Source organism: Empidonax traillii, unplaced genomic scaffold (assembly GCF_003031625.1).
Source record: "Empidonax traillii isolate 1590-97213 ecotype Southwest subspecies unplaced genomic scaffold, ASM303162v1 scaffold1072:size191264, whole genome shotgun sequence".
Classification (NCBI taxonomy): Eukaryota; Metazoa; Chordata; class Aves; order Passeriformes; family Tyrannidae; genus Empidonax; species Empidonax traillii.
In genome coordinates this window covers 8,585-151,013 of record NW_020956265.1, presented here as the reverse complement: position 1 = coordinate 151,013, position 142,429 = coordinate 8,585, and the positions used below count along the sequence as shown (strand labels likewise).

The window sequence follows — 142,429 nt, the reverse complement described above, 5'->3', positions numbered from 1 at the left end:
TCATTTTGATAATACTTAACCAGTAAGACAAGCAAGGCTTTTAGTTCCTTCTCATTCCTGAAGGCAACAGTCCACTCAAGGAGTCTATTTGTGTAAAGCACTTACTGCAACAGTTTAAAATGAAAGTTTACTTGAAAAAAATAAAGGTTTAGGTCTCAAATCATCAGCCTTATCGGATGTGTGGCATCCAACCTTTATGTTTATCTCTCTCTCATTCTAACAATACACATTTTCAGAATCTGAAACAAAAGATTAGTACTAAAGGCAATATTGTCTTATCTTTAAAATGACAGAAGGTCCTGCACAGATTTCTTCCAATTTACACCAGATACAATTGTCCAGATGAAGTGATTTCAGAGCTTACACCCTTTAAAGGGTGTTTGTTTGGTTTTGCAGGCATCCAGAACTACTGGCACGTACAGTTTGAGTAGCAGGATGTTTCACACAGAAGAATAAAGCTAAAGCAGGTAAAAGTAAGGCATATCTCCATCCAGAAGCACAATATGTGTTGGTAAGGAACTTCCCTACATGGAGATAAAAAAACCCAGCAAGTAAAGACTGTCATCACCAAGGAATTTCATGAGCACTTTTGCTAAAATAATCTGGAACAAGTGCAATTTTAAAGTAATTACCTTTACCAGTGTTCTGGATTGTCAAAGTACCTTCACTTTTCTGTTTGGGAACTGGATTTTTTCTCTATTTGGATTTACAGCTAATAGAAAACAAAATCAAAGGGAATTATTTGGTTACTTTTTCTTTTTCCTGTAGTAAGAGTGATAGATCTTGCTGCTCCCTCCACTTTTTCCTGCAACTTAATCATTTGCAGATCTTGCCATGGGGTGCAGACTGAGAAAGCTGGAAGACCCAGATGATAGCAGCCCTGGAAAAATCTCTTCTACACTGAAGAGACTACAAGTTGAAACAAAGACCAGAAGCACAAAGAAACAAAGATCCAGAAGCACAATATGTGTTGGTAAGGGACTTTCTTACATGGAGATGAAAAAAACTCAGCAAATAAAGACTGTCACCACCTAGGAATTTCATGAGCACCTTTGCTAAAAGAGTCTGGAACAAGTGCAAGATATTTTAGAGTCATTACCTTTACCAGTGTTCTGGATTGCCAAAAATTTCTGTCTAATAGACTCATCTGTCTGAAGTGTTTGAAGGTTCCAAACAAATTTCAGTGCTTTAAGAATCTCTCAAGGAGCAAACACAGCAGTTTCAAGGGACCAGAGTTTTAATTTTATCCCACCTAAAAAAAGGGATAGAGGTATCATGTCGAATGTCCTCTGTCAGCTTCTCAGAGCCTAAAGCAGGGAGATGTTCAAAACAGCTGTGGCGAGGCTCCAGCAGTGGTAGGAGGAAAGCTTTGTCCCGCCTGCCAAGAATCTCAGCGATGGAGGGCAGAGAGCTGAACTTTGCCTTACATAGTGGCTGACAAGCCCAGAGGTCTGTACAGCTTTCATATTTTCACTTGGCTTTACTTGCTTACAGAACTGTAAACTCTGTGGGAATCCAGGAGGAGGGGGGGGGGGGGAAAAGCTTTCATTGTAAGTAACTAATTCACACTGTGTTAAGCCATTAGTTACAGGTCAGCTTTCACTCTGGTGTCCACCTACTACAGATTTCTTGTGACGTACCTTCTCATAAAGACTTCCCCCCACAACCATATATTGCCTGATAGTGTGGATTTATTCACCTCTTGACCTAAATGCCCAAGAGAAAACCTCACATGACATGCCTCACATTTACATTTCACCAAGCGTTTAATCTTGCCCACGAACACCTGAGGGAACACAGGAGCCCCCAGATCTTCAATAGCCATTTTTTAAGTTACCTTCACCAAAGAACAGCTAATTTATTTTTGGGAGAGTCCTATTTTGTTAATTCTTTGGTTTGCTGCTATTCTGGTGCCTTGATGTGTCATAACCACTAATTCTTTCCATTTCACTTTCATAAATCTTTTACCCCTCTAAAATAAAAATAAGCAGGCTGGGACTATAGCATTAAGGAAGTTTTGGTGGGAATTTGGTTTAAATCACAGGACAGCTTCAAGCAAAATAAACAGATTTTCCTCTTCACTTGAGGGAAAAAAAACAAATAAGTTGTTTGGGGTTTGACATTTAATAAAATTTTAATGTTCTGCTTTGCAGAGTTACTTTTGTTTAGATAATGCTGCTTTTTCAGTCGTGCTTTGGATAAGCCTCAGTATTCTGTATTTCCCAAAATACATTTCGGAGTGTGTGTTCTTTTGTTGTTCATTTTTTTTTGTTGTTGTTTTTGCCAAAAACATTCAAATGTTTGAGGCTGAGCAAGACCCATGTGTTTGTTTGCGATATTTTTCTCCTACTGGAGAAGTCTCTTCTTCTCCAGTCACTGAACCAAATCTATTTCTAATGACTAGATGGTAACTTTAGTTTAGTTCTAGATCATGAACTGAACCTGCAAAGGCATTTAGGTGCCTGACTCCCCCATGAACAACAGGAATCCGAGAACATTTTCAGTGAGGACTGCACCATCAGGTCAGATTCTTTCCACCTCTCCTTCCCTGCCCCTCCCTGCAAAGGAAACCCCATGAAATTTTTCTCCAGTGGAAGCTGTTTGATATCGCAGATAGTGGAAGCTGCACACACACAGGCTTTTTTCTTCTCCAGGTAACAAATGGGGTGCACATGCCAAGGGGCATCAGATGTGCTTTACCCTGTTTTCTGCCCCAAAACCGGGGGAGAACCATGAAAGCTGAGTTTATGGAACAAACAGGCTACTGTAGCAAGGAGGCTAAATGATTTTCCCCAGTACAGCACCCTATCAGGATTCTTCCCAGGGAAGCTGAAGCAGGAGGTGCTCCTGCACGTGCTATTAGCCAGCTACCCAGCGAGATGGCAGGGCAATGGGAGAGGGGATCTGTGCCAACTGTTCCTGTGTGAATAAAGAAAGGGGATTTATGAACTGCTGAAGTGTTCATCATGTGAGTTCTGTTTCCTTTTCAGTCTTAATCAGGATTCTCATGGCAAAGGCAGCAAGAACATTGCTTGCTCCTCATGACACTGTATTTCTGCTACACGGGGAGCACTCCTCACATGACACTTACAGGGGGGCACACCTGACTGCAGAGTAAACGAGAGCATCTCCCACGCATCCCCAGTTGAATCCTACCTTTCTCACTGTAATTATTTTCTCACTTACACTGTCAGTTGATGTTTCCAGCCTTACAGCTGGCCCCTGAGCATTGTATCCTTCTCTTGTTGATGTCAAAGTAACTGCAACCAGAACCCCAGTCCCAAAAATGCATACAGGTTGCTTCTCCCATAGCAGCAGCCTCAAGAACATTACTAATTCTCCTACCTGTGTGTAAAGTGGCACAAACATAGCACGGCACAAGCACGAGTGGATTTCATATTTCATGGATTTCAGTTTTCTTTAGTTCAAACTTAATTTTCTCACAAGAACTAAACTTACAAATAATTCTATTCAAGGGGAATACCTTTAGTGATCTTCTACCCATTTGACTAGGTTCTCTCACTGTATTGTATAACCTAATGTGAACCCATAATTCTTAATGAGTGATACATTAATGGAAGTACGATGTAATCACAGATAAAATAAGAGGGGAAAACTATAACTAAGCAACATGTGACACGGTGAGTCTTAAAATACTCTGGGATAGGTCTGAACTACTTGCTGGCTAAGAAACTGCTGAATCATGCCCTGAGACTCACACCAAAAATAGCATTCCATCTGGCAAAGCACATACAAGCTATTAATGTTCCCTATTGTTCAAACCTGCTAATTGACTGCTGGTCACAAAGCATGAAAAAGCATTCTACTTTTTCGGTCTCCTTGAGAGAAAGAAAATAGCAAATATGTTTTTCTCCTACAGAAGTTCTCCCTTTGACCACACCAGCTGTTAACAGAACAAGAAAGTTCATGAAATATTTTCAAAGCATTCCGTGAGCTCTCTACATTTGACACACCTTAGAAGAAACTTTACTCACCTTTTTGTACACTGATGGGTAGCAGATATCACTCATCTCTCAGTTTTAGTCCTCCCTGGTGAGACTGATGCTCTCAATCGATGATCTGTAAATTATTTCCTAAACATAACGGGAGAAAAGATCATTTAACAAAGATTAGATTAATGTGAGGAAGGTAGTTCTCTCTGAAGTCTAGGAAAAGATTTCTTAATGCCCTTAACAAGGAGGGATTTTAGACAGCTGAGTACAAAAGATCCAGCTGGAGTTAATTATGTTGTCCAAGAGGTTTTGTAATGACTGTGTTTCCTGGCCTTTGGCATCCCACAGGTGGAAGGAGAGACAAGAGTTGCCCTCTGAGTTTTTCCTGGGTGCCTTGTCACCTTCTCCCTTATTCCTTCTGCCCTGGTGTGACAGAGCCCTAGACTGAAGTCCTGGGATTATCAACAGAAAGGGTGCCATGCAGGCTTCTGGGATGAACTTGGACACATCTTCCTGAGGTGGCTGGGCATCCCTCTTCCAACAGAACAAGTTCCACTCCCTTTCTGGCCCCTGTGCAGGGTCTCTTGCTTTGTCCCCAGTGCACTATGGCTGCTGCTGGCCTCACCGTGGGACTGATAGGGGTAGGGATAGGTCAGACAGAGCAGCTCCTCATTAGGGCTGCCAGGGGATGGGCAATGCAAAATTGTAGAGAGAAGCCTGAGAAGGGATGAAATATTACTGCAATGTTTTCTGCTCAGTTTGGGAGTGTTACTTCCCACCCCTCTGGCTGACTTCACCTCCCCACAGTGGCTGCCTGCCATCCATATAGCACCTGACCATTTAAAACACATTGTTGTTCTTTAGAAGAACAGAAAGTGTTAATCAACTGCTCTGCAACCTTTACATGAACTTGGGTATCTCGTAAAGAAACATTCTCACACCCTTTTTATGATTTTGCAAATAAAATCCATCCTTGAAAAGCAACCTAATCTCTAGGCAGGAGGTGTGGGCAGCCCAGCTCTGCAGTCTCTGCGCAGAGCAGCTCACTCAGAAAGCAGAGGGTGGTATTTCCAGAGTTTCCTTTGTGGAACTTTAACTTGTGGTAGGCAGGACAACGTGGGATCTGAACTCAGACATGCTGAGTTCATCTGCTACTTTAGCAAAGCTGCTGAAGTATCCACACTGCATAGGGGTTATAGGTACTTTGTGCTATATATTTCTGCTATAAACAACGAACCCTCGGCAAGATGATAAGCACAGCTACCTTTGTGCTATGTATTTCTCACAAGTTCGTGAGTAATTCAGTGAACTCCTCCACACAGCTGTAATTAGATAATTCCTTTAGTTCTCTGCCTGATAGGCTGTTCTTTTCCCTGAAATCCACAAGTACGTTTTGCTTAATGATCCCAATTTTTTAGATTTCAACAGCAAACAGTGGAGACGATCGGAACCCAGAAATGGTTCCCTGCAGACAATGAGCCTGAGACACAATGTGCAGTAATTAACCTTCAGTCAGTAGCAGCAGGATGGCACAGAGTTGTCTCACTCCAGCTTACTTCAGAGGCAGCAGTGGGATCAAGAGGCAGTTTACTGTAGTGGGAATAGCAATGCTTCAGAGTAAGGGGCCAGGGAAAGATGGGAATGGCCATGGAATACACTAATGAGTGCAGGGACTTAAAGGAGTAGAAGAGAGGTAATCCCGTGAAACCAATGATCCTTATTCTGCAGGTACTTAAGGCCTCCAGAAAGGTTTTATTTTTCCCCATCTTGTTGCTTTGTGATCATAGCCAAACTTCTGGTATAATTTGCTTAGCGTGATGCAAGATCAGAGATGCTGAGTCATCCTCAAGCACGTCTAATAATGCCTTGTATCACTTCCTCAGGCTGCTCTTGAGAAACTGGCCTTTCCCTTTTTAGTAACAGGGTCATTCCTAGATGTTAGCTGAATAAAAATGCATTGTAGGAATTGCAGTCGATACCACTGAGGAGAAATATTCCTCACGATTTTACTGCTTAAACTCTTCCTCAGTAACAGTTGTCACAGGCAGCAATATGTAATGACTGAAGTGGTTTTAATGTATCTAACAAGAAGCAGGATAACATAGTGACATCCTCCTATTCAGAAGTGTTAACGAGGAGGATTAGAACTGTAATTTTTTGTTACTGACTCTGCCTTTTAATGAGGTGACTTAGAAAACCAAAATGGTCCTGGAGAAATCATTCTCTGAATAGATATCTTTGGTAATTCAGTGCCCTCTCCAACAGTGAAGCTGCCTGTAATTTCGGATAGTGTATGGAAGTCTGCACAGAATGACCTCAAGTAATGCCTAAGTATGATCCCAAGAAATGGTGCACACATTCCATGAACTACAAAACTGAAAGTTGCCGTTGCCTTGGCCATCGTGTTGGGCACAAGGCCACAAGGACAGTCCACAAAAACCACTGAGGACCCTGCTGAGTGCCACCGACTGGGTACCCTCTTGATTCCTCTTTTCTGCTGTGAAATTTGTCAGTGTGTACAAAACTATCTTTAGCAAATAAGTGATGCATGGGAACTGTACAGACTCAGAAATCAGCTCTTATCCTGAACACACAGGTGCCACTCCCATGGTTTGGAGCTCTGTGGATGTAGGGATATGTGGCCAGGGTGGAGGGGAATGCTGACCTGTGTTTCAGCTCCTCTGCCACATTAAAGAGGACCTGCAATTGCCAGAAAGCTCTGAAGATACTCACACATCTTCTAGCACTTCTGTTTCCATGCTCTGATACTCATCTAACCCATGCCCTCTGGGCCAAGTGGGGAATGCCAAGCGGACAGCAGGTGCCACATGGGAAAGAAGTACAAAGTCAGCCTGAAGTTACAGCTTTCTGCTGAACATCCAGCTACCAGCCCTGTTCTCTTCTGTTTGCTCTGTTCCACCTGGATAAGACAACATGGAGATTTTACCACAGCGAAGCAGATAAAATGAAACCCTCTAGCCAACCCTCTAGCTACCTCCATAGCCAAGTTAATAATCCAAGTAAATAAGTCAAGTTACAATTTTGTTACTGAAAATCTAGTCTTAGTTAGCAAAGCAGAACTGGACAGCAGGATATACCTAAGCATTTGCCTTAAGAAAAAAAAAAATCAATTATTGTTTAATCAGGCTGCTTTTGCTCTGAATCCAAAGACTAGATATCCTTAGGTTTCATTCCTCTATTCAGAAAGTCTGTTCCTCCTGGTTTCCACACAGGCACACAAAATTAAAGAAGTAGAGGAAACAAACAGTGGGAGAAGAGTTTCTTTTCCCTCTTTTGGCTACGATGAGCCCGATGACACAGATTCAAGGGAAGGAATTAAAGGTGATGAGAGCTATGTTATTTTTGTATCTACTGTGGATTTTGCACAGAGCCTCATAATATCTGCCAGCTTTAGGACCTATTTAGAGCAAGCAACATAGATGAAAACGAAACAGCCAAAGCATGAGTCTACTTTGAAAACTGAAAATCCTTGGAAAGGCTACTCTGGGACAGTAAAGGCAGCAAAAGTAAAGTTAAAGGTCCTTGAAGTGTGCAAGACAAAAATGGCTGTTGCTTTATAAGACATACAGTAAGAGAAACATTCTGTCTTAAAAATAAGTAAGTTTCTTGATAGTCTTGATAATCCAAAGGGGGAAGAAGCTTTTCAAAAGACATTCAGGATGTGTTCTTGTAGAAAACTTTTCTCCCAGGAGAAACATTAAATTTATTTTTTTTTTACATTAATTCCATGGGCATATAGCACTGCTAATGGTATTTTGAGTGTTTCTCTCCAGGGACCGGTTGTGTTCTAATTGCCCCACTGCGTGCAGGGGTTGCGTGAGGGTTTGTGCCAGCGATTCAGTCCAGACCTTGAGTCTATGCTACTGAAACTCGCAGGGGGTTTCTGCACAGCAGCTGTGGCTGTGCTCAGACATCCCCCAAGGAAGCTCCCAGCTTGGATGGGCTGTTTGGTGTTTCTTTGGCCCCCAGCTGTGCCACAGTTCACTCCTTTCAGGCATGGCTGGGCAACGCCAAGGTCAGTATAGGATGACAGGGAATACACTGTAACCAAGCAAATGAAGTCAAAACTGTCCCAAAGAACGGATTCTTTATCTTGTTTGCTTATCTTTAGAAAATAAATGGACTGCAGCACACTTCATACTGCAAACAGTGACTTTGACTGGCCTTACTCCAGTAGCACCTGAACAAATATTTCTAACATGGCCAGCTGCTCCTCCCTCCTTCTCAGCTGGACAGAGCACATATTTGTGTAACTCCCTGTCAGGTCTGATGTGGTCAGCCAGGGCAAGGGAGCTCCCAGAAATAAAAGAATTCAGATACTGCATCTACTCTTTCAACAGAACCAAATTATGCCTTTGTAGCAACAGCCTCAGAAAATATTCTGTCCAAATTCTCCCAGTTAAGGTCTGTAGTTCTTACTTCAGTCAGCAGGCTATTGACAGCTAAAGGAGCTCAAAGATGATGACTGGATAGGATGTGCACACCCAGAATGCAGGCAGGCTCTGCACAGGAATATTACACTTTGGAAAACAGTTTTGGCAACTCTGCTTAATGAAAACAGGAATATTTGTACTGTTGTACCATTGAAGAGAAAATCTAAAATTCCCTGTCATGTTAAATAATTCAGAAGACCTTGTTTAGTTAAAGAAGACTCTCTCTGAAATTACACAAACAATAATCGAGAGGCATCAAGTCTTTCAGTTCAAGATAAACCATCTGAAATGGTTTGAAGTGTATTGAAAATGTTAAGGTAAGTAATGTGTGTTTTCTTCATTTTTGGTGTCCTGCCTAAAAAGAATCCTTAGATAAAAAAGTGCTGAAGCTGCTTTACTTGTACTTTTTAAGCATAAATATTCTCTCACTAACCATTTTGTTCTTTCAACAGCATGTTTCAGTTCCGTCTTCATCAGTGCCCCTTTGAAGATCTGCCATATCAGTGCTCTATGAAATCTGTAGTAATTGTGAATTTTGACAGTACTCAAGACAAAACCCTTGAATTCTTACAAAAGATGCCTGAACATTTTACTAATCCTGCAGAACCGCTTTTAAGTTGCTTATAAACTGAAGTCAAACATTAAGACATTAAATGAAAAGGTGTATTTATTGATGGACAAGCCAACTGTTGGACAGATCTCAGGAGGGCAGCTAAGGGGTAGTTGGCTGGTGTGAAGTCAGTGTGAACCAGTCCACTCTCTCAGCAGTGGTTCGAGGGGAAATACTGAAGTGAAAGAACTGCAGAAATACATTACATACAATTGGAGAAAAACAGCAATGGAAAAAATTGTACTAGCCCTTGAAAATTCAGGATTAGAAACTCCGCAATTCGCAGTTTCAAGTACGCTGCAATCTGACTTCACCAATTTGCTTCTCAAGCAAGATTAGACATTATTCCCATCCCTTTTTACTTACTCAGGTATCATCAGCACATCAGCTGTGTCTCTAAATGACTCGAAATCTTTTACTCTTCTCACTCCACAGAATTACTGATTGGGTAACGTTGGAGGTCATCTAATCCCACCTGTCAGGTTAAGCAGCGTTCCCTAGAGCAGGTTTCAGTATTTCCTAGAGCTCTGATTACAATTGTTGTACTGTTCTGGTTTCTCTCCAGTCAGGACTGCCACTGAAGACAAATACAAAGGAAAAATGGGACGCAGGACTCAGGGGGTTTTCCAATTCCAAAGAGAACTGCAGTCTGTATGATTCAATTCATGAATCATACATGGTCTAGACCTGCTCCCAGTTTTTTATATGTTACTTATATTTCACTTTTGTTGTACTTTATGCTTACAACTATTCTCTACTAAAATGGATAAGCATTCCTGACCCACTATTTGAGGAGCTGGTTGTGTCTAAATGTAGTGCTTTGCACTTGCCTGCAATGGATTTTATCTTAAGTTTTCTGGACCATTTCATCTGTTAGTTATGATGCCATTGGCAATAGACATACAGCCATATCCCACATCTCATTACAGACACGACACGTTCTTACCCTTTTTTCTTTCTAAGGACACGGGACTTGCACAATCACCCTGTTCTCTGTCACCTCCACCACTTCCTGACAAACTGCTTTTGAACCACTTGCTTAATTCCATCTAAATGCGACAGAAGAGAAAGGTCTTGATGTTTGACCTCAGCAGGTAGGTAAAGGAAAAGCCTGAAACTGCTTTCCTTCCCCAGGGGAAGTGCCTTTGGCACGAGCACACCCCCCGGGTGCTGTTTGTCCTGTCAGGTGGCCCATCCGTCCCCGAGCCCTCACGAGCCCGGAGCACACGTGTGGCTCCTGAGGGCCAGGCAGAGCACGTGCTCTTCTTTGCTCTGCTAATGCAACAGGTGAGGGGGGAGCACTGCAGGACAACCTCCTGGAAGGAGCAGGGTTGCTCAAGACAGGGGTGGGAGCTGCAGTTATCGCAGACGGTGGTGTGTACAGACCAAGGACACGCAGATAGAGACCAGCATGCTGCGTTAGTCCTGCTGCTCAAGGAGGAGCTTATTTTCAGCCTCTGGCACGGGGTCACTGGGATGCAGATTTCCTGTGTATTGTCTCTGCCCCGACTGAAGCAGACAATGGCTTACCGTGCACAAAGGGGGGGTACTTCCCGAGCCAAATTTACAGCTTTAACACATTCTGCTGTTACAGGTTTTTTTGATCCCAATGAGTTATGCTTAGGTATCTACCAAACTTCTAATAGCAGCATCTACTGTACATTCCCTTACCCTTATCTGCCAAAGGAGGAGACTCAGATTCTCTAAACGTAAGTAACTTCCCCTGCATTTACAAAGGATTACGAACTCTTCACTCTGCATGTGTGAAAACAGATTGCTCCATCACTCTATACCTTGACTAAGAGTGGACAGCACATAGCTGCATGCTTCTCTTGTGACCAAATACAATAAAGTTTAACTAGAAAGACATATTGACCCATACAAGGACAAGCTGAAGTATTTGAAAAAGCACTATTGAACAGCCTGCACTTTGTCCATGCTCTTTGCAAGCCTTTAGGCAAACATCCTTGTTCGGGTTTTTTTCTGCCCTTCAGTGTTGCAAAATATAGTGCCTTTTTTTAAAGCAGAAGCTAAAGGCACAGTCCTATTCCGGGAATAAAATAATTCTCATTACACCACGCAGTTAAGAGCACCCACAAGCAAGAAAAAGAATATGTGAGTACAGAGGGCAAGACAAAAAGGACTGTTACTCTAATACTACTGGCTTCTCTAGTACTAACTACTTGAGAAAAACATGAATGTGGAGTACAGCACAATTCATTCCTGAAGAAGCTGAAAATAGCTCAGTCTTGAGGTGGATGGAAAGGCATTGCCCCTTCCACAGTGCTAGATTTGAAAGAGCTACCAAGTTGCTCTCTCTTCTCTAACACAAAGCCTTTAAACAACTTCATGTTTGCTTGGCCTGGGACATACACACCATGCACTGCATAGAAGCAAATGCAGCAGTGACTGTAGTATTTTAAAGCTACTAGAGATGAACCTACTTACTCCTTTTCTGAGACAGTTTTCTCAATAAAGAAACAGACAATAGTTTCAGTTGAAGGGACTGAGTTCACTCTTTGTTTTCCTTGAACAAAATTTAATTTTCAAGCCCCATTATCAGTGCTCAGTTTATGAAAATGCTTTTGAAAACAAAAATCAATTAAATATTCAAGAGCAAAATAACAAAGTACCTTGTCTTCCACAGGCAGGGCTGATATCTCAACTATCTAGCAAGCAAAGCAGTGCAACAAGCAAACAGTGGTAGGTATCTCCAATCGTTCTACCTTTGGCTGCTGAGCCACTGAATTCCACAGGGACTTAAACTCCGAACTTCCCAAAACGTGAACAACTGAGTGAAAGAAAACAGTGAAACCATCAACAGGTAAATTGTGAAGGGTTAAGAAAGGAAGGTTTATCCACTTAGCATACTACACAGTAGTCACAATTCTTTTTCTTTGTACTTTTGTATCTACAGAAACTATAGTTACCTACATGTAACTTGAAAATAAAGTCAATATTCTAACACTTGTCTTAGTTTGTAAGTGGCAGTGACAGGGGCAAATGTTGCTAAAAATGAAATTTGGTAATCTGACTTTAACACTCTTAGAGATAAATCACTTACCCTAATGCAGTGAACCCTGTAGCTTTAACTCACCACATTTTAATTTTGACATGGGAACAAACAATTACTACTAATAATTCTAATTCCCATAGGAAAAAAGGGTAATAACACAACCAGGGACAAACCATAAAGGATTTTTTTTAGGCAAACCTCTAGTTCAAGGACGAATCAGTTCCAAGAAATCCTAGTGTATTAACACAGTATCCTTCTAAAGATTAATTCATCATGCAAACATATCCTAACTAAACATAACCAGAAGCAGTCCTGTATGAAATATTCTGGTTTTAATTTTGAAAAGTACTTGAGTGTTAGAAGTATTACACTTAGGCCTAGGATTCTCCCCTACAGGTTGCTGCTACAGAAGGCCATAACCTCAAATTCAGTACGGGAAAGAGATGAGTGGGGAGGTGAAATCATTTGCTTTCTGTTGCTCTGCAGGCCAAGACACAAAACTGCTCTATGCCCAATGCAGGACTCGAGCTGAGGCTGCAACACCACGACTTCACCTTCAAACATTGTGTCTTACTGTGGTAAAAATAAAGAGCAATTCACCAAAGAGTTACAGGGTCATTGGAAGGTTTTGACTACATTTGACATTTGCTGCTTCCTCAGTGCTATTGGTTTGTGCTTCATATGGCTGTTCCATCCCATGATACTCAAAACATTCACCACACAGGACTGATGCTAAATGGAGCACACCAAACACCCCCCAAACCGAATAATACAGGACAAATAAGGTTTTATGCAAATTTATTCATCAGCTTTAACAATACATAAATCAATACTATGTCCAGCATAAGGTTGTATAATAAAATATTCTGGTAAGATTAATTTCTAATGTCAACATTTTTAAAGGGCAGTTTTCATCCAATTTGGACACATTTTTTTAAAAAAATAAATAAATACAAGGCCAAAAATGCTTACTTTATGAAAGTCCTGCAAAGTAAGACTTCAGGCTCCACATTGCTTCAAAGCACTAACAAGTACAGGTGTCTGTGTACATCTTAGACTTGCACACAAATGGGCTGTGCTCAAGCAGCAAACATTTTCTGACATCCAACTCAGACCAATACATACCAGATTTCCAATGCAGACCTCCTTATTCCTCTTAAAGCTAGCATCCGCTTTTTAACTGCAGGATTGTCTTGCCTTCTAGCTGTGATCTGCAGATAGGAATCCTAACATGTGCACAAAATACAAAAGGTCCACTCCCCTCTCAATATCACTGTTATGTTTTTGGCTTGAGATCCTGACTGCACTCTCTAGTGGAACTATTTATGAAACAAATTGCTACTCAATTCAAGTATGACTAAATTGCCCTTGAGGGAAAAAAAAAACAACAAACAACAAAACAAAATAAAACATTTTGGGAACTGGCGGGTTCATTACATGCTCCCAACTCTCTTTTTTACACTTTTGGAGCTCTCTAAACTTCAGGAATACATCCTCTCTGGGATGTTTGATGCTTAGTGCTACAGCAAGAAGTTTTAGGCACGCTGGGTTCTGTAGGCTGCAGACAGTCCAGAAAAAGCTGCATTTTCAGCTTTGTTTCCCTGATGGTCAGGGAGTCCAATTACATACAGCGGCATTCTGATGTTCATCAAAGTGCAGTATATAGAGACATTCACTGATATCTGGACTACTTTCATTTGTATTTAGCAGTATTAAAATCTGGTCCCAATTTCAATCAGATACACATGAGAAAACATATTTGGCAAATAAGAGGTGTTTTATTTATTGGTGTACTTATCACATACCCTATAGGCTATCCTTTGGGCATATTTGTTCTACAAATCTAGATAAGCTTGTTTTGTCTTCTGACAAATTCTGCTGATGGCAAAATTCCCTTTTCCTTAAGTTACACTCAGGATTGAGTCACTAATTTTAAACCTACTCTAAAATTATATACTTTACTTTATTATATCAAAAAAAACCTGCCAATGCTTGGTCAAAGTATAAACACTTATAAACCTAGTGAAAATATCCCTGAGAAACTTTCAGCAACACAGAGTAATTGTTGGGTTTGGTCCACTAGAGAAAAATTGTTACATCCAGGTATTGAAAACTGTGGGCTACAAGTCCATTGGTTGTACACCAGATTCCCATTAATTCACTTTCACTCCCCTTACAAAACACTGTATCTGAGACAAAGATCACAAGAGGTTCTTTACATTCTATTTAGTTTGATAGAGAATGTAAATTGTTAAAAAAACTGTGATGAATGGCCCAGATTCAGCCCTGGTGTAACTAACGCCTTTAATTTCAATGGAGTTCACACACATTCCAGGGTTGAAGTCTGGCAACACATATGACCGTGAAACACAGTACCTAAAGTAGAAAAAAATAACCTTAAAAGTTAGAGGATACTTTCCACAAGTTGCTGACATTATTTTTTTGCATTCTACTTATTTTGCAAACAAACATTTAACCGATATTTAAGTTTAGAAGTCAGACTGCCACGCCATAGGAAAACTCAGGACACCACCTGGTTCAACTCTACTGAGAAAGCAAAGTGCAGTTTCCACAAGAGAGCACACAGGGCTAATGACTATGGAAATACTGTGTTAGCACACATGCAGGGTAAAGAAACAAAAGCAAAAACGCAAGAACTTCTTGAACAGAGGGATGTATCATTTTCATTGCTCTGAAGTTGCTTTAGAGGGCCAACAGTCCACCATCTCATTGGTTTAGCGATATTTTAGAACAAAGTCAAAACTCATATACACACTGGATAAATGCAAGCAATCCACCTTCTTTTGCCTAAAATATTAAGTATTTTCAAATACAACTGCTTTCAGAAACTCTATTAAAGCCTGATATATTGGAAAATTTATTAAAGCTGCTTGTACTCTGAGGCAAAAAAAACTAAGTTAGCACTAGAATTTATCTTTCTGTACCAGTACTCCTGACCTTAGCACTTTCTGCTACAAACCTGAGCAAACCTGCAATTTGCAATTCAAAAGCCATGCTCCGTAATGTTACATCAATAGCTTCTGCTAAATGAGGCTGTTTTACTCTATGAAGTGCAACAAAAGTGTAATACAATATCTTGTACCTAACGCTTGTCTAATTTGTAAGGAAACATGCAAAAAAACCTGCAAAGGTGTTTCCATAAAGTTAAACCAACACAGATAAAATACTATAACGGTTTTGGGAAAACATCAAAAACTTAAGAGTCCATCTCAGGAATCCATGAAAGATCACGGAATATTCTGAGTTGGAAGGGACCCACAAGGACCATCAATGTCCAGCATTTATAAAGGATGTTTATACCAATTTCAAGAAGGCAGGAGAGCAGAACTGTTCATGGTATGGGAATACTGGAAAAAAAATCCAAAATCCCCCCCAAATACTGTATAACAAGTTATTATAAAGTAACTAAAAAAAAAACAAAACAACAAAAAAAACCCCTCATTTTACTCAGAGAACACACGAACTGTTCAGAATTCATGAGCAAACTGAGTAGTTATAACCTCCAAACAGTATCACTGTGAGGGTCAGCAACAGACCTTGAACATTATTTTTGAGATCAAACACTAGACACATGACTGCTGGGGATCCTTTGATACAACAGCTGTCAAGATCCAGCTGGGCTGTCCTCTGCCAAAAGTGAAGCCTTTTTTTACAGAGTCACTGTAATATGAATTTTCTCTCTCGGGACAGCTTCCCCAGACAGCCAAGTTATGCATTCAACTCTAGAGAAACACCTCAGACAGGGTCATAAAAAGGGAGTATACATGCTTAACCACGATATCTGTGCAGCAAAGTTAGTAAGTGAAGTGGATCCTTTCAGACAGTAGATGTATTACCAGGTGGTGAACTGTCAGGGGCCGTTTTGGGATCAGGAGTGCGACAAACGAACAGTTGTTTTCCCAGGGTTTTTTGGGCAAATCTGAAGTACATTATGTGGCCCATCGCAACAAAAGACACAGAAATAAGCACCAGTAAACCAAAAGCTTCAGGGTTTGGGGCCAGGATGACCATGATGAAGTGCAGCAAATCAAGAAGATAATTCATGGAGTTTTGGACACCGTTTATGATGCCTCTTTCAGATTCTACCACATTTTCTTGGAGTAACTGTGTGACACTCAAATCAAAGGACCAAAGGCCTATGGAGAGAAAAAAGAGTTATCCATGCAACTGGGATTCTCATGGTAAGCTTTCATCACTGGCACAATACAATTCATCCTTCCAAACACTTATTTCTGCCAAAAATGCACAGGACAAGACATCCTCTTGTATGACTAGAATTGGTTTCACACTCACAGTCAAGAGCAATTTACTTTCCTTTTACTAATATTTCCTGAAACAATACATACAGCTTGACACTAACTTGCCTGTCACATCTTGCTTCAACATGTCTATGAATGTTTTGCTCATCTTTTCCTTGTTTAAATAGCTGTGTATTTACTGTGTATTCATGCCAGCTACAAACACTGAGTTTTGCAAAAGATGTTTGCAAAAAAATTAAACCTGTTTAAATTATGCAGAATACATCATTTAAAATGGTCTCAGTTGACACTAACTTCCATACTGGTTTAGTCCATTAATGATTCAAGGTTTAAAAGTTTATCGTGCAAACAAACCTAAGACATGTGAATCAAGTATTTTATTTCTCCTCAATTCAGCAAAACCTGCAGAAATTAAGTACAAAGATTCTACAGATGACAGTTCCTGTTCATTGAGGCATTTGACTGCCTCTGCTGTTGGCAAATACTAACACTACGCCAACCAGGGATTCCTCAAAAAACTAAGCTGTCTGAACCAAAGTTTCTATTCTAAACTCCAAGACTAGACAATTTAGTAAATCGACTTAGTAAACTGCGAAGTATGAAGGTTTTGACAGCAGATGCATTTAGTTCTGCTTCCCAGATGGTTGTGATGGTTGTTCCTTGCTGTTCCTTGGTTCCCTTCCTAGCTGTTCCTTGGTTGTGACGGAATATCATTGAGATGAGCATTCCAAAAAACCAGTTACATTCATCTCCAAATGTGGTAACTTTTTCCCATTAGTGACAAAATCTACAAGAAATAGTACTTGATTCTTTGCCCTGGTGATTATTCCGTTTTTATGTGAAGTATAATCAATTAGCCTTAGAAATGTGATATCGCACTTCAACTATAGCCTAAATTCTAAATTAAAATTTGTATTTAGTTGACAAACACTGCAATCTTAAAAATGAAAACCAGTTAATAAGCAAAATTTTAATAGAGATGTAATACTCACCAACTCTAGCAGCAATGACTCCTGCAAACAGGAGACTAACAGAGATTAAAGGCACAGGCTCAGGACTCATCTCTGGGTCGCTGTTAGCAGGAGTAGTAGACCCGTTTAACAAGTTGGGCATTCCAGTTGCCAAAATCATTTCAGGTTCTGGAGATGCTATAGTAGGTAATGGCTCATTTTCAAATAGCCTGGCACTGATGTCGGCGAATGGGGAAACAGTCAAATCCATAGGACTTCCAGGCATAAATACAGAGATGACACAGAGGATCAGACAAGCAAACTGAGCAACTCCAGAAATGAGGCCTGTGCGAATGAGGCCGCACTTGCGACGCAGCCAAGTGAAAGCCACTGTTCCCATGATTCCAGTGACCGCCGAGGCGCCCATGAGGAGGCTGAGCACGGAGCCACTCAGACCCTGAGTGTATGCATAGCCTGTAGTGATACAATCAAAGCCCAGAACAGTCATGTACAGAAAGGCAAGGCCCATGCCCGCAAGGAACACCGGCTGGTTGTAGTACGCGACCCATCCGTCACGGAACGTTATGAAGGGCTCAGCCATGCGGGCGGCGCAGCCGACTTCCTTCTCCTGTTGGGGCTCAAAGCCAGTTACATCTTTCTCAACAATTAACTGCACACCTTCAGCAGGTTTCATGTCACCCTCTGTAAACAGAAAGGCAGCTGTCAGGTACACTCCTGCCTGGAAAGCGCACAGTGTAAACCAACAGACAATTGTACGCTCACTTCTGGCAGAAGCGCATCAATTAAACACCACAACCAAGCTCTCCTAATTACCTAAAAAAATTTTAAAAGTGTCCTTAAAATCCAACCTGTAGAGCAAGATCAACTAAAATTTATCCCTATCAATTTAAACTCCTGCTTATTTAATTGAACTGTGATAGGGGAAAGCACTGCTAGACTTGAGACTGAATGCTCCATTCTCATAAAGAAATAATTTCTTAAATGTCAGTGTTAGTTGACATTTTAACATTGCTTTGTATGCTTAAATGCACTAACTGCAGACAGAAAGGCATATTTAAACACCTGTCAATATCTCATGCCATGGTAGAGGAACTAAGGCTGAAGTCTATCCAGAGGCAAAAGTTTTCAAAGTTTGATTTTAAAAAATCCCTCAAAACAGGCTTTTCTACAATTTCATTTTCACTGTAATATGGGAAAAAGGCACTTTGACTGAGTACAAACAAAAAAAAAAAAAATCAAAAAACCTATAGCAGTATTTATGTTAGTAATATGGATAGAAATTCTACAAATTCTACTTAGATTAGAGGCTCTGGTATCTATGTCCAAAACCTGAAACCTCCAAGCTCTGAGTAGAAAGCCCTCCAGCCTCAAAACAGTGTCTGTAGAGAAGTCAACACTTCATTTGACTGATGCAATTAATACACTGTGAATTTTAACAGTTACTTTTGTGTTTTCAGTACCTTTTGTTACATTCAGCTGCTTCAATTCTGATTCTTCTACTTTGGCAGATTTGAGAGCCAGAGTAGGGGTTTTCTGATAAACCTTCCAGAGCAGCAGATATTCCACACACATGGACATGAGGTTCCAGCCAGAAATGAATCCACAGCCAATCATCGGGGAGCCAAACGTCATTATCTGACCAACCGCCATGGGGGCCAAGATATTGGTCAACTGATCAATTCTTCTTATTGTGGCATTCATATCTGTCAGAAATTGTGATGATATAAAATAACTGCAGAACACAATATTCAGTAACATAACAGTGGATTGCACATGTACAAACATCAAGCTAAGTAGTCTTGCTCTGACTGTAAGTGGTTCCAACAGGAGTAACCAGAGGCACCTTCAGAGTGTTCCAGTGATTAAGTTTACTGCCATCAGCCAAGGTGTTTCTAAGCCAAATCCCTACTCCTGCCAGTTTTGCCTGCATGAGGTCTTCTAGGTTTAGCATGCTGGGTTTACAGTGAAAGTGTAATTCTGCAGGTAAAACTGCTAGCCCTGAGATCAGATCACCTTTACCTATCACAACAGTGATATTGTGGACTCCTAGGTCTATCTCTGTAACACTCAAACCTAGCATGCACAATTCCAGGAATCTCATAAGCTGGAATTCTTCCTTGTCAAGATGGTAGTTGCTGAAACTATCTGTCAATACTGCAACACGTATTTCTTAGTCTCCTTCACTTAGTTCTAACAGCTGGTGACATCAGTACCACCATGATAGCAGCAGACCTTTGAAATGGCTTTACCTTTCCTTGTTGAGTCACACCGGTTGATGGCACTCGTAGGCATTCTCAGATCTTACCGAGCAAAGTCCTCACTCCTTTCTGTTCCGCACTTTGATGTTTACAGTCAAAACAAGGAGGGCATTCTTAGAACAAATGCATCTTCCATTTGCTGGTAGGGGATGTCTCACCCTCCTCAGTCTTAGTCACTTTATTTTCATTAAACCCTCCAGGCTCCTCTGAGTTCCCAATTAGTAGTGCCATTGTTGCACTCGTAGAAGTTGCTAGACACTGAATGGTTTCACACATCAGGACTTCAGGCTGCTTAGAAATACATCTCAAGCCCCATTTTAGAGTCCTACTATGAAATTAAAGCTTTTGAAGCGCAAGGGAAACTGTACACCAGTATGAAGCTGCTCTACTGGACCCATAGAGAATTATTCCTTGCCATTCAAAGAAACATTTATGTTATTCTATTTAGATTTCTAAGGCAATTCAGTGTTAATCTAGTTAACCCTCCATCAAATAATTAAGTTAGATATTGCATAAGACTTTGCTTTAGAAATTCCAAGAACTGAGTTTTTGGGTTTTTTTGAGTATTTGAGGAAGGCTAATATTTCCACTCAGGAAAGGTACAAAGTAAGAGCGAATAGGAAAACTAATCAGTGGCAATGAAGAAGGAAAGCCAAAGGAATTTTTTACTTCCCTAATCCACTAACTTGCATAACTTAGGCTCCTCTTTGAGGAAAGGTAACAGAGCAGACGTGACAACAGTATTTGTGGCAAAGTCAATGCTGGCACTTCATTATTCTAAGTCAGAGAATTTCAACAGTCTCCAAGTTAAATCATGATTAAATGCAAAACAACCCTATTCAGCCTGGAAGGGATCTTTTAGAAAAATCTGTTGAACTAAGGTGCTTAATTCAGTGGTTCTTTTTGAATGAGAATTTAGAGTAACCTCTTGCCTGATTTTTCAGTACAAAATATACAGTTGTGCCCGAGATCATGAAGCAGTGAAGAGGCAGGACTGCCTCCCAGGCAGTTCTCTGCAGGTGTGGTCTGTACCTTATCTCAGGTGTGGTATGCAGGACAGGCACAGGGGAGATGATTTGCTCAGTAAGATCTGACACAGGAAGAAAGGTTAACGAGAACTATTAAAACTAAGACTCTTACAGACAGCTGCTATTTTTCTACCTGTGATTCACATGCATGAAGGGAGTTCACCTGTACTGGTGCTCTATAAAAGGCATGACCTAGAAAGGGACAGCAAGGTCAGAATAAAAGACTACAGGAGGAAATTTGTAACCTGGAAAATTAAGGTATGGCACTTTCCATACATCTAAGAATGAGTCTTTCCTGGATAAGATGGGTAAGTAATATTCCTTAACTGAAGACAAACATAAAGTAAAAATCTGGAATGCAGGATTTAAATCCCTGAAAGGACTCTGAACTTTATGGGCAATTTAAGCAGCTTCATACAAAAATCTGAGTCCAGAAGCTGAAATGCTATCTAGGCCTGGAGGTATTTCAACTGTGTCAGACTAACTTTAGTTGCAGAGTTCGTAAGCTATAAATGTCTTGGTAATGTTAAGCTGCTCTGTTCCTTGTTTGCAGTTCAGTATCAGTTCCTTTATCTGAGAAGGCTTAAGTCCCCTCATGGACTTGATTCAGAGCCCATATAGTCTGATCAAATTCACTGCAAAAGTGCTGCTTCCCACACTGTTACAGTCAGAGGAGCAGCAGAGCCCAAGATCCATCACACACCCCTTGGTGTGATGTGCCTTGTGGCCAAAGGTACCCCCAGCAAAGGAGAGTCAGGTTCAGTGCATTCTTGGGGAGGTTCCCAAACTCTTAACATCCAAGTAGTGTCATAACTACCAATGGGAACTCATTCTTTCTCCTAACAATACCAGTGCTACTGTGCAAGAAAGGGTGGGGGAAAGCAAAAATATTTTCTAGGCAAAAAAAGATGATTAAGTCTGTGGTCAAAGATCAGAAGTATCAGATGGAATTGGAAGCTCTACTTCCCTTTGACAACTGAAGAAGTATTCACATCTCTGAGTTAGACATCTAATGCTAGAGACATGCAAGATTTCCAGTGTGTCTGCATGCACTGTGTTACCTACTGGCAATATCCTGACCCACCTACTTAACTGTTTTGGACTTCATTCTCATGCACCTCTTTGATCCCTATGAGAGGAGCCCGGTTATGCAAGGGTTTTCTGTTTCATTCCAGGGACCTAAAAATAAAGTATTGCAACACTTGGCTTGTTCAGCAAGACTAGTTTTCCTGACAGATCTGTAGCAGGTCTAAAAGGAGGGCAAAACAAGTTTAGGGATGCCTAAGTGAATTGTAATCACAACAGTAATTTCTGATCTCAGAGCAAGGAAGAGCAAAATAAAAGCTGCCCCTTTACTTGATGTTTTATCACAATATCTGGAATTCAAAGATGTACTACTATCTGTAAAACTCTAGTCTAAAAAAAACAAACAACCCAAGCTTGAAAAGTAAGACATGTAAAGTATTGAAAAGGCAACATATTTCACCTGCCAGTTTGCTTCTGTCTTCCCCTGCAACCACAACAATCCAGTCCCTCTGAATTGTGATTGCTGTGGCAGTGCTGGCCAAATTGGCAATATTTGCTATTGTGATAACCAGGATATAGCACATCGTCTAGAGAGGGGGGGAAAGAGTTACAACATGAGAAAATTCATGAAGAGAAATCTCCACCTCCTGCACAAGCAGATAAGGCTTTTATATTTGAATCCACACATTTTAGCATTATTATTCACATAGAACAAGATCAAGCCCACTTTACAATTCCTGGCACAAAACAATCATCTCTGTTTACCCAACAAGCTTAATTTCATTTGCCAGTTTTAGCTCCCAGGAATGTCTAAACAGACTAGAGAAAAAAAAAATAAAAATCCATCCATCCATCTCCCACACTCCCCAAAATTTCTTTGTAAATTAATTTCTTATTAGCAGGTTCAAGCACTCACAAGAAGCCATCCGTGGTATAATGTCAAGAGCTGTGTCTTAAACAAGAAGATAATCATCAGGATAATACCACACAGGATGACAGATGCATTCTGTACGATCAAGGATGTCTGGGCCACTGTTTTAAATCAAAACAAAAAACAATAGTTATGAAATAAGAATGAGCTAACTATAACCTTAGGGAGGACATAATTCAGGAACATGCACAGTTCCCTTAAATAATTTTATTTTTCTAGTCTACTCCAAAATATAAGCAACAAGTCTAATTCATATTGCATTTTAATCTTCCATTGTCTTAGAGAAACAAATTAATGTCTGATGTGACTTTGCAGCTCTTGATTCACAGTCCAAGTAGGTCTTTTCTTAGACAAGGTCTGTTTAAATGCTGAGACTATCATTCCAGTAGTAAAAGTCTAGATCAAACCTCTAAAACTGATCTGCAACCTACCATAGATGGGACACTACTTTGTAAACTTTTGGAAAGTAAAAATTCATGTGAAGAACTTGATGCCATTTTTTTTATATAACAGGCTAGAACATACCTATTTAAAATACATATAATGCAAATGCAGAGTGTGTTTACACTGAAGTGAAAGGTGTTTGTATCCTGAGAGAAGACAACAAATAATACAAGTGTATGTCAGTGTTAGACTGCTAAGAGCTTGGTCTGTAAAAGTAGTGGGTTTAATCTTCTGCATTTCGGTGCACCTCTCCATATCACACGGGTTTAGCCTGAGTAATAATCACCACTTAGAAAACTGTTTTCCTCCTATCTTAGACAGCAGCTTTGTGTAACCATCACCACTCTGAAACTCCACTCCACCCTTCTTGTAAAGAAATCAGCAAACACCATTCTCGTTTGCGACTTGAGGAATTAACCCAATCAGCTTTATCTTTAACATTAATTTGATCCATCCTTAAGTAAATAACCTCCTCTAGACATCTAACCTTTGAGCCTGGAGTTCTTGTCCACCCAGTCTCCAATAAGGGCTCCCAGGAGAAGAACAGATCCCGCCACAACCAGTCCATAGACCGCAGTCAGGAGCAAGCTGTTCCCATACAGCTCGACCAGGAACACGGACACAGCAAAGTGCCACATGCGATCCCCCTGCAGAGAACACACATTGGCAGCGTTACTGTTTGCACTCTGCAAGCACACAGGTTCACTGTTTTGCTAATGCCCTGGTAAAAAGTCTGCACTAAAATAAAGGCTTGTTATGTCTGCAAGGGTGGGGTGGGGGTGGTTGTTTTTGTTTTGGGGTTTTTTTTATTATTGTATCCTGTCACCATTGATTTTATCCCAGTATCACTGAGATCATCTGTCCTAATCAAGTGACTCATTACAGCTTGTAACGCCACATCCAAAAATCCCAGATATTTTCTATTATAGTATTACAGGACCACGTCTATTACCAGCCACATCCAACAAGCCTCATAAAGCTTACACAAATTTTCCAGCACAGATCATATATTAATAACAGATTTACTGATTACTGATATTACTTAAATAACCTTGAGACAACAGTTTGCCCTTAGATGATCAAAGCTTAAGTGCTGCTTTAAAACTTAAGAGTGAGTCAAGTGAAACCAAGTCATCATACAATTCAGGACAGACATGGACAAATGTTAACTGAAGTTTCCTAAGTCAATGAACTTCAGGTTTTTCATGTTAAGCATTGGCATATTACTCAGAGGTAGAACAGAGCTCATTTAACCTATACTGTAAACTCATTGCTAGTTCAGCCTCTTTAACTTACTGCTACTTTAACCTAGTGCTTAGAATGCATTTTCATGCTCTGATATCACTTGGTACAAATACAAAAAGGGAGCCTAAATTGCCAGACATGTTCAAGTGAAGTAATTTCCAGACTATTCAAAACATTTTCACGTTTGCTTATGAATACACGGGGTTCTTCTGCTGTCACATGATGGGAGTCACATCTCACTTTATTTTTAATATATTGCAAGAAATGAACAACAGAAAATGCTTTATGCAATCACTAACAGAGCAGATGAATAGAAATCATTCATACTATTCTAGGGCACACAGGTTGTTTTAATAAGGGTCCCCTTAACATTAGCCTTTTACAAACCAAACACAAAACTGTTTTCTTCTGCTGCCTTATCTTAAATAAACAATTGATAGGTGATACAGCAAATAGTACAAATTTCTAAGGAGCTCAAATATTCTGAAGGGCCGGGGGAGGTGTAAAACAAAAGTACTTTTGAAAAGCAAAGCCTGCCAAATCTAACTTATCACGTACCACAGCAATCAAGACATAAATAAAAACCATGCTATTTGGAGAGTCAAAATAACGGCACTTTGATTAAAGTCTTCAATATAGTACAGACACAAAAAGTCTTTTAATATTATTCAAGCTCCCTGAAGTAGGTTTCTGTAAACTCTGTAAATGTGTAAACCTTTATATTTGTTTCCTTAACCATTGGTAGAAAAAATATTATACTGCAATCAGCTGGAAAGAAAAATTTCATCTGTTCAAAGAAAAACTGGGTATTTTGTACATTTTTAACTAAATTCAATGAAAAATGTTACTATAGACACGATCATCTCTTACGCCCCCTCACACATATAATAAACCATTTTTCAGTCAAGATACACCTAAAATCATCAGTAAAAAGTTCCACTTATATTCCATGGTTAGTTAGTAGAAATATATAGAAAATATCCCAGCAATGAATACACAGGGATATCATTCACTTAATCTAACCTGAGGTGGTACTTTATAGAATTTCACTTAAAATATATGCAGGTGGACAAAATAAGTTTTGATTAGCCTGCATAACTATTTATTAAGCTAGAAAAGTGAGCCAAAAATGTATTTTCACAAGAACATTGCACAACAAAAGTTTAGGTTTTTCTTCACACAGAGATGTTTCAGCTACCTAATTCTGAGAAGGTGAAAAAGGCATTTAAAAAAAAAAAAAATCTAAGCATGTGAAAGTCAGTACCAGCCACTACTGTCAGAGTGATAAATTGAATCTCAGTTGAAACTCATGGGAAGGTTACTTTGACTCCAGTGAAATCAGGATTTTTATGTACAGTTCATTTAAACATTGCTCAACCTTATCCAATGCATTTACACAGAGTATTTTAATCAAGCCAATCCACAGAGATCATCCCTGGGGTAACCAAAGCTGTTCCAGCCTGGAAGCACGAGTTTCTTTCAAGAATTAAAAGCCATAAAGAGCAAGCAGTGATCAGTGAGTGTCATAAAAGAACAACATTAGTGAATTACAGAGGCTTGAAGCAGGTACATAATTTCAAACTAGGCTCTAACTGAAACTTAAACAGCAAATATTGTCCTCGGAATCAGGTAAATCCTTGATTATATATACTTAATCCCACTTCAAAATGTGAGCATTTCAAAACTTCTAAATAGCTAGGGCTGTTTAGCCTCACTACCCTTTTAAAGACAGTTCTTCCTCTTCTTGAATTATAATTACCCTTATAATCACCTCAAACTGAATGTATACAATCCCATTCCAGAACTGAAGCCAACAAGTTAATCAGGAGCCAGGCTACTACCTACTGACAGGCCTCCTGAGGTCTGAGGGGCACAGATAAGGCTGGGAAATTGCAACCAGCTGAGCTCCTGGGAAGCATTAGGCCTGGCAGCAACGAGGTAAACCCAGTTCCATCCTGTTCCCTCTTTACTGCCGAGGGATTGACAGCAGTGGATTAAACACAACAAGGTCTGAGACTCCAGCTCAGCAGAGCACATCCCTGAGGCCAAGCACGGTTCAAATGCTTTACTCAGCCAGGGCCTGACGGAGTCTAGACTTTGCTCAAGTCTGAACATTTGTTGAGATGTGACATGTTTAATCATTTACAGCTTTTTTTTTTTTTTTATATGGGAATGGCATAGTAACACAGAAACCTGATTAGCTCACTCACATTAAAACTCCATTTCTTTCAGGTTTTGAATTGTGGGCAGAGCCATTCTAGAACAGAGATGATCTATTACTTGGAGTTCTGGAGTTTAGGTATTTGTTTATTGTTCCTAGTACCAAAAACCTCCAGAGTACAGGAACAGTAAAGCTTGGGAGATACATAATAAGATGTATTTCTGTTATTTCAGCAGGTTGTTTCAGCAGGCTTGGCCAAGGGTTTTGAGTCAAGATTTTCAGCACAAAACCCACCAGAACCTTACCAGGAGTACACTGTTAATACTGCTAATCAGCTGAATAGATATCTTGCAGTCTAATGTTTGTTATGGTGTGCAACATTTTTCTCAAACTCTGCTTTGTCACCTTTACTCACACACCCCGAGAGCAATCCTCCTGCCAAGCTTCGAAGCACTGGTCAGAGAGGAACAAGCAGGGTCAGTGGGCATGGCTGACAAAAACTGTTGCAGGTAACAACCCTGACCTCCAAAAAGCAGCGAACCAAAGCAGACAAATCACCACTCAGCTCCTTCAATAATAATAACTGCCAAAATACTGTACTTGTTTAAACATGCGTTTGATACCACTCAAAGTCTTCTTCCACCAACAGAAACGTCAATATGACCTTTCAGGTTAGTGAAAGGAAGATGCTGCCAGAGTCAGGCAGGCAGTGTTGTTACTGTAGATCATCCATTTGCTCAATGCACACATCAAAAAAACCCAAAAGCAGGACTAAAAGACAAAGCAAGGAATATTAGGGAAGAATTTTTCACTTTTTTTGTAACTAAGCCATTATATGGAGACTTAATACTCTTAATCTTATTATATAGAATTGAACCAGATTGTCTATTTTCAGTACATATTTTAAGGTGGTATGTTTTTTTTCATATCCTTCAACTTAGTAAAAGCTGGTGTAATGAGTTACTTAAGTGTAGAAGGAAAGTATTTCAGAAGACAAATGTTTTTAAAGAAAAAGAGGAAACCTCCTGATGGTACCATCAAGTTTCCTAAGGAGGAGAAGTAATGGGTCCATTGTAAATATTGGGTATTTCCCATTAGTAAATATACAAGTCCTTCAGATACACGCTGCAATGGACTGTCTCTCTGCTCCACTGTAAGGGGTCTCACTGGTTCCGTAGTTATTTAAAAGTATTAAAAGGTGCAGAGCCAGACTCTCCAGAAAGTGAGTACTGCACTACACCTGAACCTACTGCAACCATGTAACCTACTGTTACATATCATGTAAACATTACGAAGACTTTTAACAGCGAGGTGTTGTAATCGGACTTCTGTCTTTGTACGATGTGCTAGGTGAAGATTTTTTGGAAAGTACTCAAGTAATTCACAGCTAGGTTAATAAAATCCTACCAGGCCGATATTTTACTTACCCAAGTGGACAGTGCGTGCCCAAGATAAAGAAGAAACTTTGCAGACGTAAAATAGGCAACCACAGATCCTAAACGAGAAACAAGAAACAGATGCTAAAGGAGATGCGGGCACATCCACCGCACTTCGGCACGCACCGGGCACACCTCGCTGCCGTGGAGTGGGGGACCCGACAGGGCGCTCGGAGCGGAGCCGCCCCGGGGACACGGCCCGGCCCGCACCCCCCCCCCCGCTCCCGGGACCCGAGGGGCCGCACTGACCGCCGCGCCGCCTGCCCTGCGGCTCCGCTGCCCGCGCCATGCCGGCCCGCTCCGCCGCTGCCCGCTGCCGACAGCAAGGGGGGACGCGCGGCTCTCTCCGTGTTGCCTTCCCCGACTTAGCCAGCACTGTAGCTGAAGTCGGAAAGCCTTGGCCTTATGCGGCGCGGGCGGCGGGGACGCTCCGCCGCGGAGGGGCCGAGCGCCGCTCGACGCCCGGCTCGGAGCTCTTGGCTGCCCGAGCGCAGGAGCGAAGGCTGTGGGCTCGACCCTCCCCGCGCACCGCCCTTTGTAGCGGCGGCGGCTCCGCCCCGGCCCGGCCCCTCCCGGGGGCGGCCCCGGCCCCGCCGCTGTGCCCGGGGAGAAGGAGGGAGCGGGAGCGGCGCCCCGCGGGCACCGACGGGCCGGCAGGGGCTTTGCGGGCCCGCTGACGGCGGCGGGAGAGCCGCGGCCACCAGCGCCGCTCAGCCAGCGGCACAGCGCCCAGAGCACTTCTGCTGAGCGCCGGGCCCCTGAGCCCTGCCCCTGGCCGGGCTCTCGGCTGCTGCCGTGTTGTTTACTGCGTTTCAAACACCGTGACATTCCTCAATTGGCAGCTGCGCCAAGAAGCTGGGGTTGTAAGGGAAGCGCCAAGTATCACCAGCCAGCGGCTGAAACACCTGCAAATGGCAGTGATCGCCCCCACTTCAGAGCTGTCAACAAAAAAAAAAAAAACAACTAAGCAAAGTACCAACATTTAAGCTGTTTAACTGAAATAACCTTCTGTTCCAATGAAGATGGTGCAGAATTCACTCCTTTGATGCTGGCTCAGGGACCATAAATTCCCACCATAAATACTTCTTTTGCACACTATGTGACCTATTCTTGGCACAAACCACCACCAAAACCTGCATTTTTATGAAACTTAAAAACCAGTCAAAACGTACAATAAGCTTTTTTTTTTCCCCTCCCCAGGATACTATAAAAATATTTAAGAAGTATCTGTTCTTGTGCGGTTGAAACATAATGATTGTTCTTGGCTGCCACATGATTTTTCATTGTGTAATACAAAAAGTTGCCTCCTATATGGGTAAAATTGCTTTTGTTTGGAGTTGGTTTTTCGGTCTTTTTCTGTTTTGTTTTGGGATTCCCCCCCCCCACCCCCCCAAGTATATAGGCCATCCCAGAAACAAATGCCTGACGCAACAGACCAATAAGCCATTCTGGTGTTGCCAATCCTGTGATCTCGTTCAAAGTATTTCTTGCATCAATTAGATGACTTTCTATGCATGAATCAAGGATTATCCTTTGCGTAAAGGATATGCAAAATAGACCTCGGGGGAAAAAAAATCAGAAATAAAAATTCATATAAACATAGGAAGCCTAAAATTGCTGTTTCAATGGGATTGGTTATCCTAGGTGAGTTAAGTGTTTTTTCTTATGGTATGTTCCTTAAAAAATGCAGAAGGGTTTTCCTCAGATTGACATCAAAAGCAGAGGAAATTTTCTTGACAGCTGGTCTTACAAAGCCTTACTGCTTAAACTGTATTCTTCTTTCCTAGCGGCTAAAAAGAAAATTATTTTTCCTAAAACATACCATTTTTAATATTATTAGCCAATATTAAATAAAAAAAAACACGACTGTGTATCAAAATCAACTGATATTTAGTTGGTTTTAAGTCTTTTTGGTGTCAGTGCTTGCACTTTTACTGACAGTTGCAGTGTAATCCACAAGATGCACTTGAAGTACTCAGGTCTAACACCAGATTGTTACTCTTACGTCAGCAGTAAGGCAGCACAGAGTCTGGAGGAGCACTGGGAGACAGGTGCCTGCCTTGGTCCACACAGACCAATACACTTGACTTGCATCTTTTCCACCCCTGTCCCTGGTGGCACTTGTGGTCACTGGTACGGTTTGGTTACTGGACTAGATGGATGGGGGGTCTGATCTGGTCTGTCAGGTACCGTACCTAATACAGCAGCACCACGGGATCCTACAGAGATTCACTGTCAACCCACGAACACTAGGAACACTGCCCAGGACAGTACTGCTGGTTAGATCCTATTTTTATTAATAGAGAACAAAATGTGGATGAATTAAGAGTTGAAATAATAATTTCTGATTGAATGCTCACTGAACTTTATACATGCGCATTGGGTTATGTAGATGAAATCATCATCTCTGTCATTTTTTCTACTGGCTAATGATTTTTTATTTGGTGATATTTAAGGTATGAGAAAAGGCAAAGAAAACATAGCTACCATCCTTTGAAATTTAAAAAGCAGTGGTTGCCACATCTCTCTGGGATTTCTTGTCACATCTCAGAGTCACTGCACACATGACAGGGTACCTGCTACCTGTAGGTACCATCCATAGTTTCTTATATCCAAAGCCATATATATTTATTATACCCGTTTCTAACAATTTCTCTGCCGAATGTCCAGAGGTTCTAAACATACAGCTAAAAGGCTGTTCTGGATTTATGAAATCTTTGTCTCCTTCTTAAAGCAGGGGAGTTGGCAGGTAGGGAAAATCCATCGTTTTTCTCCTGAATTTGCCACCACTTTGCTGATGATCTTTCCCCACATGCTCATTAAAATAAGTCTGAGCTCAGGTCTCTTTCCCTGTCAAACAGGGGGATAACAGAACATTCTTTACAATACCGATGTTAAACCTAATACAGTAGCTTGAGCACTTTGATTTTCACACCTAAAAAACTTGCTGCAAAAAAAGTCCCAAATATTCTTATTAATACTCCGCTAAATCCAAACGTTACTAGATTTGCTTTGTGAAGCCCTTGTGAATGTTTTTTAAGATGCAGCTCTTTTTTCAGGTTGACTGGCTCACCGGAGTCCTTTCACCACGACACTTGAAGATTTCTGATGCATTTAGGGAGGTGTTAAATAGCTGGAAGCTGTACGAGAGGAGTTACCAGTTTTACCTGGTATAGCCCCGACTCAGCAGTCTTGCAACAATATTATACCTAATGGGACAGCACAGCAGCTCCAGATTTGAGACCAGACCTGACTAATGGTCACTGGCAGAGTGGAAATGGAGACCAAAAAGTGGGATTGGAATTTAAAACACATATATTTATGTTACAGTCTTTCTAGCCTAAATTTTTCAGTGGATAAATTCCATAAGCTTTCTTAGAAATATACTGCTAATGTCGTCTCTCTAGTTGATATTTGGGTGAAGAAATATAACTACTGAATTAGGTTTGAGAATTGTTAAGTTTATGATTAAAATATAAAAAGTAATTTCATTCAAAAAACAGAGACATTCTTCAAAATATTTACAAAATGGGACAGCTGTCTAGAACGAAAAAAAATTATAGTATATTCAATTTGTCTGGCAATAAGGGCAACAATTCAACTATAAGATGTAAACAACTGAAAATGTTTTAATTATTGGTAAGTGCATAACTACGATGTGAAGCATATTCAAAGATATGCTTCCAGGAAAGAAATGTCTTAAAACGTAAGAGAGGATATGTTTTGGCTTTAAACAACTGCCCACATCAGTGGCAGCTTCTTTAAGCACTGTCCTTGTAATAGAGCTACTGAATGTAGAGCAATAGCAATTTTACAAAATAATACCCACAACTGTCATCATGGTTTAAGTAAAGAGATGTGAATCATAGTGAGACCTCATGCACGCTCAGATCTTACACCCAGCTGAGAGGTTTCATGAAGTTTAATTATCATGATGTTACCACTCTTCATTAAGAGGCACCTCTTGGTGTGCAAAGTGGTTTTTTACTCATGTAGCTCACTCAAGGCCTAGCAAAATTGGAAAGGAAATATATAATCTGTGCCTTTTGAAGGGTGAAGCACAAAAGCCTTTGCTGCACTGACCCCTGCCATGACTTAGGCACAGAAAGCTGTGGCTCTGTTGCTCATAACCCCACACATTCAACTCTCAGAACTACCATCCCCGTATCAGATGACATTCAGAGGTTGCAATGCTCTTGCAGAGAGAAACAGGCAGAGATGAGGTGGAGAAAGGTCTCCCGGGTTTTTCTGGATTCCTACTTCCTTTCAAAAGAGATGCCTTTTATTCCGAAACTGTTCATTTCACTTACATGTTAGTAATTTGAATATCTCTATCTACTAATGGTCATTAAGCAAATGTCTGCTCCATCCCACTTGCTCGAAGATCCACAGTGTAATGCTCCTATTGGATTTGTTTTGCTCAGACTTCAAAGCAACAGCTCGTGTCTCTCAGGGCTAGATGACAGACCACAGTCATTTTAACCTGAAACAGTCATTTTCAGGACCAGAGCCAGACTCCTGTGACAAACTTGTGAGAAAACCACCCAGAAGCTCTAGCAAATCCAGAACTGAGAGGTTTCTTTGGAGAGGGGAAAATTACCTAGCTTACACACAACTCCAGCTCAGGGGGCTGACCCAGCTCTGTGATCACATGCTCAAGCTAAGATGTTTGTAAATGATGAGCAACAGCCTAACTAGTGAGCAACTGCTTAAAATCATGTGTTTTGTGTGACAACTTGATGCAAAAAGGGAATACTTTTGTCCAATCTTCCTCAGTCATAAGAAAACACTGTACCCTAAAGACAAATAAGGAAAACATCCTGTACTAAATGAGAAAAAAGTAATTAAAAGAAGACACCACATCTTCTTAGGGATAAGTGGATGTTTTGCACCCAGATGTCAGGAGTAACATTTCTGCAAACTCCCTGTATCACATGGCACTTTTATTCTCAAGGTGGGGGAATTATTTACTTGAACTGGAACACTGTATTGAGGAAGAGGCTGAAATGAGTCTGGAGGGCCAGATAACAGCCTATCTGCAATTTGAGCTCATTTGGTTTGTTTTCTTCATTAGAACTTACTGCAGTTTGACTTCTACAGGGTGTCATTGTTCTGCTACTAAAGAAAACAACAGTGCTTAATAAACAGTATTTTGTTTCCCGTGTGTATTTTAGTAAACAGTAAAAAAGCACTGGGATTTGTCATTTTCCCCATAGCCATCTAATACCTATGAATTTTGCCTTTATTCCTTAATTCATTGTTCAGGAATTTTGGTACATACAATTAAATCAAATGTGAAAGCAAGTCACATGGTATTTGTATCCCTTAACGAAGAAACCCTGTTATAAGTAGAATGCATTCCTCTCTTGAACAACTTCTGTCAGAGATTATGGCTGACCTCTCTAAGACAGATTTTGACATCCCTGTTCACCTTTCTGCAACATTTTTATTCTGATTCTATGCCAAGAAAATACTTAAACCCATATTTTTAACTTCAGGCACATGTTTAGTTTCCATTGATTTCAATGAAATAATAATAAAAAAAAATTACTAGATATAAGATAATGTTGAAAAACTCTTTTGAATACAAGTGGACCAGGGAATAAAAGTTTCTTTTGACCTGCCCTTAGTTTGAACCCAACAATCTGTACTATCAGTGATCCCACAGCAGAAGAAAGGAAGAACTTCAGCTGCACTATCAATTTTCTGTTTCTGGGTGTCTCCCAGAACAGTCTTCATAAAAACATGTTTGTCTTTGTAGACCAATATACACTTATGTTCAAATTAGCCACAACTTGAAAGTAATTTTTTGGAAGGCAAAGCATGAAGTATAGGAAGTACTTAGAATTAGATGATGAAGTAAGTATATGTCAGCAGACAAAATCATTAATTGGAACTGTTCTGCAGTTACAGAAACAACATCCACCTCAACAGCCATCAGTTTTGTAGTCGTCAATCTTGCAGGTGGAGCCCTGCACCCACAGACAGCAGGGCTCTGTGCTGGGCAGGACACTTACCCAAATACATCTTCAGCAAAACCTGCAGAGACGATTCTTACACACAGTTATGAGTACAAGAAAAAGCTCACACTACCATCTGACTGTATTAGATGTTAGACAGTGATTAACTAGGCTGCCATATCTTATTAAGAATTAATAAGCCATCTTTTCTACTTCTGCAATATCATTAATATAATCCTTCGGTGTTAGCACTGTATTGATTATTCATAGTAATAACAACAACATAACAATCTAGTAATTAGCCATCATTGTACAGTTACTTAGCTTTCAATTATCATAAATTCTGGCCTTAGCTTTCAAAGAGTAGTTTAGCCATCAGACTCAATCAGATGCCTTCTTATAATGAATGCTATATGATTTCACTAACACAGTAAACATCAACTGTTGTTTCAGCCAGGTAAACCTGTTCCCACAGAAAGCTCTGTCCATCTTCAGGCTATTTGCTTAAAAGTTAGCAAGCATTAATAAGCAATTTAAAAATTAAAAAAAAACCAAAACCAAACTTGAAAATTTAAGTTTGCTCTGAAATTTCTCATATAAAGGCTATAATAAGAACATTCATATTAATAATTTTGTTAATTTTCTAACTTATCTGAAGTGAAAGTTAAGGTGATACCACAGGAAGCAAGCACTCTCTCTGTTCCATTAATGTCACATGTTGGCCTGAGTCGTATTACAGAGATGCTGCTGGGGAGATCTCTCCAGCGTCCAAAATGGTTCGTGGAATCTGTTGGCACCAGTATATTTATGTGATGTGCTCAGGGACAACACATAAACTCCCCTGCCTTCTTGAAGTTTTTCAGAGCCTTTGGCCACAGTGGTGCTCTCAGCCCTCAGTTTCAGCTCTGTGCAAGCCCTGCTCTATCAGAGCTGCAAACATGGCTTACAGGTTTTTTTTTACAGAGCTCTTTTTTTCCCCCCCCCAATATCTTAAACACAGATCTCCTCAGTACCTTATATCGGCAAAGGAGAAAACACAAATATGACTGATAACTTGTTGATATCTAATACTTCTCCACCCTATTATTATGGCTAGCACTCCCAAATAGATGAAATGATCTGTTATCCTAACCCAGACAGTTGGCTAAAGTACAATTTTTCATGGAACAACCATGCTCAATGGCCTAAATTGTGATACATCTAATTAATTAGGGAAATATAAATGCCCTTCGAAAATTTTAGAAACAAGAAGTGGATCAGGGAGGCCTGGCGGACAAGAAGTTGAGCGTAGATCAGTTCAACATGAAGCAGTGTGTCCTTGCAGCAAAGAAGGCAAGTGAACCCTGAGCTGTTTTAACAAGAGCATTGTTGGGAGGTCCAGGGAATTGATTCTTTCCCTCATTTGGCACCCATGAGACTGTGACCATTCCTCTGGACAAGAAGGACACTGAAATACTGGAGTGAGTTTAGCACAGGGTCACCACAACGGTCAGGGAGCTGGAGCACACGATGTAAGAGGAGAGGCTGAAGGAGCAGGGCCTGTCCACACTAGAGAAGGCTCAGGACACATCTTAATACTGTCAGAGGATACACAGAAGGTGTAGCCAAATTCTCCTTGGATGTGCAATAGAACAAGAGAAAACAGATCCCACTAAAGATCCACTGAGCAGAGTCAGTGCATATGAAGAAGAAATGGCAAAAAACTCATCCTGTTTGTTTGAGAAGACAATGTTGATTTGAATTTGGGGAAGGGTTCTACATACCTAAATGTTACAGAAGAATTGCTCATGAGTCAATTCAATTTAAAATCAAGGTTAAGTTAATATAATAAACACAATCGCATCTCTAAGATGTTGCACATCAGGAGATCAAACATTAATAAATTAAGGGAACCGATATGGAAAATTAGCAACATCACGGGGCCCTGGTCATATGAAGCCTGGCATGTGAGTCAAATGTGAGGTATTAAGAATCCTTTCCTGACATAGCAGTGTCAGGAAAAAGAGAAAATATTTTTAAACAACTTGAAGCAACTATGAGCAGGAAAAAAATCTAACAATGTCTGTATATTACTGGTACTGCAAATACTGGTGCCAGTACACTGTATATCAGCTGCATTCTTAAACTCCCCTGCGTGGGTTCACACATAGAAAAATAAAACAATGGCAAGATAAATGGATTTCAAATTGTCTCTTAATGTAGTACATTGATTTTTTTTTTTTTCTGACCTCAACTGGGGCTGAGGGAGGGCTCTTGCTTCACTGCAGAAGAGGTTGGCTTAAGTTGCTTCTCAAGGTAAATTTCAAGTAAGTAGTCTTTTAAATCTATGGGCAGCTCACTAATTATGTCTTCAGTCCTATAAAACACATAATTGCCCATTACTGTATTCAGTAGAAATAGTCAAACGTTAATTATGCACGTGCTTCCAGGTGTTTTCAGGATGAGAATCCATGCCAAAGTCAATTAAGTATAGGGCTCCAAAGTGGTTGGGAAATTATATAGGATAAACAGGCAGAGGATGTTTCTTAAGTGAAGGTGCAATTCTGGGTGTCAGACATGGTCAGAAGCATTGTTGTGATGTATTTAACCTTGCGAACAAACAGAAGAGTTGTTCTAACCTATAATTATGAAAGACAACTTTGTCACAATTAAACCTCTAACTAATGTCTATTTACACAATATTCACATCCATCCTGAGGAGCGCAGGTTTTTCATTTGTGAATTCCTTTCTTCTGTAGTCTTTCTGTTTTGACCACATTCTTACTGCCAGCAATCGATTTCGTACCTCCCATTGCAAAACAGGTATTTTGTTTATGCTTTGTCAATAACAAGTTTCGAGACAGTGATTAATTTAGATGAAAAACTGCACAGTGACTACATGTTACATAGGGTCAAAATAAACTCCTTAAACATGGGCATCTATTTCAAGAGACCTCTGTGAAACTACAGCACCCAAATGGTAAATATAACATAGATCCTGTAAAGAGACCTGGGCTCTTCTGAGGTGTAACTGGGTGGCAAACAGGATACCCTCTGTCATCTCAGATGATAATAGATGCCTAAATTTAGAAAAACAGGTCAAGTTCTTAGTCTCTAAAACCCTTACTGAGGCTGCTGGATCTTTAGGATGGCATGTGTTTATTAGTATGGCAGGTTTTTGGCTTTTTTCAGAGCACTATTTCTATGTTGGACTCAGCAGCACTTCTGCACTAGGTTTTACAGTGACACTGGAGACCAGCTGAGGTTCAGGGAGACTGAAAGCCTCATTCAGTTTTCCCAAATCTACTTCAGTCTTCATGTCCAGCATTTTCCACTGGGAAACCCCACAGCTAACCAACAGAAACAGCATGACTTAGTTGCAATTTGTATGGCCTGAGTTTGACCTTACACAGCCTTCCTCCAACATGAGCCCTTGGAGCCAACAGAACCCTTGGATGAAGTCTTAATGGGAAACTTGTTTCCTGATTTATAGAAGGCACTCTGAAAGAAGAAAATCAGGTCTCTACAATATATGAGCTTCTGCTGTTGTAATGACTAACAGGTCATGGTTATAACTCAAGGAGCTACTCACTAGAAAGGTGAGAATCATTCCAAATTGTCCAAGGAAACAATAGCCTGTCTTCACAATCATTATTCCTTAGATAACTAAATACATGGATATAGGCTGTGGGAATCACTGGAATAAAACAGTTCAGATCCTTAACTTTTTGTATAGATGCCTGGACTCGGTGATTTATAGGAAGACATCAAAAGAAGTATTTCATTAACTCACTCAGGACAGGAGATTCATTCTTGTGATTTGTTAAGTACAGCCATTCAATCAGCAAAATTACATTATTATGCTCTGATCTGTCAAATCAACAAATGGAAGATTCTGTCAATTCAAGGTTTATTACTTTCTCTAAAATGCACAGGCCCAAGATAATGGGACAAGAAGGCTGGGCATTTCCTTAGGGAAGGATGAGGAAGAAAGAAAATTCAAAACTGTACCTGCCAGTGAGCACATGATCTGATCTCCAGTGGGGCCTGCAGGAAGTAGAAGGCAAATGGGAAGAAAGCAAGTTAAAAAAGAAATAAAAAATAAAGCTTGGACACACAGGAAGGCAAGAGTGAGAAAGAGAGTGAATGCAGCGACTGACCAGCAGCCCGGGTGCCAGGCCCTTCTGGATTTTGATCTTGCCCTCAGTGCTGACTCACCCTGTGGCCGCCAACCAGTGGCTCCACCTTTATGCTTCAGTTTCTCATAAGCAGGTTGGTATTTATCTATTAGCCTTACGGACTGTTGTAAAGATAATTAATAAAGGTTTGGAAAGTGCTTTGAAGATGAAAGGCCAAATTCACAGTAGGAGGTCATGGAACTGACTTGCTCGTTCATTTTTCAGCAAAACCAGTCTATACTTACAGTAAGCACGCAGAAAATTGCCATTTGCTATTGCCATCTACTCTCTTCTCTACCTATTACACCCTGTGTTTAACTAATGTTTGATTCAAGCAAATCACATGTGTACAACTATTTTTCATCTGAAGTTAATCATGTGCCCAACTGATTGTCAGATTAGATTCCAAGATTAAATGGTGTACAGAGGGCTGTCTGTTATCGTGCATCTACAGAAACATCTGATAAACACTTTTTCAAGTACAAATAATAACAGCTGGCAAGTTATAAAAAAGTGACAAATACATTTAGCACTGGTCATCAGCTCTCTGAAGTTGGGACCATTTTTAAGGTCCCTAGCATCAAAGTAAATGTTGATGGTGGGTGTTTGTTACAATTTTGTATTATTAAAATATATTTATAAAAATCACCGCAAACTGACCTTCCCTAATGATTCCTCTGCTCTAGGCTGAAGTCTTTCAGGTTGGCAAAACAGTCTTAGCTGTTAGGCCATTAGTGTTTTATGGGTGCCATAAACAAACTGTAATTTCTATCCAACTCAATATGCCTGTCTTTAATATGAGTCTATTTAAAGTTTTGCGTGTCAGGCTTTATAGATTCAACTATCTATGAAATCACAATAACTTGACCTAATTTGGTAATGTGTAACAGAAGAAAGCTCAGTAGCCATCCTGAAATAAAGTTTACTTTTAAACTATTCAAACAAATTATTTTATAAATAATTTTTAGTGTGTTGCCAATTAATATTTGCTGTGTTTGATCAGGTATTGCCACTGAATTATCATGATCTATTACAGCAATAGAAAAGATGGCTATTCAGTGTGAATTAGTACATGAAATACCAGGTATGCCACACCAATTAAGTGATTGGTCCACTTCTGCCTCTATTGTACATACTAAGTGAGTAAACTGGATTTTCATTCTAAGGAGAACTAGAAAACTTGCTGCAAGATCAAAGTATTATTAAATTCTGTGACAAATTTTGCTTTTATGGCTTAATACATTTGTAGTTTAGGACAAGCCAGTGAAAAACAATTTATCATCACTGCAAGATGTTCAAATGGGAACACAACCAAGCACACACATAGGTTTTATAAAAAAAGACAGCAAGATGTAATTATTTAACAAACAAAATAAAAGCAAGTTTAAAACCAAACAGACTGCATCTCCAATTTGAAAAACACCACATATGACATCGCTTGAGAAGCTGCAAGAGGTGTCATTACATCCAAATATTCACATCTAAATATGAAAGAAAAACAACAATGTTTTTGTGGCTTGAGTGGCTTAACTGAAAGCTGGATGGAACCACTGATAATTCACTGCTTTCTCCCTTCTGATACCAAAATGAAATGATACAGCAGCTTGCTAACCAGTAATCTTGGATTCCTCCTGCCTGGGGCTCTGTCCCTGATGCAGGGGGCACCTCACACCAATCCACTTCTGGCAGCAGTGAGTTGAGCAGAAGCTACACAGCCTGGCTAGAAAATGAGGTACATGCTCAGGCAGCCCATGTTGAGCTTTATGCTGCCATACCCACCAGTAATGCTGCACATGCTACTAACTCCAGGGAAAACATACCGATAGTATGTCACATTTTCCTTTACCAGCAGCTCGATGGTTGTAGAGGGAGAATCTACCAGTCAAACTTGATTATTTCTTCTGTCATGTTTTTTTTTATGTCTTTCTAATCAAGTGCATGTTTTGTCTTAGTTTCATGTGATTTGAAAAGAGAGATATTTCCCAAAGTCTCCTAAAATTTGTGGATGAATAGTGTCCTGCACAGTAAATTCACAGGGCTGTCATATGCAGTCATGTCTGATTTTATATCCTCATCTATAGAATGAGGATTATTTTATGTGTTACAATTAACAGGTCACTAAGAGGTTAAATTCATGAATGTCAGTCAGCTATTCTGAAAACCTGAAAATGGAGACAGCATTCAACAAATTGCTTTATTAGTTTCCCCACATGCATCCTGCATAAAGTTTAACTCTACAGGATTCATGTGTCATGATTTGTTCTTTGTGAGGAGAAGTCATACTGTTAAACATCTAAAACATTTGTTTCCACACTTTCCACAGTACAGGAAACAAAGCAGTTGGACAAATCCAAGTATTGGGTCATTCAAACAACATTTTTATATTTATTTATTAATTTGTTTATTTATAAAAAAACTGGCTAACAGCACAAGAGCTTGTCACACAGAAAACTACTGACCAGTTAATGCCCAGTGTGTCTGACTGTACTGTAGTTCTCCCACGGAAAGAAGATCCTCATGCAGTGAGCAAAGAGGTGCTAACTCCAGACAGACATCACTTTCCCTTCATAGCCCTTTTCCCACTGCACCTTCCCACTGTGCCTGCCATGTGCTTTCTGATGTGCAGCAGCTTTTTGGTGAGCAATCTGCACACGGGTTGAGAGATAAAGGGAAGCCGTTAGAGCAGGGACTGTGCAGCAGCACAGCAAAGCATGGAGCTGCAGGAGCACAGGCTTATCTGCTGAACAGAGGGGATGAGGGAAAGCACGATGTGTAAAGGTAAAATCTGAAATGCAAGATGCAAATAATTTATTTCAGGTGTTAGGGAAAAAAAAGGGAAATTAAAGAACCGGAGTAAAGTGGAGTAAAGTGGCTTGACTGGCCAGGTCAGAAATTTTTTTCTATTGCAAACAGTGTGGTAAAAATATGAAAGATAGGAAAACAGATTAATTGATCACAGACAGTAGTATTGTCAGCTTGAACGAAGTAAGGAAATTAACTTCAGTACCCGAATATGCACAAGAAAATAAGCCTTCCTGCAAATACAATGAATATGATGTATACTGTCCTTGTTCTCTCTGCAGTATTCCTTCACACAAGTTCAGTGGAAGTTCTGTTGCAGCCTTCAACTGCCAAGTACAATGTCTGTACTGGAGTCTGTGGCAAAACAGTGAATATGGGAAATGGGGTTTAGGAGCATTCCCCACAGATACAGGTCATCTAACAGAAGCAGATACGAGCAGGCTCACTGGAAAGAAGGGACACTGATCAGAGGAAGATGTGGCAGGTGAACATCAGGCCACATTGTGGCAGGTTTTACGGGCCTTGTGAGTTGTTGGACATCTTCAAGGTTTTTTTTTATGTCAAAGATTTGAATACTAGGACAATTCATGTTGGAAAAGAGGTCAGAAGGTCTCTTGTCTAATCTCCTGCTCCAAGCAAGGTCAGCAATGAGATCAGGTTACTCAAGGGTTTATCCAGTTAGGTCTTGAAAACCTCCAAGGCTGGAGCTGCAAACCTCCCTGGACAACCTGCTCCACAGCTCCACTGTTCTCATCTGCATCTTCTTTTATCTCATCTGAGAAATTAATTATTGCTTCCAGTTGCCAGATATCTCCTCCATCTGTTCCTGCTTCATCCTCATTTATAGTGGCACCTTGGAATTGCTGTGGCATTATGATGAAAATAAAACCCAAGGAAGATGATGCTGTGCTATAAACTTAACCCCCCACCTTTGTTCAGGGGATCATAAAGCATTAGCTGATGGCAGTGTCATGTTTTGAACAGTCTCACAGTTGGTATATTTAAATTCTGTAGGCTAAAAGGCTGAAGTCTAATGACTTTAGGAGCGTTCACCTGACTTCAGCACAATCTGAAAACATTCTCACTGTCACCAGAACAAGGACTTCAGTCCCCAGGGATGTTTTATGAAGGACAAGAAGCATCTGTACAAGCATTCCTGCCAAAATAATCAAAAAAACAGTAACTCCCAGTAACTGGAGTAACTGGCTGTATATTTTGCACCCCAAGAACTGCAGGGAGCCAAAATAAGAGCAACAGCAATGGAAGCAGTAAAATAGTTAGGGAGATAGAAAAGGACAGCAAGATGCTCTGTGATACAGATTTGTATTCATATTGAGGTGTGCCAATGTGCCTTCTGAGGCAGAGGCCAGGCTGCCAAGCACCTCAGCAAATTAAAAACCAGCAACGTCATTTGGGTCCCAAACAAAGCAGTGATAAATGTTCTTCCCACACCTATGCACAGAGGTGTGGCGCCCCGGTCTTTCATCAAATCTCTATTTGCAGGAAAACAGCTTGCTAGATAAAGCTACTGCCTAGTAAGAGCCTTTCATAATGTACACCCTACACCTGGCTGGGTAACCCAGGAAAGTTCCTCCAATTAATTATCCTTCCTGTCTGAAGTTGGCGTTTTTTCGATAATTCTGAGGACGCTGCAGTGCTCTCAAGGGCAGAATATTGGCCTGATTGCACCACCCGTCCTCCTCAGACACAGTGCAGAATTTTCAGTCAGGATGTTGCAGCTGTTCCACTGCTGTGCACTGCGGTGTTATGCAATAATTTGGGCCAGGAAATGGAGATTACTTCATACCTTATGCAGAGTGGGTGAGGATTTATGAATATTCTCAGAGGTAAAGTTTTATTTTATAATTAAACAACAAGGAAATAAACACATGAAGCAAAGGCACTAAAGTCAAGCAGGAAGCCTGCTTAATGACTTTCAAATAAGAACTAAAAGTACAATTTAACATAAAATTACAATAACACATGGAACAATTAAAAATATCCTCAGTCTGTTCATCTCAACTGCTGAGTTTACCAGAAAGAATTCATCTGCTATTGGATCATAGAGAAGATGCTCCACAGGCAGTAAGAACTACTTGATCCAAACACACAGTACACTCTGTTTGATGAGAAGGAAACTAGAAAGAATTAAATAGTCAAATGCTGCTAAATCATTTTCCTATGGATGAGGTCATTTGAAAACAAATGTCATCTATTCTGCTAATCAGAAATGGACAGATATTTAATAAACAAATCCTTGCAAAAAGACCTATTTACTGTCTACATCTGTACTAAAGTCTTACTTTCAAAGATTACTAGTTAGAAAATCTTTAAAAATGAATTGTATTAATACCTACGGAGAATTCCTTTAAACTAGGTATTTCTGTGGCATTGCATTTCACCCACCATGTGCAACATGAACATTTTCAGTTCTAAATATATTACAACCCCACCACCCATCAGTTCTTCTTCTGTTATAAAACTAAGTTTAAAAGAGGCACCAATCCCTACTATCTGGATTTCTCATTCAACTATTTTTCCAGGTCTGATACACTTGTAAATAAGTTCTCCCACACCTCCAACATACAGTACCAGTGAAGTGTTAGATCAGGCAGATAAATACTGTCAACACTGTTAGCAATCATCTTGCCAATCACGTAGCAAGTATTTCCTCATTTGTGTTCTGCACAGGGCTAGCGATGTCAGCAGAGCAGATGGTGCAACCTGTCATTAGAAGCTCTGCTGGGAAGAGGTTCAATGCTATAAACCTTCTCTTCCCCCACTCCCTCAAATCACTTCCCTATCTGCATGTCAGAACACAAAACCCGTATCATCAGTAATAAGCTTTGTCCTCAGCATCAGAATACGACACTCACAACTTGGCAGTGGCTAAAAACCGAATTGTCCAGTAACTAGAGGCAAATCTTCAGCTTTCTTCACCGGCTGTGTGCACCACGCAGCCTTGTCAAGCAAAAATACCTCCAGTTTTGAAAACCTAAAAGCAGCTTGAATAACATGGAGTACGTTATCAAGATAATACATTGAGGTATACACTGAACACTGAATTTGCTGACCAATGTAAATACTAAGACATTCTGCATGGTTTTGGAATGGACTAGTGCCTGAAAGAAAATAGGAAACTGCGGTGATCCCAGATGCATGTTTAGGATTGATTCATTACATGTTGCATGGAAACTGCCCCCTTTGCTGTTCTGTTCATATGAGTGTTTTAATTCATCTGAGTCTGCATTTTAATGATTTCTGCAAATCTGAAAAAACATTAGTTGAGGTACCCACAATGATTTAAAAATCCTTCTCAAAATAGCATCTGGCATCCTCAGAGGTATCAAGCTTAAGAGAAAATTGTGTATCAGTAGGCAACACAGATCAGAAGTGGAGTAAGAGCAGCATCTCTTACTATAAAACTATTTAAATTCCTCCTGTTCTCCTGAAGTGTTGGGGTTTTTTTCAATTTTTTGTTTGTTTTTTTTAAGTGCTTAGTATCACCCAGCTTCCTTATTTGTCTTTATTTGACAGATACATAGTTAAAAAACATGGAATTCTACAATATAATGAAACATTACCAACAATAAACAGAATCTCTAGGATTATTATCTAATACAGTACGCTTATGTGCATATATATAAATTTGTATTCCTGTACTCACACACAAACTTGCACACACCTAAATTCATACAATGAGACATTAAGTTCCATTAGAGCTAAAGAACTCTTATAGTTCATTATCATTATTAGAGCTTCAGCAGCAAGATTTTCAGGACTGTGCTGCTTATATTCCCTACAAGAAGAATGCAGTCACCCAAAAAGTTCTCTACCAGCTCCTCTTGCTTTGCAATCAACAGTCATTCGACTCAAGTTATCTACAAGAGGACGGCAGCAGAATTTAGCTTCGTGGACTTCTGTTCATTTAAACAAGAAGGATGCAGACCACATGTCCAGGTTCTTATATAATAAGATGATAGTGACTTAAATTACAGTTCAAAACACCAACTACGATAACAAACAAAAAAAAAATCCTTTTTACAATCCTTACTCAGAACAAGAAATGCATTTCATTTCCCAGTGTCACGTATGAACAAAATTTTCCAGTTTTTCAGGCATTCAAATATATATTTTATTCTTCATGGGGTTAGCTGTTAACTCTTTCATTAAAAAAAACCAACAAAGCTAGAGCACTAAAGGAGGAAGCATACAGTCTGCAGGAGTGTAGTCTGGTGCATTACTGAAAATAAGCCTGGCAATGTCTCCTGGCAACACTTAATAATAAACAAGCAAGTGTAAGTTACAGGCATAGCAACTGAATGCTAGAGATTTCGTTTCTTAGCCAAAAATATTTTCACTAGTTCTATGCACTGCTGAGAACTGTTGCATCCATTTCAGTAGCAGACAATCCACGTTGGGCTGTCTATGGTGGACTTATTTAACAGAGGATTGAACGTCAATTGAATACTTCAGATAAAAAGTAAAATGAAAAACAAGAAAGAGCAATAATTGCCTTCCTCTGATTTTGAACTCCTTCTAGTTGATACTGTTTTTAATCAGATATCTTAATGTCATTTCGGCAGTAGCTGTATAACTAATGGAGTAAATCTGATAGCTGCAAGGGCTATGAGGCCTTTTCAGCAGGTGTTGGCCAAACCTGTCTGCTCTGCTTTAATTGTGCTGGTTACTGTACAAATTCTGTAACAGTTGTGACAGATTTATCACTTAAACTCTGCCCACCAATAAGCTAAACATAACCTCTGACACTACTGCTCAGAGGCTTGAATGTCGGGGGTTTTTCCTACTGGTACAGAGTGGTCAAGAACCCCTGCAGTCAAATCTTAATCATTCTCTATGTCTAAGGGTTGCTTTAAATTTTGAATTGTCTTTTGAGCTCTGAACACTGCTTATAGGAGGATTTTGATCAATTAATTATCTCCTTGATAATAATTTTTCAGCATTTCATTGAGGATGGAAACCAGCAGAGAAGGCTAAGAAGATACAAAGGAAATGAAAAACTGTTGCCTGTTTTCCCTTTCGTAGAGAGAACTTTCATCCTTTTGGACTGGAATGTATGTTCCTTCATTACAATTCACTGCCCTGCCTCTACTTTTGTTCTGGTCTGGAGAGAATCAAACGTGGTCACATATCGTTCATGTTGCTTGCAGTTTTACCCAGAGTGGCTCCATAGTTTAGTTTCATATGCTACTACTGGCCACTCTAAACTTTCCTCCTTTATGCCATGTACACTGATGCTGACAGAACTGTCACTTCAGCCTAGTGAGACTGTAAGGAAAATTTGGCAAAGGTTGTTTATTCTAAATTCAGTATTCTTATTTCTGACCTCAGCTGCTAACCAAGGTCACTACTTCTGAGTTTAGGTCTGTCAAGCTACCCTTGATAGTCTCATGTTCTTTGTAAAAAGGTTTTAAAATTTTGCTTTAACAGTATTAACTGAACCTACATTGTGTGTAGGCTGAGATATTAACTTACAGGCATCTGATGTTAGTTTTGGGTTTTTTTGTTTTCCAGATAGCTACTACACTGTCCTGATTTCAGAAGTGCTGAATACCAGTACCTTTCTTTAGAGAAAAGACAAAAAGGATGTCACTAGAATGTTCAACGATAAAATTGTATGATTTATCTAGGCTGCCTCTGTCACATATGATACTGTATGTCACTGGCAGAAAGGCCTTTATGCTATTACCTAAGCTACTGGTAAATTCAGAGCCATGGGCAATGTTTTGCTAGATATTCAACAATTAAAATACATGCCAGGAATTATGCAATGATACCTCTCCCTCCCTTGTGGTTATTCTTGCTGCAAATGATGAATTAACATTCTAAAAAATCAGCACTGTGAATACTAGGAATGTGGACAGATTAGTGCATTTTCAGTAACTGTACGAGATACAGATAACACAAACATTCAAAGCCTATCAACAATTACACTGCTATTTTCTATGTTTCTGATGGTTCTCCCTTGGAAGAGAAGGAAACCTTTTGAGGACTCTTATGCTGTCCAAAACACAAGGTTCTTACACCTCCCAGCAGTTATAGCCTACTCTTTTGTACTACATCCTTCTTCCTTAATTCTAACAGCTATAATTACTCCAAAAAGTGTGTTAAAAGTAGGAAAGTGTATAGGATCAGTGATGGTGTTCACAGGAGGATACCTGGGGAGAGCAGTTAAACCCCAGTGATGTTTAGACTTCAAATACAATGACATTCATCATAAAACTTAAGGCAGGGCAACTTGTGACCAGTGAATGTTGCCTTTCCTCAGGTTTTATGTCAACATGGCAAACAGAAATGTTTTTGTTCTGTGATGACCCAAAATAAATGTTTTATGAAATCTTTTCTGTGAGCTTTTCTGTCAGAGCTCACCCAGATTTCCTCTCTGTATTCATCTATCTCAGACGGGCATTTTGAGTTCTCTGGACCCTTAAAGCACTAAATATCATATTCACCATAAAAGGGATGGTGAACAAGTATATTTAGGCAGGTCCATTTGGTGTCTATGGAACATGGTTTTTGGGACTGTAACTGTGTCAGCTGAAATGACTATGTCCCTGATTCCAGGAGACCCATACTTTAATAACACAACAGGCTGCTACTTCTGTCCCTTCAGCCCATCCTGCTCAGGCCTGCCTCCTCCTTCAAAGCAATCTAATCTCTGTGCTTTATCTTCACGAAAATATCAGTTGCACACAGTATTAAACACAGTACTTACTGTCAGGGAGGTACTCCCAACAGGAAAGAGAAGCAAGCACATCATTATCTCTAGTCTTCTCCAGGCTTCCTAGCTCAGCTTCCAAACACATGACTTACTGTGCAGGCTGATCTTCACTCGGGGTGTTTTTGGTGCCATTCTCTTTCCCTTTTCTTCCTAGCACTGATCTGATTTGTACCAATACAAAGTAATGCAAAGGAGGCATCAATCCATCCAATACCTCTGAACAGTTCTAAGCCTCTTGTATTTCTAAGAGCCTCTCAGAGTTCTAAGCTCTTCGGTGGCATCAACAGAAGAGCTTCCAGCGTCCAGGCACCAGGCTTCCATCTTCACACTGCAAACAAAGCATTCGTTGTTGTAAGACAGAGCACTTGATTTTTTTAAGATCCCTGAACATTCACTGCTCAAAATGTGTATCTGGAAATCGGATCCCATATTCAAACTAGACTGTTACTATAGTAAATGTGTGTGTGGGTTCAAAAGCCTGTGAGGGACTGCCCTGCCAGGTTATGAAGTCTCTATAGCAAAAGGGAGTTTGTAAATGAGACAAAAGCAAATCTTTTAGTTCTGCATTTCTAAGTGAAACTACCAATGGCGTGAACTTAATGCTCTTCTACATTCTAACAAAGTGCACAGGTTGTTCTGCCCTAAGGGAGAAAAAATTACGAAAATTAAAGGTCAAACTCTTCTCAATTACAGCAACATAAGACCTGGAGGAAGGCTCTTGTATTCATCTTCAGATTTACACTGAAGAACACAGAGTGGACTTGGAAAAGTCTATTTTTAAATCCTCTCCTCCTCATCAGATGAAAGACTGACAGGAGTATTTTACAGACAAGCTTTTTGGTTCAGCACTTATAGAAGATTTAAGGAATGCAATCAGATTGTAAAAACTAATGAGAGACTGATGATAGTTCTCAGTTATTTTGACAACAGCCTCAAGATCATCCATGTGAAAGTGATGGAACTCTGCTTTAAATCAGAAAGTTAAGAATTTTATGCGTGTGACCTATGCAGAAGTTTTGTGCAAAGGAGTTCTCAGATTGCTTTGATAGTGTATCAGAACTAAATGCCGAAAAAAATTATTGTCCTTCAAGCTCCTAGAAGTGCTCAGACTTCTTGTTTTACTTGCAGTGACAGGAATTTTAAAGTAGAATGATTATAGGGTTTGCAAGGTTTCTTGTGCAATTGAAAATCTAGATAACTTCACCTAAGGAAACAAACCACAGCTTTACCCAGATTCCAGTACATAGATCCAAATCCCTGGCTGTGTAAGTTAACCTAACTCCCTCCAAATCCTCATGTCTCAGACAAATTAGCAGAAAGATTACCATAAAGTAAACCCAACTAATTTCAACAATTCAAGTTTTCTTAGACCAGTATGAGTTAGGAAATTATTAAAATATAGGTTCAGCTGGGAAATTAACAGAGATTGATGTTACATCTCAGAACCTACTCACAGAGATTCTCATGTAACAACATCTGGACACAAAACAACCCAGGAACGGAACTGAAAATGTTTCAAAACAGACAAAAAAACTATAAAAATTCAAATAGACTGTGCTCTCCTCTTCCAGCGATCTTATCCACCTGTGTTACATCCCTGGCTCCCTTGTTGCTCGGACTGTCTCTGAGCAGCCAGCACAGTTCCGGCTTGCTCTCTTGTGGCCAACCTTAGAGCTACAATTGTCCTGGTACCGGTGCGTTCCAGGGACCTCTGTGAGTGGTTCTTGTAAAGCTCGGCAGGTTTCCTCGGGGTACAGTCACAGCTGAGCCCAGTGAACGACTCAAATTTGAACAGACAGCCAGGTTACTGAGGTTTAACATGTTACCAAGCACGAGCTGGGGTACAGGACTGAGTACACAAGTAGTTTTATGCTAGTAAAAACAGTTCAGAACACCAGAGCTGGCACAAGAGCACAGACACAAGCGGATTGACCAGAGATGGATCCAGTATGACCATAATTTCAGGAGTGATCTTGCTGCAGGAATCCATTCATTTTAAAAAAGACTTATCAAAAGCCCATTCCATATCAGCAGAAGAATCACCAATTTGTGGTAAGACCAGAAGTTGAAAACATTCCACATTTGCTATTATGCCTCAAGACCATAATCACCACTCTTCTGAACAAACCAATAAAAGTGAGTGGTGGATTTTTGATTAATAAACATTAACTGCATTTATTACTGAACATAACAAGGATAATCATTACAGAAATTATACTTTGACTACTGGGTTACTTGATCATCAACCTTTGTAACGTATCAACAACAAACAAAACACTCGGGCAGCAGAGGGTTGGGAGTTACTCAGATTAAACAAGTTACTCAACAGAACAAGAACGACAAACCAGAAAGCACACTGAGCAATATCACCAGAGCTGTTTTGTGTGACCCAGATATGTGTTATTTCTTCCAGAATTTAAAGGACAAGCCTCAGAACCACTCCGGCCCCAGGGCAAAAATTTCCCAGCAGCTTCAGTTCTTCTGCTTTTTGGGAGTGCCAGAATCACACAAGCACTGGTGCATTGCAGAGAAAAAAGGATCAGCTCCCTGACCTGTCCCACCACACGGTCTCACACACAGCCATGGTCATGCAAGACTGGAGGCACAAGGGTGTGGTTGCAGGTGGAGGGAAGAGCAAGACTGACCTTTTCTGAAGATGTAGCCTCAGTTTCTCTTTCTGTTACAGGCAAATAAACAAATAAGCATAGCATTTGCAAGTTACTGTATTGTCAAATATTCTTATAGCGAAATTGTCTTTTTTCATGCTTCTACTGGGAGTCAAAATCTTCATTCTTCGCTGTCAAAAATTCCAATCAACATCACAGGCATTCCAACCAAGCTCATGGATATCACCAAAACAAGGTATAATCTTGCCATAAGCTCTAAGAATTATCAAAATATACAATACACATGCTTATGTGAGCCACAAAGCAGCAAAAGTCAACACTCCTACATCACTTATGAAAGTAGCAAATATTTTCAAATAATTGATCAAGATTTGAACTATATTTGCACTGCAGTTTTAGCACAGGACTTGGGATAGACATCTCATAAAATCCTACAACTGAGCTGCCGGTAGCAGTCCGTAAATTTGGAATTATTCTTGAGTGTTTAGAATAATTATACAACAATGTTTAAAAAGAAGGGATAAAAATGAGACAAAACCCCCAACTGTAATGTTCCTGCATTAGCCACCTTGACAAAGTCTTACCCAAAAATCCCCTGTGATAGCCCCTGATATTAACAACTCTACAATCTAATTTGTGTGAAAATTAGCAGACTTCTGATTTCTTGAGATATGCATTCATTCACCAATTAACTTAGTGATTAGAACATGTAATTCTTGTAAGTAAGCCAATTTCTTAACTTATTTTTTTTACTCCTCATTGGTGCTACAGGAAGATACTTTCAAACCCTTCTGCTCACAGTAATTGGCTGCTGATACCACTTCTCAACCTAAGTTTATTTAGGATAGTGAATCATGATAATAGTATTTGCCCTGCTATTGTCACCCTGTCACTTAAACTTGTCCCAAGATGTGTTTATAAAGACAGGAAGACAGATGCATCCACAGTAGAGTGGAAAAGACAGACATCCTAGCTGGATGGCCTGAAACATCCACCTTATACAATAATAAAATCATGTGTCTGGTTTGGGTTGGAAGGGTCCTTAAAGATCATCTCATTTCAATCCCCCTGCCATGGGCAGGGACACCTTCCTCTATCCCAGGTCGCTCCAAGCCCCGTCCAACCTGGCCTTGAACACTGCCAGGGATGGGGCAGCCACAGCTTCTTTGGGCAACCCGTGCCAGGGCCTCACCACCCTCACAGGGAAGAATTTCCCCGTAATATCCACTCAAAACCTGCCCTCTGTCGGTTTGAAGCCATTCCCCTTGTCCTGTCACTACACACCCATGTAAAAAGTCCCTCTCAGTCTTCACTGTAGAAACATATACTAATGATGAACACAATGAAACACATGAAGTTAATATCTGTAAATAATATATCGTTCATATCTCCCCTGGAATACCTTTAAGCAAACCGCCTAAAGGTGTTGTTTGAGAGCCGAGAGCAGCCCCCTCGGTGGTCACACCACACCGGGGCGTTCCTTTGCTTTTCCAGGTGTTCCCTCACGCTCCACAAGGGGCGCAGTTTCCGAGCCTCATTCCAGACATCTTCCCCACATTCGGCCCTGTCCCGATGTGACCCTATTCCCGTGGGTTTCTGTCCCGACCGAGGGGACATCCCCCTTGGGGGGTGAAGGGGGCGCGAGACCCCTCAGGCATCCCGCCAGCGGCGCGCGCTGGCGCGCGTGCTCGGGCGCGCCCGCTGATTGGTGCTCTGCGCGGCGCACGCGCTCTGTCGCGACCGGCGGCGGGGGCTCGGGGCGCGTGGGGCTGTCGCCGCTGTCGCCGCTGTCGGTGTGTCACCGGGTGTGAGCGCCCGCTGCTCGCCCGCGGGGATGTCGGGCCGCCCGCCGCGGCAGGAGGACGGGGAGAGCGCGGCGCTGCGCCAGAGGGAGGAGCTGAGCCGGCGGGTGAGCCCCGTCCTGCGCGGGCCGGGCCGGGCCGGGCCGGGCCGGCCGCCCCGGGTGCGAGCGGCGTGAGGGAGGGCAGGGCGGGGGCTGCTGGGGATGCTGTGCCCCGGGTTCTGTGCCGGGCCCTGGGAGCGCCCCGCGGGTAACCAGCTCGCGTCGCCTCGCTGGAAGCTTCTCAGGTTGTCACTTTGGGTCTCACTGCTCCGAGCTGAAGTTGAAGTGTCAGGTGAGGCGCAGTGAGGGTTTTCTCATAGAATCACAGAATCTCGGGTGTTTGGAGGGGTCCCACAAGGATCATCGGAGTCCAGCTCCTGGCCGTGCACAGGACCATCCCCGAGAGTCACACCATGGGCCCGAGAGTATCATCCAAACACTTCTTGAGCTCTGTCAGGCTTCGTGCTGTGACCGCTGCCCTGGGGAGCCTGTTCAGTGCCCAGCCACCCTCGGGGGGAAGAAGCTCTTTCTAATACCCATCTAAACCTCCTCTGACACAACTTCAGGCCATGCTCTCGGGTCCTGTTACTGGTCACCACAGAGATCAGGGTCTGCCCCTCCTCTTCCTCTCTCAAGGAATTTGTAACTACAGTGGGGTCTCCCCTCTGTCTCCTTCAGGCTGAAGAGACCGAGTGCCTTCAGCTACTTCTCATACAGCTTCCCCATATGGCTTCTGTGTAGTGCCAACTTCATCTTTATCTGCTCAAAAAGTCCCAAGGGATTCCAGACACAGAGGTTGATGCTCCTCATGAATTCACTCCCTCTTCCCTGGTGCCCAGTATGGAATCTATCAAGCCCCCATGGAACAAAAAAAAAAGCTCTGTAGTGATAGGTCAAGAAGTAATGGGTACAAATGGAAAGAGGGAAACTCTAGGTTAGATATTAGGAAGAAATTCTTTACTGTGAAGGTGGTGAGACACTGGCACAGGCTGCCCATGGAGGTTGTAGATGCCACAACCCTGGTAGTGTTCGAAACCAGTGTTGGATAGGGCTCTGAGCAACCTGGCTTAGTGAGGGAGGTCCCTGCCAGTAGCAGGTCTTTAATGCCCATCCCAACTCCTTAACATTCTATGAGTCTGTCAAAAAATGCCTTCTATATGGCCATGATGTATAGAGCCAGTGGTGGTTTTGATTGCCTGGGAAGCTACAAAACTGGGACATAACAGAGCTGCAGGTTGATGGTTTAGTCCTTAGCTGAAGTTGGCAGTGCTGTTTTGCCTGTTGGTATTGTAGATATAAGACATTGATGTAGCTGCTGGAGAAGCTGTGCTTTCAGTGTGCCACATTCAGTTTGGCTAACCTCTCCCTGCAGCAGCTTCCCACTGTGGCACCAATTCCAGGAGACACAAAGGAAAAGAAAAAACAAACCACATTGTTTGCTTCTGACCAGATTTTGTTCCAGTTTTTGGCTTTTATGACAATCCTTCTCATTGCCTTTTACCATTTGGAGCTGTCATAAAAGAACATGGGAACACCTGCCACCTCTGTCAGTGCAGCATGGAGTGGTAAATCCCACTAAGGAAGTGGGATTAATGCAAAAATCCAGAGCAGTGGAAAGGCTCCCATTGCTCTTAATACAGTTTTAGTGTATTTGGATTTTCATTAATTTAATTTCGAATCTGGAGCATACCTGTGATTATAAAGTGTATTCTTGATATTATGCTAAATTTGTTTTCCAAAGTTATTTGATGTTGTATTACGTGTGTATATATATTCTTCTCTGGGGGAGAAAAATGTGCTCTCTGATTATAAATAGCTAGAGGCACTCTGGCTTCCCAGTAATGATGGCTTTTGGGAGGAGGAGAAATACCAATGCATGCAAGATAACCTGTTTCTAGAGCGGTTACTTTTAAGTTTTTCATTTTTATATTTACTCTGTCTTCAGTGGTTCATTTGGAGAACAGCAGCTATATATGCATGTAGCTGCCTTAAAATACCATTAAGGATGTTCACCAGTGGGATTATAACATTGTGGTTCATTTTTAGTAATTAAAGTGCATCTTTCACCTTTCAGATTAAAGAGCAGAAGGTTGTAGTAGATGAGCTTTCTAATTTGAAGAAGAACAGGGTAAGTATTTACAAATTTGCTTTTGACTGTTTCATTTTAGAGGAGAAATAAGCACAGAGACAAGAGGGGAAACAAAATCAGAGCATGCTGTCTTTAATTTGTTTTAATACAGATTTTAATACACATGTGGTCTGCTGTTCTCAGAATAACTTGTCCTGCAAATGATGTGGTTATGTACCCTTGTGCAGTGTAACACAGTGTGTTGTGTGGGTCTTAGGCCTTTTTATGCTTTATCTGAGTAATTTCAGTGAGATGTTTGAGTTGATCAGAAGATTTCATGAGGTATTCTTACTTTTTCTGTGCATGTGTTTAAATTAGAAAAGAGAAATGCAGAATAGTCATGGGTTAATCATTAAATGTTTCTGATGGTGCAACATTAGGATGTTGGTGTTGTTAGGGCAAAACTTGTACTTCTGGCATTAAAGTGAAGTTTTGGTAGACCCACAGCAGCTTCTGCTGCAGTGTGGTTCAGAGTCTGTTGTTGTGACTTAATGCAGCCTGGTTTTTGTTTTGCAGAAAGTTTATAAGCAGCAACCCAACAGCAACATATTCTTCCTTGCGGACCGAACAGAAACGCTGTCTCAATGCAAAAGTAAGTTTGCAGTGTAAAAGTAAATCAGATGATTGCATATATAAAAACCGTGTATTAAAATGAAAATCTGACAGCTGGATGTCAAATACGAAATAAACCTCAGACATCTGCTTGTTTTTCTGGACTGGATAAATGTGAAAATGTTTTCACTCGGTTTATGGATGTGATAAAAGAGCAAGTGCTGAAGATAAAGAGGGAGAACATCTGCTCCACAGAGGAGTCATTATTATCAGTGCCCTTTGGGCAGCTGTATAGCACTGTGTCCCTTAAAACAATTAAAATTACACAGGATGAGGAGAAAGAAAATAACAAGTTTAAACTGGAGATTAAGCTAGAAATCTTCAGTTGAAAGAATGGGTCAGTTGGATTATGAAGATGGGAGAATGGATAATAGAGGTGATGGTGGAAGAAACATTAGATGTATACATTTTATTTTCTGGGTTGAGAAATGGCCGCTGTCATTTTCTTTGTTTTGGGTTAATAGTGTTGACATTTTAATCAACAATCCCCTTTCTTTACTACAAATGTGTAAGTCATACTGATTGTATAGGCAATAGTTGGCCTGTGGTAACGTGGTTTTCTTTGGGAGAAAAAAAAATTATGAACTTTGTGTAATAAAGAGGAATAGGCTACAGTGAGCTCTAGTAATTATGGAATACAAACACAGCACTTTGGTTAATTAGTATTTCATTGAACAAGTGGCTGGAATGACTTATTTCTTAGATATAAACTTTTCTGTTTATGAAATTGACTATTTGTATAATACTCTCTTACACAGATACATTAGATGAATTAAAGAAGGCACACCAGGAGATGGAAAATGCCGAAAAAGCTAAAATGAAGAAATAGTTCACGTGAATTCAGTGTCACAATGTGTGGTATTTGTTGTGTTGTTACTTTGTGTGGCCAGCGTTCTATTCCTGATTTCCTAAGTGAACACACACTCCACCATCTTAGAAGAAGAGGACCAGACAGCAGCCAACAGTTGGTAAAAACTGTGTCAGATCTCTCTTACAAATGCCTGTTTTCTGGCCATGTACTTCACTTGAGGGGACTGGTGACTCCTCAGCCTCTAGAAGATGCCAGTAACAATGTTTTCCTTTGGAATGGAGAAGTTTTCAATGGAGTGCATGTAGGAGATCTGGAGAATGACACTCAAGTGATGTTTCATCATCTTACATTATGCAGGAGCGAAGAGGACATTCTGTCACTCTTTTCATCACTGAGGGGTCCCTGGTCTTTCGTTTATTACCAAGCATCTAGACACAGTTTGTGGTTTGGTAGAGATTATTTTGGCCGTCGTAGTTTGCTTTGGCAGTTCAGTCATGAGGCTGACAGTGCCTTCTGTCTCACATCTGTAAGTGGTTATTCTGAACCAGGCAACCAATGGCAAGAAGTCCCAGCATCCGGAATTTTCAAAATTGATCTCAAAGCTTGTGCAACAACTAAATCTTTGTCTTTAACATTGTTTCCATGGAAGTACTGCTACACGGAGAACGCAGCTGAAGAAACATTCATTAATGTCCTTGACCAAGTGTCAAAAGATTTGCCAAGCCACATACATGTTGGGGTGAATGAACCAAAGCTGTGCCTCAGAGCGCCAGTCATCCCCTTAAATACAGCAATTGCTGAAGCTTCAGGTGAATGTACAGGCACTAACAGTAGCAACATTATCCATGAGGTTTCTGTAGAAACCCTCCAAGGATTTCTCGCAGAGGAAGACAAGAAAAAATTAGTGTGTAGGTTTATTGATGTTTTAAGTGAAGCAGTCAAGAGACGAGTTTTATGTCTCTTTAGAGACCAAGATCAGGAAACCAGAGAAGTTCCAAGCATGTCTCATAAGAAAGCACGTGTTGCAGTGCTCTTTTCTGGTGGCATTGATTCTATGGTTATTGCAGCCCTTGCTGATAAACACGTGCCTTTGGAGGAGCCAGTTGATCTTCTCAATGTAGCTTTCATGATGAAAGAACAAGCTAAGCACAAGGGTACCACTAAAAAACGTACCAACCATGAAGTGCAGCTTGATTTGCTTTGTCCTCAAGAAACCTGCCAAGATCTTGATGCTAAAAGTGGTGCTCATTCATCTTGCTTTGATGTTCCTGACAGAATCACTGGTAGGGCAGGACTGAAGGAATTAGAAGCCATTAACCCTTCAAGAACCTGGAACTTTGTGGAAATTAATGTCACACTAGAGGAATTGAAAAAGATGAGGGAACAGCGCATTAATCACCTCATCTATCCACTGGACACAGTCTTGGATGACAGCATTGGCTGTGCAATGTGGTTTGCTTCCAGAGGGGAGGGCTTTATTAGTAACCAAGGAGAACTGAAACCATATAAAAGTTCTGCAAAGGTACTGAGTTTTGTGTTTGTTTATTTTCTGCCTTATGTTTGTAAAACATATATTTATAAAACTTATGAATGTAAAAACAGTTCTGTTGATTCAGAAATCAGGAGGGATCTTTGCTCTTCATAAGGTTTCTGAAATTCACTGACAGAATGTAGAACAGTTCTGTAATTATAATATTTTTGTAATTCTGGAGTTAAAAATTGCATTCAGTTCTTCTGTCATGTAATGTGTAGGGCTTTTCCAGTGAACTTGGATAAGCAACAACATGACGAGGAAAAAAATAATAACCATCATCTATAATTTTCAGTGTTTCAGTTCCAATAGTGGGTACCAGCTATTTGGTTCAAACTGTGTTAACAAATGGAGTGATAAATGTTAGTGAATTATTAAGTAATATTGTCTTGTGCCAGCATCCCACCACTTGCCAAAATATCTTATTTAGGATGCTCTTGATGTGACAAAATAGCAAATAGCACAGGCAGAAAAGATCTTGGCATCTTTTGTAATTAGAGTCTGAGTGACAGAAATACAAAATCTAGCTCTTTCCTTTTTGTAGCTTATCTTCATGGATGTAATATTGCGTAAAATATTTTTAGTAACTAGGTGATTTTCCTGGGAATTGGATTCTGATTTCTCACTTCCCTATTTCTGATGGTTTTCGTAGGGAAGAATGAACTGTTTAATTTCAGGAATTTACAAGCCAACTGCCACCTTTGCTTTTTGAGGCTCCTGTTACTTTTCTAATAATTGCTAGATCCTAAAACCATCTAATTAAGGATCTGCATCTCAGATTTGCAAAACATACAAATTCATCTTATGCCCAGAATATGTTGAAATGGGCCATGAGTTAATAAAACATAAAGCAAAAGTGTCATTTTTCCATCAGCTCTGTACTGCTGAGTTGGTAAAAAATTATTTGGCCACTAACTGGTATCAGATTAGTAAAACACACTTGACTGTTAAAAGGCTTCCACTTTCATAGTGAATTGCTGTTGAAGGCACAGCAATGGGCCAGATGTAGCAGCTGTTTCCGTACTTACTGAGCAGACAGAAGACTGTGAGCCACTTCTATTTTGTGTAATGCACTGTACTAACCCAGTAGCTGGTAAATTAATCTGGGTGTACATTCAGATAACTATTTAGAATATACGACATAATCTTTGGAAACAAATATTTTTTTTACAAAGGCTGGTGTTTAACAAATGCTGTTTATTCTAATAGACACTAACAAAGACATTCTTCAAAGATACTAGTGTATTTGAGGTGCATAGCACATTATTTTGAAGTTTTTTCCTTGCATCAGTGGAAATGTTTGTGTGTACTTTGAATCTGATTGTGAGCCTATTGCAAGTTTCCAGTGACTTTATTGGAAACTGTTTTAGACTTTGTAAATGTGGAATGCAGATCCCATTGTGATAAGTAACACCTCTATAGGATGTGTGTTAAAATTAATATCCTAAAGGGGTAGTTAAACATTTAATATCTGTTACATATTAACTCACACGGATACCAGGATTTGTTGTATTTTGTTTCCTTAGGTTGTGCTTACAGGAATTGGAGCGGATGAACAGCTTGCTGGATATTCTCGACATCGTGTTTGCTTCAAAAAGTACGGCTTAGAGGGCCTGAACAAAGAACTTGAAATGGAGTTAGGTCGCATTTCTTCCAGAAATCTGGGTAGAGATGACAGGATTATCGGTGATCACGGAAAAGAAGCCAGGTATTATTGTTTTAACATGAAGCAAAACTGGTTTTGCAGGTTAGATGCAGCTTTTAACACTCCAACAAAAAGCTTAATTGAAACTTCTGTGTGTTTTGTTCTCTAGTTCTGTTGCAATTTTGTTAACATGTATTGTGTTGTGGAGTTTTTTGGTTTTGTTTTTTAAAAACTAGTCTGTGGTACTGTGGAAGAGTTCCTTCAGGAAATTTAGTAACTTGACTTCCATCTAGAGGCTTTAAGGAGCAGCAAGAGATGAAATAGGAAAAGTCAAGTACATTTTATCGTTTTAAGTGGAACAGTCTTGTGCACAACTTTGAGGTGTTCTGGTGTGGTCATTTGGGGATTGACTTTGGAGAATGACAACATAATGTAAAAGCTGTGTATTCTTGTCCATGCAGTAACTCCATGACAATATCCACTGAGTGTTAAGTCCATATAGTTAGAAAATCCTTTTATTTGTGTTTACTTCCTCCATGCTACCACCAACTTGCAAAAAATTCCTTAGTTGATGTCAAGTAGCAGAGGCCACTCAGGTGCATGAAAGGGTTTCTCCTGTGATGTCAGTGCCAGTGTTTTTCCAAATTTGTTCTTAGTTGCACATTTTCAGTGTGGCACAAGAGCAGTTGCAGTGGTGGACAGGCAATGCTGTTAATCGTGCATAGGATTAGGTATGAATGCCTGGAACTCAGAATGGTCAGAATTTGTTGTGTAAATATTTTTGGTTCAAAGTTACAGTGTAGCTATCTTGAGAAGTGTTACTTAAAGATTTGTATTGCTCTTCCATCGTAGTTTCTGATCTTTTCTGTGATTTTTCTTCTGTGTAAACCCACCATTTCTGATCCTTGTTTTTACTGTTCTCTTTGCTTGATTTTTGAAAACTTCCAGGCTTCTGAGTGTAAACATGATATATTATGGGGTTTCTTTCTCCAGGACAGTGTAACTGCTTTGGAGAAATGTCTCAATATTGTGACACTAAGATTTAAGGTACATCTATGGTTAGGAATTGATACAGAGTCTGAAATCTTTGCATGTGGTAAAGGGGAAAACCAAAACCATCCGTATGAAGTTTTTAAAGGGTCTTTTCCCACGGGTACCTTTCTTTCAGGTTTCCTTTTCTTGATGAAGATGTTGTTTCATTCCTCAATTCTCTGCCTGTCTCAGAAAAAGCTGACTTGACTCTCCCTCGAGGAATGGGTGAGAAGCTGATCCTGCGCCTTGCAGCCAAGGAGCTGGGCCTCACAGCCTCCGCTGTTCTGCCAAAAAGGGCCGTACAGTTTGGATCTCGGATTGCAAAACTGGAGAGCCACAGGGAAAAAGCATCTGACACATGCAGCAGGCTGAAGTTATTTTCAGTAGGTGAATTATAGAAGTACATCTTGAGATACATCTAGTCTGTTTGCAAATGCAGTAAAGCTTTGGAGTTTTCTTAGAATGCTTGGTCTGGGTTTTTTACACACTTGGACATTCCTATTATTAATCATCAAGGTAATACATGTAGATGTGTACTTTTACTAGAGACTCACTATGAATGCATCCCTGGGGGGAAGGGAATACTGGGCTTTGGGGAAGATAAGATAGCCAGAAGTTGGCTTTCCCACCCTTCCTGATGTCAGTGTTGCCAAAAGCATATTGAATCTGTCCAGTTTGTCACATATACTGAATTCAGTGCATTGCTTTGTGGTAGAACAGGGCTAATCCTGCAGCCATGCTTTAGGGGAAGGTTTGGGTTATGGTTCTGGAAGGGAGAGCATGGTGAGGAGCTGGCCTGGGTTGCCAGAGCCAAAAAGAGCTGAAGGTCTGGGGTCTTGTCAGCTCTTGGGAGATCTGCCATCCAGGCATCATCAGACATCAGAAAACAGAGATCACACACACATACCCTGGGTGTTTTGGGGCCATCCTGTACAACCTCCCTGTCTTAGGCCAGTTCTGCAGGGATGGGTTGGTTGGCAGTCCCAGCCTGGCACTCCCTCTGTTCCCAGAGAAACTGGGAAGTTCCCTCCAGGCTCTTCTTAGTCCAATGTTGACTCCCTAGCTTGCTGTCTCTCATTTTAGCTTTAGCTCTGTCACTTTTTCTTCTAATTGTGTCCTTCAAGGAAGATCTCATTTAAACAAATTAAAAAAAAAGTCTCCCTTAAAAAAAAAAAAAAAAAGGCACTCTGGGTGAGTATGTGGATGCAATCATGGGGTTGAAATAGGTATATGAATGGACTTAATCTGAAGAGAAGCTTGAGTTAGCTTGTCTTTTTGTGTATGGAAAGATTGCATTGTGATTAGCTTTACTGAACTTCTTTGTGTTTATTAGAAAGTGCACTTTTATGTATTTTTTTAGTTGTTTTAATACCAACAACGCTTAGTTGTGGAATGGTAAATGGAATCACTTTGGTGATAGGACACGGCATTTGTTTCTCTGACAGGTGATTTTCAACACTAGTAAACTAAGTACTATCAGTAAACATAACAGCACTGCACCAGTTTTTATTGAACAATTTATATTTGCATTTACTAAGTAAGTTACTCTTTAAGATGCCAACCATCGTATCTGTTTTAATTTTGGCACCTTGATGGAATCTTCTTCAACTCTTTTTGAAATATCAATTCCAAGGGGAGCTCTAGAAAATAAAATTATGTCTGTTAAAAATAAATAACATCATTTCCATATCACACAGATGTACAGCTTCACAGACCCTTTGTACAAGTAGAGTCACAGTATTTTTGCACATTCCCTACACTGTGTGACCATTAAAATGGTCTGTCTGAAGCTGTACTTAAACACATCTTTACACTGAAGAAATATTTGCATTTCTAGCGATTCCAAACTCAGGAAACACAGTTGTGGTTTCAAAGCCATCTTTTGGGGATGTCGTTAGATTCTGATTTTAGTTGCTTTGCAACTAAACTCCATTTACATGCAACTGATGAATGCAAAACGCACTACAAATTTACAGATATCTTTTTCCACGATAATCTTAAATAATGTATTTTCTACAGCAAGTGAAACTTAGTATTTCATTCACTGATATATATACAGCAAGTTATTTTTGAAGAAGAGTATTTTATAATTTTTAATGTGAAAATTATAATACTTTTTTTTTTTTTGTACTGAGACCATCCAAGTCTGTTTTCCTGAAAATGGAAAGGGAAAAAAACCTGAGAAAAAGCCCAAGTTTAAGACGAGCTGGTAATTTTGAAATACTAGAATTTTGTTTGGCCTTAATCCATAGAGCAAGTGTTACCTGACTGGTTGTTAAAAAAATCAGTATTATTAGTAAAAAAAAGAAAAAAAAAAGTATTCATCAGATGATATATGTTAAATTCTTTTTTTAATTGATTGCTTATTATGAATACACAGTTGGACTTGGAGCATGCTGACTTATGCCTGTGGTGACTGAGAAGCTAAAGGAGAGTATTGCAGCTTAGCTGGCTCCAGTTTTCCTGTACCACAGTGGTAGTAGGAAAACACTCAGAATTGTTATGATGTGTGGTAATTTAAGTTTCTGAGCCAAACCAAACATAAATGATCATTTGTATTTCACAGCTATGTTGAACAATAACTTCTATAAGTGTTGCAAAGACACTTCTCAGCTGCTTCTGCCACTTTTTAGTGCAACCTCCTTCCCCTTTCACTGCCCACAGTGAATCCTGAGGGAACAGACTGGGAGTGAGCAGTCACTTACTTGGGTTCGTAGCGGATGTCATCGGTCCTGTGCAGAACACCAAGTCCTGCACGTAACCTTTCAATGCCGTTCCTGAGCAAGAAAGCAGTTACATAAAATACTTGTCATTACTCTCTGAACATGGCACGTGGTTCAGTCACCACGAAAAGAAGTTCTTGACTCTGATGTCAGCTTTTAAAGAACATTATAGAAGCACATAACAAAGAGAAACAACCCTTACCATGCAATCATAACACCGTTATCAGTGCACAGTCTTGGAGGAGGACACAGTAAAGCAAAATCATTTGCATCTGCCAAATTCTGTAAACCTTTTCGGATATACTGGTTACTTGCAACTCCTCCTGATACAACCTGACAGCAGTGACAAAAAAAGGGCATTAACTCCAAAGTACTGATGGGTGACTTTCAGCTAGCATCCTGTTTAAAAAAGCAGTTATCAGTCCTGAAGACAGCAATAAATAATGCATTTGAAGATTAAAACATATCAGAAGAGATGCTAAAAGACATTCCTGAATAAAAGCAAGGCAGTTTAGTAGAAGGAAAGTTGGAACTAGATGATCTTAAAGGTCCCTTCCAACCCAAACCAGTCTGTGGTTCCAGTGGAGCTAGAACAGCCATCAGTATTGTGGAGCACAAAGTCAAATTGTGTGGCCTAAGTTGTTATGGGAGGTTAAATTAGATGGTAAGAAAATACCTTTCTAGCTTAAATCCAACTATCTATTATAGTCGACATTACAACTAGAAATATTGTAAATATTTATATCACTGTTACTTCAATCCTGGTATTTTAACAACGTAATGCATACTGAGATCTTCCTCACCTGTCAAGGCAGAAAGTACAACAAGGCATCTGCATCTTCAGATGATGTTATATAGTCAAACAGAAAAAGGAAGAAGAAGCATACCCACCAAGGTTGCGTTTTGTGGTGGTAAGATGCTGTTTTTCGTGCAGAACAGCATGGCCCGATAGGTGCGCTGCATGATGTGAACGGCCACCGCGTGCTGGACGGCAGCGGCAACATCCTCAACGCAGGACAGGATCTCACCCTCCTGAATACCTGCAAAAATGTACGGTCAAAGGGGCTTTCCTGAGTGTGGGTCATCAGAAACGTGGTTTACACCTGACTGTTTAAAAATACCTTCTTCTTTTTCTTTTTGTGCAATGGCATTCTTGACAAGGTTCAGGAGGCCGGAAAAAGAGAAGTTGCAGTTGCGATACTGTTTCATGGGCAGTCGGAACACGACCTGTTCCTGGTTTCCAGTCTGAGCCAAGTGCTCTATCGCCTGCCCCCCAGCCATGCTGTGGCACTCTGGGTGCTTTCTTAAAGACAGTCTTCTTGCCACCTGAGGAGATAATAAACACCAGACTTGAAATCAGTTCCTCCTGTAACTGCACCACTGTATAGGAGTCCATGGAATAAATCTGGACACCTCAAAAAGCAATCCAGTGTGAACCTACAAACAGGGCACAGCAAGCACAAGACGTTAACACCAGCTGGATTTTTTTTTTTCCTGAAGTATTTAGAAATGCAGTTCTAGAACAATTTGGGCAAACATGAGGATCAACAAATTTTGCAGGACACATTAGTTACTCCCATTTTCCAGCTATAGGAAACACACACAGATGGCCATATTGTACTGCCAGATACACAAGAACAAAGTTGGTTTCAACTTTAGACAGTCCCCTTTCTGACTCTCCCAATTTTTTACTTAGTGTGCGCAAATACTATTTAAAAGTCTGAGAACAAAACTCTTTAAGTGACCAATTTTACAGACTGTAGTCAGTCACCCAGAAAACTTAAGATTCTGAAAGCCAAACTGTAAGCTTTTCAAACTGTAAGCAATAAAACTAGTATTAGAAATGTTTTAATATGTATTGTTTTAAACCTGACAGCATCCTTTAAAATAGCACTGTCAATCTTCTCAAATTCATACAACTTGTATAACTGGTCAATGAACTTTCAACACCAGTTTCAGTTGTTAGTCTGCCTATTACTAAAAACATAATCAATGTACATATGTTACAATTGATGTTATGTGTACATTTTTAACAGACTCTCGTGTCTGTTCAAGATAGAGAAAAACCCTGTTAAGTAAAGCTCACATTACACTGAATTACTGTCCTTGGGCTGATGATACTACTACCATTATGTAGTACAAATGCAGTAAAAAGAAGAAAAAACTAGGTTCACTTATGTAAGGAAATACTACCTTATCCAGCATGTCACCTGGTGCAATATCTATGGACTGTCCAAGCAGAAGGAAATCTGACACTCCTTGTGCTACTGCCAAGAGACAGTGGCCTCCAGAGACCAAAAGAACTAAGAAGGGAAATTCCAGGTGATGTGTGAGCCTGACGGTCAGCGCGTGAGCCTCCATGTGATGGATGGGTATGAACGGCTTCTGGTGCCTGTTCACCAAGGCCAGGCTGTACTTCAGCCCCACCCCAAGGCTTAGAGCAAGTCCAGGTTTCACTGTAGTTGCAACAGCTGCAAGCTCAGGTACAGAAACGCCACTGACACGAAGCGCCTCTTCCACCACTTGCTCGATGTTTTCTCTGTGAAGCTGCTGTGCCACCACAGGAATTATTCCACCTGTTCTAGTAAAACCAAAGAATTACAATCCATTGGTATTTCAGAACAGACAGAATGGCATGAAAATAGTTTTCAGGCACCTCTTAACCTTGCCATATCCAGCCTGTTTTCCTTGGTGCATTCTCAAATACCTTGTTTAGTGTAAAAGGCACTGAAGAGAGCTAAATTATCACTAGGGGGTCAGAAAAGGATGTAACCTGCCCTTTTTGGTACAGATACTTCTTAAATGCATCTCAACACTGTTCCAAAGCAAGGTCTGTAATATAATATTCACAACCCCTCACTTACTAGTTCACGTTCTTAGCCACCAATGCTTATATTTATTTTCACTTAAAAACATTAAGACATTTGGTGGTTTTGCCAGTAACTATGATTTCATCTTTAATTCAAGCTAGAGGAGTAATCTGTCCCTTTCTAAAAGAAAATACTGGAAGAAACTTCTGAAATGCACATTTCTTTCTTTCCCCTTAAGCAGTACGTATTGTGGCCCAAGGGATATGTCTTCCCACCCACCAACCTCTTACTGGTTTTTATGGAGCAGGGAAAACTTATATGGACGATATTGCAAGTAATAATAACAATAAAAGTTATTAAGGCAAAAGCCTTCAGAGAAGTCTGTTCTTACTGTAAATGGACTTCCTTCTGACAGTGCAGGGCTTCTCCCAGGACACAGCCAGCATCATCCACCACGGCAGCGCCCGTGTCGTCACAGCTCGTCTCTATTCCCAAAACCAGCCTCCGAGAACGCTGTTTTCCGGGGTGAGATGAGCTGCTTCTCAGCCACGCAGCTCGGCCGTGTTTAACCGACTTCAAAAGGCTTTTGGCAACACTGTTCATTGTTAAAAGTCTACCTGGTGGCTATGTCTAGAAGAGAACTGTATGGTTTATTATTACTAGAGGGTTTTCAAGCATGTGCGCCGCTCTGATCTTCCGAAGAGGTGGTGTTACTTTCACAGTTATGAATGGCCACACATCATATTTAAGACACCAAGAAAAAAAATATCTGTGAGCTCACGTCTTGTTTCACCTTACAGCGGGTAGAGTTCCTCACCAGGCTGGCTGCGTGCGGTGCCTCCGGCAGCCCCGCGGGCGGGACTCGGACCCAGCCCCCGCAGCAGCCCCGCGCGGTGTGCCCGCCGATCCCCGGCGGATGCTCCTCCCGCCCCGCGGCACCTCCAGGGCCGCTCCTCGGCCGCGCCGCCCGTATCACGCCGCACCTGCGCTATCCCCTGTCGCGACCTGTCGCCACCGCCGCCCCCCGCCCTTCCCAGCGCTCGGCTCCGCCCCGCCGGGTCACGGGGCGGCGCTTCCCGGGCCCGGCGCAGCCGCCGAGCTGCGATTCCTCGATCCAAGGGCTTTGTCCGGCCGCCCGCCCGCCCGCAGGCATCCCCGCCCCGTGACCTGCGGTCCCTAAGGTCGCTCCGTATCTGAAAGTCCCTGCCACTTGCACGCAAGGCAGTGACTGTCAAAGGCGGCACAGCCTTGGGATGGCCACTGCTTGAAAATCAGTTCCCACTTCCTGCACAAATAACGCAAAGAACTCGTTACTAAGTTGCTAAAGAAAATTCATAGCTCGTTGCCATTTCTTTTTTTAACAGTACCTTTATCGATAAAGTAAACAACCAGAAAATTTCCTTAGCAGGAAAAGAAGTACGCCACTGTGGGCTTGTCTTTTTTTATTTTTAATTTTAATTTTTTTTTTCCAGCTCACTGGCTGTCACTGCAACCAAAATGTAAATCAAGTCTTAAATGGAGTCTCCTGTTACATCTGAGCCAGTTTTGGCTGACAGACAAACGGCAGACTTCAAAATTCATCCTTTTCCCAAGACAGAGATACAAGTGCTCAGAGCTGTAGATGTACCTTTTTCACTCTAATTCCAGAGCTGATTATATACAAGAAAACCCCGTACTGCACATTACCCCTAAAACACAGCATTCCTCCACATTTCCAAGACATGCAAGTTATCTTTTTCTGCAAAAGCATACAGTTAGTCCATGTGATTTGCCGAATCACCTACTTCTAGTTCAGCTTCTATTCTAACTTACAACCCACCCAGTTTCCCTTACATGCTCTGACACAGCTGTAACAGAGCTGCTTCTCCTACAACACCAGCAACCCTTTCCTGACCCCATAACAGGCCTCTCAGCTACTGAAAAAAACCCCATCAGCCAATATCAGAGAAAATAGTCAAAAGTCCACACCTACAAAGAAATTCCCATTTTTCAGGATGTCCCTTTTACACATAGAAAAGTCAGTGTCCTGGTAAGCAAAATGAAATAAACACAACAGCGGCAATTTTTCAAAGCGTACATAAACCGAGCTATCAAGTTGATCTGGAAATCCCCTGAGCTGGCAGTTAAGGACTTTTTTCGGTCATTGTGACAAAAAAAAATAAATCACAAGAACAGAGAAGGCAGAATTACACCATCAGTTTATGCTCACTGTCACAGTATTTACTGTGAGACAAACTTTCACAATGCAATAACAAGCACAACCACCTACAATCCATACAGCAGGAACTAGCTACTTTCACTTAAACTAAGAATGCAGCCTCACCAGTCCCTGGCATTGAGGATCCCGGATTTATATGTGAAGTTACCATCTGCATTATGGATAATGGGCATTTGTGAAACGCTGCTCTCCATTTCAGCTGTTACTTGCACCTTCCTTTACAAATCACTTGCGTCAGCCACACGTACAGTCTTAGTGGGGATTAGGCTTTAGAGCTGGGCCTGCCCAGCTCTTTGTGGAAATCTCTCTTCTACAGGTTTCCAATTCACATTTAAGTATTTGAAGGCAGCTTCTTATAAACTCGACTTTCATCCCAGACAATGCTGCACGAAGCAGGAATTGTATCTCAGATGTACAGGCATCTCTCACTGACTACGATGAGATACTGGGCACAGCAGACTACTCGTTTCCTTCACCCGGGGAGCAGCAGGAGCCATGTCAGGGGCGGCCAGTGTGGAACCTTCTCCTTAGTATTTATTGATGCCAAAGATCCGAACGCCGTGCAGCTGTGGCAGCTTGGGGATGAGCACAGTCAGGAGAGAGGCTGTGTTCAGGATAAAGTGTGTCGGATCATACTTGGTGTAGAAACTCGTCAGGAAGTACCTGCAGGAGAAAACGGAGCAAGCTTAGACCCTGGTCTAAAAAATAAACAAACAAAGCAGAGTTGAGGAAAGTGCTTTAGTAATCAGTAAGATTTTACTGATCTATTCCTGTATTAAATATCTCACCTGAGGTTCTAGAATATCTACAGCAAAATTATGGTCTAGGTCTCCCCATACTTCTCAAGGTGTTGAAAAGCAACTCACCACGAGTATTTTCCTCCACCACTTCTCCCTGCCCATTTGAGTTTGACTTCTGAAGCCACAAGTCTGATTTATGATCCAGATTTTAAATAGTGTTAAGATCTGATATCAAAATATTTGCAGTTCTGCTGCCCTAGCAAACTCAGTGACAAAGCATTTGACATTTTTCAGTGCAAAAATTATTTATGCTGAGCACACCTGTGACTGGCGTGATTTTAAAGCGCTTCCCATTTGGCAGATGTTTCCAGCACATTTTTCTTTAAAGCTAATTCACAACCTGTTCATCTAGAATAAGGAAATGTGCCTCAGAAAAGCCAATTCACTACCAACTTCTTTATGCTTTGAGCCTGTAATTTCATCCTCATGACAGAAATGAGGCAATCAGATTTTGGAGGTTTGGGTTTTTTTCCACAGCACAACAGAGATGTTATTCAGCTACTTATACATTATTAGTGCATCAGGAGAACCATACACTAGTGTTCTGAATAAAAAACTGCTGATGCAAAGTGGGGAGCTTTTGGAAAATTTATTTTGAGGAATTACATGCATTTTTTCACTTTTTATCCTTTATGGACAGACTTTCCAAACATTATGCAGGATCGTGCCTCCTCCTCCCCCCCTCACTCTGCCATGCAAGCGGACAACTTTCTTTAGGGGAAAACAGGAAGACTTTTAGAGTTGGACATTAAATACGTATCTGATTTCCTTCAGTTACTCAACCCTACTTTTGTCAACAGAGACAGGCGTGTAGGATTTCTAAGCCATTTACAGAACTAGCGTAAACAGAAGACAGTAGGTAGAAAGCCAAACTGACACTGGACCCATGCAGCGAGGACTGACACACTCCTCCAAACTCAGAAGTTGCAAAATGGTTAACAAATGCTGTTGCAAAGGCAATTGGTTAAAATTTCCAATATTTATGACTTCACAATCTCTTAAAAGATCTTCGAGAGTTACCAGTAAGTTTTCCCCACAACATTTCTAATCTTTAAAGCCCGCCCCATTTACAAACTTTGTTTACAAACTTTGACTTCAACATATGGAGTGTCAAAAGCAGCATGAAGAAAGGTTTTTGATCACATGGCCTATAAATATGTACTCCCTACCTCTGTGATGTAGAAATAAATTACCAAACAAGCAAGCAAGAAATGAGAGAAAATGCTTTCAGAATGTAAATTGCAACCTATTATGTTGCAGCTTTTGAAATCGTGGGTTTTATGATTCAATTCATCCAAAAGACAGTTTTGAACTCACAGAATTATAGGAGAGATTGTGAAGAACTTTCTTGAAGATGTGAACTGTACTCCATAATCCAGTTGTTCCCAGTGTGTTAGTAGCCTAGCTTTCCCCTGATCAGGTGTTTCAAAAGGAGTTCCCTTTACTGCATGCAAAAACACATACATTCCCTGGGGAAAATAAAAAGTGAATACAGAGGTACTTTTAGCTAAATGTTTTTATAATTGTTATATTGTTCAACACATTGTAAAAAAAAAAAAGAGTATAAGTGAATTCTCACCCAGAAGAGCTGCTGGCCTGTAACAGAAAATTATCGAGGAGCAAGGAAAAGACAAGAGGTGATTTGCCCAAGACTGTGCAGTGAGTGGCACAGTCAGAGTAACAGTAATGTTTGTGTAACATCTGATCCACTCCCTTGTCCTCTACATTAGATGGCCAAAATTCCATGAAATCAACAGAATTTTAACAAGCACTGTAACAAGTTTGGGGCGGCTGATTTATATTACCACAGTGTTTAATGAGCAGTGAGGTAGAGCCTGCCTCCAGACCAGAGGCCTGTGAACCTAAGACAATTGATTTGTTTAATTAATTTTTGGATTAATGATGTTTGCAGCGTCTCCATTTTAATAACCTAAAAGAGACTTTTAGGACAGATCCAAATGCTCACCACACATTTTATTTCATGCTGGTACTTGCAGAAAGGACCACCAAAAATGCTTTCAAGGTAAGCTAAGAGTTTTCCATTAGTGGAAATACAAGAATTTTTTTCTTTGTCAAACCATTCAAGGATTTGTTTCCAAAAGAAGTGCCATTTAAATGCTGAAATACCCAGGAAGTGCAATTTATACTTATCTTCTAGTGTTCCACTACAAAACTACTTGTCAGTGCATGCTCTCATCCCCATTGTCATTACAGCTACTTGCAATGAATTCAAATATGGCATGTTGGAAATATTTAGTAATACTTGTCTCTGCCAACATCTTGAGTGTCTGACATGTCTGATGCTTTCACAGATAACATACAAAATGCTCTAATGACAAAATTCCACCACCAGTTTTAAACCTATCTACAAAAAGCTCAACTAAAAATTAAATTTTTTCGTGATTCAAGAGGATATTATCCATCCTCAGTCTTTACAGTGAACTACTATTTTTGTAAATGAGGAAGGAACTATCTTTTTGTCAGGACTTCTCTGCTGTTAACCATCTGAGAAAGCTGAGTTAGCAAACCTCGAGTATGATGTAAATTGCTGGATTATGGCCCTCTTTCCTCTAAGCGCTGAGGACCAATATACATAGTTGCATTACTTTAAGTGATTATAATATAATGGAGAGAGGAGCAGAAAGATTCTTAAGGTCGTCAGCTTCCGAAATCTTTTGCATACAAGAGTCATCATGCAAATCACGATCCACTGAATAAGAAATGGTTTCAGGGCTTGGGTCAAAGTAGCCCAGTTTTTCCCACTGCTGTCAAACGAGATTTCTCTTATAGAGTTATGTAGTTATAACCTTGTATGCTGAAGTCATTCTGAGCTACAACTTTCCTGGCTTGGCCAGAAATCAAAGCTAGAAGAAACGGAACACAAATATTTCTGTCCAAGAAAAGAGGTAAGGTGCTGAAAGTAAACATTTTGGAATACTAACAGATTTATTTAGAAAAATCAACAGATAATACTAAAGAATTAAAAATGTGATGGTTTATAGATTCAGCACAGCTCCCTAATAATACACAGAACACTGTAAAAGTTGGTTGGCATGATGACTTTATGTTTGCAACCTTCTAGCTTAATTAAATGCCTTTTAGAAGAATACATAACTATGGAAGGAGTATTTCACGTCATTCATGCCTAAATCAAAAGTGATCATGTATCACTCCTCCCATCCCCAAACAGCCAATCATCTGTGGATAAGCCAAGCAGAGATGCTGTTTTGGCCAGCAGGATTTCATTATCCACACAGACTGGCTATTTTCCTCTTCCCTTGCTACTGAAAATGAATACCCACGAGCAACTTTTGCACGAGCGGTTACTTACCAGGTTGTGAATCACATTTGTTAAGGTCCAGGCAACGGGGACACTAAAGAAGGGAATGCTGAGCAGGACAATGTGCAGCATGCCGACTCCCAGCGCGTATGTCAGCCACATTCCTCGACTGTTCATCACTCGCGTGTTTGGATTTACCTCGCTGTGGGCAACTCCTACGTTCATTTTTACCCTATAAAACAGATCTTTTTGAAGGCTGAGACTACTGTTACAGAGGGGTACTTAACATTTTCAAATGTGAGAAAAGGCTGTTTTAAATAAGCAGGTCTGGAAAAGAACACAGTGCATAAACCAAGATGTACCTCAAGATCTTCAAACTGTGGTTCGTACAGAAGTCAATGCAAAGGGGCAGTTAGGAACTGTTTGTTCAAAAAAAGAGCAAACAAATAAAACTTCCGAGCCTGTTACAGAAGGAACATTTAAAAAAAATTACTAAGTTGTGCTGTTAGAGGCTGAAGTTGCAAACTGGTAAGAAACCAAGCTTATAACTTTCATCTTCTGAATTAGTTTTTCCATCCATGACAATATCCAGAGTTCTTCTCCACCTTTCATATCAATTTTCCTCCTATTTCTTGTTCACGTAATGGTTAGTAAAGAGTTCTGCATATACCAGTTGCCCAGCCATCTACTGCTAGAAAGAACAACCAAGGACTAATTCATGCCTATTTTTCTTGCAGTAGAGTGCAGATTTCAGATTTTCCTCCCTCACCCATCTGTTATTTTTCAGACAGACATTTCCATCTTTCAAATGTGGAGCACGGGTTCAAAAGTTTCTAAGCAACAGACACATGCAGAGATACACAGAACAAGTTCATATGCCGATTTACTAAAAAAACTGACAGAACTTAGGGATGGTGACACACTCATCCTGTTGTAGTAAAATTTGTAATGATAATTAAAAAAACCCAACAAACCATTGCTTACTTCATCCTCACGTGATCTGTGGGACTATGTATATTCATTTATGGAACTGGGAAAGAGCTATTTTTTAACATTCATCTGAATCGGACTACAAAAGCACCGCACAACCAGCAAAAGGCAGCTTGCTTCTGGTAGGAAGTTTGTTCCTGACAAACTGGCTTAGTGCTGTACAGAGTATAAAATAAACACAAAATACCCGAGTATTTTGCAGTATTAAACGCGGTAGAAAAAAAGAAAAATAAACAGACGAGATGAAGCCGAAAGCGAGCCGGGGCTGTGCCGACACGAATCAGTGCCTGTCGCAGGGCATTCAAACCGTGCAGGGGACGCGTTACCTGGGGTGGGCGACGCGAGGCCGATCCTCCCTGCTGGGGATGCAGCGCCCGCCGAGCTCGTACCTAGAGAGACATCCCGGCGTGACCCACCGTCCCTTCCCGTTTCCCCTCGCCGTTCCCGCCCGATCCGAGGGAACAGCTCGGCTGTTTTCCCTGCCATCGCTCCCCTCCCGGCCCCGCCGCTGCCGCGGCCCGGCCGTGCCCGTGGCCTTCTCCGCGGCCCCGGCCGCCCGTCCGTCCCTCCGCCCCCCGGGCGGTCCCACCTTTCCGCAGCCCCGCGGAGCCGGAGCGGAGCGCGGGGCGCCGGGTGCAGGTAGAGCTTGCGGTGCCCTGGGCAGGGCGGGCCGGGGGCAGCGCAGGGGCCGGGCCGGGCCGCCCGCACCGCCCACGGCAGCGGCAGCGGGGCGGGCGCGAAGGTGGCGCAGCCGCGGGGCCGCCCGGGACGGCGGGGAAGCGCCGCCGCCTCCTCGGAGTCTGAGCCGGGCCTGGGCTGGGCCTGGGCAGAGGCCGCGCCAGGCCCCGGGAGCAGCGAGCGCCGGGTGGGAGCGGCCCCGCCTCTCGCAGCGAGAACCGGGAACTGCGGACGGCTCGTGTGGTTTGGGGTAAACTCAGGAGACCGCAGGGGTTCTCTGCAGCTTGTTGCCTTCCCACCATGCCGTAAACAAGAGAGTTGCGTCAGTTGCTGGACCCCTGAGAAAGGCGGCTGTGTGGGGGTGTGGGGGGGTCTGGGTGCAGCTCCAGACGTCTGCGGGGTGGGAGCCATGGAGTTTATGGAGGTTTTGTTCCCGGTTCTCCTGAGGGGGTGCAGCACCGCGGCTGGCGCTGGGGTGTCTCGCTCGGTGCAGAAGGGTGCGAGGGCTGCATCAGTGAGGGGGCCCGCACACAGAAAATACGGAGCCTGCCCTCGGAGCACAGTCGTAACCTGCCTGGTCGGTGGGAACTACGTAGTGTGGCTTGAGCTGAAATGTGTGTCTTTTAGCTAAAAGTCATCAAAGGTTGGATGCATTCCCGTGGGTGGGAAGGCTCCCAGTGGTCCCTTCCTCCCTCCCAGCAGCTGTTCCCGAGGTGTGTCCAGCGCTGTATCCCTCGGTTTGGGCCTGGGAAAGGGAGGGCACACTGGAGCAGGTTGCTCTCCCCAAACTGACTGCATCAGGCACACCTCATGGAAAATTTGTCTTTGGGATCTGCAGCGTTTCTGTTTTAACACCCTCCCGTGTCTTAGTCGGTGTCTTTTCATGGAGATATCCAGCTCCTGTCTGGCACTTGCCGTGAGTCAATCATGAAGCACTTGACACAGGAGACCTGAACAATGTGTGAATGTGTGAGGGAACCTGCCTCAAAACCTGCCTCTCTGAACACATGTACATGATTAATAGGGGTCCATCTTCAACAACACGTCTTCTCATGCTCCTTTTCCAGTTTGAGGAAAAACAATTTGTTGCGTCTTTTTACAGTATCTGAAAGCAAAACTTCCTTTGCAATGTAAATAACGGTATAAAGAGAAAACCTCTTTGTAGCTGTTCTTATAAAGGTTTTAGTGGTGCTTCCGCTTCATAACACTGGTTTGGGTTTTTTTCCCCTCTAAGTAACCACATTTTTGCTTTGTCTTTTATGTTTGAAGAGTGTCGGTCTTTAGAAGGATGTTGAGGCAGAGAAGTGTCCTGTAATTGTTGTATTAGTTGCATCTATCCTGCAGGGTAGTGGTGCTCAGGGGTGTTGGCTGCAATCCCTCACCATGTCCTGACTGTGTCAGGAGGAAATCTGGGTATGTTCCATTCCTCCACGTGTGCTCATATCCTTGGGATGGGTGCTGAGTGTGCAGTTTGTGTTCTTCAGCATATACCTTGGACCGAATCGATGGGGAAGCTAGGACTGCCAGGATAACAGTGTAAATAACATTACATAACATAACCCAGAGGAGAGAAGAACCCTCTTTGGACCATTCTTGAGGTTCAAAGAGCTGCCTAGCAATGATCTTCCCCCCCGCCTTTTCTCATCTGCATGAAAAACTGTGACTGAGTTCTTTATGTCAGGTTACAAGAATCAACAAAATGTTTTTCCTCAGGCTTGCTTAATTGTGTTGATTTGGGTGCTTAAACAAATATATACGAAAATTCACAGACCCACTCATGATCTCTTCATGTTAGAGTGTCTGTGTAATACAGCAAGAATTTTATAACCCTTCATGTTTCAAATAATTAAAAAAAGAAATCACCTCTGGTTGATAATGTGAGAGATAGAGTGACACAGAAATAAACTGACCTGCCTGAGGACACACAGTACATCAGATCAGAGAGGCAGGGTTGTAATTAAGAAGTTTTTGGTTTGGTTTTCATTTTTGCCAGTAGATCACTTTGCCACTGGATATAACTTTTCCCTCAGCACCACTGTGTTGCCTGCCCACTTCTTTCCTTAAAATTACTGACTGCAGAGGAAGCTGGGACCTACTATAACATGAAAATTTTGCTCTCCAGCCATAGTGTTGTGCTTTGTCAACATTTTCAAGTTGCTGTGAAATGGTTACTTAGAAATGTGTATTTGTAGTATTCCTTTTACACTCTGTTTCTGTTATTTTCTGTGCAGCTTCTCTGAATCTTAATCCACTATGAAGCAGCTGCCAGGAGAAACTATTCATCTCCTTTCAAGTTCTCAGGTGATTACTTCAGTTGTCAGTGTGGTGAAGGAGCTGATAGAAAATTCCTTGGATGCCAATTCCACAAGTATTGATGTTAAACTGGTAAATCCTCTTTCTTTCTCTTACAAAGAGTTGGATGTAAAGTAAGATGCAAGGGAAGTTGTCCCACTGCGAATGTATTTTTTAGGCTATTGTGATTTGGGGAATGGCAAGGTACTAGTAGTATTTATAAATATTTATTTTTACCTCAAGTAAAAATGATCCAAAATTAGTTTCCAATAATGTTTTTGAGGCCCTGCTGAAACAGTAGGGCATATTTCTGCTTCTGAGTGTATCTTAGGGGGAAACCTGTCAACTTCCTTAATATTCCTTTTCCTACTTAAAATTTACTTTTTATGACTAATAGCTAGTTTTAAGAGATGTTGAACTTAAGTTTACTGCTAGACTGACATATTTAATGCTCATTACAAAATATTTTAAGGAAGGTGAAAATGGAAACAGTGGGAAAGGTTGATGGCCTTGTTAGAGTTTTTTGTAATATAAATTACCCCATGGTCCTTAAATTAGCATGGTTAGCTCTGGCTACTTCTAACACTTTCTTTTTATAAGCTGTTAAAAAAAAGTTGGCATGTCACTGAAGGATAGTTTCTGACAAAACAAAATAATTACTTATGGTAAAGAGTTTGATTTTTTTTTTCCCCAAATGGGGCAAAATGACCAACTGATTGGCTATTTTTGCTGTCATATCTCTGTTTTTGCTGTGTTTTGTCAACAGCTGCATAGTAGCAGTGTCTCCTGCTTTGTAAGAGAAAAGTGTTGTAACATCCTGGATAAATGGACGTATCCAGAACTGTGTCCAGTTTCCTTCAGTGCCAATAGTTGTATAAGATATTATTGAATTAAGCATTAATGAATTAGCAGTTAATGAAAAGCCTTGACAAATGCCTTTCATTAGGAGGGCAATTCAATTCCTGCTTGTTTCTTTGTCCATGTCTCTGCTACCTTTTCTGGATGAGTCTCGAGTGTTTTCTGTCTGAGAATGGTTTCCTGCAGATGCTGAGGGACAGGCTCATTTGTTACTGCCTTAAGTGAGCCGCAGTTACTCTGCCTTCACTTTGGTGTGTCATGGCCTCTGTCTTCTCAATATTTAGACTGCATAGCATCTTGCTCAGGAGTAGCCCCAAAGTGAGTAGTCTGTGCACAGTTACGGGGGTAAGGGTGTTGGGATCAGACCCTGTGAGCTGATCAATAATGGCAAGAAGTCAACAGAGAAGGTTTTGGAGCCTTCCAGAATGGTTAAAACCAACCTTGTCTCTTGTCCTGGTGTGCTGTTGCAGATATGCAGATAGCTGGAGGAGAAAGCCTCTCTCTAATCAGCATGGCTTTCACGGTGCAGCAACCACCTGTTTTCATAGTGATAAGTCCCAAATCAATTAAAAAGAACGTTTTCAACCATTTTCAGTGCCTGAGTCATCTGCATAGTTACATTCTTTGTCAGTCCAGCCCAGTCCAAATCACTGTAGTTCTAAAGAAACAAACTTGGCTTTACACAGGTTGTCAGTGAGTGAAAGAGGTTTGCTGATTGTTCTTCTGTGGGTGCTAGAGGAGAAGCAAAAACCTGCACTCTGTACAACCCTAGACAGTAATACTGTGAAACAATGCATTTTTTTCCTGGTATTCTTTCACGTGAAATTTAAATAATTCTGACCATATAGTCGAGCTCAATGACAACGTTAACTCTGGATTAGTTCAAAGTCATAACAGAGAAGGGAAACTTTGAAATTCCATTTTACAGCTTGATGGCTTTTGCGAAACTGCAGCATTTTCACTGATTTAACCTTTTTCAGATGGATTAGGAGGGCTAGTTGATTCCTTCAGTCTTGTTACCCAATTTACCTGAACAAATGTAGGAATGACTTTTTTTGAGACAGACAGGCAGGAGTTAACTTACAGGTGGAAATGGTTCTCAGGTAGAAAGTGTGGCAGTGGTCAGCTGTAGTGGGAAGCTTTGGCTGGTGTTTTATTGTTGTTACCTTCTTGATTGACCAGACTCCCATAGGTGACGTTATTGAGCATCTTTGCACTGTGTATCAACATTGAATCATACTGTTTGACATCAGTAACCTGGCAGAGCAACTTAAATGTCTTATGGGATCACAACCTCAGTAGTATTTAAGTCATGAGGAAGGTGTTGCAAAGTACAGAATTTGAGCACTATAATATTTATGTAATATGTGTGCAAGTAAAAATTACTAGCATTAGAAAAGAAATAGAGGATCGTTCATGTAACATTTTGATTCAAGATAAATCTCACTTTTCCTAAAGAGGTAAGTGGCATGGAACTAAAATTAGAGGGGAAAATAGTGGCTCGTTGTAAAATTCTCAAGTCCTTCCCTAGCACATAGAGCAGCAGGGTAGAAGGCTTCCTGCTTGTATCTCCTTATGTGTTTTGTGTGAGGTGTGCTGCTTAGGTTCTCTTCTGCTTCCCAGTAGGAGGTTGACTCGAAGATGAGCAAAAGCATTGTTTTTTCACCTGAAGACAGCTTTAGCACTGTTCAATAATACAGCAAGTGAAATGTACCCACATTTCTGTTGTGTACCAGTTAAATATATATGGTTCTGTGCCTATCTCAGAGGCTTTTGATGTTTCCTAAAGCAGACTGTTGTGAATACAGATAATATCTTTAGATACCCTCCTTTTGCTTTTAATTGCATCTTTTTTTTACTTCAGGAAGTAACCTTGGGAGTGCATTATATTTTTTCAGAACTGTTTTCAGTGTAGGCCCCGATGAGACAGCAAAGTTTGATCTGTTTAATCAGTCAGCTTTCAGTGATCAACCATTGTGTGTTCTGTCCATTAAGCCACCACTGAAGATATTCTTCCAAGCAATACCAGTTTTAAGGCTGCCTAGATGTATTACACGTGACAGCACATTTTTCTATGTGTTGCATCATAATCTTGATTTCAAAGAGCCAGTCGTGCTTCTGTAACAGGAGTTCAGTTGGTGATCCTGCAGCTCTAATTACTTTCTCCTCCTGCCTTGTGGTTCTTTTGGGTGCGATTCACATGTGCACATTATAATGTAGCTGGAAGGAAGCATTTTTTTTGCTGCACCTGTTGGAGATGTTATAGAACCCAAATTCCATCCTTCATGTAGCTGTTGTGAATATCTGGGGTTTCAGAGTTTTACTCTGGCTTTGCTGGTGCTTATTGAAATGACATATTTAAATTGGAATTCAGTAAAACATGTATTGCATATATATAAAGGTAAATCGCAACGATTGAGCTTTGCTTCCTTGAAAGCTGTTTTAAAGAGCCTCTAGGAACCTTTGCTTCTTTCTGTAAAGTATTATATCTCTTTACAAGCTTATTATTGTTGCCATTCATGCCTTGCCCCCCCATTAGAATTTTGTTTCTGTGTATTGAGACAGAACATAGAACCTGGAAAATTACTGAAGTAACAAAATTGCATAAATCAAGACTAAAATTGAAAACGGTTCTAAGTGAGGGCCCACTGACTTTAGTGGGTGCAGGGCTGCATTTGGGTGATTTCAAAAAAATTGATACCAAGTAGGTAAAAGAAGTGAAAGGAGATGAAAAAGTCTTTAGCTTTCCAACTATAGGTCTCTTTTTGAGCTTGTGAGGTTTTGCAAATGTCATCACGGTTTAAAAAAAATCTTTACTTAATTTCTGTTTTAATTTTACCGTATTTGTGTTAATGTGATGCTTCCAAAACACAAGGTATGAATGACATTATTTAATTAGAGAAACCATCGCTATTATCCTACATGTTGTATTTTTCTTTTTTTTTTAGCTTAAACAGAGGTGTTCAATGTTTGCTCAGTTCCTTCCACTAAGCAAAACTCCTGCTTCCATGTGGATGGCTGGAAGGTGTAACCTTGGCTGCTTCAAACTTGTGTCTTAGTTAATTTGATTGCTTTAGTGATCCACTGTGTTTCGTTCTCTTTTCAGGACAATTACGGGTTTAGCAAAATAGAAGTAAGAGACAATGGCAGTGGAATCAAGGTTGAGGATGTTCCAGTTATGGCCATTAAACACTACACCTCAAAAATAAGCTCTTCTGAGGACCTTGAAAGGTTATCAACGTACGGTTTCCGTGGGGAAGCTTTGGGATCAATTTGCAGCATATCAGAGGTGAGCAGTTGCTACAAGTGTGTCTAGCCTCTGAGTTATGATTTCTGTTGTCTGTGTGTGTTTGTGAAAGTTTTATTAAAATACCACTGCAAAGACTTGAAATGTTCCAGCAGCCTGCCCAGGATATGCTCTCCAAACCATTTGGCATGTGTATGCTGCCTTTCCCCCCAGCCCCAGAAGCCATATCGTAGGAATTTCTTGCCAGTGTCAGTCCTGCTCTTCTGTCACACTGGTCACAGCAGTGCTCCATTTATTTTCCTCAGTCAGAACAGGTCAGAGATAGGTTGTGTTGTATTTTCTTTTCTTTTGTATCAGGGAATATGATGTCAAAGAGCATGGCTGCATTTGCTACTTGAATTAGGGTAAATCAAAGTGAGGAGCAGCAGGTGATGGTTACCAGGAGAAATAATCTGAGGGAACTGATGGCCCACATAGCTACCATTCCAGTAACCATTTCTGCCTTCTTATCTCGGTGATCAACAGTCATGGGATCTTGCTGGGCTCCTTATTGCTCTTTGACATGTATGATGTGACTGCAATTGCACAAACTTTGTCCCTATGAGTAAACAGGAACCTGCTACTTGGCCTGTCTGAGTCTGATCCTTGTGTTTGTGTTAAGAGGATTGGCACTGTACTGATACTTATGATTTGACTTGTTGGCTGAAAGTAAGTAAGTTTGTTCAAAACCATCTGAAAAGCAGAAGTGGGTTGTGTGTTTGGATAGAGATTTCCAAAGATGCTTTCAAAAGTGTTGGTGTTTTGATAGATGATGAGAGACCTCGATCATTGGTTCCTTCCAATGATTTGTCAGAGCAGAATGCCATCTGTTCTGAGCTTCTCATCAGCTCTATGGTACATTTCATAAGAGATGGGAGGTGACCAGAGTGTATAAAGTGCTTTAATAGGTATTACTTCAATCCTTGTATCAGTAATTATATTAATTAAACACTCCTGGCATTCTTTGCATTCTGCCTACCCAAACTGCCCCCTGAAGTTTCAGTTTGGAGGTGTTTGCTATTGGCCTTTAATTAGATCTGTAATACTGTCATTTCCAATTAACCAGTTACTGTTTCTCTCTCTAGAGGCATGACTTGACTCTAAATGGTTCATATGAGATACTAAAATAACCCAAAATACCCCGAAGCACTGTATGTGTGATAAGCTTTGTCTGTCAAGCAGTTCAAGTGCAGTGGTTCTGCTGTTCAGTGTGTTGGTGCCTGAACTCTGGTTTACGACTGCTCTTGCTAAAGCCATCTGTGTATTACCTTAATAGCTTACAAAACATGCAGTGAGTGATTGACAGATATGTTTGGGTGTGGAAAGATAATACACTGTTTGTTTGAGAGTAGTCATTAAGTTTGTTGAATCTCGCATAAATTTAAGAAGTTGTCATAGGCTGCCTTCTCTCTCACAGAGGTTGAAAATGCCAAATTGTCAATTGATTTAGTTGTTTATTTAACCTGTGTTAAAATGTAAGACAGATCAGTGTGTGTTGTAGGAAGTAGGAATCGCTATTCCTTGTGTATTGGTTTAGTTAAATGGATGGAAACGTGATTAATAAATAATGCAGAATGTTTCTGTGCCTGTAAGAAACACCTGTAATAGAAAGAGTTTATATACTAATTAAATGTAATCATGGTGACTAAAGTAACGCAGTGGTGAGAGTGGTAGCAAAGCTTGTCTAAGCTCATTCTGAACTTTGTCTATACCTGATTAACAATGTTTTTTTTAAAATCACTCTCTTCAGGTTTTGGTCACAACCAAGACAGCTGATGATGACATCAGCACTCAGTATGCTTTGAATAGCAACGGTCACGTAACTTCTAAAAAGCCTTCCCATCTAGGACAAGGTAGGAAATCACTGTTCTGGTGTTGCATTGTAACAGGAGTATTTTGTGTTTCTCTGAGGCTCTATCTGATGTTGAAATACCTGTTCTGTACTTGAAGGCCGAGTATGAAATCTTTGCAGCTGTAAACACTTCTTGCCTTATGTCTGTCAGCTGAGAATGTGTTGTCATATTGTAAGAAATAATATGGCTTGGAAGGTGTTCTAGATAGTAATTATAAACTGGTTTCTCCTTCTTTGGCTCACTTCAAGCTGACAGTGGAAATAAAAGCTATAAAAATTCAGTGCTCCAGGTCTGTATGAAAGGTTTGTTCAGGACTAAACTACAAAACTATGTTTTCGTACGTAGCAAAGTCCTCGCTTACAGGAGGAAGGCTTACCCTGCTGCTGTACAAAGGAATTGCTGGAAGCACTCTCGCTGTAGGACCAGCAAAATCGTGGTTCTTTATAACCTGCAGTAAGGGTGTGTAGCTGATTTTAACTAGAGATTCTTTTTAGATTTAGACATGGAAGATACTACAATTTGCCTTGCCTTTTCTTTTGTCAAAATTGCTGAATGACTGACTGCATTCTGTGACATATATTTAACACTTTGCAATATCCTTGTGGGATCAGAATTCATGTGATTGTGTTGATAGGTGAATATTCCCCTTCCCTCCATGTACTGTACCTTGAGCAGAGGCTCTTCAGGAAAATACCCTAAAGCAAATGCTTATGAAGACCCTTTATAAAAACAGTGTTCCTTTGCCTCCAGATATGTGTGATTAGATTCTAGTCTGAAATCATTTTACTAATGAATGCTAACTTCATATGCACTGATTCTTCAGCTTTATATAGGGCCGAGTCTCACAATTGTCAGGGTGTGAGAAAGCAAGCTTAGTGCTGCAGTCTTAATTCTAAGCTCTTGAGGTCTATAGATACCTTTTTCAGTAGGATGACTGATAATTTGGTATATTTCTTCTCATGCTAATAACCTAATTTAGCATTACTTGAGTTTGTGTTGTATGCAGCAGCATACAAACAGATCTCTAAGTAAAAATAAAGTTTCCTCCACATTCCATGATGTGCTTTCAGTAAAATTTCTACTTATTTTTTTTATCACCTGCTTGCAGGTACCACAGTAACAGTCCTAAATTTGTTCAAGAATCTTCCTGTAAGAAAACAGTTTTACTCAACAAGTAGAAAATGTAAGGAAGAACTAAAAAAAGTCCAAGATCTACTGACAGCATATGGTATCATAAAACCGGACCTGAGAGTAACATTAATACATAATAAGGTAATAAAGAGTTTTTCCTCTATCAGATGTCTTAAGGATGATTTTCTGATGAATTTATGCAGTTCGTCTTACATTTACATAAAATCTTTTATTCCTGGTAATTTTCTTGCATCATAGCTTTGTTTTGGACTTATTTTTTGCATTCATAGTTGTTGATTTATAATGGCTAAAGATTTTCATCTTAAACTTCTAAAACTCAGGCTCAGATATTTTTGGTCTCTTCCAAGAGGTGCCTGGTTAGATATATGAAGTATAAAAATTATTTTTACATGCTGGTGGTTAGTAAAGATGGTGGTGGTCTTTTGCAAACAAGGAAGCAAGACCCTCCTAGTCCATGGGGCCTGATCAAAGATCAGCCAAAGCCAACTGAAAACACTTAGAAAACTTACTTGTTTAGGCCATTTACCTGGATAGAAACTATAGCTCATAACAGGTAGCTTGTCATAAGAGCTCAATGCATAACAATGATTTTATTTAAAAAGGCTAAAAAATCCAAGACAATTTGGTACCTGGGTGTAAGAACAGTAACAAATGATATAACAAAGAGCTTTAGTTGAGCTAGTTGTTCTTTATTTAGATGTGGGGGAACTAATTCAGAGATTACTTGGAAGCTATTTTGATTTCACAGCATACTGAATAGTAATTCTGTGGCACAGCTACTGAAATTAGACACACAGCCACAGAAATGACGTGTTGAGCAGTTACCTTTACCTGATCCAGATTTAACATAATGAACTCGATTGGCTGTGCTCTCTGGCTTTTGACACCTCAGAGAAGAAGGTTGTGCTAATCGATTTCCAAGCTGCCACAAAGCAGAGAGTGACATCTCGTGGCCAGATGCCTCAGCAGTTCTATTTCTGTTCTAAAATAATGTTTATTTGTTGAAATGCAGCCTGTTCATTGAGCAGTTTTGATCAGTTTTTAGCCAAACATTCTCCCTTCAGTTCCTTTTCAGTGGGAATAATAAATGGCACTGTGTGCTTTCCTGAAATGAAAACAGGTTGCCCTTGCTTTTCTGGAGTTGTTTAACATGCTCTGATTATATTTATGTGTATATTTCTAAATATCGCTGTGCAGCTACTGTGAAAAACAAAAGCCAGCCTTTTGGCTGGCTACAGAATTAGTATTTCAAAGGTGAGGAAGTGTACCTGCTTGCAGTCTTACTTCGTTGGGAGTGCTGAGAGTTTGAAACCAGAGATCTCTGGGGGTGTCTGCTTCTCATATTGTGCTGAGCTCCTTGGCATATCTAGCAGTGCTTCACAATATTGGTCTTAAATGTTGGTTAATAAAACCAATTTTGTCTTTGTTGGTGGTTTGGTTTTGCCCTCCCTTGAAAGTTGCGAATGATTTTTTTATAGTATTTTGATTTCATCGCCTTTGAATAGACTATTGCATATCTTGAGGGTTTTTTTTTAATCTGTTTATTTTAATGCAATGACAGTGATGTGCAATAAGGTGATCCTGTCTTTTTCACAATACTTAACTGCAAAAATGGTGTGAAGAGTGGTGTGACAGTTGCCATTGCACGTTTGTTTCGACTGCCTGTCCTGTTGGCTTCAGAAGGACGTTCTTCAATACCCAGTTCAGGCAGTATCATTCATTGTAATTGCAGAGATGGGGCTGATTTTTTTGACTCTTCGTTTTGCACTGCTGCCCTTTTGTTTGTTTAGTTTATTTAGAAAGGAAAGTAAGGCAAATGCAAAAGTGCTCAAATATTTCATCACAAGAGGTCGCTCAGTAGCTGTTGCTGAGATGGGAAAGTGAAAGGCTTAAGAAGTCAGAAAGTGTGGTCTGTCTCTGTTGAGATGCTTTAAAATAGTCTGAAAATTAAAAACTGAACTGAACGTAAAAAAATTTGCGTGCAAATTCCTGTCATTCTACTGATGTTTTCATTCTTTGTAAAATAAAAAGTTACCTGTTGTGTCATATCTTTTAGGAACTTTGAAGTTCTGAATTTCCAGTGTCTCAAATCTACCAGGAGAAAGAATCAACTTCTTAGAATGTGTTCTTAATTTTTCGTGTATCTCATACATTACATATTCATTTAAAAGACAAATGGTATATGCAGTTATTCAGAGGAGTTCTTAGAATCACAAATTCTTGAGGCTGAGCCAATGCTTTCTGTTGCAGTGGAAGAAGATACACTTTGGGAGTATGATCAGGTTCTGAGACTTAAAGAGCAAGAAGATACAGATTAGCTCCGACAGAAGGAGACAAGGAAACAGGGGTTGAAAGACTAGAAAGGGTAGCAAGTGGAAAAGGTGTAAATGAAAGTGCGTTTCAAAGAAATCTTCTCAATAAATTACAAACCCAGTACTTAAAAAAAAAAAAAGCCACGCCAAAAAACAAAACCAAAAACACCCCCCCCAAACAAAGAAACAAACAAAAAAACCCAACAAAAAACCAAACCCAAATCCCCCCAGTTTTTAAAGTCTTGTATTTTATATGAAGTTAAAGGAGCATGGAAGATTGAATGGAGCTTTGAGCAACATGGTGTAGTGGAAGGTGTCCCTGTTCTGTTTTCGTATCTCTGTTTAGTTTGGAAAATATTGCCATTGAGTGTGGTTCTTCACAGAAAAGAAGTCAAACAATGCTCTTCCAGCCTTTGTGTTGTTTTTTAGAAAGTGAGAAAATAGATATTGTTGTATCAGTCCTTCTAGAGTTCGTTTATTGTGTACTCTCCATCAGTGGGTTTCTGAGATAGGAAGTAATCGGTTGCTCTTTCTGCTCAGAATGTTTTGTTTGCATTAGCAATAAATAATGAATCACTTTGCAGATCAAGCCTTGAAGTACTATTGCTATTTTGACAACTTGGATTAGCTAGTGCTCCTTCTTTTTATGAAGGTTTATCCTGCCAAGACATTCTTTGAATACTGATAATGTTGATCCTCTTGCCAGTATGGTTATGTTAGAAAGAGGTATTTTTCTTCTTTCATCACCATGTTCCTTGAAAGCATATTGAATAATGAGACAGCCAAATGGAAATAATTTACATGAGTATTCAGCAAGTTTATTTAAAGTTAATGTTATCTGAAGGCGTGCTAAGAACATTTCGAAGTCAGCTACTGCTTAAACTGCGTCAAACCCTTCAGCCCGAAATGCCGCTTTCCAGCCACCCGTGAGCTCTGGCTGTGTTTCGCTTGAGGTGGTAAAACACAGCTTTTAGTAGTTCCAGGGCTGTTCTGAAAAAATTATGGCAGCAGGTGGTTTAGATGGTGCCCATCAGCAGGTCATACCATACCCAGCTGGTCCCATGTCTTGTGCAAAGTACAGATCGACCGTAAGTAGGCTCAGTAAATTTTCCAGTTCCTGTTGAGAAAAACTCTGCATAAGGAAATACTTTTTTCCCCAGTGCTTTGTCCTCTGTAATAAATGTGGATTTTTGAGACAGAGTGAGTATGTTAGGGTAAATTTACCATTTTTAATAATGTCAGTATACTTCTCACTCATTCATTGTGATTTCAAACTCTGCTTTGGCTGCAAGTTGAAAATAAATCTGTATTGTGCAGAAATAGCAGCACTTGAGCTCTGTCTTGAGTTGGAAAAACCACTCCGTTTAATGATGATAAATTAAGTCCCCCCCTAATCTGCGTGTCTTAAAATATAAAGAGGAATTATGATTAAGAATCTGCAGTGCTCTGCAGCCAACAAGTTTTCATGCTGACCTGGAATACAGCTCAGTCTTTACTTCTCTTCGTTGTTTAGTGGCTTGGCTGAGAAAGCCAAACAGAGAGTTAATTATGGTGTTTTTTTGTGCTGAGGACACCTGTCCACTAGGAAATGCGCTGAGACCCTCAACTCAATTTACATCAGCCAGAGAACAGCTGCCAGATGGTAACTACTTTTGGTCACTACCAACCTGGTTGAATTTGAACTGGTGACCTAGAGGTGAAATGCTTTATATCCTATTACTAATTCCTTGAGGTTTCCAGTTTCTCATCCATCACTTTTTTCAAATGACAGCCCAGTATATGTCTGAAATCTCAAAACAATTACTGTTTCACATATGCAGTGTGCGTTGCAGAATCTGAGATGTGCCTTTAGCTCTTGCAAAGCTTTTGCACTCACTTTGTACGCTTAAAAAAAGGTTAGCGGAAAAAGGATGTTTCCAAAGCTGCATGGGAATTTTCCCTCTTCCTTAGCAATGTACTTAGTCACAGTTAGGTATGTTATTTTTGTTAACTACTATTTTACAAAAGGCTTTTAAACCTCCCATTATTTAAATAGAATTCACTGTGATGTTGTGCCTCCTATGAATGACATATTCAGATTGGAAACTGTTTTTTGGCAGCAGTTTAATTGTTTAGGAGGTTTTATTTTTTTTTTTTCCTCCTGGTATGGAAATGGGTTTTAATAGAATCTTAGAATATCCTGAGTTAGATAGGACCCACAAGGATCATCACGTTCAACTTCTGGTCCTGCACAGTGCCAAGAATCCCTCCACGTGCCTGAGAGCATTGTCCAAATGCTTCTTGAACTCTGTCAGGCTTGGTGTTGTGACCACTTCCCTGAGGAACCTTTTCCAGTGCCCAACCACCCTCTGGTAAAGAACCTTTCAATAGAATCTTTTAGGTTGGAAAAGATCTCCAAGATCATAAAGTCCAACCTTTGACCAAAAACCACCATGCCCACTAAACCGTATTGTGAGGTGCCATGTCTGCTCAGTGTTTGAGCACTTCAGTGATGGTGATTCCATCACTTCCCGGGGGAGCTTGTTCCAACGCTCAAACACCCTTTCAGTGAAAATATTTTTCCTAATATCCAACATCCCCTGGTGCAACTTGAGGCCATTTCCCCTTGCCCTGTCTCTGGTTGCCTGGGAGGAGAGGCCGGCCTCCATGTGAGAGTGATACCTTGTAGATAGTGATATGGTCACCCCTGAGCCACCTTTTCTCCAGGATAAACACCTCCAGCTCCCTCAGCTGCTCCTTATCACACTTGTGCTCCAGGCTCTCCACCATGTTCTTTGTCCTTCTCTGGACATGCTCCAGCACCTCAATGTCTTTCTTGCACTGAGGGGCCCAGAACTGGACACAGCACTCGAGATGCCTTACCAGTGCTGACTACAGAGGGACAAACACTTCCCTGGGCCTGCTGGCCACATTATTCCTACTGCAAGCCAGGATGCCATTGGCCTAATTGGCCACCTGGGCACGCTGCTGGCACATGTTCAGCTGCTGTCAACCAGCAACTTCAGGCACTTTTCCACAGGGCACCTTAACAGCCTCTTTTTCCCCAGCCTGCAGCGCTGCAGGGAGTTGTTGTGTCCCAAGTGCAGGACCCAGCACTTTGCCTGTGTTGAGCCTCACGCAGTTGACCTTGGCCCAACCAGCCAGCCTGTCCAGAATCCTCTGCAGATCAACACTCCCACCCACCTTGGTGTCGCCTGCAAATTGACTGAGGGTGCACTTGATCTCTACATTCAGATCATTGATAGAGATATTAAAAAGGGCCAGCCCCAATACTGATCCCTGAGGACCACTGGGAATCGACTGCCAACTGGATTTAACTCCGTTCACCCCCACTCTCTGGGTTCAGCCATTCAGAAGGTTTTTTACCCCACAAAGAGTGCACCTGTCCTAGCCATGGACTGCCAGTTTGTCCAGGAGGATGTTGTGAGAGACAGTGTCCAGGGCTTTACTGAAGTCTGGGTACACAACATCCACAGCCTTTCCATCATCCAGTAGGTGGGTCACCTGGTCATAAGAGGAGATCAGGTTCTCTGGATGCCCACAGCTGAACATGTGTGGTTAAAACAGTCAAAAAACTTGTAACCCTCGATAGTGTCTAGTTCTTGAAAGGCTTTAAAGACAGGTGTTAGCAGATGAAGATCCTTGACTCCTTGTAATATCTGTTAGCTCCTCTCCTAACTTACCTCCCAGCTCTCAAATCTGAGCATTTCTCCACTGTGTCATGCTCAGGAAAGCCTTTTCATGGAGAAGGTGCTCTCGTATCACGAAAGAGAAATCTGAGTAGGGAATACACTGATATCTGGTGGATGAGCAGTGCTGTGGAACATGACTGTCTTTCAACAAATCCCCTTGATAGCTGTAATATCTGATGCCCTTGGGATAGACAGGTATGTCAGCTGCATCTGATGAGTGGAAAAGTGGTGTCTTGAGTTTCTCTACTGCATATCTTCATTGATAGTTGTCCCACCATCGCTTACAAAATGGAGGGGACAACTGATTCCTTAGTGGCAAGTATAAAATATATGGGGAAGATAATTCTGATTAGTTGCATAATTGTTCTGTAAGCTAAATTGAAAAATGGTTGTGATTCCTGTTTTCAGGAGAGGTTTTACGCAAGGGCTCTCTTTTGGTAAGGTAACTTACCACTGGTTTTAAAACAGAGCACCAGTTATGGCATGGAGCTGAAAAACATTAACTCTTTCAAGGCTGGGGTTCTAAACCATGTGGTTAAGACTTGATCTGTTCTTGATCTTAGGTTTAGAAAACCAATAGGTTTTCTTTCACAGCAGAGACTTTACCAGCCCTGGGAGCTAGGGGTCTGTGCATCATTAAGCTGAAATGATTCTAGGCATTGTACATGGACTGCTGTGTGATGTCTTTTGGTTTCCCTTGGGTTGAATTCAAACTTGAGATACTGCTGCCTGGCTTTGTTCCTGTTCATTTTCTCTCAACAGGTAGGCAGCGATGCTTTCATTTGAAGCTTAATAAGCTGTTAGGTTTGAAGTCAAGAAGGCTGAGGAATGTACTGGCCCAAAGAGTTAACTATCTGCAGTGAGATGCCAGGGTAACAGGATTTGGGAAGCATGTAAAACAAAATTAGAGAGACTGTGAAATACAGTTCTCTTTTACAGAGCTAACCCAAGTTACATTACCAGCCTGCAGTTCATGTGCAACTGCTTGCTCACCTAGACTTTTACAACCTCAAATTTTACAGGATGTGAGTGTCACAAAACAACTTAAGAATATATGTGGTTTCTGGATAGTAGAAGTCTACTTCGTTAACTTACTGCCATTAAGTAGTAATAATGGGATGAGTCGGTTTAACTTGTAGTGTCATAGTTGTACTGCAGTAGGTGCAGCTGGAAACAGCATCCAGTCGCCAGCTCTAATTAAGATTTTCCTTTTGTCTGTGATTGCAAATCACTGCTGGTAGAAGTTCTAAATATGAAGGATAGTTAGGGATGTGGAGTAGCTGCATTTTTTTCTCTGTCATTCCTTGGTGTCTTTGAGGAGAAGAGTACTGAGCAGGTTTTAATTCTCCTGAGTGCCGTAATACCGGGGACCCCAGTGGGAAGAGGGTGAATCTTCCTCCACTCATGACACATTTTTCAAGGAATCCTTCTGGGCTCTGTATATGCATCCTGAACCAATGGATGCCCACTCCATGTGTGCATGGAGTCACAGAATCATGTAGGTTGAAATGTTTGCATATGCCCTAGGGCTGCCTGGGGTGGAGAGAAATAGGTACACACAGACCTACGTATCTTCTGTACGTGTGCAGTAGATTTTATGACATTTTGTAATATCCAGATCGTGCAATCCCCTTCAATGAAACAAGGAGAGAGGTGGGATATATTTGGCTAGCTCTACAAAACCCAAGATGGGCCATGTGTAATAATATATCTTTGAGTGGGCTGTTTCTGCAGCGTCATCATACTGACTGGAGTCAGGTTCTTCCTTGGCTCATCCTCGACACCCGCTTTATATGACCTAGAAAAAAAATTTAGGGGGTGTGTGGGGGGTGTATTTTTAGCTAAACTAAAGGGTATAAGTAAGGTTAAAAAAGTAGGGTATTGCAGGAACCTCACGGAAACAGGCACTTTCTAAAATAAGTGGAACTGGTGTTGTTTCTTTGTGATTTTTTTAATGCCTGTTGATACATCTGGAGACTCTAGAAAAATAATTCTCTTTAAATTACTAGCTCTTCCTGTGCTATTGCTCCATAATGTGCAGTCAGGGCTAAAAATGAGTACACACTGTATTCAGTGTTCATATAGTGTAGAAATTAGGAATATAGAAATTGGAAATTGCCTGGCTTCTTTAGTATGTAAGCTTTAATTTAATCCACAGTGGTAACTATTTTCTAAAATTATGTGTGGGACTGAGTATTAATATCTGATGAATATATGACTAGTTGAAAAGCCAGTCTGAACTTATTACAGTATCTACTTTTAGCAAGTTTGCATTTAATAAGTTCTCATTTTCCACCTTACTCAAGTGATCTTTTCACTGTTCTGAGTATCAGCCATTTAGCGGGTCAAGCAGTGTGATAACCTTGCATTAATCAGCAGCTAAGATTTATATCTGTACCTGCAGCCTCACATTAGCATAACCTAAAATAAACAGCATGATGTTTATATTAGTCATATAACAAGTGTCTTTCTCAGTTTGGTCACATGCGTTTCATTTAAAATATATCCAGTAAAGAAAAAAAATCGCTTGGCACTTTGTGTTTCCATTTTAAGTAATCAATTTTAAAATAGAAGCAGTACAGGATATGTTTTATAAGAGGAGCTCTAAAGAAGAGGACAGATTCTTTCATCACTCCAAAATATCTTTGAGGAGACTTAGAGCAGGTGTAGAGGAGAGAGGCTCAGGGGCAGCGTGCCTTGGGCAGCCCCGGGCTGTCCTTTCCCTCTCCGCTGCTGGAGAACAGTGGGGACTCCCTGCCAGAGCTGTGGACAGAGCTCTGCCTGCTCCCTTCTCCTTCTCCCCCTTGTCTATTCACTGCCCTCCCTGATGTAAATTGTGCTGTATGTTTTAAGGGGTTCAGGCTCGCTGTGGGATGACCGAGCTGTCAGCATGTCAGCATGTGCAAAAAGGGCTGTCAGGTTGGTGTCTCGGAGCTGCACTTGATTCAGGCAGGACTGCAGAGCTCCACTTTGCAAATGCTGCAGAGTGCACGTGGAAATGGAAAATTAAAGATTTGGGGAATAGTTTAGGCTCAGCAGTCTCAAAGCTTCACAATTCCACCTGTCCTGTAGGAGGGGAGTATCGTTTTACAGGAACACTGTGTTCTTCTGTGGAATTCACCCCCGAAGGCCAGCAAATATCCCACGAGACAGGTGGAATTTTAAGGCTATGTATTGCATTTCTTGAGATGGATGCTTGTGTATTTTTTTTCTCCCACCACACTTTTGGTTAACATCCTGTATCAGAGTACTGTGAACTCATTTTGACTTCACTGGACACCTAGCACCTACTGAAAACATAAATTTTAGCAGCACTATAACATCTGATTTAAAATGCAACTTGCTGAATTTTTTTTTTCTTTTGTGTGTGAAGGTTGCATATTGAAATGCACTTAGGCATCTAACAGTGACAGAAGTAAAGTGGACCTGAATGTAGCAGTCTGTTGCATGGAAGCAGAAAATCAACTAAAGAAATTATTTTTTATTGTTGAATCAGCAGATTCAGCTACATTTGTGACTGTGTGGTATAGGACTTGTATTTAGTGAGAGACAAAATTTCACCTTGCAAAGTGGCTAATACTTTTTGTGTCCCTAAGTGGACTTGACAGGTAACTTCTGTTGCAAGTTCAAGTTCACTTTGCCTTATTGTTCTTACCAAGTCTTTGCAATAGTATTCCAAGATATGTAGCAAATATAGCAGTTGTTCCTTCATCTTTCTAACTTTTGCAAAGTTTTCATTAGACAAATAACTGCTTTCCTTTCTAAACAGCAGGCTTGTCATAGACCTAGAGTATCCAGGTGAGCACTGTAAATGGACAGCTAATAGCCTGATCTCTCCCAAAACAGACTTTCACTTCAGTGTAACATAGGCATTGCAGTGCCCAACTTCACATGCTGAGCACCATGTTAGAGACACATCATGAACCCTCAATTTATGTGCTCAGAAAAAACATAAAGCCTACTGCTGTATATTGAAGTTGTGCTTGTATTGATTTAACAATTGCTTCAGGTACAGAAGTTCAGATGAGCCACGTAACATCCATAAATACAAGGTTTGCTTAGTTTTCCAATTGCTTTGAGTCTAAATAAGTAATACAAAATGAGAAGACATGCCAAAAAGTACCGTACTGAGTCAGTTAACGCTGAAAGTTGTGATTTTCAGAGGGTCAAAGTACAGAATGTTACATATACAGTGTGTGTGCAGTTGCATATGCATGTTCATAGACATGACTTGAGCTCAACAAATATAATGTCAAAAATTTGACTCTGTGCCATTTGTTTCAGGCAGTTATTTGGCAGAAGACCAGGGTGTCAGATCACAAAATGGCCTGTATGTCAGTTCTGGGAACAGCCGTTATGGGCAGTATGGTACCTTTTCAGCACTGCTGTGAATATCCTGAGGTGAGTTTAAACTTCCTTCTCCCCAAATTCACTTAAAGCCTGTCAATGAAGAGAGAGCTAAGTCAGTATTCAAATAGAAGGAGACTGAAAAAGAGGATGTGTCCCCAGACTGACATCTGATTAATGCATTTGCTTCTATTACTGTCCTCTCCGTAAAATTAATTGGTTTGGTGATTGAAAATCCACTCCAAGAATCATCCCATCAGGACTCATGTGGCACTGATCAAATGGCAGTAAAAACAGTTGTGATGACAAATGCAGAATTGCTGATTGCTCAGAGCTGTCCAAGCTGGGATTCCTGGCCCACAGGCAGGTTGTGCTCTGATTAATATCTAAGCTTTTAGATCGTTCTCATCTTCGTGGCCTCTTAGCCTTGCACTCTAAAGAGTATCCCCTCAATTTCAGTGAGAGGCACCTGAGCAGCAAAAGAAACACATACTTAGAAGGCAAGTTATGCAAAATTTCCACCAAACATGAATTTGAAGTAAATAACTTGCTGGTTTCCAGAAAATTCGCTGCACTTAGCTTCCTTTGCCCCTGTTGAAAATGAGGGAATTCCCCATGATACTCTCCTTTGTCTAATGTTTTCAAAAATTTTTTGAAATTTTTCCATTTTTGTTGAAGACACTTTTATAAAGGGGAGTCTTGCTAATATGGAACCTTCTAAGTTGCATTTTTCTTGTATCTTTTAGTAATAAATCTTGACCAGTCACGTAGATGAGATGAATCACTGTAAAGTCACAAGGGCTGTTAAACACAACTTAGCAACGCTGCATTCAGCGTGGTGCTTAACAGCATTATTCAGACTTCAATAAAAGTCTGACTACACATTTGTTTTACAGTTTAACAGCATTATTCAGACTTAAATCTTGAGTTTGTCAGAATGCTCGTAGCAAAAGTGCAGTGAAATGAGGAAGAAGAAAGCAAAGTCACTTCTTGTAGTTGACAGAGTTTTAGTTGCTTGCGTCTGAACAGAACATCCAGAGCTGTTCCTACCTGAATGCAGCAGGGCAAGTGCAGGGGGCTCCAAAGGGAAGACATGGGGGTATTTAGAAGGGACTAGCTTGAAGGAGGCACTCAGGTTCTCACATTACTCCCCTGCTATATCATGAGGCATCCATATTCCTTGAATAGAAGTGGGGGAACATTCCATCTCTCCCTCTGTCTCTAAATAGTGTGTAAAATACCACGTGCATCATTTATAGGTGTATAAGTGATCCATGCATAATGCTCATGCACAAATTGATGTTCAGAAACTGTGGACATTTCTAGATTAAGCAGCCAAACACTATAAACTGATAGAATTAAGTTGCCTGTGTAACCTTTTTTTTCCCCCTTGTGTGCAGGTACTGGAATAGGTGTTTAGGGACAAGGCATAGTTTTCCTTCCCATTTAGATCCATGCTTCATTCAGTACACAGACCAGAGGGCAACTCTTTCATTCTTTTAACTCCTACTTGTTCCTTATGTAGCTTCATATTCCTTTGTTGTAAAGTCTGCTCTGAAAACAAAACTAATTTTGCTGTACCTTACTGCAGAGTTAAAACTTCTCTAACAAGTGACCCAGGGATTTTAAAGACTGGTCTTCAAAAGATCTCCATTATGAGCACTGAATGAAACAAGAACACATTTCAAGTTGACGCCAAAGCATGCAAACTCCAGAGCTACTTGTAAAATAAAAAGACAACTAAATAAAGAATTGGCACAACTTTTTCCATGTACAGAACAGCATTTATGATTTTCAGGTCCCCTGTCTTGTAAATGGATAGATTTATCTGGGCTGAAAACTTTCACATAGGAAATTTTTCTAGTATCTTCTTTTTCTGTAAAGGTTAAGTTTAGCAGATACATGTGCCGTAGGGAAAAAAATAACAATTAAAGAAAGGCATTTTGCTGTCCACTCATCACAGATATATTTTGATTATTACGTAAATTTTTTTATTAAAACATTAATTTTGAAAACAGTTGATCTTATTTGAAATCAAAGATTCTGTAATATTTTTCAGTCTTTGTAATTTTGTCTTTATACTTCATATACTTTCATAGTTGAAAATTCTAATGAGACAAGTTTTATAAATTGTGGATAACTTTTAACAAGCATACTGATACTCTGCATGGCTTTAAATAGTAACAGCAGTCAGCCATTTCTAAATCTGGCACCTTCTTAAATGAGTTATTCAGAGATTTTCAGTTTTGCTTTCATGTTTTCTGTATATAAAAATATTGTTCAGAGTGAAAGACTTGTACAAATATTTGTGAATTAGAAAAGGAGCCTTGAAGCGTGGAGGGGGAGCACTCAGGGAGGATGTGCTAAAGCTGCGGAATAAAATCTAGAAGTGCTGCATGTTGTTTTCTGATAATCACCCAACAGATATTTGAGACCTCTTCAGCTCGACCAGCGGTGTTTGGTTCTGCGCGACGTTGCTGACCAGAACACGCCAGCTTTAGCACAGAATGCATGGGACAAGGTCAACAGGGAATAAGGGAGCACATGAGCAGAGAGCTGCTGTGACGTAGATAAATGGGAAGGACAGGCCAAATCCCAGGGAGTTTAAATTCCATTTCAAAAGCATGATAATTTGGATTTCAGTAAATACAAGGGGTGCTGCCAAAAGCACAGCTAATGAGGTCTCGAATCTGTGCTACCAGAACGTTCTCCAGACTTTCCCCATACCTCCAAAATCTCCATCCTCGTGATGCCCCAGCGGTCCTTCACTATCAGTCTGGGCAGGTGGCAGTGGGGTGATGTGTGGGGCAGAGTGAGGGCTGGCCAGCAGGTCACTTCTTACGCGCTGATGGATCCTGGCTTTTGAAAAGTTGCAATTGCCTTTTCCTTAGTAAGGTCATTATCTTGAGGCTGTCCTCTCCAAACAGCTGTCAGTTATCACAGGAATTGTGGAAATGTGATATCTTTGGGATTTCTGCTTCTTTATCAGATTCATTTGAAATAAATCCAAGAGTTCCAGAGTTGCATGGTGAGGGAGAGGGGGAAGTGATGGGACAGGCAGCACAAGTCATTTTGACCTAAAAAAACCTGTTAAAAGTATCTGGACAGAAAAATCTTAAAACTCAGAGTTCAAGTTAGGTCCACAAATCATGTGTTGTTTCCAAGGTTCCCTGGCAGTGCTGTGTGCTCACAGGTTGTGCTGCAGCCTGTGAATCGTGGGTGCTCAGCACTCTTGAGAGTCAGATGATTTGGATACAGGTGGTGTAGGTAAATTTAGGTGCCCTGAATAAATGCCCTGTGACAGACTATTTAAGGTGCCCTGTGTGTAGAAAGGAGGGGGGGGGGGAATTGTGTGTTTTGGGCTTTCCCTGTCCGGGTTTGCTGCTGCCTGGGCCAGGCTGGGCAATGTGTGCCTTTAGCTTGGGCAGGGGTTACGTTGGCAACCCCACAGCCAGCAAACCTAAAGCTGCTGGCTTGGCTCTCCACAGCCCTCAGCTGCAGGAAGCATCCTGCTGCAGCTGGCTGTCCAAATGGGAAATATCCCAGTCAGTTGGTTGAGGAAAATAGATACAAACCCATCTTTCTCAACCTCTTTTTTTTTTTTTCTTTGAGGATGTTGATGTTTTTTATATTGTAACTTTCAAGAAGAAGTGCATGCATTTGAATGTCTTGGACTCCTGTACAATTGCATTTTAAGATCTCACCTCTCAAAGAGCCTTTTTGGTTTCTCTAAAAGACTCTTTTGCGCTGTATTTGTTTTATTATTGCAGATAAATCTTTCTGGATTTCTCCCAAAAGCTGAGTCAGACAGTTCTTTGACGAGTCTTTCAAGTTCAGAAAGGAGTTTCATTTTCATAAATAATCGTCCAGTTCTTCAGAAGGAAATACTGAAGGTAATATATAGCTTTTAATTCAAGGAACAGAAATGTGATTTCTTGGAGGACACGTAGACAGTCTACAACCTTTTTCCCACATAAAATAGAGAGCTACAGGTGAAGGTATTAGCATTTACAATAGAAACCCCTTCCACAAATCTGATGCTGCTGGTGCCTCATTTCTATTCCATTTGCTGCAGTCCCCAACACCGAGCTGGACATTACGTTTTTGGCTGTTTAAAAGAAAGATTATTTCAGATGCTCTATGCAAGAGACAAGAACAGTTGATTCTTTCTTTGTATTAGCCTGCAGAAATCACCTGTGCAATTTCCCATAAGGGAACTCTGTGCAGTTTCCTTTAAGAGAATTCTTCCGTAAAGTTTTTATTTTGTCCACTTCTGTCGTGGGCTTGTCAAGCAAACACCCATACTTTCCCTTTAAATTTGTGTATGCACTGGATAGAAATGAAAGTGATAGTGCAGCAGCATTGGCTACAGCTAAGCATTGTGTAGGCAGAATTTGATACTCTTGGGTTTCTGTCACTACTGAACCTTGCAGCACTTCACTTGGAGCAGCCTTGCTGTCCTAATCCTTGCCATGGCCAGGGAAGAAAATCACATTCACGCCAAAGTGGCCGTGTAGCTTTTAAGGTGGAGACAATGAAGGTATTTTCAGTTGGCTTTGTAGGTGTAAACCCTGAACCTGTGTTGGTATGTTGAGAGCCAGAGGCGGCTAATCCATCTCCACACGGTGTGTGATGGATGGGCTTGTTTCTCCTGGGAGCTCAAAGCTCAGCTTGAATCCCGTGACAGATAGGGTTTCTTTAACCAGACCATAGAAGCTTGGATTCAAGGTGGGATTCAGGATACTACCATACAAAGTAAAACTACCATAACCCACATGGAAAACAAGCTATACATCACTTTTTATACATCACTCCGTGCTATGTATGGGGAAGAAGTGCTGATGGACCTCTTTTCTATGACTCAGTGCCAGCTGAGGAAAGACTTCGGGAATCTTAAGATTAAAATGACTTGAAAATATTTCAATAAATTTAATGTTATTAAAACAATATTTAGGAATGAAAAATTAAATTGTAATCATTTTTTACACCTTCAATTTTTTTTTTGTCTTGGTAACATATTCTTTTCTCCACTACGTATGTCTTGTGGGAGGAAGGATCCAAGATACTAGAGTGGAATGCAAAGGTCTTTTATTTGGTCCCTATAGTTAACAGCACCAAAATTCTGAAACAACTGAATATTTCTGTAGTCTTTTGGAGGAGTTTTTAGGAGGATTATAGAGAAAATAGTAAGAACAAGAGGAGTTTGAGAAAAGCTGTAAATTTATAACTGGATTAATAAAAGGAACAAATTGGTCTTGTTTTGGGAAAAGGGCTGGTCTGTAGTCCAAGTGCTACTTTCTCAAACACGCTTTATTTGGAGTGAAAGAGACAGCAGTGTGGTTGTGTGCTGTATAAGTTGATTTTCTTTAAAAAGCAACTAGTAGTATTTGTATGATTGAGGAAAGAAACATCAAAATTGCAGTCCATCCATTGCATTGCATCCCAGTTGCATCCTTTGGGCCCACCATACCTTTTCTTCCAGGTGCAATCAATGCATTCATTCAGAATGTCCATTAGTATCTTGGAATTGTTCCTTTTTTTTTCTTTTTTTTTTCAATTTGTCTGTGGTGAAATGGAAACCACCAGTAACTGCCCTTTTGGTGATTTTTCTGGCACGCGTGTATATGACAACCTTTTTAGCATTCCTTTAACTTCAAAAAACCAACAAAACCAACAAACCAGTTATGCTTTTGTAAGTCAGATTTTATTTCTGTGCCTTTTTCTCTGTTTTATTGCCTTTACTGACATCTCTGTATTAATTCAATCTGTAGTTAATTCAACAGTACTACAGTATGATGACACACAAGGACTGTACTCGTTTATATCCTGTTTTCTTTTTGAATATTACTGTACCTGCCTCTGCTGTGGATGTGAACGTAACGCCTGATAAAACTCAAGTTTTGCTGCATTATAAGGTAACTAAGGGTTTACCCTGTTTTTTAGTTGTCAACCTTTTTACTTATGTAAGCATAACAAGGGCTTTGGGGACTACAAAAAAGTTGAAAAATAAACAGTGCCTCTGGGTTTTTTTTGGTTTGGTTTTTTTTTAGTTACTCGATAGCTTGCCTTTGTCACAACACTGTTTTGATCAAAAAGTACTGAACAGGCTAAGTGGAGGATTATTCAAAATTAATTTCCCAGTTGATTTCAGATTTTTGTGCTTTCAGATATATCTGTGTAGCACTTTGTTTTCAGATGCCTTTATAGTGAGGGAAGCTAAATAGAATCATGATAAGTGTCCTTACATAAATCTCACACTTCATATCTACACTGAGTAATCACTATGTAAACGCCACATACACTGAGGGGAGGTGGGCAGGAGAGGAATTGATTTCCCATCAAACCACTATTTTGCCATTATGTGTATAGTTCATTGATGACACCAATGAAGTGCCGTAGAAATTAGAAAGACTACATTGGTAATAAGGTGCTTATTCGAAGTTAATGTAGGTAGTCACACCAATATGTTAACCCTGTTCACAAAAACCTTTTGTATTTGTCTGTGTTAATCTTGTAAAACGTACTGCCTGTTAAGTGCCACTTATATGAAAATTTACACAGCATTCTCACATTTGATCTCGTTCTCCTTTGCCGTTCGAAAAAAAGGATTGAGTTTTATTTTTTCCTTCTTTTTTTTAAAATAATTTATTTCTATTTTGTACGGGTTTGGGTGGTTTTTTTCTTCTTAATTTCCATCCCTTGTTGCAAAGCTGTCTTGGAAACGTGCAATAGAAGCACCTACACAAACGCACTTGCATGGAATGGGATGTTGTTAGTACACCTGTTTTGACTATAAGCTTCTAACTCCATGTCAATTAAACCTGATAGTGGTTTAATCAGTCATTACCCTGTTGTAAAGAAAGCAATTAAGTGATTTTGTCATGTCAGAGTAAACTAGTGAAGCAGAATACCTACCACGAAATATTTGGGCCTGGAGGTGTGCAGCTGGGTCTTTTTGAGCGTGTGTGAACAACTGAAATGCAGTAATCTACCCAGCTTTGTCTGAAAAATAATCTGAGTAAAATCACTTTTTTAATATTGTTCCATATTCTCAGCATCTGTCACTTATGTTTTCAGGTGCACTTCTGTGTATTTTCTGTTTTGTTTCTTTTTTTTTTTTTTTCCCAGGAATCTGTCTTACTTGAGGTTGAAAATGTGTTGAAATCACTGTATGGGCCGCTACCTGCTGCGGTCCCTGGTGAAAATAATAAAACAGATGTTACCTCAGCAGACATGTTTGTCCATAGAACAGAACAAACAGATGTGGTTGGTAATGAAATGGGACCATCTGGAAACGATGAGCTCCACGCTCATACTTCATTCCTTTCACTCAGCAGTGATGTGCAAAACTGTCAAGCAGTAAAAAACACAGAGATCTGCTTAAATCATCAGACTTCTTGTGGTGATAACGTGCACAGTCTCCTGGACAAGAGAGAGGTTTCTAAGAGTGATGCCTTTCCAGACAGTTCCTTAAATTTATTGTGTGAGGACGAACAGAATGGACAAAATATGACTGATATTCAAAGGAACAGTGTTCCTCCGGACCCCAAGTCTAAAAAAGCCGACGATGAGCATCTTTTGAGTTTTGATAATACTGACCAACTAGATAAAAATGAGGAAGCCTCAGTCCCTAAAGACTTACCTGAAATCTCTGCTGATAGCTGGAGTATGGGAAGTGCATTTAAAGACAGTCTAGGAGACAAACTGGAACCTGTTAAGATTTTGATTCCTGAAGTTGGAGGAACAATCAGTAAGCAAAAAGAATACACTGCTGAGCAAAGCAATGATCCTCAAATCTCAAATCAAAGCGTAAAGAAAAAAAATGTGATAAGTGAAAAATTCGGACATGTGACAGCTTATGACTTAATTAATAGCAGGATAATAAAGAAAGCAAAGTCTGCATTTGAAATTTTCACTCACGAATGTCGTCCAAAATTGATAAATGATAATCCAAAGACCAGCATGGCAGACATTCTGCTGGAGATTGAAGAGCAGTGGAAGAATTTGAGTGAAGAGGAAAAAAAGAAGTAAGTATTCAGGCTGTGACTTTCTAAATACGGGAGCTACCAAAGAGTCACAGTCAATTAAAAAATTAAAAAATTTCCAGTTGGGTAGGGACAGTTTTGCTGAGTGGTTATTTAGAGCTAGCAGGCAGTAAAGCATACTGTGTGAATCCTGCAGACTTCTGTTTTCTGAGGGCTGCCTTTACTTTGTCACTCCTGATGATCTGTCCTTGAAAACCAGCACAGTAATGGAGATATATATATATAGATATAAATATAAAATTCCTCCAGAGGTTTTCCAACTTTATTGCTATAAAGGGAGAATTCTTTTTTAGGATCTTCAGTACTCCCAACCCAGGCTGCCTCAGAATTGTATTTGTAAAAACTAGTCAAATGACAGAAGGAATTACCTTTTCCCCTAAACAGCTATCCTAGTACTGGTTCAGAGAGTACAGTACAATTTGTATTTTAATCTGTTTCAAAAAGACCAAGTCTCTTTCTGCATCACAGTGTGAATAGTTAAACTCCATAGTTTTTCGAAAACAAAACTGTCACTGAGTTTTTGAAAACCACCTACAAGAAAGGGAACTATTTTAGGCTAATTTGGGGTTGGGGTTGGGTTAATTAAAGTATTAGGTAATGTTGTCCTCTATATGGAACTTACATTACAGTAAAAGATGAATTAATAACAGATTTTGAGACATTTTAAGATAGTTCAGAAAAAAAAGAAACACAAAGCCTTCAACATTTTGTTTGTAACTTTATAAACTGTAAAACACTGTAGGGCATCGCACAAATGAGGAAAAATAGAAGTTGTTCTTCCGTAGTGTTGCGTGTAATGATTTGAATGTGTATCATGATTTGTAGCAGAAAGTTTGGGAGATGAAGATTTGATTCTGAAGAACAAACTCATTGGAAGTGGTGTGAAAATATGTTTTCTTCATATTGTGGCAGGAAGGAGAAGGGAATTTAAACCGTTAAAAAGGAAACTGTACTAGCTAAATGAGTGTAATTTTGACACCAGTGAGAGATTTGATTAGGAGAATGTTAAGAAACAGAAGCTATACCTGTTGAATTACTGTTATATAACTTTTTCCTTGACTTCTTGACTTTCTTTGAAAACATCTGCTTTGTTCTGAAGACCAGCCATATCAGAGCTCAGTAAAACCTTTTTATCTGGCTTCTGATTTACTTAATTTAAAGCTTGCTAAGCAAGCAACAGACCACGGTCACAAAACCGTACATGTGACGACGTATTTTGTCCATCTCTGCGAAAGCAGAAATATTAATTTAATAGTAGAAATCTACTCCAATTATATTCATGCTTTTAATGAAATGAAACAAAAGGTTCTGCCAGCTGTTTCAGAAAATTTTCATTTGCTCTGCTTTAGCTTTTGGGATTTCATGGTTGCTTTCCTGGTACAACTGTTATGTTAAAGAGTGTGCCTACAGATTAACTCTGCATTAGTTCAGGAAGGAAACCTCTCTGGTAATGAAGTTTTCCTTATATGTAGGACTGAATGTAGTTTAGTCTCTCTGTTTATGTTTTCCTTACACGTGGGATTGAATGCCATGACTGTTGAAGCAGATGAAAACTTTACCGCTAGTTGTATCCATCCGTTTCAGCTTTGATTCTTTCAGCTTCTTTCCACTTTTAATCTCTCAAAATTGCCTCGGGGAATGTCAAATAGGAAGAGACACAGGGACAACTTTCTCCTGCAAAGCAGCAATCCAGGAGGACTCGTGGCAGAGAACATTAGTCTTGCCTGCCAGGTACTCTGGATAAATTGGGCCACCTAGAGGTAACAGCAAATGTCTATACATCAGGGCAGCCCGAGTGCCAGTGCTGTGCCGAGCACACGCTACCTCCAACTTCCTGCATCCTGGCTGGCACAACACCACATTTCCTGGGCTCCAGCCCTCCGTCCTTCTGTGATAAAGTCATGCCTTTTGTGCATGGTTTCAGCATCTCTGTGGCCCCTCCAGCGGGTCTAAATTAATTTAAATCCCTGTTGGGAATAGTACAAGCAACAGATGTCTCGCAGTGACACAGGATGGCCTTTTCAAAACAAGCCAGCATTTATTACACAACCGGAATGTAAAATGTTATGGTCTTTAGGTTATAATAGAAGAGGAAAGCTCCCATGCATGTCCATGTTGGCAGCATCACATATCCCCCTCCTTTGCAAAGCCAGGATTTTATTTCTTGCACTCCCTCTGCTCTTACTTAATACAGCTGGCCTTAATGTTTCTTGCACATCAGGCTCAGGTAGGAGTGGGAGAAATCCCTCCAAATGCCATAACAGTGGCAGGAGTAGTTACCCTGAAGGTGTGGGAAAAGTTCAAAGCTACACACGCTTTATCATGGGACTAACAAATCGCCTTGTCAGCACTCTGCAGTAATTCTTCATGAGTATATTTGTGCCTTGGGAGAAATATTATTTTAGGTAGCGTGGTCTTTGCTGTCAGAGTTTGCTCCAAATGCTCAAATTCAGATTATTTGTCTTATAAGATCTGAGGCACTTTGTCTTAAAAGGGTTTTGTTATATGCTCAATTTTTCGTTTGGGTTTGAGATGCAAGGGGAAAAGAACATATTGTGGATCCCTTCTTTTTGTTAAGAGCAAAGCTGCCTTTGAAACTAGACTTCATTCTAGTCTTCCACTCTGTTCTTACACCCAATTTTGCAAATTTTCTTGGCTTTAGGTTTTGTAGCTTCAGAAAAGGATCCTGAATTTACAGTCTTAATTCACAAAGCAGTGGAGAAGCTATTCTTGTAGCAGTTGGTGTATTTTACTTGCCTCTATGGAAGGATTTTTAAAAAGGCAAAGGTGTTCCCTCATAGTTTGTAAACCTGCAGTTTTTCCTGGATTCTGGGCAAATCACGGATAGTGATGTGTATGAATTTGCAAGACCCTCACAATCAGAGTTTGTAAGGCTGGAATTTTTCTGGTAGCCTAAAATGACAGGCAAGTTGGAGTTTGTTTGGAAATGCTTTCATTTTGGATTATCAGTATATCACTGAGAACTCAGTTCTCCTACAGTTAAATATTTTCCTGCACTACAATTGAGTCTATTAAAAAAAAAAAAAGTATTTATTGATCTGGTGAAAGCTATAAATGAATTTGAGATTTAAAAAAAAATCCTGTTCAAGTGATTTCATCCATTCATTTTAAAAGGAGCAGATGTTTTTTATCTTAATGTTTGCTCCATATTTTCTAGGACATGATTTATTGCAAGAAACTATTTAAGCTGACTTTTTTAGTTAACTAAATATTGGTACCATATGTGAATGCTAGCACATCATAATTAATTGCAAATGGTGACCCTTTTGTTGACCTTAATTTTCCAGCATGCATACACATAATTGAATCAAACTGTTCTAGCAAGTAGCAATAAATAGGTATGACCAGCTAAAATACTTATTTCCAATACTTATATATGATAGCACTACTTTTTGTTTTTTTAATTAAGATCAGACTGGTTTCAATTGCCTTCTAGAATTCAGAATATCAAATAAGGGCAAAAAGAAGAAGTTCAGCAAATCACATCTTTTTCTTTCAAAAAAGTAAGATTCATATGCTGTAGACAAGCAGAAACCTGGCATCTCTAAAAGTTTAGCTATCTCCCTGACATTTACAAACTCATTAAGAATCCATTCATGTTGTGGAGGTTTAATATGTAGTAATGTTTTAATCATTTAGTCAGCATTTAGGAGTAGTTTGTTATTGAGTACTTTTTGAAAAATATGTAGGTTTGTTAGTCACAGACTTCTGTGATAACTGTACATATTCTGTATTCTTACACTTTATGTGGTTAATTTTAGGCCATTTGAAATCAATCGATACTTTTATTAAGCAGAGCCTGAGGTTTGTGAAATTATTCAAGATCCAAACTCCTGCCTGGCCACGTGGAGTCCCCTGGATGTGTGTGGAGCTCTAGAAGCTTAAGTGACACTGTGGATTGAGCTGGATGTGCCTGTGACACAGAACTCCTTCCAAAACTATATATTTGATTGCAACAGGGGAGTGAGGTGAAAAGCAGCTTGCTGTATGTAGATCTTTATGTGATGCAGTCTGCACCTCCCCCTTCAGTAATGCAGGTTTTGCTGGCTGTCACGATGAAGGAAAATTTCCAGCTTGTCTTCAGAATGTAATGTAATACAGGCACAGTCCCTGATGTCCTTCCATCCCTGTCAGGGTGGAAAGCACATTGGTGAGGATACTTGAAGGAACCATGGACATTGTTCCTGGCTGTTGAAATGCTTACCTTGCCTTCTGGTTCAGGGTGTTAGGAGTTAGTTGGGATTTGGGGCTTTCAGTCTGATTCTGCTCCTGGTTTGTTTTCTCTTTTAAGTTATGAACTGAAAGCCACGAAGGACCTGGAACGGTACAACAGAGAGGTCAAGAAAGTCAGTGCCCACACAGGGCACCGGCCAGCAAAGGAGACAGGAAAACAGAAACCCAAGCTAAAGAGTTCTGCAGCTGACCAGCAGAAGCTTGACAAGATATTCCATGAGCAGATTGAAAAGAAGGGGAAACTTGAACAGCCCGTGAAAATTGTGACAGTGCCTTTTTCTCTGAGCTCCTGTAGACGACACCTTCAGAGACGGGAGAAAGATGTTTCAGGAGAACAAGAGCTTTTCCTGATCCGTCGCCAGAGTTGTCCCGATGTCTGGATATTTGCTACTGAAAAAAAGCTGAAGTTGCTGAATCCATACAGATTGGAAGAAGCCCTGCTATGTAAAAGGTTACTGATGAACCACAAGCTGCCAGTAGAGAAACTGGACAATCCAATTGTGTTATCGGACAGGTATCGTACAAATATATATGGAGCAAAAAATTGTATGTTATTTGAAGTATCATTTGATAATTATTCACAGTAAACTCTGGCAAGGCCCTCTTTGCTAATTCTGTGATTATTTGGGCATTCATTTATCTGTAGGAACAGATTTTTGGGTTTTATACTTTTACTTTGAAGTAGTGAGCACACTTGGTCTTGTTCCAGTTGAAGTAAGTATGATTTTTGAACAGTTTCATTGGCAGTGCAGCAAAGACGAATGTCTTTCCCCCTGAAGACAATTAAATGTTCCAAAGCATTTTCACAAAGTCACTGTAGCTGACTTTCACCCATGGATTAGGAAATGGCTGATATAATTATTATTACTACATGCCTAAGCTTGGTCACTCACTAAGGTATGTGAATAGTCCTGATTTTGTTTCTGTAAACAAATTGCTTCTTCAAAATACTTTTAAAAGTCTTGATCACTCCTTATCACTTGCTACCTTTTTCTGTGGTTTTTTTGCACAATAATAATTTTCACATTAAAGATTTTGGTTTTAACACTTTGGGGATTTTTTTTTTCCAGTCTTATTGGTGGATCTCAGTACATGGCTGCTCTTTATAAAATGCAGAAGAATTACCAAAGTTTCCATGGACCAGGTTATTTATCAGATCCAAGGCTTGTAGCAAATGGATTTCAAATAAAAGTGATTGAAGGTATGATGGTTTTAAAATCTTTTAGTCATATTTGAGATTATTTCTTATGCTATAATGATTTAAGTTATTGTTAATTTAGATCATGTTATTCTACATCACTTTGTCTTTTCAAGCACTAGCATCCTGCTTTCCTTAACACTGAGGTTGTATTCCCTGGCAAAGAATGTAATCTTCTATACAGAACATTGAGTAATGGATAACTGAACTGAAAGAATGCTTTTAAATCCATGGTTTCCTCACTTTTGTTTTTAATTCTTCTCTCAAAATGCTCGATGCCCATACCCTTAATTGCCATTCTGACAATTTGGATTAAACTGATGAGAATTCCTTAGTCCTGGCATCTTCTTGCATGGTGTTACTTGCAGAAGCTTCGTCTTCAGCTGACCATTCCTCTGCTGTTGAGCAGTTGGGGAGGTCCAGTGAAGAGCTGGATCTGGTCAATGATGTGCTTTCCTATCAGGGTTGTGACACAGAGCCCAGAGGGGCCAGCAAAGAGAGGTGGTCTGGGGATCACCACACCTTTCCATGGAGTTTGATCTGGGCTTGTTTTTGAGGGGGCACACTTTTCAATACCTCTACGTTGATCAGAGAATAAATGTGTTTCATGTAAGATCCTTTAAACTTAGCAAGAGAGCTCAAATATTTATGCATTTTCCTGAAGAACGAGTTATAGGCATGATGTTGGAAACCCCGGGGCAACCCATCCGTTGGTGCTTCTGCAGATGACAAATTCTCCAGCAGAATTCCAAGAAAAGGGAATGTCTTTGGGGGTGGTACCTAGCTGACAGCTCACAGAAAAGATTCACCATAAGAGCTGTTAGAAATGCTATAGCTTCGTGTGTTACAGATCCCCACATATGTACAGTGATGACAGATGTACTGTAACATATGGGATCTTTTAAGGGTAGGTACAAAAAAGGGGTGTAGAACCAACTTCTTCACTCAGAGGCTGGCTCCTGGGAAGAACAGAGCCTGAGCTGTTTTCCTTACTGAATCATGCATGGCAAAACCAAGGACACTTGGTTTTGCCATGCGTGATTCAGTAAGGAAAACAGAAACTGACTGACTGAATCTCTACATAAATAGCACAGATATTCCACTTTGTGGAAGAGGTGTTCATGATAATAACCCTTGAGTGAATGATTAGGGAAATAAAGTGTGTGCTGTAAAAGGCAGCTCTTACAAGTTTTATTCAGTCTAGCAAATCAAAAGCTGAGGAGATCTATGATGTGTCCCTGGACAAATATGGGAGAGAGAGATTGTGGCTTAGCATTTTTGCTCACATGCTTTTTTCTGCCTCCTGATTTACTAAGTTTGCTTAAAGTCTAATTAATGTAAATGGGATGTGAATAAATTGAATGTGAAGATTGGAATAGAGTTTTTAGGCAACAGCAGAGGAGGGTTGTTGACTGGTGTGGTGCTACTGGAGATATTTCGTGGTGTAACCCCAGCCTGCAGCTCAGCCCCACACAGCCACTCACTGCCCCCACAGTGGGATGGGGGAGAGAACTGGAAGGGTAAAAGTGAGCAAACCCGTGGGTTGAGCTGTAAAGACAGTGAAACAGGTAAAGTAAAGTTGTGTTACAGAAGCGAAACAAGCCCAGGAATTAACTCACTGCCTCCCATGGGTGTTCAGCCACCACCAGGGAAGCCGAGCTCCGTCACAGGTAACAGTGATTTGCGAAGACAAACAGTGTCACACTGAATGTCCCCCTCGTCCTTCTTCTTCCCCCAGCCTTCTGTGCTGAGTGTGATGCCATATGCTGTGGAATATCCCTGCAGTCAGTTGGAGTCAGCAGGCTGGCTGTGTTCCCTACCAAATCCCCGTGCACCGCCAACCCTCTCGCTGGTGGTGTGGGGTGAGGAGCAAAAAGGGCTTGACTCTGCACAAGCCTTGTTCAGCAATACCAAAAATATCCCTCTTTTACCAACACTGTTTCCAGCCCAAATCCAAAGCACAGCCCCACACTGGCTGCTGTGAACAAAATTGACTATCTTGGCCAAAACCAGCACAAATGGGAAACTACTTTTAAGACAGCTTGATTAGTTTGAGAGCAAAATTGTGCACTATAATAACAAGGAACTCGACACAGTAACTGGGAATTAGTAACTGTCTTCCACTCCTGTGTTCCTAAGATGCAAATTTAAGGAAGTCTTGTGAGGAAACTGCTCTTGTTTGGTTTACAGTTAACGAAAGTAAAAGTGCATTGTAGCACTGTAGAGGTTGATGAACCATGGTCATGGACTTCAGCAGGACCATACAGATAGCCCAGTGAAGATTGGGAATCTAATTCAGTTCTTTGTCCCAGTCTTCTATTTTAACTACTCAAGCGAAATGTTAATAACATCTGAGTCTTGTCAGTCATGTTTATAAGCTTCTGCTGATGACATTATCGCAGTTACAGCCTCTTTTATTAAAAGACCATACCACTGCAGATGAAGGTAGAAATACCAGCAAACTAATGGAATTTCTCCCAGCTTTTTTTCCAGCTGACTCAAGGATTTTTATCAATACTTCATCAGTCCCTCTTTTTTTTTTCCTTAATTTTGTCCCTGAAATACAGTGTCTTCTACAAATACTTATTAAAGCTGATTTTTAGAAACACAAGTAATAATTATTAACATTCCTTATGTGTCCTTCTCTGGGAATTCCACTAAACAATATGAGGGTTTTTAGCTCATAGATTCTTCTTGTATAATCCTTACAGAAAGTGGCCTGCAGACCAGGAGTGATTTGTCCCACTTAGACCTGAGTGTTGTGTAGGATTTCTCAACTTTGAAAGAACAAGTTTGTCTCATAAGACATTTTTCATTGTCCTTACAGAAAGGAGGGCATTCAGATGTTGATGAACTACAAGTTGCTTCAGAAAGATTTTGTTTCTTCAGGATATATTGTTAATTTTTGGGGGCCAGGGGTTCCTACTTTGCATGATGAATGATTAAGTCACAGCTTGCTGTGGAGAGATGTCCAGAATAAAAATGTGCACTTAACCCACAGCAGCTGGAGTGTTTCACCTTGGCAGCATCCTTAGGAGCACACTGAAACCCCCTTCTCTGTGCATATACCTTTGTAACTCATTTTGTCCCAAATTTTTGATTAATTGGATCAGCCTTAATGTTTGCTGTTTCTCAACGGAACTATCAACTCTTTCTTGCTGTCAGGGTCCACTGTAGTATGTTTGAAGGTCAGTAATTTCCTTTAGGGCTTCAGCCCTGACATGGTCACATTAATGTTCCTTTCTGACTGCTGGTTGATTTCTTATTAATGGCCACTGGTGCATGGTTCCCTTTTTCATCCTGGGCAAAGAGTTCCATTTTCTGTAGTAGAAAGTTTCCTTTTTCTGAGAGAGATCCTCTTTTATGTCACAAGCAAAGAATCTGTTTGAATCCTTTTGAATCCAAATGGGAAAGTGGTATTTCTGATAATTTCCTCTTGCAAAATAATAAGCACTGGTTATTTGTTTAAATTTCCACACATATTCTCCCAAAGAAGGGAAGGACCCAGACAGTTGCTGCCCATTATCAATATTAAGTTACTCATAATACTCAGATACTCGTTTGGAATGCCAGACCCCTTGCTTTGGTATTGGCCACCTCACTAGGACAGTTTTCTAGCTTAAAATAATGACTGAAATGTAGGACCATATATTCATTCCTTATTTCCTTTTGGTTATGGGGTGTTTTACAGAACTGGCTGTTTATTTAATAGCAAGAAAATCTGAGCAGCTGCCTTAATTTGGAAGGTGACTTTGGTAATTCCCGTGTTGCATCAGGCTTTCATCTCTGCTGATCTTTGTTGAAGATAATTCTTTGCAGTTCAAATTCCTACTTTTCGGCAACTCTGAGCACGGAGGGGCTTTTTATAAGGATTTTGATTCTGATGGTTGCTTACTTGAAAAAAAAACCCACCCACATAATACTGGGTTTTCCTTATTTGGATGTCTTGTCTGTAAGGAGCAACATCAGTCACAGGGTAAAAGAATTGTAATTCATTAGCCTTGAACTAAATTTGGCAGATCTTGGGATTAACACTCAAAAATTGAATCCTATTCCCTCACAGTGCTTTTCATTCGTAGGAATCCAGCTGTAGACTTGAATGGCCAAAACCTTTTAGCTAGAGGGGTGATTCTGAGATTTGTTATTTACTCCAGGGACTTTCCAGGAGTCTTCCTCATAAGACCCACCATGGACATGCCTTGCTCTGGACCCCACGGCACCATGTGGCACCAGATGCACTGTTCCTAGTGGGTTTTTGAAAGGTCTAATTGGGTGTTTTCTTTCTAGCAAGAACTCAGTTCCACATGGAGTTTTGTTCTCGTGCTGTCGTTTTGGTGGGAAAACTGAACTTCCAGCAGTGTTTTCCTTTTTTCACAATTGCACCTTTGGGTATTTATTTTTACAAGAGTGTGGCACTTCCAGGCTTTACTTGCCTATTGTTTTATTTGAGGATGAGTCTGCCCTTTCAATGTGTTCTTGTTATAAGACAGAAAGGTAATTTACATTTGTTCCACATCGTTCAGGGGTATGATTGCAGCCAAAGTTGTTCCAAGTATCCGAGATTTTGGAAGTGCCCTATCTTGTTCATGGTTTTGGTAGACTAAGATCTTTTGTATTGTCTCCCCATTTCTCTTTATATTAATTGCTCAGCAGCCTAAGGAGTTTTCAACTAGATTTTTCTCTGGATAGCTGACAGTGAAAAACATGTTGTGAAATAGCCCAGACGACGCTTCTCGCTGTCAGTGTGTCAGTTAGGCAAAATCAATGATTTCTTTGTGGAATGTGCCAGTTGTTGTAATTTGCAAAGCTGTGACGCTGAGCTCCAGTCTGTCTTCCACTGCCCTCCCACCCCCTCATGTTCTGGCCTTGCTGAGCCTTCAAGTGATGCTACCTTTGGGAGAGCAGCCTGTTTGCTTTTACTTAATAAAGCAAATTACTTAATGCTCAGTGTTGTGGGATCTGCCAGGCGTTCGTTTGCTCGCAGTGACCTCTACGTGCAGAGAAGCATTTCAAGCAGTAAGAGGCGTTACTTTCTGTCCAGTTCCTCTTAAGATGTGTTTGTTATATGTACACGTGTCCATCTGCCCTGGTGAAAGTCAAGAGTTGTAAATTCTTGGCTGGAGAGAAACGGAGAGCAAGGAGCACCTTACCTGCTTTTGTAACAATGGTGGGCCTTGGGCCATGCTGTGGGGCAGGATTTTAGGGTAGAACTGTCTGCCTGACAGAGTATGAGTAGCCAACATCTGCAGGTACAAAGAACGTGCTTATGAGCCTTCAAAGAGCAATAATAGGTAAATAACCAATCGTTCTTGGTAATAAAAGCTGCCTCAGCTCTTGTAACCCACCAGTGGAAAATCACGCTGCTACTTAATTTCAGTTTGATTTTGACCATAGACGGGAAGATAGACAGTGTTACAGTGTCACCTAATCTAGGTGGCAGCTGGAAGGGAACAGTTTTTCCTGGCCATCCAGAAGGAATTATCCAAAGGTGATTGTAAATGCTTTGTTTGGAAAGAGAAAGGGGAAATTTGTGGCAATGAGAAATCCACGTTTTTTAGTCGTTTCAAAGCTAGTTTATTTGTTCATGGAAATAAGTTCTTTGGAAGTTGCAAAGTATTTCATAGAAACTACCATGGAAACTGCTTGAGGACTGCTGTTTGAATACTCAAAAATCCTAATGTATAGTTTGTCAAAAATTTACAGGTACACTGAGGCTTGGACATCTGCTTATATCATCAAATGTTGCCAATATCAGAGTTCCTGCAAAGGCTTGCAGATAAATACTTGTTAATCAGAATGCAGTGGGCTACTTTTCAGTTTAGAGACTGTAAGCAGAAAAGGAGAATGGCACACAAACAGAAATACCAAAGAAGACAACTTCCCTTAGCTGGGATTTGTATTGTTTGTTCTTATGTTAAACTCCTTAAAGCCCCCTTTGCCTTTCAGATTAATGAGCAGAATGGTGAAGTCAAATCTGGCTGTCAAAATTTGCAGATGGAACAATGGCTGTTGGTGAAACTGAGGAGTATGTGTAGGAAATGTTTTGCGAATCCAGAACCTCACTGTCATAAAATTTTACAAGGAAGCACTGGAAATACAAGGTTTTAACCCGAAAATCTAAACACTTGAAACTTCACAAAATTTTGAGTCTTATGTTTGGTAGCATATAGAGAGGTAATTATTGAAAGTCTGTCAAGTACACTGAGTTCTAATTTTAGAGAGAAAGTAACATAATCAAATGGTCTGGAGCAATTCCTCAAATCTAATCTTTTATTAAAGCAAAAAGGAGACAAAAATGAAAAGAGTTGAAGCAAATTAAAAAGACTTTATCTTTTCCTCCTATCTCCTACTGGCAGGCTTTCCCATGGGGAAATATTGGCATAGTACTTCATCTTATCTTACCTTTAATAACTGCTGACCTTTCAGATAATTTAACATTTTGCTTTAAACTGAATCTGATCCCAGGTTTGCAGCAGTATGTAAAAGTATGTCTGTGCTTGCTGGCCATGGTTAGGGAAAGGCAGCTTGGGAAAGAGAAATAAGACAAGGCTGGGTGAAAACCAAAGTTTCAGACGTAAAGCAGTGTTAAACATGTAGCTGTAAGGAGGTTATGTGATTTTTTTGGAGGGTTGGGGGGTTGTTCACTCTATTGAATTCCCACTCTGGTCAAGGTATCTCGTGCCATGAAGTTTAGAAAGTCCCAACAGCGTTATTTACCTGGTGGCACAGCCATACTAAGGAGAAGTTTCGACCTGCACAGTCTTCCTGTTCATCTCTGCTCTTATTTAATGACTGTCAAAAAACCAGTGCCTGGGCATAGATAACAGCCTTGTTCTACTAGCTAATAAAAGTACCTTGTGGAGACTTATGTCAAATGTATACTTTCACTTCTGAAATATTTCACATTGTTGTTTGGATTAGGAATAGGAATTATCCCTTATCACAGTTTGTTAGCTTAATCCAGCTTGGATCAGTATATTTGTTTCCAGCTCTTTTGACTTTAGAGAAACCATTTGTGGCTTGGGCTAAATGTAATTTATCCCACCTGGGGCCATTACACAAGAGTGGATTTATTTTCATTGTGAATTATCTTCTTCCATGCCCTCCTTGTGAAATTCTTTACTTTGTAGACTTGTAGCAGTGGAAAAGGGAAGGTGGCTGTGCAGGTTGGGTTGAGATTGGTGCACCCAGCGTGAATAAGAGGAGGGGTCTGAAGGACTGAATGAGAATATGTGAGCCTGACCACCAGAGAACTTGCTCCTGATTGGGAGTGGGAGAATATTCAGCTGTACTTCTGCTCTTCATGCCGTTTCTTTGCAAGTCATGTGAGAAAGAAAGTAAAGTGAAATGCCTTAATCCTCAAAGCTTGAATAGGTACTTTGTTAGGAAGGCTGTTTAAATGTTTCATTCATCATTCCTACTCAGAGTGGTACCTGCTGCAGCAGTGATACCATAGGACTGATTGTGTGAAGTCAGTCACAGAACCTTTAGGGCTTGGGTTTTTCCTCAGCTGTGGTAGGAGAAAAACCTGCTTTTTATTTCAGTCGAAGCTGAATGTGTTATGATAACATTTGAACTCTACAGATGTTTAAACCAATTACGTAGGAAATAGTGCCAATATTCTGTTTCAGTGTTTTTTCAAACTATATTGTGTTTTATTGCTAGCTTCTGCTTTAATTTCATGTATGTTTAATTAAAGTCACAGAAGCTTTAATTAAAGCTGTGCTCAAGTCTGGGAATGCTACAAAATGTTTTAAGCATTAAGCAGTGCCAGCTAAGTTTTGAATTAGTGTAAGCTGAGGCATTTGTGATGTGAATAAGCACACATCATCATAATGAAACATTGTACAAATAAATACTTTTCATTCCAAGGTAGGAGCAAATAAAGTTTTCTAATTGTATTGAATTTGTGAGACTAATTTACTAAGTGGCTTTGCATCAGTTTGATTTTCTATTAATTGCTCCAGAATAGAAGTTTAAGCAGTGCATGAATTACTGCTTTGTTTTTGTATTTTCAGGTGTTTCAGCTACAGAAAGTCATCTGGAAATAGAAGGGATGGCAAATTGTCTTCCATACTATGGTATTTCTGATTTGAAAGAAATTCTGAGTGCAGTAGTTAATGGAAATGCAAAGGAAGTATATGAATGTAGGCCTCTCAAAGTGGTAAATTACTTGGAGGTAAGACAGAAACTTGCTTTTAAGTATTAGCCAGCTATACTTAACAATATAATTCCTTCAACAGGTTGAAGATCTTTCTTCAGCTTTCTGTTTTAATTAATGTCGTTGTGTTCTAAACAGAAGCTACTTCTGAAAAGGAGAATGTCATATCCTCTTTGAGGTTTGTGGGTTGTGCATTGCTTACCAAAATACTTCCATCAGACATATCCAGTGTGATGTAATACATGCTGAAAGCTGATGTTCACAGAGTGATCCTTCTCCACAGGCAGTTTTCAGACTAGAAAGGCGTTTCTCTGTGTTAGAATACAGAGCTGCCACAGAATTGCTTTACCAAGCCTAGAAGGCTGTTGAATCCAGAATAGTCATCAAAATGTGTCTCTTATGTAAATATATCTATGAAGTAGTTATTAAATGATTTAAGGTAATAGTTTATGAAAAGTAGTTGTTGATTGAAGCTTAATTTTCATGTAAACCTCAGTGAGACATACACTGTGAAAATTGGGAAGTGCACCTTTTCCACTTAAAGAAGAAAAATTCTTATGATTCATTCAGAGAAAGGGCAGAGAGACATAAGTGGGTATTACTTTTGCCAGAAAAGCAAGCTGTCACCGGAATTAAGACCTTGAAGCAAGAAGTGAAGTCTCATGTGCAGTGAACCCCATATGCCTCTGCACATGCTTGTGTTTGGTTAACACCAGTAACTTCTGTGGTTACCAGAGGCTCATACTGATGACCAACAGTCTTGTAAGTCCACATTGTTCAGTGCAGAAGAAAGAATAGGGTAATGGTTAAAGGAGCAGCCTTCCAGGGAACAGAATATTCCACAGTGATCTTTTCCTCATATGGAAGAGGGGGGGAATCTCAGACAAACAAAATGGGAAGATTCAGATCTGATTAAATCACTGTGACTGCTGCTCAGTCTTGTACAATATGAAGGGAGATTTTATGCCACATCCATTTTTATCTAAACCGTGTGACTTAAGTAGAGAAGAGAAGGCAATGGCAGGAAGGCCCATCTTGAAGGAGGAGACAAAAAACCTGTCAGCTTCTTTTTGAAGTTGCTTACTTATTTGAGGGTGTGTGCTTTAGCAGTCACTTCTGCTTTCTAGTATTGTAAGATAACTGGATGCAATAGACAGTAGTAAATACAACATTAATCTAAGGTTTCACTATAGTATTTTTCAAAATTTGTTTAGCTGGCTGACTGTTATGTTAGTTAGTTCTCAGGTTTGAGAACTGACTGAACTGGTAAACATCTTCAGCTGATCCTAGAAATGAATGATGCCAACAGGAAACAAGATCTTTAGAAACACAAAGCATCTTGCAAAAGTGGACTCCAAAAGAGAAAGATTGCAAACAGGACCAGGAGACTGACTGTGCATGGCTCCGTTGTAGAAGTGTCACAAACTGACCAGTAAGATATGTTTGGAGTTACATTTAGGTTTTTGGGATTCAGAGTATTTATCAGCAGAAAAGAATGACCTTTAAACAGTGAGTGCTTAACTCCTGCTTTCTGGTAGCCCCAGGCTAACGTGCTAAAAAGTGGTGCTTTAAAACTCTTGGGGTTTTGTTTTTGTTTTTCCTTTCCACAGGGAGAAGCAGTCCGTTTAGCTCGGCAGCTGCCCTTACATTTGTCAAAAGAAGATGTACAAAACACAATTTACAGGATGAAGCAACAGCTTGGAAAGGAAAATAAAGGCTGTGTTCATGGTCGTCCTTTTTTTCATCACTTAACAGATATTCCAGAAGTTGACAAGCAGAGCTCCATGGAAATTACTTAGTAAATGGAACATTTTGTTTGGGGTCATACTTCTCTTGCTTAATTTTGATCATTACTCTGTAATTTCAGTATGTTTTGTGCAAAGCTTTTGTTTTAATGACTTTTCATTGTCGTATGTTCACCTCCTAGAGCCTTTTTTTATTTAAATGCTACATGTAAATTGGAAATAAATACTGTAGAGAAACTACTCCTCACTATTTTTATAAAGAATTTATTAAAGAAATGTTCTCAACTGGTTTCATCCTTTTCTTATTGCTGCAGGTTTAGAAAATACCAGCATGTCAAATTTTTTTAGATATGAAGTGGTTAGAAGTTGCTTTCAACAGAGCATGGCAAAGTTTACTGTACTAAGGGCATCAGATGTTAATTTTCAAAGGAATTCCGGATAGCTGTAAGTATTTTAAATGTGGCATTGGAATATGCAGTTATTATAGTTAGACATCTATGGTGTTGTATTTCTGTTTGGAGATTCTTAGCTCTTGCAAATAAATATTGAAGTCCTAGAGTCCAAGCTCCAAAAATTATACACTTAAAAAGCTGTTATTCTTTTAAGTATAGTACTCTTTAAAAACATTAGATCAACAAAAACTGGCCAGTGACCTGAAAGGAGCCCAGGTTAGCACTGAAATCAGATGCCCGTGGCTGTGTGTTGGTTCGGTGATAAACACCACACAAACTGCTTGGGGGTGGGAAACATAAACTGTCCTCACTCGGGGAGAATGTGGCGTAACTAGGGCATACTCTGCTGTAGAGAGAGATACTGGTTGGGGGAAACTGGTTCAGAACACAAGATTTACTCCTCTATTTTAAGTAGGAGCCTACTTCCAGAAAGCTCCCATAAGGTTAGGCCTTCTGTGTATAGCAGGTGCAGTGTCTCTGGAAGAGTATGTTTTAAAAAGTTTCAGGAAAGCTCACCTGAAAATTCCTGTCCGTCCCCAGCATATCTTGGCACTGTGAAAATGTGGTGGTGAGACTTTTGCAGTGTTTCTGTGGCTGCTGGGTAAGTGGTTGAAGGTTGCTGAAAGGCCTGAGTTCAAGCTGCTTTGTGGACAGGAGTATGGGACCAGAGGAGCAAATGTGCAGTCTGAAAATGTAAGTCACTGATCTCTTTATCGAAGAGTGCTGAGCTGGTGAGCTGAGAAATCACATCACAGCAGTACATGACAACATAAAAATTCTAATCTGAAAGGTAATGATTGTCTTTTTAGCAGGACCTGTTGCAATAGGGCAAGGGGTAATGGTTTTAAACAGGAGGGTTGATATAGATTAGATATAAGAAAGTATTTTTTTACAGTGATGGTGGTGAAGCACTGGAAGAGATTGTCCAAAGAGGTGGTGGATGCCCCATCCCTGGAAATATTCAAGGTCAGGTTGGATGGGGCTCTGAGCAACCTGATCTAGTTGAAGATGTTCCTGCTCACTGCAGGGGGGTTGGATTAGGTGACCTTTAAAAGGTCCAACTCAAACTATTCTGTCATTCTTTGATTATGTTTTTATGCCATTAGAGTAAGTTTATCCTTTTCATAAAGAGCAAGGGCACAAGCAGGATAGTTCAAGAGCAAAGCAAGGTACAAGATGAGAATGTCACTGACAAACTGGACACTTGTTGGCTGTAAATGTCACTCAGTGCAGAAGATGTGAATTTTTAGAATCGAAGTGAGAAGGTGGATGGAGACAGAGGAAGGAGACGTGACTCTTGGCTCTGATGGGGAAACAGGATCCCAGCCGTGCGGTGGATACAGAAGGTTATAGTTTGTTTATTTTTATTCTTGTTGGAATATAAACTGTGAGAGTTTAGAGAGTAGCCATTACAGTGAGAAAAGCCAAAGGCAAGCTAGAGAAGTCAAATTTACCTGCAGTATAATTTTGCTGGAACTTAAATTACTATGTGCACAAATTCTAGTCAATTGGGAATATAACATGTAGTATTTAGTGAGATTAGTAATTGCTGGTTCTTTTCCAAAAGATAGGTAAGATAGATGTGTCCTAATTATACCGAAGCAAATGCCAGTATCTTTGATAACACTTGAGTCTACATCAAGTGCTTTCATGTAACAGTAGCATTGCAGACAGGTTGTTTTAATGGGTCTTCAAGCCCTAGATTAAGAACAAAAAGTGATTGGGAAATGAGCATGCACAGGTGCCATGGTGGGTTTAATTGCTATGGAAACAAATTAGCATCAGGATTTTCAGGTGTGCCAGGTTAGGCAGTTGGGGAGGTGGGTCTTCTTACTTCCTTCTTTCCTGGGTGCATTTGGTGTCCTTCATCTCGGAGAGCTGCAGTGGATTTCTCCCTTAGGTAGGTGCACGTACAGTTTGTTTCTGTCTCTGTGGGATCTGAGGGGTTGTTATGTGGTTGGGTACCAGCAGTGAGTGCTGTAGCACGGTTTGGGAGCAGTAGGTCAGGGTGTCTTGCCCACCACAGTACATGTGGTTGGGAGTGCAATCTGAAATTGTGAGTTGAACAGGTACTCTGCTGAGGGGAGATGGCTTTAGAGATGATGGGTCTTTCTTTGCTTTATCTAATGTAGACAAAAATATATGTTACTTTCTGTTTCTAGGGGTGCTCTCACTGATGCCTCTAGCGATGCATCCGTTTTATGTTCCTTGGTTAAACAGTAGAAGTACCCCAATTCTTGGTTTACAAGCTTAAGTCAAGTGGTGCACCTGCTGTAACGTTTCTCAGAAAGAAAGGCACATCAACTCACTGCCCCTGAACCAGCACGGGGTGCTTCTTGGATGTGTCATTCCGTGGTGAACCCCCCGAGGCTCTCAGGGGAGCACACAGAGCCTGCCTGTCCCTGCAGACACTCCCATAGTCAGTCCGTCCCCAGCTCCATGAGCTGCTTGAAAGGAAGGGGAAAACCTGAAACGTGCAATGCTCGCTGGATTGGATTATTGTTGGTGTTGACCTCTTTCCGTAGAGGAAGAAGCAGCAGGGCAGGACGTGGTGGGTGCGTGTCCCAGCGATGAGCATGGCAGCCACCTCGTTGTCCCCCACCCTGTGCACCCACGCAGCTGCTTCCCCAGGAGGGGCCGGGCTGGGGCATTTCGGGGACTTCTCGTATTTGCGCTGCCCTCTGGTGGCATTTCCGTTTTGTACGATTTTGACTAAAACGAGGGCCGGCAGGTCTGAGTCAGGTCACGGACGAGCATCATTCCTTCCTCCCTTTGTAAAGTCACCAGCAGGCCGAAGCATTATTGCTTACGATGCTTCTCATGGAAGCACGTTTGTTTTCCTAAAATACACCTTCTTGCAGGTAGCAGTGTTCCCTGGGGGAGAAGTGGGAGCTTTCCAACTAAAGCATGATTGCATATTAAAAATTACGAAACCTTTTGGTTGTAGGTAGCTTTGCATTTTTCAGAGGGTTGTTTGTATGGCTGGTTTGGGCAGGTTCAGTTCTGGTGGTGTGTTTGCAGCTCAGGTGTCTGCCTTGCCCAAATTTTTGCATATTGTCTTAATGGGAAACCAAAAAATATCAATGTTCTTTAAAAATACAGGAAATTCTCATTGAAAAAAATAATCTTTTTTCTTTAGGTACAAATATGAGAGTATAAACATAAAATAGAGGTACCATCTCTTATATGTTTCTTTTCTGAATGTAGTAGGAATCTTAATAATGAAGTTTCTGTTTCAGTTAAGAAATGGTGTGTGCAAAGGGACTTGGAGTATTGTTTGTTTGTTTGTTTGTTTTTTCCCTTTAGTATGAATAGTAGCAGTTCAGAGAATAACAATAAAGGCAGAGGAATACTTAACTTATTTCAGGAACACTTAGCAGTCTGAAAACACTAAAATCTATATTCTGATTTGTTAAAATAGATTCTTCTTCTCTATTTCCATATTCTGGTATGGGCTATATAAAATATCTAGCATTAGAATCAATACTCATAAGCAAAACTCTCTTTAGTTACACAAGCACACATTCCTTGATCTCAAGGGATCATTGCTTTTTTTTTTTTTTCCTACAAACATTCTGGTTTTACTTTTATGAAAATAAGCATCAACAAGCAAGTTTTTAGGTTTTTGGAAGGGTTATAATATTTGGTCTTCAGCGTTTGTTTTATCTTACATAAAGCAGGTCAGGTTTTTATTTCGTAATGGAGTTTGGTTTCTTTTGTTAAATGAACTTGTAGTTCTGATTTAATTATTTGACTGCAGTAGCAATATGGAAGGATTCTTGAGAGTTTTGTTTGGTTTGTACCCAGCATTTTAACAGGCTGGGTTAACGATTCCAAAAAACCTAAGGTACATCCAATTTTATTTTGCGAAGGAGAGCTACCAGAACTTGCTTTTATTTCCCTCCCCCACCATAAGTATGGAGTATCATATCTGAAATTATAGAGAGTATAAATGTGGAAATGTTAAATCTTTTGTTAATGGCTTCGAATTAAGCACACATTGTTGCAGATGATTTGGAGGACTTATTTAAAGTAAATATACAATTTCAAGCTCAATTATCATTCATAGTTTAACCGAACATAGTGAGATATTAGGTCTGTGAATTTGATACAGTGTTACTTCATAATTATGACGCTTTTTTTACAGTAAATTTGATATAGAACAGTTGCTAAAGGAAAGCTGCTGAATGGTGTGACCAACCGTTTTATGGGACACATCTGGTGCATTAGTTCAGGATGTGCAGTGCAGGAGAACAGAGCCTTTTGCCCAGAGTGAGAAGGAAGCTAACTCCACATGTATACGTTTTGGGGACATGCAGAGGGGTTGAACAAATAGGAGTTAATTGTGTAAGCTAAGAGGAGGGGGTGTTTGTAATGTCGCTTCAGAGTAGCTAAAGGGGGAAATGGGGGAGAATTATTGTTTTAAAATCTCAGATGAACGGTTTACACCTGTTAATGTTACATTTAGAACAGCTGTTTCTTTTATTATCAGTAAACAGATGCAGAAAGTAATGGAATGTTTTAAAGCAATATGTTAATCCTGTCTTCCACTACCTAACATTTCCCAATATCATGATTAAATATTCACTGTAATACTGCTGTCATCTGCAGTTAAAGAATATTTACGTATTATTTTAATCACACTTTCATCTGAAGTCATAAATGTTTATCCCAAGTTATTGTAATCTTTCATCAACTCAGGCTAAGTCTTTTTGCACAGCAGTAATTTTATTGATGATTTCATTGAACTGAATTACTCAGCAAAGCAACCCCAACTTTGTTGTTCTCAGAGGTTATTTTTGTATTTGTAATTTCACCCCAAAATGAAACAAGTTGTGTTTTTAAGGGGAGAACAAAAATTGCTCTTGAGGGCCGAGGGTAACGTGCATTTTAGATGAACTCCATATGAAGTTGATTACAGGTGAAGCTTTGCCAGAACATGCTCTGTTAGGTCAAGCACAGTAATTGGGATAGTGCCAATCAGGTGCTCCAGAAGAGGTTCTTGTTTAGTGCACGGGATTTCTTTTGTGAGAACAATAGTTTTAGTTCACTTATTTTCTTATGAGAAATGTGATGTGCTACCAAGGTTTTGAAATAAAGAACAGTTATGAGTCTGACAGCCTCATGGAAAAAAAAAAAAAATCACAATACTGCAGATACAACACCATGTGTACTTGGGAAAAAAAACCCCAAACTAGTATTTCAAGATATTTAAAAAATACTGCCTAAACAGACCTGAAGCTTTCTAGAAACCTGTACCTGCCACTCAGATGGTCAAAGGTAGTTTTTCAACTGAAAAACATTTATGCCTTAATTTTACAATTAGAGTGTCTGTAAAGGTTATAAAACATGTAGCATTTCAGGGAGGTGACGTGCGATTCTGGAGCATTACTGACTCACACTCCAGGAGCGGAAGCGCAGAAGATTAATACGGGATAACTGGTTTGGCAGATTAGTTTTCAGGAAATGTAGAGACCAGTGAATATGGCAGCTGCATTATTAAAATACTGTATTCAAGCCCAGGTCAAATTGTTCATTCATGCATGGAGTAACTCAGCATTAATCGAATCATTACGTTTTTTGGATATTTTGGATCACCGATATTCTTTGCTTCAGCTCTTGAAATGCCTGATAAATTACAATATTCACATGGGCCAAGCATTTTGACAGAGGAATGCTTTATAATGCTTTATTTATATGTGAGTGTTCGCTTGTCAGGTCAATGCAGTAACAAAATTGCACTGATAGAATGAGATCCTGTCTTAATTCTAATGTCAGGCAGCTCATTTGTGGAGGATTTTAAAGATACTTAGTCAGGTAAAACTATCTAATATGATATAAAATAATAAAGAGGTTATGTCTTCTTTTTGTTCTTGTTAACCTGGTACTTCTTATGTTAGATAAATGAGAGATGTTCACAATGAAAGGTAAGAGAGTGTTTTAAAAAGGAGGAGAGGGAGAAACCTGCTCGTGTTCATTAAGTAGCTTTACAAGAGTTCCGTCATCTCACTTCAAGAGAAGGGAAATAATTTTTGAAATTATTGGAATTTTTCATATAAAATAGTTTTTGAAAGGCAAATAACTCCACCTGTGAGGAGGAAATTGAGGTGTAATTCTTGTTAGAGTTGGGCAAAACAGACTAGTAATAAATAGATTATTTCAAAGGAATATGCTGTTCTTCACTTAAGCAGGCAGAGTTCGACTATTATTTAGTGGGTTCACATTCCTGACATTCCCTGACACCTTAGGTGTGCGTAATTTAGAACAGGAACCTGTTAATAATTACTAAGACAAATGAAACTGCAGAAAACCGTTCCCTCATCAGAAAAATTCATGTAGTTACTTCTCCCACCAGGTAGCCTTCTCTGTTGCAGAACCTTCTCATAAAGCTTCACATTCAGCTTCAAAATGCCCTTCTTCAAATTTGCCTGCCCCAGATCCCACTGCCATTTAGGAGAGCCATACCTCTATGCTTTATTTACAATGACCTTTGAGCAACTGAAAATGCTGCCAACTCCTTTAGGAAGTGTGGCTTGGAAACTTCAGTTTTGATCTGTGTCTGCAGATGAGTAAATGGGATTATGCATTGACCATAATAGCAATTAAGTGGATACTGACCTTTCAGAAAAATACTAGTTTATACTCTTAGTGAGCTTCACTGTAGAACCTGAAGAAACACCACCTGAAAGTGGACCAGCCACTTGTAGGTTATAGAAACTGAAGAAATAGTTCAGTCAACCTTGAATTGGATGCAGAGTTTACAGGGAGGGGAAACCCCAATTCTGCAATTCAGCTGACACTGCTGTATTTTTACTGTGATGAGCGTGAATCGAATGGTTGATGGGTGTGTGCAGTTCATTCTTGTCTAATTGTGAACTTCTTGTGGAGCCTTCAGGACTGTATAATTTCTGACTATTACTCCAAATCATCAGCAGTTTTGCAGCTTTTCATTATTGTTGTGTCCTGTTTCTTCTGAGTTTATTCAGGTGCCATATAGCAACAAAGTGTTGTGTTGAATTCTTTAATCATATAAAGTAATGAGGGTTTCAAGCACAACTGGATTTTTTATTTTTTTTTTTAAATTTTAAACCTGTATTGATGCAAAACTAACAAGACTAAAATCAAATCCATCTCAGTAAAGGCTTAAATGATAAAATATGCTGCAATAATGATCTTGCCAGTCTTCTTCTGGTTGCCAGTCTGAGTCTTTTAACTGTAGCTGAAAAATCTGGAGCAAGTATTTTGGCATAGCAGTTTGTTGTAAGGAAGATTTAATAGCTTGTTATGTCCTATTTCTATAAACAGAAGTCATTTAGAGTTCAGCAGATATATTTAGAATCAGCATTTGTGCTGGTAGTTACAAGCTAAATAAAATAATCTTTGAAAAGATCAATATGCAGAAGGGAATATGCAGGTTTACCTCACAACTAATTCTCTTTTAAGAGACTTGGGCATTTTCGCAAATAGGAACCTACAATATTTGGTATTTGCATTTATTATTTTATTTACAAATCTTTTTAATAATGAGTTTGTGTTGTGTGCAAATGTTAATAGGTTTAAGAGAACTCTGGTTACTGCTGTACGAGAGATCTGTCCCTGATCTTCACAGAAGGAGATTTCACTGACTGAGTGCAGTGCAAGGCCCAATGAAATGGGCAGCCAGAAGCTCTGGAGGGGTCTTCTCTACTTTCAGCTTTGGTTTGGGACAAAATATCAGTAAAAGTTTACATTGAGTGACTTGTAATCTGATCTCTGATTTGTTGACTTCAAGGTATATGGGATAGCTGAGAAACATGCACAAAGTCAGCTGAAGTTATGAGTTTCATAGCAAATAGTAAATGAAAACCTGTTAGTCTTGCTCATCTGTTGACCTGTACTAATCACAGTAACAGGGCTCTTGCTCAGGGAATAGCAGGTACAAACTCTTGTATATTTGTTTTTCTACCCTGTTTTTATAATTGAAAAAAATCTGCGATTAAAATATTTGTAATCACACCTTGGTGCAATTTTTGCATATTCTGGTTTGGAAAAGATGAAAGTTCTTTTCTTACAAAAAAGTTTTTACTGAATGGTGCAAATAGACATCAGTGCTCTAGTTCAAATTTTGGTTGGTTTTCCTGCCCTGATCACTGGCTCTGGCCATGTTTGGTGTGAAGTCTAATAATTTTTGTTATATGATTTCTGGTATAGATTTTCCCAAACACTCAGGAGTTTGAAATCCACTAATTAAAACCATATTAGATGTTGCACTTAAATATATTTTTGCTCCTGTATTTTAACTGTTGTAATTTATGTTGAGTGTCCATGCTTTCAGCATCACAAAACATGTCACCCAATCATGGGATCACACCACCCTTAAAGAAACATCTTGCAAGGATTGTTTTGCAAATAGCTAAAACCTTTAATTCTCATATCTAACAAGGTCATTATTCAGTTTTTACCATGTTTGAATTCTGATTGTTTCGGTGAGCCTAAGAGAAGTTTCCCTGTAGGTGTCTTTTTTTTTTTTAAATGTCAATAGTGAAAAGGGAAAACATGAGTCCATTTTTTTTTCTCATTACTTACAGAGATTATAAAATCATGCTTTACACTGTTGGTAGCTGTTCATCCAAGTGTCTGAAGCGTGAAGTTTTTCACACAAATGAGTCCTGTGATGCCCCTTTGTCCCCTCATCACACTGGAGTGTTGAAAAGGGCTGGCCATGTGGCTGGCTGTTGGCAAACCTGGGAGCAGAACCGAACATGCCGATAGAGTTTCCCCACTTAAACTGCACTGGGACTCTACCCGTGGGGAAAGTGATATGCTGGTACCAAATGATGCAGATGATGTGCAACACAAAAGTTTTCCTGTTTTCGGTTTGTGTGACATGACCTGTGGGCTAACTGAAGAAAACATCTCTGAGAAAGTGCTACATCCACAGATACAAGTGTTCCTATTGATACGTTATTTTTCTAAGATTTTGCTGAGTAAAGCTATTTCCATACATAAGCTTTTTTGGCCATCTGCAACTGCTTGTCAGTGAGCCTGGTTTGAGAACACTGGCCGTAATTGTAACCTCAGGAATGTGTGACCAGCTCGCGGCCAGCTGTGCATGCCCTGACTTTTCCCAGGTGTTAAGATACATGGCCACTTTTGTTCGCCTTAACCAAAGGGGAAAAAAAACAGTCCTTGTTTTTTTCCCCCCACCTTGCATTAATGCCTAAAACCTGCTGGGTTTTGTTACTTTTTAATAGGTCGTAGCAAACAACTACACAGAGTTGTCCGTGTTGTTTAATTATTGGGCGTATGTGACACAGGACGCTGCATCTGTATGATAGTGTGTGTTTAGAGAAATACAAAAAGGGTACTCAGTGCACTGTGGCCTGCCTATAAATTAACAGAGCTGACCCTGCAAATCACTTAACTGCTCTTTTTTTATTGTTGTGGTTAGAAAAAGATTTTACTTCTGTTTCAATAGCATAGATATTTCTGCAGTTCTCACTCTTTGGCCAGAGTGAGTTTTGCTGCGTTTTCTAATTGGCTTTATTTTAATTATCCATTGCATGTTCATAGGAACACTTACTGACTGCCTTCTACATGGGAGCCTAATTGTAACTCTTCCTGAAACAAACTCAGAGTTATCTGCATAGGGTGTTCTGCATTTTGTCTTTATCTGTGAAGCACTTTCTTTACTTGTGTAGCTTTTTCTGTGTTTAAGGTGAGGCATGAATAGCTTGAAAGCAATATGTATGAGCACAGGTCTCCTCCTTTGAGGTGCTAGAGTGGGAGAGCATTTCTAGTAATCATGAGGACAAAATCTGATCCATAGCCTGTGACACTTGTTTAGTCAAGTAAAAAGCGAAAACATGAGAATAATTTACGGACATAATTTGCACAGTTGTCATTGTTATAAACTGTCATTAAATCCATGTATCAAGTCACTGGTGTTGGCTCTAATTTGGCAACAAGCTGACACAATCTCCACATGGTAGATGTGGAAAAGGAGTTAGGTTTTACCTTAGGCTAATTCTTTATATGGTCAAAATGACCCATTTTATCCCTAAAAGTAATCTACCTACTGGGATCCGTTCCTATATGTGTGGAATGAATTCATACCTCAGAGCAGGTCTGTCTTCTGTGAACACATCTTCTGTCTTCTTAGAACACTTTTTAAGTTCTTGAAGTATGAATTTCTGCCTTTTATGACTGTTCAAACCTGCACTGTTGGGTTTGGTCATCTTTGAACATAGGACGGGTTTTCCTAAACGCTCAGGAGTCAGGGTGGAGCACATGTGAAAACTTTGCATGTGGTTAATGCTTTTCAGAATCTAGTTCTTAGAGACTCAAAACCACTCGTTGCTTAAGCCTTGAGAAAGGTACCAGAACTGTTTGGGGAGGAGGTGAGGAACACACCAATCCAGTGCTGGGACCTGCTTAAACATAAACTTTTAGCAAAGCAAGTTCTCCCGTATAACTGCAGTGCTGTGGATCAGTCTTGTGTGATGGTCTTACGTGAAACACTGAATTATGTGCTTTTTCAGGGGTGTTTTTGCAGTTAAAGTCCTGGTCTGTGAATCTTCTTTAAAAAGCCGAGGCTGTCCACTCTTCCCCAGAGCACGTGGAAGAGCTGATAAGTCCTGGGATAAAACTGCATGATACAAATCACTCATGATTTGTGCCTCTGACTGACGTCTCTCCAGTGAGGACTCCCAGATATGCACCAGCACTGTGAGATTCCTGTAACCACTGGTCTTCGGTATTTCCTGTGAAACTTAAACCTAATGTTCAAAATCTGCATCAGCACTGAACTATTCTGCCCTTTGTTTTCTGTTGGTCAAGGTGGCTTTTCTCATTAGCATAAATCACAGAGCTCCTGCAGCAGTAGTGTTGCCCACGTGATATCCAGCATCTCTGCTGGGGCCGAGGGGTATTTACAGCCAAAAGGCTTTGCTACAGTTGGTAAAGCCTTTTTTCGTTGTTTCTTCTTTCAGCTTCCCATTATAAGATCAAAGAACTAAGGGGCTTTAAGAGAAAATAATGTACAATACCACGACACTTTTACTATCGTGCCTGCCAAAGGCAAATTAAATGCACCCCTTTGGACATTCAGAAGTTTAAAAATGATAAAGTAACAATACCTCTGGTGCACTACATTAGTCTATAATAAAGAGCCTAAATGCCTCTAACTTGAGTGTAACCTAGTTGAAGAAATAAGACAGTTCTGTGGGGTAGGGATATGTGATGTAAACAGTTTCAAAGACTATTTGGCAGTCTCCTAGAATTTGCTCCAAATGCTTTTGCTTCAATGGGAGTGAAAAGCTATGCTCCATTATGGCCTCACTCGGTATTTTATTTTGGGGGAAGGAGACTTGGAAACAAGTCTACTTTTTCTTTTTTTTTTAAGCTGCTTAAAGCTAACAGTGGAAAAAAAAAAAAGGAAGATGAGCTGCATGCTTATATTTCCTCTTCCTGTTCACCTTTCTTATATTCATTGTTGCCTTTAATTTGGTTTTACTTAAGCCAAAAGAATTAAAATGCACACACACATGTATATACCTACTAACATAAGATATATTAGTAAGAATAATTGGTGACAACTGCTCATTTTACGTATGAAACACTGGCTTTAGTTTCCTGCTCTTTCTCAGAGCCTGATGTTGGAGAAGCAATAGGGATTTCTGATGTCTTCTTGTCTATGTATCCTTACTGTATTTATTGTTATACTGTCTGAGATGATCTTGAGCGCTTTTGCATGAGGACTTTCCTACTTGCTGGAGTGGGAAACATTTTCTTCCTCAGTGGCTTTTGAAAGCTCAGTAAGAATTGCTCTGATTCTGTGCAGCTTTCAATCATGTTGCCTTGTGCTGCGTTTTCATCAGAAGTTGCAGACTAAGTATCATTAATGTGCTCAGTAGTTGGGTGGAAGCAGGGAACAACTGGAAGCTGATTTTTTTCCCCGTTTCCCACAGCAGCATACGGGCCAGTTGAGTGGAGCAGTTTGCCCTGCTCCTCAGGGCTCATATAAATTAAAGATCCTGAGCACTAGGGGTTGTTAAAATTCTCAGAGGGCTCTTTATAAGATGCTAACCCCCGTGGTCTGGCCAGGCTCCAAATGGGGTAATTACATTCTTCCTACCTAAATTCCCCCTGCAATTGCAATTTGATGTGCTGGTATTCCTCACTTCCTCTCCTAGGCCGTGCCCCGTGGAACAGTTGTTGCATTTCATCCCAGAGGTACTTGCTGTTGGTGACTGATGGAGTGATCTGTGGATAGAGTCCATAAAGCATTTTAAGAGCCTTTTGGATGAAATGTGATTTATGATGCTTAATTTATTTATTTATTTATTTTTAATTATCTGCTGTTTAAAATGAACTGTGTTAATCTGAGCCCTGAATGTGTGTGAACTGTGTGTAGCAGACCTGGAATGAGACAGTATCAACAACTGTTCTCATTCCTCGTTGAACTTCTTCCCAGGACTTTTTTTAGAAAGAAGTATTTAACAGATCAAGCTTAAAATATAGGAAGGTTTTCTAAAGGGTTCATTACAAAATAGGAAGAATAGGAGCTATATAATAAGGCTAATGTTATTTTTGTCTTGATTGAAATACAAATTGAAATGAATATATAACATTCCTTCTGCTTAGGGATTCTGTTGTAACCTTAAAAGCGGCATCTAAAAACTCATGTTCTAAAAGTTACTGTTTTTCTACCACTTTTTGTACTGGAGAAGCTTTTTATTATAAAGACTATAATTTTTACTAGGGTATTACATCCTAGTTTTTAAGTAGAACCTCTGTATAAATTGATGTTACCTGTAAGCAGACAGACACATAGTTAGTAGTCAGTGTTTAATGAAGTAGTAGGAAATACCTGAACGTGCCAAATATATGGAGACTTCAAATACAGTCTTCTCTAAATATGGAATTTGCTTGTCGTGTATCTTCAGTGTAAACAGGATAAAGCCATGCTGGGGGACATCTTTACAGTTTAGTTTGGTGTTAAATGTCTTCACTCTTAGAGTGTTTCGTACCAAGGCTGACTGTACTACATGGGAAATCTTTGTACAGGCACCAGTCTGAACGAGCTAAACTCTTATTTCATGAGGTCACTTAGTCTGGTTTGTTGTGTGTGACAGGCCATAGCATTTCACGTGGTATTAGTGTCGAGCCTAAACATTTGCTTATGTCAGATGTTCCTCTCCCAGAACATCAGCAAAGAAGCTACAGGTAGAAACAAAAGATCGCTGTTGATCTGTGCCATAATGTCCCCGCTAATTAAGGTGAGCTGCTCATTGTGCTGCAGGGGACGTTGAAGGCTTTGAAGGTGACTTGTCCCTAGCACAAGAAATGTATTTCCAGTCCCAGATGGGAAAAATCAATGTATGACCCTGTGCAGGTGAATGTGATGCACTGAGCATCTTGAGGGGATTGTTTGTGTTTCCTTCGGAGTCAGTGCAGATCTGTAAGCATCCCGAACCCTGTATCAGCCAGTCATTTTCTGGTGCTTCTGAGCAAATTCTAAGAAGTAAAAATAGTCAGTAAACAAACTGAAAAAAGTTTTTTACATTAAAGAAAAAAATATATGTCTAATATATGTGTCTAATACAGTAAGTTTGAAAGCCTGAAGCTTAAAATGTCCTTGCAGGGTCTTTTGTTGTGTTTCAGTGAAAAACTACACTTACACAAACATAAGCTATCATTCTCTCTGATCTGTGATGGAGGCTGGAATAAATTTAAATATTTTACACCAAATTTAACTCGATGTGCTCTACTGTTTTTTGCTTATAAAGGAGCCTACACCAGCTACATAGCCAGATGCTCATGTGAGTTATACCTATATGATCCTGCTTAGTGTGGCTTTAATGGATTTTAACTTGAAATGAGGAATTTAGTTCTCTCACCTGTGATCAATTCAGACATATTCCTACTTAAAAGCAGTTTGCCATTTAGAATTTAAATATTGTATAGCCACTTGTATAGTTTTAGCACTGTAACCTTTAAGAATGCTCTTTTTTAATTGCAATGCTTGATAGTAAATATTTGCATAAAATGCATCTGGGCTCCGAAGCGTTTCTCTTATGATCATTCACAGTTACCAGTACCAATGCAGTTTAAAAGTACATTTAATTTGTAAATCTATCGCAGAAGGAAACTTGTTATTTTTAATTAGTTTCTGTGTAAATAGATAATCTGATAGAATAAGGCAGTAAAGACTTTATTTGAATGGATGGGGATTAATAGCTAGATATTGTAGAGATGCATACCCTGTAATTTTGTGCATCTGTGATCTTTCTAGCTCTTCTTGTTTGCATATTTTCTCCTTGCCTGACACAGTGATGTAACTTTTTATGCATCTGTTTTCCATTAGTTTAAGTATCAAATTTAACTTTTCAGAAATTAACGTCAAAATCCAGTGCATTAAATTTGTCTGTGTTTTGAATTATTTTTGTTCCTGATTTTCTCTTCTTTCAGCAGATAGTCTATGCTGTTTGTGCTTTCCCCCCTCGAAGCTATCACACTTTATTCTTCTCCAGTAAATTCTCTCCTTTCCTTTCTGGCATCCTGCTTTTTGCATCCTCTCCCTCTGGAAGGGAGGAATGTGCTCTTTCCTTGTACTCATTCATAGCTTTCTCACTGTCTCTTGCTCTTTCTTTTTGTTACTCACAACTGTCTGGGTGTTCTTTTTAAGCTTTCCATTTACAGCTAGTTTCCCCTGTAGCACTTTCTGCTCTAATGAACTTTAATTAGAAATGCCTTTTTTTTTTTTTTCACTATAAATTCAATTATATGGAACTCAGTAGAAGCTTTTGTATCTAAGGTTGAAAGAAAAAGGTTTTTTCCTATTTCACACATTTTCCAACCTATTTCTTCTCTTTTTTTTCCTCTCATTGATACCATTTCCTTCTTTCTCAACTTGTCTCTTTAGTACTCCAAACTCAAAAATATTCTTCTGTTGTTGTATGCAATTAAAGACACAGTCTGATAATATTCTAAAATATGTACAAAATTCAGTGAATTTGCATTAAGATTTTTTTTTTTAAATAATTTTCAATACCAGTGTCCTATTCATTGTGGGAAACATGCTTCAAAAATTTCAAATGAAGCATTAAAACAACTTTTCTCAGAGCCCCATCTCCTCAGATATAGGAGATGGTGTAGTCTACCCAGGAGAATAAATTATGATTGCAATTCATTGCAGTGAAACTGTAGTAGTATCTGTACCTTCTCCAAAAATTCATCATTATGGGATATTGTCTTTAATGACTGCTCTAAATTCCATTTCTTTACAAGTATTTTGTTGACTTGGTTGTGGAGACAGGTGGATATTTACACAAAAATTTTGTTGTGCTCTTTGCGAAACCAACCGTACCAGGACTACTCACTTGAACTGAAACTGAGATAAATAATTTGAGAGTGACTTACTTAAGGTTTGAAACAGTTAACACTCCCTTAGGGGTAGATGAGGAGTAGATAAATGGTGAACAACTGGGAAGCTGGCTCTGAAGGACATGCTCATGAATTTGGACACCGACTAATCTGTGTTGGCTGTTGCTGGCACAGCAAATAACAGCATAATGCAAAACCTTCCTGATTATTCCCACTCTGTTTTAACTTTCCACTGAGGGCAAGCAGCGGCCACGGGCCGAGTCCTCGGCGGCAGAAGTGAGAGCAGCAGCCTCCCTCTCTTCCCTGGGGCTCTACTGGTTCTTGTGCTGACTGATGCACAACAGAACCCAGATTTGGGAGGTTTTACCACCTCCTGGCCAGCCTAGGGTCAGTCTGTGACATCAGCTGGAGCATATGACCTGGGAAGGGGTGTAAGCCACAGCCACAGGGCTTGTGTGTGCCCAGGAGCAAAACTAAACACCTGTAACTGTGTTAGGTTGTTCCATCTTCCCTGTTGGCCTTGACAGAGCTACTGGACTAACAGAATTCCCTGAAGAGAATTGCTAAAATGGAGATGTTACTATTCAGGATTATCTCCTGCTCTTTTCCTACTAACTTTTCACACTATTAAGTGCTGTCAGATTTGGAGTTTTTTTTCCTGCCTTTTGATTATGTATAAAGCTGATGAGCTATATGTGTGACTTCCTCAAAATGTTCTAAATGATGTTTAAATTACTTATGTTGGTTCTCTTAGAAACCTGATCTGTTGCCTTGTCCTGGAAAGAAGTCACACTCCTCAGAACTTGCCATAAATTTAGTGATACCAAGTAAAACTTTGCCTACAGTTTCATCATCTGGTTCAAAAGTTATTCTAAAACTCTATCTCCTATTAAGTATCTTTTTTCCTTAACTATCTAAAGTGATCTAAATATAGCCCCAACTTCTTTTTTTTTAAGGCATCAATGAAGTGGAATGCTCCTCTCAGATGTCCCAGTTGTCCATTTTGCTGTAGGTTATAAATATGTGGTAAATCACTCAGTTGCTGAAGTGTTCTGTTTACTCTCTATTTTGTTCCTGGAACTCAAGAGTGGTTTGTTGCCAAGGTGTATATTTGAAAGATAATTCCACCCTGTTCCTTGCATCTTTTTGGGATGCCAACTTATGTGTGGCTTTGAGGTGATGTGGAAAGTCTGTGACTGAAGAGTGTGTTGTGATGCTCTTGGACAATATGAAATAAGTAAAAAATATGCAGAGAACTTAATAACTATAATATATAATAACACACACTTCATCTTGGAAATATGAAATTTCTTGTGTTAGTGTATGTGCTAATGTAGTTTTGGGGGTGTGAGCCCTACAGATGTAGGGTGTGATTGTTTCAAACAATGCTGCCACCAGCTACCCTGTGGCTGTACCCTCTTTGCTTTTGTAGCTGAAGAACTAAAGGTAAGTAGAATCAATGATATCACCTTTCCCTCCTCCAAACCTCTTTTTAGTATTCCATGTTCCAGGCTGGAAGGGATATTATGGCTGCCTTGCCCTCAGGTCTGATCATCTCCTTAATGGTCCCATTCTTGCTTTCATCAGCTGTTCCGACACCAAATCCCTTTTTAGCATTTCTTGGCTCTGTCCCATAGAGCATCTGAAGGAAATGCTCCCTGAACATCTTCTTGTCTTCCATTCAGCCTGGTTTGGTGGTTTTTTTTGCTGTTCTATTCAGTGTATAGGGCAGAGTCCCTGCTGTCCGTGTCCTTTCTGGATGCTTGGGCAGTTCCATCCTGTGCTTCCCTCTGGGAAGCCACAGCTCCACCTGAGTGGAGCCTCACTTGTCTGTTGTATCACTGGACCCACAATGAGAAAACACCTGCTCATTACTGGGAATTTTAAATCAGTAAAACCTTCTGGATGGCTCTTGCTTCAACTGGAAGAGATCACACGGAGAGGATCTTGTGGAAAGTCCCTCATATCCTATGTTGCCATAAGATTTAGGTGTGTTCTCAACTTTCTTTAAAATGTGGTTTTAGACTTTGAGTGTAACCAAATGATTTATCTTAATTTTCTCCTCAAGGCCCATGTTTTATTCTGAACCGTGCTAAATTTTACACTCTGTGGAAGGATATATGTGGTTCAGTGTAGAGAAAAATGAATTGTTTTCATTGTTTCCTAGAACTTTTTCATTCCCTCCGTTTCTTTGTGCCTGCTCCATAAAAGTTTTAGGTTTTACCAATCCTGCCTTGATAAATTCAGCCTTCATCTATTTCAGACTCTTCTAACTATATTAAGACTAGCTATCAAATAACAAGGAACATGTTGAAGTCCTGTTCCTCTGAGGCTCAGACGGTCTGTGCTGCTTCCCTGGGAACTTTTAGGAGCTCCTTGGGATTTTTTGGGTGTTGCTGTTTAGAGTTAGATTCATGCGTCAATTTTTTATATCTTGATGCAGAATTGAGGAAGGAATTGATAGTCTGCTTTCCTCAGTCTTCAAATAGCACTTTTCTATCTGAAGCTCAGCATAGATTACTTTTGAATCCCACAGATGAGAGTTTGTGGGCAATTGTTTGGGGAATAAAGCTTATTTATACTGAAACATGTATGTACCTTTAAAGTAAATATGTGTATAGTTGCAATGGTCCTTGTTCTGTCACCCAACCTACTCCCTGTCATCCCAATCAGCTGAAGAAATACAGATTAAAAACTCTGAAGTCTAAAAAAGTCTTGTTAAAAACAAAAAACCTGATCAACAAACCCTGCTGACATACAATTAAGGCTCTGTCACCCTCATAAGGTAATAAGGAGAGCAAACAGTGTACAGTCGCACTTAAAGGAACAATCATGCCAAGAAAATCTAATTACATGTAGCAAATATGCAAAACCTTTTCAAGATATATTCCTCTGTAAGTATTTTTTTTATCACATTGCCTAAGAACAGGAGACAGTCTGATAAATGCAGGGAAAATACATTGACCATAACTGGTAAGTGGTGACTGGAATTAATCAGTCTTGGGCTGCTGAAATTCATACATTTTGCTTATGGTCCTATTTGCTTCTCAAATAGCCTCCTGTATTTTTTTTTTTGTGTTGGTCTAGCAGTGATGTCAGAATCTTGGATAAACTTTAGCAAAGGAACTGTATTCATTTTAAATTTTCCCAGTAGTTCCTTACATCATATTATGGCTCTAAAATAACTAAATATTGTCATCATGTTTGGTTTGCGCTTTTGATTTCAATTCCCCTGTTGCCTGACTCTCAAAACAGTTCAAGCCTGATTCAAACTGCTGGAACAACTGTAATACTAGAAATGAGAAGAGGGATTTGGTGAGTGTTTTCATAATTAAAAATGCCCTTTGCTTCCACTGCTGTACTTGGAAGGATGCTTATGTAAGTTACTGAAGCTGAGGAGTAAGATCAGCAGCAAAAGTCAGTCTTCAGTGATGAGGTGTCTGTTGGAAAGGGGCATCTAAGAGAAGTTGGCTTATGTCTGTTTGGTGTAGGTCAGCAGGTGGGTGGCTTCAAAGATCTTCAAGGAAATGCTGAATGAAGGATTTCTTTAAATCACAGAAGGTTGGGTTGGCCTGGCAAGGTTTTGATAGTGGGGGTGGTACAGGGGTGGCTTCTGTGAGAAGCAAGTGCCTTTGGGGTTCCCTGGCATTTACAAAGTGAAGACTTGGAGTGTAAGAGGGCACTGAAGCAGGCATAAAGGAAAGTCTTGCATGAACGTATTTAATCAGATGTAGAATCAAGGTAATGATGGATAATGACTAAATACATTTGTAAACAGGTGCAAAACACTTTTTCCCTCCCTGCCTGGAGAGCTGCCACTGTTATGTGATAGCTCAATATTTCAGCTAGAGCTGCAGCTGGAAAGGCAATGATAGTGAATGATTTTCATTATCTATTCTGTGCTGCTGAAATGAGCATAGCCATGTAAAATAATACTAAAATAAACTCATCAAATAGACTTTGCAAAAAGCTTTACAAAACTGGATGTTTGTTTTTCTGTAAGTAATTGTATATTTGTGGAAACCCTTTGAAAGAGCTCTGGGCTGCTGATTGAATTGTCAGGTAATTTTTTTAAACCTGTGTTACTTAACACTGAGCTATAACACTAATTAGAAAACTAGCAATAATTTGTTTTCAAACTGCATTGCTTGGCTTCACCAAGTTCGTGCTATAGGTGTTCAATTTTGGTGCCATCATAACGTTGACCTAATTTTTTTGATGTACTGCCTTATATTCAGAGCATCTATTTTTATGCATCGAGGATCTATAAGTCTTATAAAAACCTGCACAGCAAAGGTCATAATATTTCTCAGGCTAGAAGGAGAGCAAGAAAGGAAAGGATCACTGACTAACTGAGGGTTGGTACTTTAAATTCAGGATGGCTTGCCTAAGCAAACTCAAACAGGACCACTTGGTTTAGAAGTCTAAGTAAAGAAAGGTTCTTAATAATCAACATTTCTTCTAGCCTTGGACTTCTGGACTTGGGAAACAGATGAATGTGCAACTGCTAAATATATAATGTAGTGTAGCTTTCCACCAACTTTTTAGTTTCCTAGCTGTTTGTAAATGTTTGGCTCAACATGTTACAATGTGAACGTATCCAATGTAAACAGCATCTTAAAATGCAGTATATTTTCTTGCCTTAAATGTGTTGTCTTTCAGCTTGAGTAGTATGATGTCAATACAGAGAAAGCAGGATGCCAAAATACAACTGACCGGTTATCCAAGTATTTAGAAAGCTCTAAATTTTGTAACGAAAAATTTATCCAAAAAACTCACGTCAATAACAGCTATAATTTATTGCCTCGGAAAATCCATTCTGTATTTTAAATGGGATTACCACTGGATTCAGAAGGATGAAAACCACTGCTGAAATGTATCACATTATTCATGACCCATAAGAGAGCTGTGCACTATGGAAAAGCAGGTGTCTCCTTTCACTAGGAAGGCTTCCCATTACAGGAATAGGATTCAGAAGGACACATGGATGCCTGCAGAATCCTAAAAATTTCTACTTCCTGCTCCTCTTGAGTCTCTTTTCAACAACCTTTTGGCAAGATGAGGCAAATCGGTGTTTACTTGAGTTTTGTACTTGCGTAGCAAAATTGCATTCTCTTTTGAGCGATTTTATTTTGGGAGACTGCTCCTTTCTACTGGTAACTTAAAAACTAATGATTTTTTTTGCTGTCCCTTCTTCGTTAATGCACAGGGTGTAATGATAAAACCATTCAAATTCTTCCAAGTTAACCATATTCAAATGATTTCTACCACCGCTGTAGGTATTATATGAAAAAAAGCTAAAAGCAGCAGATCACTGTTGAGTGTCCCATTAGTGCTCAACATAAAACAAATTGCAGGTGTCTTTATGGAAAGGCAAAAATCACCTAGAACTGAAGGTCCTGGAGGAAGGCTAAGGAGCTGGCAGCTGTCCAAATCATACTTTGTGTTGCATGGCTGCTCTTGGGGAAGGTCGTGGGGGTGATGGCATGTTATCCATCCTTGTCCCATCAAGGAATGATTCATATTTTCTAAATATTTTCCCCTTTCTTCTTTTTTTTTTTTTTTTTTTTTTTTTTTTTTTTTTTTTTTTTTTTTTTTTTTTTTTTTTTTTTTTTTTTTTTGCCTTTCAGAATTAAAGTGCATTTTGTCCTAAATGCAAGTGTTCACCTGCTCTTTAGTAATGTTTTGTTCTAAAGTGTTTGCAGTTTCTGTTCCTGATGAGCACCATTAAGTCTCTGCTATTAGTGGGCCACTCGTGACAGTGTCCTTCAAACAGTGGGTTGCTTTTTATCACCTGATAGTTTTTTAGCTCTAGGGGTGCAAATTGAATTTCCAGTTGAATATAGGATGGCGATCACCTGGTGACACAAAGAGCTTCAGAAAAATGGACAGATTGGAAAGTGTTTGGCGCTCTGTGCTATGAGATTAGGTGTCGACAGCATTCTTTTGAGGTGATGTGGAGTCTCGGTGAAAACACCCTGGCAGCTTTTTATCCAAATCACGAAGGAGTGAAAATCCTGGAGGAATCTTTGCCGTGGTGTGCTCAGAGTAGATGTATCACTTCAAGGTACAGTATTGGGCTTGCCCCTGCTGTGATTTAGTCGCTTGTTTGGAAGTTGGGCTTCCACAGCTGAGGTTTCTATTGCCCATGAGTACACTGGCCCTGCAGAACAGGCTGTTGTGAACCATGTTGATGGTGGAGGAAGGAGGGAAAAAAAGGAAAAAAAAAAAAAAATGTTGTCTTAGAGTATTGCAGCTTCCTACTGCTTTTAGAGTCAACTCACCTTCTGGAATAGTACTTTCAGAAGCGAGCACTGTATTCCCATTATTGATGTATCCTCACTGAAACACTTAAGATATTCTAAGTTTGTCATTCAGTAGGTTTTTTGTTTGTTTTTTTTTTTTCCTCAAAGGCACTCAGTGGTGGAAGATCCTTCTGCTATAGCAGTATGTGCATCCAGTAGAATGAACCTAATTTAGTGAAGTATTGAGCCAGTCAAAGCTCACAATTCTTAAATATTATCTAAGTACACATTAGCAGTTGGAGTAATTATTTAATTTTTATTTCTCTAGAGTTGTAAAAATTTTGTGGTATTATGAAGTTATACTGTGTGAGTGTGGTGGGTTGACCCTGGCTGGACACCAGGTGCCCATCAAAGCTGCTTCATGACTGCCCTCCTCAGCTGGACAGGGGGGAGAAAATATAACAAAAGGCTCATGGGTCAAGAGAAGGACAGGGAGAGATCAGTCACCCATTACTGCAAACCAGACTGGACTTGAGGAAATGAGTTTAATTTATTACCAGTCAAATCAAAGTAGGATAATGAGAAATTAAAATCAAATCCTAAAAACACCTTCCCCTGGCCCTTGCTTCTTCCCAGGCTTAACTTCCCTCATGGTTTTCTCTACCTTGTCTCCCCAGCAGTGCAGGGGAATTGGGGTTATAATCAGTTCATCATCCACTATCTCAGGGAAACATTGAGTGTATTACCAGAAAATGCAGGAAGATGAGAGGCTGCTTGTGTCTCCTCAGAGTCACAGTCACCCAAAAAGAGCAAGTCTGGTATTATCTTCTAACCTACCTTTCACCATCCTATGGTCACAGCAGTTTGAAATGGTTTTCTGATTTAGTCCTGAAGGTAGACTTCTGCATAGTTTTGTTTTAAAAGTTAGCTAGGAATCAAAGTGGGAATTAGGATAACACAAAGGCCGCTGCTTCAAATTTCATAACTCCACTGGTGGGGTTAAGAACAGCTACCACAGCCAGAGGTACATTTCCAGATCTCAGCATTTCATGCAGGGTTTCCTGAAAAAAGGAGTGGAAAAATCTTTTGGGGACTGTACCGTTAGTATAGGATTGTCCTAATTTCACTGTGAAGTCTTCGGCTGGATACAGAAGTTCTTTTACACTTCAGATTTTCATTAAGGTTATTTTTGCCATCTTGTGATGGTGATGTGTATTTGTATCTACAGTACACATTTAGCAAGGATGGACTTTGTAATTAAGGAGTTTGCAAGTATTCTCTATATGACTCAAAATCTGTATCTAATAATTTTTGTTTTCACTGGGGAAATGTATTCTTATTATCAAATCAGCTCTTTTAAATTTATGTTTGTATTTCTTTCTACAGTACTTCATGTGGCTCTACTGTCATTAGTATAAACCATGCTTTTAGCATCTGGCAGCAGTCTGGAGTTTTTGAGCAGTGGCACAGAAGATAACAGGCTATCCCTTTGTCAGAGTGCATGTGTATCCCAGTCTGTGGCAGAGTTCATGCTCACAATGATCTGAAAAATATATCCTTACAATAACACAACTGATTATGGTTTTGGTTAAGGAGTAATCATTCTGCCATGTGATAGGCATTTTCAGTGCAAATGTGAGTTGTGAGTGACAAACACGCATTATCCTAATTTTCTTGCAATGTTTATTTGAGCTGGTAAGATGTGTGTCTTTCTCATTTCTTTGTTTGTGTAGCACTAGTTAGGGTAACAGGAACGTGGGTTTGTTGTGCTGCCCTTTTGAGAGCGAGCCTGCCCTGCACTGCTGAGTGAGGCCAGGCATTAGCTGAGAAAAATCTGCTGTACTTCTCAAGGGTGCCAGGTCAGCAGCCTCATGATAAGGTCACTTAGTGCATTGAACAACACAGGAGTAAAACTGTCAGAATTCTGTAGCCTTAAGTGTAATTTACTATAAATTATAGCCTGCTCTGTTGAACTCTGGAGCAGGAATGAGGCCATAGAATAATACTGAAGTCAGAGCTTTATGTTAAAACCACTTCCTCACCTAAAGGTTTATGCACAGTCAGATTGTCCTCTAATCACAAATATGTGAAATATTAAAAAAGGGTTAAAAATTTCTAACTAAAAATTTGACTTAGAGCAGCCAGCCAAATTCTGCTACCTTCCTAACAATCAGAGTGAAACCTTTGTTGTTAACAGCTATAGCCAAAGTCAAAGGAAAAATAGGTAAGAACACGTATACAAAGAACTCCAACCAGAAATCAAATAAATCAAAACTGTTTGTGTTTCTATCCGTTTGTTCATGGAGGTTTCCTGGTATTCCTAACTAAATTTCTGGGATGAAATAAGTCTATTTGTAGTAATCTCTGTAGTGTGTTAAAGCAAACCATCATAATGGCAATATTCTCTTACATTCTTTCCACATGTATAGGATAAAGATTGCTTTGAGTATTTTAGCACAACTGAAATCTGGAATTGAAGACTTTTGTCTCACTTACATAATAATGGTCATGAAATTCAGATTCCAGTCCAGAATTTTGTTATTGAGTCCAAGGGGATTTTATTCATTGTTTTATTCTTTGCTTAAATATGACCATCTGGGCAGAGGGGGAAAAAGATGATCTTTCTATGACTTTTTTTCTTTTTTTTTTTTTTTTTTTTTTTTTTTTTTTTTTTTTTTTTATAATGCCAATAATTCTTCCAGTTATTCATACTGGCCAACCAGTGTTGTAAAAAGGTTGTGGTTTGTTTGGTTTTTTTAAACAACAACAAACAAACAAATCATTGAAGAACATGGTTAAGACTTCAAAAAAATTCACTGGTAGCATTTCAGTGGGGTTTTTTTACAAAAAAATTACGTAACTTTCTTTATTGTCTGAAGTCCACACAGCTCACAGAGTTGGAGGACTTATTGGGAATCTCATGACTTGCACCACTGATGAATGGCAAGAAGACTTAAAAATTAACTTGAACAAAAACCTCCTACCTGGTGAATGAGGTTATACCATTCTCTCGTTACCCCAGGTAATATATCATTCTTTATCCACATTAGGTAGTAGTTCTTTTTCAGGAGACTTATCCCCTGATATAGCTTGAGAGTGCATTCATCCAGGAGAAAAGAAATACAAAATTTAGAAGGCTTCTCCATTTATTTTTTAATAACAAAATGCAAACACACACAAAAGAAAAATCAATCAAACAAAAAGCCCAAACCAAAACAGAAATCAGCAGCACAACACAGTTAAGTAAAAGGGAAGAAGGATTTTGTGTTGTGTAGTTATTCCTTTGCAGGACAGGTTTGGTGTTAGGGATTACAAGACTAAGGCAGTTGTGGTTTCTGACACAGAGATGTAGTTGCTTCTGAGTGGAACCTGTGTGTTAGGCTTAACTACCTAAAATGTCTGTTTTCAATTCATTCAGCATTTGGGCTGAAAAGGTGGTTTTCAGGGGTATCTTCTTGAAAATATTAATGCACTGTACCTCCTTGCTGTAGCTTATGGTAAAAAGAGACTATTAATGCCAGGAGAGTTTAAAAGATGCTGTTCCATCCATATGTCCCCTTTTCAAGTCCCAGGGGAAAAGTTATCAAGTTATTGGTGTTAGTCTTTAAAACATCCTGTTGGAGATAGCATGTGCCTGATTTTAGAGAAATAATAATTTTAGGTGCAAGATGGAGATTGGTTCATTAATTGATTACACTTTTTTTTATATGACCTGGATATTATCTGCAGGATACTTTTAAACTTACATTTTAGATTCTACACAAAATATATTTCTCTACTGAATACAAGTTTAGAGACAGATGCTTCAGCACAGCAGGAGGACCAGTGGAACAGGCTTTTCAGATCCAGTAAACACTTATTCTTCTGTCATCATTGCAGTAATAATCAAAACCATTGGCAATTCAAGGTCCCTTATTCTAGTTTCCATGTTAATGCTACATAATCTTGATTTTTGCTTCACAACCTTTT

General features: G+C 40.1%; 6 protein-coding genes across 17 annotated transcripts; 3 read left to right on the top strand and 3 right to left on the bottom strand.

The window, feature by feature from the left end:
- Positions 1–12,814: 12,814 nt before the first annotated feature.
- On the bottom strand, positions 12,815–28,280 carry SLC40A1 (solute carrier family 40 member 1). Its single transcript, XM_027904655.1, has 8 exons — positions 28,063–28,280; positions 27,805–27,872; positions 23,459–23,618; positions 22,513–22,628; positions 22,057–22,183; positions 18,745–18,987; positions 17,306–17,965; positions 12,815–16,190 (listed from the first exon to the last, which is right to left on the bottom strand). The coding sequence occupies exons 1-8, from the start codon at positions 28,100–28,102 to the stop codon at positions 15,871–15,873; spliced, it is 1,734 nt and encodes a 577-aa protein (XP_027760456.1). The 5' UTR covers positions 28,103–28,280; the 3' UTR covers positions 12,815–15,870.
- A 23,569-nt stretch (positions 28,281–51,849) lies between these two features.
- ASDURF (ASNSD1 upstream reading frame) lies at positions 51,850–56,023 on the top strand. Of its 2 annotated transcripts, XM_027904661.1 has the most exons (5): positions 51,850–52,008; positions 53,451–53,584; positions 54,019–54,072; positions 54,589–54,664; positions 55,443–55,557. In XM_027904661.1, exons 1-5 carry the CDS (start codon positions 51,936–51,938, stop codon positions 55,511–55,513), a joined length of 408 nt encoding a protein of 135 aa, XP_027760462.1. In that variant the 5' UTR covers positions 51,850–51,935; the 3' UTR covers positions 55,514–55,557. The 2 variants fall into 2 exon arrangements, with proteins under 2 accessions (XP_027760462.1, XP_027760463.1); XM_027904662.1 differs by lacking the exon at positions 53,451–53,584 and having other exon boundaries at positions 51,850–52,010; positions 55,443–56,023.
- On the top strand, positions 55,515–60,164 carry ASNSD1 (asparagine synthetase domain containing 1). The gene is made up of 3 exons (XM_027904657.1): positions 55,515–57,017; positions 58,553–58,734; positions 59,840–60,164. Exons 1-3 carry the CDS (start codon positions 55,536–55,538, stop codon positions 60,099–60,101), a joined length of 1,926 nt encoding a protein of 641 aa, XP_027760458.1. The 5' UTR covers positions 55,515–55,535; the 3' UTR covers positions 60,102–60,164.
- A 1,028-nt stretch (positions 60,165–61,192) lies between these two features.
- On the bottom strand, positions 61,193–66,143 carry OSGEPL1 (O-sialoglycoprotein endopeptidase like 1). 3 transcript variants are annotated; one of them, XM_027904659.1, is made up of 8 exons: positions 66,030–66,143; positions 65,628–65,877; positions 64,620–65,007; positions 63,548–63,752; positions 63,318–63,466; positions 62,629–62,759; positions 62,409–62,480; positions 61,193–61,343 (listed from the first exon to the last, which is right to left on the bottom strand). In XM_027904659.1, the coding sequence occupies exons 2-8, from the start codon at positions 65,837–65,839 to the stop codon at positions 61,253–61,255; spliced, it is 1,248 nt and encodes a 415-aa protein (XP_027760460.1). In that variant the 5' UTR covers positions 65,840–65,877; positions 66,030–66,143; the 3' UTR covers positions 61,193–61,252. The 3 variants fall into 3 exon arrangements, with proteins under 3 accessions (XP_027760460.1, XP_027760459.1, XP_027760461.1); XM_027904658.1 differs by having other exon boundaries at positions 65,628–66,136; XM_027904660.1 differs by lacking the exon at positions 66,030–66,143 and having other exon boundaries at positions 64,620–65,002; positions 65,628–65,791.
- A 520-nt stretch (positions 66,144–66,663) lies between these two features.
- Positions 66,664–73,209, bottom strand: ORMDL1 (ORMDL sphingolipid biosynthesis regulator 1). 3 transcript variants are annotated; one of them, XM_027904653.1, is made up of 5 exons: positions 73,114–73,209; positions 72,851–72,913; positions 71,586–71,779; positions 69,572–69,723; positions 66,664–68,117 (listed from the first exon to the last, which is right to left on the bottom strand). In XM_027904653.1, exons 3-5 carry the CDS (start codon positions 71,757–71,759, stop codon positions 67,982–67,984), a joined length of 462 nt encoding a protein of 153 aa, XP_027760454.1. In that variant the 5' UTR covers positions 71,760–71,779; positions 72,851–72,913; positions 73,114–73,209; the 3' UTR covers positions 66,664–67,981. The 3 variants fall into 3 exon arrangements, with proteins under 3 accessions (XP_027760454.1, XP_027760453.1, XP_027760455.1); XM_027904652.1 differs by having other exon boundaries at positions 71,586–71,766; positions 73,114–73,208; XM_027904654.1 differs by lacking the exons at positions 69,572–69,723; positions 73,114–73,209 and having other exon boundaries at positions 68,007–68,117; positions 72,851–73,033.
- PMS1 (PMS1 homolog 1, mismatch repair system component) lies at positions 73,146–116,687 on the top strand. Of its 7 annotated transcripts, XM_027904644.1 has the most exons (14): positions 73,306–73,452; positions 74,472–74,615; positions 75,434–75,587; positions 79,459–79,641; positions 81,389–81,491; positions 82,600–82,763; positions 92,932–93,048; positions 96,765–96,887; positions 98,766–98,909; positions 100,123–101,021; positions 105,352–105,807; positions 106,364–106,494; positions 114,510–114,670; positions 116,263–116,687. In XM_027904644.1, the coding sequence occupies exons 3-14, from the start codon at positions 75,456–75,458 to the stop codon at positions 116,449–116,451; spliced, it is 2,802 nt and encodes a 933-aa protein (XP_027760445.1). In that variant the 5' UTR covers positions 73,306–73,452; positions 74,472–74,615; positions 75,434–75,455; the 3' UTR covers positions 116,452–116,687. The 7 variants fall into 7 exon arrangements, with proteins under 7 accessions (XP_027760448.1, XP_027760452.1, XP_027760450.1 ...); XM_027904647.1 differs by lacking the exons at positions 73,306–73,452; positions 74,472–74,615 and adding an exon at positions 73,146–73,163; XM_027904649.1 differs by lacking the exon at positions 96,765–96,887 and having other exon boundaries at positions 73,304–73,452.
- Positions 116,688–142,429: the final 25,742 nt, after the last annotated feature.

Bases quoted from the DNA above. Each gene is read 5' to 3' on its own strand.
- SLC40A1 (XM_027904655.1), bottom strand. From the start codon at position 28,102: ATGGCGCGGGCAGCGGAGCCGCAGGGCAGGCGGCGCGGCG. The intron at 17,966-18,744 runs GTACTGAAAACA...TTCTGTTTACAG, and splicing joins GCAGCTGAATGTAACAAAAG to AGGGTGACATGAAACCTGCT. The intron at 16,191-17,305 runs GTGAGTATTACA...TTCTCTCCATAG, and splicing joins AGTCATTGCTGCTAGAGTTG to GCCTTTGGTCCTTTGATTTG.
- OSGEPL1 (XM_027904659.1), bottom strand. From the start codon at position 65,839: ATGAACAGTGTTGCCAAAAGCCTTTTGAAGTCGGTTAAACACGGCCGA. The intron at 65,008-65,627 runs GTAAGAACAGAC...TGGTTTTACTAG, and splicing joins CAGAAGGAAGTCCATTTACA to AACAGGTGGAATAATTCCTG. The intron at 63,753-64,619 runs GTAGTATTTCCT...TTATCTCCTCAG, and splicing joins CAGGTGACATGCTGGATAAG to GTGGCAAGAAGACTGTCTTT.
- ASDURF (XM_027904661.1), top strand. From the start codon at position 51,936: ATGTCGGGCCGCCCGCCGCGGCAGGAGGACGGGGAGAGCGCGGCGCTG. The intron at 52,009-53,450 runs GGGTGAGCCCCG...CTTTTACCATTT, and splicing joins GAGGGAGGAGCTGAGCCGGC to GGAGCTGTCATAAAAGAACA. The intron at 54,073-54,588 runs GTAAGTATTTAC...TTTGTTTTGCAG, and splicing joins CTAATTTGAAGAAGAACAGG to AAAGTTTATAAGCAGCAACC.
- ORMDL1 (XM_027904653.1), bottom strand. From the start codon at position 71,759: ATGAACGTAGGAGTTGCCCACAGCGAGGTAAATCCAAACACGCGAGTG. The intron at 69,724-71,585 runs GTAAGTAACCGC...TATTTTCCCCAG, and splicing joins CAAATGTGATTCACAACCTG to GGAATGTATGTGTTTTTGCA. The intron at 68,118-69,571 runs GTGAGTTCAAAA...TTTCTCCTGCAG, and splicing joins ACAATCTCTCCTATAATTCT to GTACTTCCTGACGAGTTTCT.
- PMS1 (XM_027904647.1), top strand. From the start codon at position 75,456: ATGAAGCAGCTGCCAGGAGAAACTATTCATCTCCTTTCAAGTTCTCAG. The intron at 105,808-106,363 runs GTATCGTACAAA...TTTTTTTTCCAG, and splicing joins CCAATTGTGTTATCGGACAG to TCTTATTGGTGGATCTCAGT. The intron at 114,671-116,262 runs GTAAGACAGAAA...TCCTTTCCACAG, and splicing joins AAGTGGTAAATTACTTGGAG to GGAGAAGCAGTCCGTTTAGC.
- ASNSD1 (XM_027904657.1), top strand. From the start codon at position 55,536: ATGTGTGGTATTTGTTGTGTTGTTACTTTGTGTGGCCAGCGTTCTATT. The intron at 57,018-58,552 runs GTACTGAGTTTT...TTGTTTCCTTAG, and splicing joins CATATAAAAGTTCTGCAAAG to GTTGTGCTTACAGGAATTGG. The intron at 58,735-59,839 runs GTATTATTGTTT...CCTTTCTTTCAG, and splicing joins GATCACGGAAAAGAAGCCAG to GTTTCCTTTTCTTGATGAAG.